We start from the raw sequence: 142,573 nt of genomic DNA, 5'->3' as shown, positions 1-142,573 counted from the left end.
AGAGACCTTCCCGACTTCTGTAAATCTACACTTCTCCTTCTTAGATCTTCACTGAGTTCCATGGACTTTCCCGTTGTTCTGAGTATTGGCCAATTCACTGAGTGCTGTCAAACAAATGCTTTTTATGCTGGCAAAGAGAAACTACCAGGTATTATCAATCATGATCATTAACCATAAGTTAATATGCTTTGGTCAGGTTAAAAGACATTGTAGAACCTTCAGAACAACTTTTAAAAAATATTTAAAGTGAGTTTTGACCCAATGTGGATCAGAGAAAATCCAAAATAAATAAAAACATGTGCATCCAGTTCTTGTTTTTTAAAGTTCAATTCAATTTTATTCATATAGCACCAAATCACAAGGTGCTTTATATAAACTGTAAGGCAACGACCCTACAATAATATGAATCATTAGAGAGGTATGCTGTACAATCATTCCACCCTGAACAAAAAAACAGTTCAGAGAAATCATTAAAAGCCCCAAAATATTACGACATTCATGCCTATGATGAGTGGATGTAAACTTCTGACCACAGATGTACATGGGGACAGGGTGACTTGGTGGGGGTTGTCCCAGTGCATGGTTTGGACTTCTGCACCTGCTGCATCTTAGGTATTAGTAACTAAAGGAAGTGGATAAAGCAATAATCAGTAGTGTGTATTGAATAGCTCAAGCACATTCTGAAGCACATTCAAAGATAGATAATTATTCAAAATTGTTATTTTTCCTTTTATGTTTTAGTTGAGTTTGCTAGAAATGCTCTGCCTGATCTTAAGTTCAGGTTTGACCGCATGGCTTTTTCTTTTTTTAACTCATTCTGTATTTTTACCATGACTTTCCCATTGCTTCTATACTTTTGTTTGGGACCCCTTGGAAACCCCCTGGGTGACTCCTATTGGTCACCTAGCCTCATCCTGGGACACCCCCTCCCCCCTCCGCGCACGCACACACACACACACACACACACACACATCAAAATATGTGCACTTTGTTTCTTCCCATCCTCATCGCGGCCATGTGCTTCCGGGGTGGCTCACCACAACATTTTAGCTGCCTCTTGCGTCTGTCATCACTTTTATCTCACTTCTCTTGGTGTGAAACTTTCTTCTTCTTCTTCTCTTTCCACCCCAAAAAATGTCTCGAAACTGTCAGCTACCCGCCACCCCAGATGCCATATTTAGGATACAAATGTGAAGAGATGACAGCGTTGTAAAATGGTGCCCGTGCTGAGATTATAATTAACATTTCCAACCTACATCACTCTCCCTCCCACTTCTCCTATGCTTTACCCCCCCCCCCCCCCCCCCTCCCTCCTATTCATTCACTCCTGTGTAATAAATGGGCAAAAATGCAAGAAGAAAGGAGAGAAGGGGAGAAGGAAAAGAAAAGGGAGATGGAGGAGGAGGAGGAGGAGAAGGAGGAGGAGAGAGTGTGTGAGAGAGAGGGAGAGAAGAGGGTGACCAAACGGAGGGAGGAGGGAGGGGGAAACGGCGTATGCTTGTATACAACCCTGATTTCCATTTTTTTCCCAACTCGTAATGTATTTAATTCAAGTGAAACGTAATCATGACGTGTCGTGTCATTAATCTCCTCGCCGCCTCTCCCGTAAGTACACTGAGTCTTTACTTTCAACATATATCCTATATCTTCATTTATCTTCTTACATTTTATCTATCACTATGTTTACATATATACACTTTTATGCGCGGTGGCATGAAACACCGGCGACGAAACATTTCCAAAATTGTTTAATTTAGTGCGACTGTTGTTGCCTTTTTTTTTCACGGGCAACACACGGGATAATGGCCAACATAGTTGTTGATGTATTTTATTTCACTCGGCTTTTTTTTTTTTTCTGGCAGCTTTGGCTGTGTATGTGTGCGCGCGTGCTTGCCTGTGAGTGATTGGCATGAAGCATGTATGTATGCATGCACGTATGTATGTATGCATGTAACCGCGCGCTCCGGGCCACTTTACGTGTGTGTCATGTATGTAAGCCGGTGTATGTGCGTGCGTGGCCGACAAGCATTAGCCTTCGGAGCTCCGCTTATAAGCCGTGACATGACAAAAAAAAAAAAAAAAGAAAGAAAGAAAGAAAAAGAAAAAAAGCGGAGAAATGCACTGCTTTCCCTCATAATTGAGGAAATACTCGGTGTAACAGTTAAACCAAGTCGACTCGAACAGTCAGCACGAAATTAAATACGACTTAAAAATGCTCGCAAGTGCACGAAAAGTCACTCAAAGGTGTATTTTTTAAAATCAACACAACTTCAGCCAAGTTGTTTTTGTAAGACAGCACTTATTTTATCCGCGCTAGCAGTTTTGTGATTTGGCAGCTCTTCTTTGACCTCTCCGAAAAAGAACGACGTCTGCTTTTTATTTATTTTATTCAATTAAAAAAAAAAAAGAATGTTTTCATTTTTCATTCTTTTTTCAAAATAGAAGAGGCAAGTTCTCGGTGCGTAACGGAGGATTTCGATAAGCCGCGGACATATTGTCCAAGCGTAAAAGTGGATTTTTGCATGTTAGCAAGTTGATTTACAAAGCGTAATTTGTAGGTAGATGCGATTAGCTTGACTAATTCTTTTGTTGGACACACATTAGGCATTGTGTGGTGCGTTGTTTCCGAGATAAGCACCGCCACTTTTCATGTGGGATACGCGCAAAAACGCACCGACAGACTCTTTAACGGTGCTTTATAAACGTTATACTTTTCGCCTCCTTTTACTACAGTGTTTACTACAACCCGTTTAGTTGTCCTAACGTTACCTCCGCGCTCAGAAAGTAGCATAGCAAGTGTGGCATACAACGCTGGGGCCGTGTGCGTGCGAAACGCGTTACCAAATTGTGTTCAGTAAAGATAAGTTACCGGTTTTCATCAAAAAATGTGCGGTTTTGGACATGATGTCGCTTTCTGGGGTGGGGGGGCTGATGTCGGTGGGAGATTGGCAGAGAGGGATTCAAGATGAAATCCATGATGGCACTTTTTTCCTCCCGTCCTCTCCCTGCTCGCTCACTCGTCTTTTCCCCTCCCTTAATCTTTTGTATAGAAAATTTAAGAACAAAATGGAGCAGGGGAGAGAGCGATAGATAGGCTGACATGACACACACACGCCACCCTCCGACTTCTCCAACTAGCCTGCATCCCCCTGTTTATGATTTTTAATCGCTTTTTTTTTTTTCTTCTTTTTGTATTTGGAAGCGGGATTGTGCGCGGACACCATCTGCGGGCAGGGTTAATCTCATTTTAGTGTGTGTGTGTGGGGTGTTTATTAGTGCATTGTTTGTTGATGGTTATTTATTTCATTAATGTGCCTCTAATTGAGATGGCCGCGAGAGAGAAGAGGGGGGAAAGCGCGTACTGAAAATGGTTGCACGTTATTGACGCACATCACAGGGGCGAGGAGGAAATTCCTCTTGAGATAAAGCGCAGACGTGTCATCTGGGTTGACCAAAGACACTCCCGTCGCCTTTTCTATATCCAATGGAATATGTTTAGGGATCCTGAAATGCCCTATTTTTCATATCTACCCAAAATGTCACACTCTTGAGAGCCTGTGCACAGTGGAAGTAGGTTGACATTACCCGCCTGTCCTAAAATCAGGGATGTTTTGGAGGGTCCTTAAACTGTTTGGCTTTTTTTTTTTTTTTTTTTTTTAAGATTTATGCATATTAATAATCTTCTTGAGGGGAAAAGAGAAAGAAAAGGTAACAAAATAAAGAGAGCTGATACAATTAGAAAAGAAACATTTTCTCTCCAAATCCGTGTTTCTCTTTGGATTATCACCTGCAAGAGCGACTTTTGGCAAAAAGGCGCCACTTTTCCTTATCCGGGCTTGATCAAAAACTAATGGCACTAACATTTTTGTTATTACTTTGTTGGAAATCCCCCCCTCCCGCCTCTCTACAGGTTGTTTGCCATTAGATATAAGGTGATGATTTCATGTTAAACCCTTGCAGATACTCATCAGCAGCCAGCTGTACTAATGAATATAAAACACTGGCCCAATGTTAAAAAGGCTCTAATGGTTTTGCTTCATTCAAACCTCTGTCTGCTTGTTGTGTTCAAGTAGTATCCACCTCCTCCTCCACCTCCTCTGCCACCCTCAATGCCGCCTACTTCCCATCTTTGTACATACTGTACTGTACTTGAAGGGGCACATCCACCCCATCCAGGTGGCTCTTGGGAAAGAGATTGTATGTGAGGGAGAATGAGAGAGAGGGAGAGAGAGTAAAAGGGAAAGAAGTGTAGCACCAATCAAGGCTTCTGATTGATATAATTGGGTCATTAGTGCGCTGCGGGAGAGGCACCTGCTTGCCCTCAGTTAGGGAGAATCTACTGCATTGTGACATTTTGAGACTGTTGAGAGTTCTGCAGGCTGCTCGGGATTAGAGTGTATTTAGAGCATTAGGGTCTTACTTAAATAGTCTGCCACTTTTGTCACTCACATTGAGTTTGGAAGACCAGTTTTTAAAATCAGCGTTTGCAGCAGAGGCAGACAGGTAGACGGTAAGGCCTGCTTAGCAAAGCAAGCCGAGCAGGTTGGAGCAGCAGCAGGGAGGCCCGCTCCTGAGATTTAAAACTGGAAAAAAAAAAAAAAAAAAAAAATCAAACAAAACCATTTGGTAAGCAAACCATTTTTGTAACTTTCCATAACTAGCACATCTCTGTGAATTGCAGCCAGGTGTGTGATGTTCTGAAAGCAAACCGTATTTGAATTTCTCCCTCAAGTTTGTTCTTAGTTACCATGCAACTAATTTTACCACACTTCTTTTGACCTACCAAGTGCAACACAACAGTTGCCTTCCAGGAAAAACTGTCTGAAAGTGTGAACTGTTCTTATTTCTGCATCATTCCTTTCACTGAGCTGACCTTTAGCCTTCAATATAGTCTCAAAACATTCTGTAGCATCAAGGCACTTTATATTGAAAGGTAAAGACCCTACAATAGACAGAGAACCCCAACAGTCCCCAATGACCAAGTACTTGCCAACAGCAGGGAACTCATAAGCAGCCATCATAAAAGTAGTTTTTTGAGTGCATCCTCACCTTTCAGCTCAAATCCCCTGAAAACAACAAAAAAAAAGTTACTTTCCAACCTATATGTACAGTCAGGGTGCCCTTGAGTGCAATTGGTTACTGTGAAATACACCAAGACGCATTGACGTCCTGACACTTTCCATTTCTGTGTGTCTTTATAGTATTTAGTGTAACTTAGTGTGTATCAAGCAAGATGTTACTAAGAAAGAGAACGCATACTCTGCAAATTTCCCCAGGGTGAAGAAAGAATCAAGCCATTACTATTATACAGTTACTATTTTTTCCCATAGTAAGGCTCTTCTAGGTGTCTGATATACAGTACATAAACTCCCCAGGGAGGTCACAGTGAACATCCCTGAGGGTTCCAAGTAGTGGGTGTGCTGCTTAAGGACACTAAAGATGGGAGAGGGGGGTGGGGGGGTGTCACTCATGGAAGAAAGGTTTTTGAACCTTTCCCAAAGAAAATGTTTGGATATCACTTTGAGAAGAGCCGCATGTTGAACGACAGTTTTCAGTGCAAGGAAGAGAAATCATCAGTCAGAAGTTTCACCTGTGGGATTCTCTCAACTCTTGTAACCGAGCCTCGGCGTGCACAGATAAGCCTTTTAGGAAGAACACATACAACCACACGCATGCTCCAACCAATTCTTCTTTTAAGGCTTCTGTGTTGTAATCCCAAGTCAGACGAGTCAGTCAGCACCCCCCCACTCATTGGTTTAGACACGCCACGGCCTGCTTGACTCGGAGCGAGGCTCTTGTGTTCTCTGCCTAGATGCTGTGATGTTTCCAGCGTTCAGATTTGCCCGCTCAGATCTGACACTGCGACGTTGCTTCCCAGTTCGGCGCTCCGCAACTGCGAATGAGTGTCTGCTTCTGCTCTCTCGCTGGAGGAGGAATTCATTCAGAAAGAGAAGAACCAGAAGCTTTAGAGGGGATGGTGCATTAGAGGAGGAGAAAACGGTGGTAAGGTTAGACAGGAAACACGATATGGGTAGCAGAAGTGGAACATAAAATCCATCACTGTGGCAGGAAATGCTGGCTCACTTTTTCACAAAATTTTTGCTTAGGTGGCCTAAACCAGACTTTGCACAGAGGGAGGATAGTCAAAGTTGTTATGTTTCCTTTTAACGCAACTTTTTTTTCTTCATCTCCCTGCTAAAATAGCTTTCTGAAAGGTCAGCGGCGTGTCAGATGCGAGCCATTTGATCGCCGTTTCACTTCCGTTCTCAGATCTAAATGATACACAAAAGGCAGCGTTTTTCCTATACGAGCAATCAGCAAGACCCATCTTTAACAGTTGGCGGTGGAGACGCTGTGGGAGACGTTCACCCTTATCACTGCTGGAGCTGAAGATGAGGGAAGAGCGAGAGTGCGAGCCGGGCGAAGTTGAAGTGAAGCAGGGGTTGGGGGGGGGGGGGGTTCAGGGAAAGGTGAAGTAAAGGAAATGAATACCGGCTGTGGGGAAGTTCGCCACGTGACCACGCGATAAAAACCACAGGGCCAAATTATACTGTACCGCACAGGGAGCGGGCTACCCTCACTTCCTCTCTCTCATCTTCTCTTTTGCACACACTTTTTTTCCTTGTGGTCAGTCTCTCATACACCCACTTATCCCCAAAGGATACCTCACCTCGCGCAGGCTTCATCACATGAGAGTACAGCATGGAGAAAGATGCACTTGTAGGGATTCGCAAAAATACACACACTCGCGCACACACTCCAAGCACAGTTTTTACTTTATGCCTTAAGGCCGTGCCTGAGACCTTGAAAATGTCTATTTTTAGGTACATGGAGGAGGACTTAATTTTCAAACAACACAAAAGTCCTTGTTGCTGTAGATCTTCGGTTCCCAAATCTGAGAGCGAGATCCCTGAGGGGTCACAAGAGGTCAAGAAGAACAGAATATATACTCAAATTTATCCTAAAACCTTTAAAATTGACCTCCACAGGCCAATAGGAAATGAATGAAGGGAACATTGCAACTCAGGCATAATTACACAAACTGTGACAAGGAATGCAAAGTGCTGTTTAGCTGCATCAGGACACAAATCAGTGACATACACAAACCCTCCTGATATACAGCCTACCATACATTTACACTACTTAATGTCAAGCTGTATAGCATTTCTATCCCCCTACACACACACACACACACTGTTATAAACACTAAGTGAAAGGTGTTCACACCCTGATATATATTTACAATTACAACATTATCTCCCTGGCATGTAAAAACCTGCCTCCACTATAAAACTCTGCCACTTTGGTGGATATTTACACAGTGACAACCCCCCCCCCCCCCCCCCCCCCCCCCCCCCCAAAAAAAAAAAAAAAAAAAACAGGTCTGAACATATTGTGCACCTTTTCCTTCAGCAGGTATTTATCAGGGATGTAATGTATGACTCTGCACCGTCTTTAAGCACGTCTTGTGATACATGTTGCAGAGTGGTTATCAGTGTTTAAACAGGGGAGTGTGGTATCAAAAAAAAAACACGGACCCTGATAATAATTCAATACCCACAAAGTTAAATTTCAATTGCTGTAATGTCAACATGCCTAGCATGACGACAGCATGCTTTAAAGCTGTCATCATCTTGGGAGTTACAGTGTTATTACACTTCTACTCATACACTGCAAATTTCAGGATCAGAGAAAAAAAAAAGGGAAAAAATCAGTGAAAGTGCAGGAAAATCCAGTTTTTATTGGAGGGAAAGGGAAATCCATTCTGTGCTGCATATCAGCAGTAAACTATAGCTCCAGGCTTGGGAAGTGGAACTAACGCTTATGTGCTGTAAACGTGGAGCCTTTTTGTAAAGGCCCGCAGATGGCGACTGCTCTGGCTGCAAAAGAAAGTCAGTTTGCACTGAACCACTTCATTTATGACCTCAGCGAACCCTTTCCTGATGAGTTTAGGGTCTCAGTGGCTCATTACGAATGATGATTTTGTGATGTTAATTTAGTAAATTATTACATTTAGACTCAAAAAGAGCAAAAAAAGCAGGGTGTGATTAAATATGTGACTAAATTGTGACTGTCAGCATATGGATCTACAGCGTCTTTTAGTTTCTCAGCGAGATTTCAACCTTGTCCTGTTTCAAAATGGCAACGGCAAAAATGCTAAACGCAAGGCTCCAAAATGGGACACGCAGACGAATGACGTCACAGTCCATCATTTAGATACAGCTTTTGTGTGCATCTGAGGTGAATCAGAAAGTCCTTTATGTAGTCTGTAGTGTGAATCTCCTATGTGGATCACATTACCTCATATTAAATATGCATTACCATGATGTACATTTAAAATCACATTACCCCTCCCCTTACAAACCCCCCCACACACACATAGATACATATCACTTTCTCATACACTACTCCCATCCTTGTACAGAGTACCTACACCAATCCATTTTATAGCTCGGTGTGCACACTGGGAATGGACTGCATTTGTTGATGATGTGAGAATGTCATCTTCAGTGCGCTTCTTAGTTAATTTACACCAAATTTTTATGTGTTTCTCCTCCACCTGATTCCAGCATCCACCCCCCCCCCCCCCCCCCCCCCCCCCCCCCGCCCAGCCCTCTTCCCATGTATCCTCTGCTGCACCTTATCTTCCTCTCTCAATCTATCCAAATTTTCTTTATTAGAATGACAGGGCCGGTGGTTGGCGACAGCCACCGTCACGGTGGAACAATGCATTGTGATGGTGATATTCATATGATAATGCCATCAGACTTAATACTGCTGCAGATACATTGAGATAGCCAGTCTCTCTCTCTCTTTTTTTTATTCCTTCGCCCTTTCTGCACCTCCTCTCCCTCTCTGTCTGTATGTATATTTCTGTGTTGACTTTCAAAATGGTTTTTAAATGTTGCTCTCTCTTCATGTTATGCCCCAGCCTGCCACTCCACTGCTCTGATTTCTCTGCTATTCTCTGTTCTAGCATGTCACTCGCTTTTTTCTTTTAGTTTTTTTTTTTTCTTTACTTTTACCCTCAGCGCCGTGTTGGCAATCATATTAAATCGTTTTCATTCACATGGCTTCTGAGACTGTTGTTTTTTTTTGTTTTTTTTTTAAATGCTGCCCAGTTTGTAACTGCACTGTATATTTGTCTGTGTATCCCTCTTTCTTTCTCTCTGTCTGCCTCCTTTCTCATTTTTTTGCTCTTCGCCATGTTGGCAGGGCCCAATCTACCAGCTGATATCAGCATTCCTTGGCACTCTGCCAACTGGCAACACTGCAGGAGAGAAAAAAAGAGAGAGAGAGAGAGGGGGAGAGAATGAAAGAAAATTAGTGAATAATAGACGGAGGGAGGGAGGGAGCGAGAGAATGAGAGGGGGATGGGAGAAGTATGAATCAGGGAGAGAAAGAAAGAGAGAAGGGAAAGGAATACGGGGAGAGAAAGAACAATAATGGTGGATTAAGAAAGGACTCTGTCTGTGTGTATATGTGTGTGTAAGAGTGTGTGTGTTTATGTGATTGATATGGTGTGATATCCCTGTGAGTCATAGCTGAGCTAAAATGTCAACTGGCTACATGAGAATCTCTTTGTCATCAAGGCTCAGTAACTCACACGCGCGGGCACGCACACACACACACACGCGCGCGCGCGCACACACACACACACACACACACACACATGAATCCATATAATCACATATGCGACCATACCGCCATGTGAACGAAATATGGGTGACACACCTGCGAGCACAGATGTTCCATTGTTTTGCCACAGTGATTTATGACCTTTTTGTGTTGTTGTGGCCGCCCGCGCCGCGTCTCAACTCCGCAAAAATGATGGACAAAAAACGGCCTATGTGCATAAATTCAGTGGAAGTGATGCAAACTGCTGTGCACTCAAAATATTTGGGCGTGTGAGCGTTCCCTGCCAAAATGCTTGTGTGTTCAATGCGCAGTATCACACTTCACATTTCAGCTGACTCTGTTATCTGGGGTGACAGTCGCAGTACAGTCGACACAACAGCAGCAGCAGAATAAGCTTACATATATAAATTACTTCAACAATTAAGCATGACTAAGCAGTGTATGGGTGAATGCCACCACACCCAAACAGCAGATTTATTGTTCTGGCTAGGTGCATGCACACCATATGTGAGTGTGTGGATGTTTGTGACTGTGTGTGTGTGTGTGTGTGTGTGTCTAGTCCTGATTTAGGCAAAAAAAAAAAAAAAAAAAACTGCTACTGTATGAGTGTACAGGAAGGGTGTGTGGGGAAGTCAAAACATTGCGCGCCCATCCTGTTTGGGACAGTCCGTGTCCTGTGGTGGTGCCCTTAACTCCTAAACACACATACACACATGCAGATACACATTAATGCTCATTCACACTTGAGCTAATCATCCCATATGTGCTAACAGTATGCCGGGGTGTATGGTGAACACATGCAGGAGGAAGAACAGGTGCACACCTGTTACGCATTCAGTGCGTACCACCTACGCAGGCCGAGGAGTAAATGAAGATCAAATATAGATTTCTGTGGTACTGAACATGCACATGCATTAAAATACTTTTTAAACAGTGTGTTATAATGAGCGTGCATTTGTTACTTTGCCATTAGCATTTAGGATGGAATACATTCAAAGGGTGCAAATTACTTTTAATCCTATTCAACAAATCTCTGCTACCTGCAGTTCATCGCTTAATATTTCAAAAGCATTACACTGATACTGTTATTCCTAATTTTTTAGTTAGATAATGCCTTAATGTGTTTTAAAAAAAAACTTCAAGTGCAGTTGTTTGATTTTTGATTGCAAATACTATTTTTGAGCTTTATGTGCTTGTTTTTGTCCCCAGACAATTACAGGAGGAGGCTGCCACAGAACTGTGTCCCCCCTCAGCAGACACACAAAAGAATGGCATAACATCACACACAATGCTGGTAATATTTTGCTCTTTTCATAAATGCACATGCATTAACACGTAAAGACTCATACCCTGGGATTTTGTGTAGCTACAAAAGATAATTATGCACAACATGCAAATTAACCTTTTCTTGAGGTTTTTAACTTTTAACTCCCTGTAAGTCGCCGGTCCCGCTCATTATTTGTCTCTCCTCTCTGTGTTTTGTCCTGATAGAGGATGGATTCTCCACCAGAGTTTGTGTTGTCTCTTTCTTGTGAGCAGAACCAGTCACCCCCAACACTGCCATCTCTGGACCACGCCCCCAGACCTCCTCTCCTCACACTCAGCTCTCTCTCCCTAATAGCCCTGTTGTCCTGCCAATTCACAGCCCCGAACCTTCCCCCCAGAGCCCGGACACTACGCCTTATTTCCCCCTCTCTCCATTCCCCCTCCACGAGGGTAGTAACAACAATCACCATGATGCTGATGAAGAAGATGACGAGGAAGGGCTGGATGGAGTTCCCCCGTCCCCAATGCCAGCAGTGGCTTTGTTTCCAGGAGGAGGGGGACAAGAAGCTGGATGCAGCCCTTGTTTGGACTCCTCTCCACCAGACACACCATCAGCACCATTACTTGGTTGCGGTGCCCTGGAGTTGGCCCTCTCTTCAGGACAGAGTGGAAACTGTAGTGATGAACTAGACCTCCAGCTGTTCCAGAAAGATACTGTTACCAGGGCCACACCTGGAGTTGGAGGGGCCTCTTCAGGGCCTGCACTCAGGTATCCCTGTCATGTATGTGGAAAGAGATTCAGATTCCAAAGTATTTTATCTCTTCATGCACGAGCTCACAGTCTGGACAGAGACAGACGAGCTTCAGCTCTATACAGGACCGGGCTCCCCTCAGCTCCCCTAAAGCAGCACCTCAAAATCCAGCAGAACCACAAAGACCTAATTCAGAATCACAGAAGTCACCCAAACCAGCGTTACTGCCAGGGACTCTCATCCAGCATCTCACAGAAGAGGATGAAGTCAATGGTGAGGTCAAAGGCCTCGATGATGGACTACAGACAGATCAGAACCCCAGCTTTTTACTGGATGACAGCACACCCTTGACCCCTCCACTGACAGAGGACCCTGTGTCCGTGACCTCTCCCTATTCTTCAGCCACCGGGGAGGGTGTATCTCTTTCCAACACGCCTACATTTCGGTGCCATGCCTGCAAAGGAAAATTCCGTACAGCTTCTGAGTTGGCACGGCATGTCCGCATTCTCCACAACCCATATAAATGCACTCTTTGTCCTTTCTCCGCCAGCCAAGAAGAAAGCCTGGCATCTCACTTACAGGAGTGCCACCCTTCCCCTGATGTACCTGCTCTTCCACCAGCCTTCAGTTCAAGGCCCATCATCGCAACCCCTGACACCCCAGTACCCACGCCGACCCATACCCCAGCCCCAATCCCAAGTAACCCTCAGCTGACATCAGTTGCTGCAGTGGGCGGGTCTTCCTCACTGCCAGCATTCCGCTGTGACACTTGTGGACAGCGATTTACGCAGTCTTGGTTCCTGAAGGGACACATGCGAAAGCACAAGGACTCCTTGGACCATAAGTGCCAGGTATGTGGCCGTGGCTTCAAGGAGCCTTGGTTCCTCAAAAACCACATGAAAGTTCATCTCAACAAGCTTGGCCTCAAGGCTGGGCTGGGAACCCCTGGGGGCGCTGAGCTGCAGTCTAAAAGCTCTCTCAACGCCCTCTACTCAAGTCTCCTCCTGACTCAGCGAGGAGGTGGTGGCAGGGGAGGACAAGGGAGATCAGACAGAGAAACTGGTGGAAGAATTGGGATGGGTTTGAGTAAGTCAGCCATCCTGGGCTATCTGGGTTTGCCCAGTGATGGCAGTGGGGCTAGCTGCATGGAGAGACTTCAAGCAGTTGCTCAAGTAGCAGAGATGGGAAATGGTGGTGGCAGTGGCACCCCAGGAGGAGCAGACTCAGGAAGAGGAGGGGGAACAACCAGAGCAGGGGTAACAGGGGAAACTACAGCAACAGTTTCAGAAGGAGGGGATCAGGCAACTTGGTGGCAGTTGGTGGCTCGCAGTCTGGCAGTAGCTCATCAACAAAGGCCTCATCAGCGAGGACAGCAACAAGGACAACGAGGTCCAGGACGGAGTTCAGTGATCACAGAGGCTGATCAAGTCAGAGCCTACCTTGGAGGCCTGGATCCGAGAGAAGAGACTGGAGGACCAGGAGGGCCGTGGGAATGCCCAGACTGTGGAAAGCTGTTCCGCAGTCTACAGCAGGTGGTAGTTCATGCTCGAGTTCACACACAGCGGCCCCAGAAAGGAGGTGGTAGCGAAGAGGAAGGCAGCAGTAGTCATAGAGGAGTGGGGCTGGGAAGAAGAGGGTAGTGGTGAAGGGAGACAAGAATCTCAGCTACACAGTGGTGGATCCCAACAAATGGAAGAACTGAGACAGGAATCAAAATTGATCAGCGGTGGATCACAACAAGTAGGAGCGGCTACAGGGTTTCACTCTGTCATCTCGAGCCTCAAAGGTATGACGAGGTTGTTTTTTTGTTGTTTTCTTTTGGGTTGTGCTTATTTGCTTGCATTTAATAGTGTTATTAACCAAATAATTTATTATTTGCAACATCTGCTTTTCTATTGTCTTTAGAACCTCAGACGGCGCCTTTCCTTAAAGCATTTTCCACTCTATTTTTTTTCCACTTGCAGGAGAAAATGGGCTGACAACAGTCTCCTCCATACCTTCAGTTCCCACCAGGGAGCGAGTGCGTGGTAGAGGGATAAAAGACTGCCCCTACTGTGGCAAAGCCTTTCGCTCTTCACATCATCTCAAAGTGCACCTCAGAGTTCACACAGGTGAGATACTGCTGTGAGTTTAACAAACCACATTTACTTTTTTAACATTTATAAATCCCTGGAAAGGTTGCATTTGAGCATGTTTGCTTTTGTAGAACTACCTTTTTTTTTTTTTTTTTTTTTCATACATTTACCCCAGAGGCCTGGCCAGCGCTAATCATAGCCCTGTACCGCAGGCTACTGAGCTGCTCCATCGGAGCAACTTGAGCTTAAGTGCCTGGCTTGAGCGTATATTAACAGGAGTTTCTGGGGAAAAAAAAAATCAAGCCACTCCAGGGATTAAAACAGGGGAATAGCTCATTTCTTTCACTGGCCTCTAACCTCACTCCCAGTAAATGCTACAAAAGAAAATCTTTTAATGTCTTGTCCACTAATTAAACAGCAGTCCTTATGTCTCTGCTTTGATTTGTATAACTCAAAGTTGTGCAAAATGAAAATTGTGTGGTTTTATGTTTTTTTAGAATCTATATTTATTTTATGTACACATTGTACACACAGATTTAATTAATATTAATTATATCAAGATACTAAATAATAAACAAATAGAATTAATGAAAAATTGCATAAGTCAATCAGTATTTTGCATTTAATCTTTCAGATTCTGATTCTCTGTGTTTGAAAAAAGAATCTATACGTATTTTCAAAATTGACCTTAAATACTGCAGAGAGAAAACAAATTGTAACAAATCCTGAGAGGACTTTAAGATAAAAAAGATGGGAAAAAAAATCTCAGTATTGGATTTCTAATAACAAACGAATGGGACTCTAATGAAAGTTGGGATCTCTTAACAGCACTCACTCATACTATTAATTAATATTCCATATTCATAAGACTTTATCAGCGTGGAGTCATTGTAACTTTTCATTATTTTGCCTTCAGGTGATATATTTGATCAAAATTAAAACCCATCACTCATTTTTGAGATGCCACCTATCACTACTAAGTGGAGAACTTCCCATAAAGACAGCGGCCAAAATGCACCCAGTGAAGTCCTTATAAGAGTTGCCGTCATCATTACTTATCTATAGCTGAAAAGGACTTATCTCAACGCTTTTATATTTTTCCCAATCATGCACAGCTCATTTTCTCATACACTTCTGCTTCTGTTCCATCAAGTGATTATCACATGGTCAGTAATTAAAGCAATTATGATAATGCTCTCTTCAGAATCTCTTTTCCCATCGAGAGTTTCATCGTGTCTTTGGCGTTTGTTTCACCAACAAAATTTAGTAGTTCCTGCATTTGCATGTGTGGCTGCACTCAGACCTGCCTTCCTCCTATGTGACCAGTCTTTTTGTCCCTTGTGAATAAGATAATTTACACTTTCCATATGTTTTACTTTTTCCTGATATTAATGTGCAACATCATCCCCTTTATCTTTCCCAGCTGTGTCATTTTAATGAGTAATGGAATACTGCCATCTCTCTTTAAAACATGTAACTGCATCTCTTACTCAACACTGCTCCAATGACCTTATACTCTGTGTGAGATTATGCATTTTGCCATTTTATAACGAATGCTATAGTGTTTCAGATTATTGAAAGTACTTTCTAACTTACTTGGACAGTGACTGCATTTTTCATTTTTGTATATGAAACCAATTAGACTCTAGAAACTTGGCCAACTCAGTGAACCTTAGGTCTGCAAATCACCTAGAGAGTGCCCATGAGGTAGTCCTCAGTAAACAGGAGTGAAGCCAAATAAATAATTTTTTACATGCAAATTTCATTTTGGCTGTAACAAAAAAAAGTAGCAACTATATATCGAAATGAATCAATGCAACCTCTTTTTTTTATGGGTAAAATGTGAAAAAAATGTCACAAGTATAGCTGAATCAAAACAAATATATAAAATCACGCGGAAGAGAAATTTTCCACAGGACTCTATGCAGTCCTGCCAAAGCACCCCATGATTCATTAGCTTGTAGAACCAAATTTAGCAGACTTAACTTGAACTAATCCTTTGTTGTATGATTTTATCAGTCTATACCATCATTGTGGGGAAATTTTGATCGCCACTTCTTTACAATGCTCCTTCAATTCTTTGAGGTTTTCAGGCATTCATTTATGCACAGATCTCTAAAGATCCTTCCACAGTGTTTCAGTCAGGTTGAGATCTGCGTGTTGACTGGGCCATTGCGACACTTTGATGCATTTCCATTTCAGCCATTCTGTTGTGCATTTGCTGCGGTGCTTGGGATCATCGTCGTGTTGCACGACCCAGTTTCAGACAAGCTTTAGCTGTCAGACAAATGTCTTCACATTTGACTCTAGAATAAGTATACACAGGGATTCAAGGTTGAATCAATGACTGCAAGGTGCCCGGATCCTGTGGCTGCAAAACAAGCCTGAATCACGACCTCTCTGAGATTCAGCTCTTGGTTTTTTGCATATTCTCTGAGCATTGCACGGCCTGACCTTGGCGTGAATTTGCTGGAATGTTCACTCCTGGGAAGACTTTGGCATTGTGTCAACACAGACCTGAATGTTCCAGACCAGAAAACTGTCAAATGTCTGCTTTTATAGAAGTGCTCACACTTAGCTCCTGGCTGCTACTTACTATTTTAATTCCTATGGAAGGACTGCATAGAGTCCTGTGAAAGCTTTCTTTTTCACATGACTTTGTATGTTTGCATAAGAAGCAACTGTTTTTCAGGGTCAAAGGTGACTGCTATCAGGTTACTGTTAAAAAATCTCAGCTGTGTTTGTTTTAATGTGTGAAATCAAAATGATGCATGCCATAAAGTAGCTTGTGGTGCATGATGTCATTAATACTTACACAAAGGTATTTTACTGCTTCTATTATAAAGATACTTTAAATCACCAGAAAAGTTTTTTTTTTCTTAACCTGTGAACATTGAATTTTGGAGCATTCATTCTGGAATATCTTGTGAGTGTGCTCTGTCACAGAAAACAGGAATTGCAGAGAAAGAGAGTTCTCCCCCATGTAGAAATTGTCCAGTAATAACTTATGGTAACTATCTATGATCAGCTAATCTGACTGTTTAAGATTCAGCTGGGGGTTTACCCTTTTAAGGTGGATTTTTATAGCTTTATCTTTTACTGTTCTGTCAGTTGGTGGATGATGCACTACATGTACAATCCAGTAAAATTCACAGTCTTTCATAATTGTATTTTCTCTAGGTGAGAGACCCTACAAATGCCCCCACTGTGACTATGCGGGTACTCAATCTGGCTCTCTGAAGTACCACCTCCAGCGGCACCACAGGGAGCAACGCAATGCCTTATCAGCTGCCTCAAATTCCTCCTCCTCTGGTCTCACCTCCACTATCAACAGTCTCACCTCTGGAACCTCTGGATTGGTCAAGCAGCGCCGATCTCAACTCAACCACGGCCCGGTCAACCGGGTTCCAACAGACACCTCCACCTCTCGACACAGCCAGCAGTCTTGGCTCCTGGGACTTCCAGACCAGCGGGAGCATCGAAAGGCCTTAGCAGCTCTAAGGGATGTCGACTTGGAGACCCAGTACAGGTACCTGTCTGGAGTAATGGGCGCACTTTATCAAGGTGGAATGGAAGGAGGCTGGATCAGGGAGTCTCCTCCACCAAAGGCGCCTAAAGTGTCACGGCGCAAGCCCCTTACTACAAGCCGAATGGTTCAGCCATCAAGTGACAAGGAAGTACCTGTGCCATCAACTCATGAGGGTGGGTTTGAGCCGCTGGATCTGTCCCGTCGCACTTCACCTGGTCTTGGAGGGATGGAGGATGATGTTGGTGTGAGTGTAAGAGAAGGGGGTGATGATGCTGCAGAGGATAGTTCAACAGGGGTCAAATTGAGCCAGTGTTTGTTTTGTCCTTTTCGAACATCGTCAGCAGAGCTGATGGCCATGCATCTCCAGGTCAACCACACCAGTAAGTCCAGGCGCAAAAGAAGCTCTTCAGTTATCTTGGATGATGATGGAACCTCAAAGGCCACAAAGCCAAGGATGGGTCACTCCAACCTCGACCCTCTGACAATATGGAGGCACTTAAGTGAGGGAGAGTCCCAAGCCCCCATGGGGGAATGGTCCTCAACTCAGGCCCAGACCCTTAATGGTCTCACTGAGCATACAGCAGAACATCTGGCCGATGCTTTTGAACACCCAAACTCCATGTCCTCAGTATCAACGAATGTAACAGATGGTCCAGCACTCAAGGGCAAAATTGATGGAGAGAAAGAAGACCAAGAAGAGGAATTTGAAGAGAATTTGGAGAACAGCAGTCTGGAGGATTCACAAGACCAGGATCTGAGGATGTCCCTCGCTCTTTCACCAGCCCTGAGCTCTAACCACGTGGCAGGGGAGGAGGAAGGAGTCTTAAGAGATTAAAATGTGTTGAATGACACCACTTAAATTGGAGTTTTGGGTTCAGTTTTTTTTCCAACAAATTTTGACACAGAATTGAAGAAAGGGCAGAAAGCATTGCAGAGAGAGAAGTTGTTTATGGTTAATGGAGTTTTGCCCAGTGATACCTTCATTTCTGGGCAGTCATGAGGAGTCTCGACAGAGAGGGAAACCACAACTGTGATGTTTCCTCTGTCATTATTTGTCTACTTGAGTTCAGACTTTGTGGTTCGCCACAAAATATGGTTAAAAATTCCTGTAAAAAGAGAGCATGGATGCATCTTTTCAGGATTTTGTAGGCCACGTTTTTCTATTTGTTTTTCAAACTTCACTGAAAGATGGGTGATTTTTACGATGATCTCCAATTTGATAATGGAAAGATCAAGATCCTGCATCATTCTAGAGTCATGCATTTATCCCACACTTATAATGGACTGTAAGTCCCAGACTACTACGCTGATCGTGCTGAAGCCAGCTGGGACTAGATGCTATCCTGACAGACCACTGAACAGCTTCAGGTTCCTCCTCAAACTACGACAAAAAGACATGGAGGAAACTTTAGTCTAGAAAAGTTTCAAGCTGCAAACCTCAGCTAAGCTATTCTTTATTAATTTAAGGCATGAGGCAACTGCTGCAGGCTGCGTGCGTTCCTTCAACTAGGTATCACTGCCTTGTTTGTCAGAAAAGTGTTTCTTGATAACTGTCCTAAAGAAAAACAGAAAGTTTGTAATATTTTTGTTTGTTTGTTTTCAGTTAGTGCCTGTTCATGTATGTTGTTGAGAGACTCTCTGGTATCCCTGCCCATCGAGGCTCTGATAGATCGTTCATTTTATCTGAATATACAGTTTAAAACAATTTAAGTACAATATATTTGTTAAAAGTGGTTCTAGGGTGTTGTGAATAGTTCAGTTGTAAAAGAAATGCTACATCATAGTGTAATGTCCTTGACACAGACTGTAGCTGTTTGTGACTCAGCTTGAAAAGAACAACAACAACAAAAAAAAGTATGTGATATAATGTGAGGAAAGGTCAAAAGCTGAGTGGTTAAAAAAGGCGGTCAGAGTTCAAAATTCAGTGTTTACAGTGGTAGCGGTTGTTGGTTGGGTTTTGCAAATGCACAGAGCAAGAGTCTGTGTGAGGGCTGAAGGGGCGACGCTTGAGCTCCTGAATACAATCAACTGACACATTGTTTTAAAGAGACTAAGACTGTGTCACAAAAAAAGGAAAATTTTAACTTTTTAACAAGGTAGAGAACGATGAAGAAAGCAGTCTAGCTGCCAGGCAGGACTAAATCTAAGAGACAAACTGTACTTTTGGGTTACGGTGTGTTTTAGATGAGTAGATTCCCTCTCTTCTTCTTTTTTTTTTTTTATAAGAAAAGACAATGGTAGGAGTAATTATTAAAACACTAACAAACGCATAGGCATCCCAGTAGAATATGTGTAGCTTTTGTAAAGATGAGAAAAAAAGCCGACTTTTGTTTATTTTCATTTCAAGATGCTTACAGAAAAAGGTTATCAATATAGGTGATACTGATTATAATGTTTGTGAGCTAAGACTAGTTGGAATGTCTATACAGAGCACTGTGCAAGTTTTTTGAGTTCCCAAAGTAGTTGTTTTCATTTTGACTTTATCAATAGACCAAACGTTTTTGTCAATGGCAGGTGTCACTTTTGGTTGTCATTTTTAAGTGTGTAAATGTGTGGTTTCAGTAGATTTACCCCATCGATTAACAAAATCAGTCAGTTAGGTTGTCATTGTATCAAATATCCAACCACTGAACTGGCAGTTAAATGAAAAAAAGAAGAAAAAAAAAAGAAACACGTTTTTTTGTGGGAAAAATCCAGTAAACATTTCCTTTTTCTAGTCTGAAGGTATATTTATGAATGTGAGGCATTAATATTCTCTTACACTGGTTAACAGCCTCTATTTATCTGCTAAGAGTCAAATTGATGGGGTAATTTATGATTGTGACCACGCTTTAATGTGCATTAATGTGTTTAAGTTCCCTGTTTAGAGCACCTTATGAGTTTTGTAGTGAAAGTCCCTTAGTGGTGTCTCCTTTAACAACTACTGTCAATGCCACCGTGCCTTCTGTTTCAAGCACTTCCTGGTATATTTTGTAAAACTCACCAAAAGCACTTAGCCTATATCTACACACTCTCTTTCCTCTTTCCTATTCCCGTCCAACACATCAGCCCATTCTCTTCATCTTCTTCTCCTGTGTTCACCTCCTGATCCCTCTCTCCCGGTGTTCTTTTTTTTTTTTTGCCAGTTTTTTCTCCTGCTTTTCAGGCCCATTGGGCCTTAAACAAGGTCACTAGGCCTTACATTCTAGCATGGCTAGACTCTTAATAGAATGGACTACCTACTCTTAGACAAGCAAAAATTGTTGTAGAAGTAGGGTTAGAGAACTTTTGGTCTTAATACTAACCCTTGGTAAACCAAAGCCCAAGTCTAAGATGAATTTATGTTGTATTTAATCTCATGAGGTGCCAAAACATGTCTGATGTGACACTAAAGCAAATACACTTGAGGAAACAAAATAATTCACCTGTGCCCCCCACCCCCACCGCCCCATCATGCTTGCTCTCCCTACATGTCCTGCTCTCATCTGTAAACCGTCTATCTCTAGCACCACTTGAAGGTGACGTGTACTATCTGGTATTGAGGCCTTTATTAGATTTTTATTTCAGTTTGTGTGGTGTTTGTTCAATGCCGTTGAGATGGAAAAATGCTCTTATAATGATAAGTATTATTGTTTTAGCATTATGGTTAAAAAAAAAAAAAATCAAGAGAAATGTGTTGTTGAATGTTGTACAGATAGCATTAGAGATGTTGTGTTTTTTTTAAGGAGAGCACAAACCTGAGCAATGGCCCCTCCAGCTCCTCCCGCTGGCAGATGGGAATAAAATGGCCTGCCAATCATCGTAAATGTCTAATGACAAAAAGTCCCTGAGCTGTGACATATTTTCAAAAGAAACAAAAGCAGCATTCTTCTTTGAAGATTTGAATGGAAAAAATGAAGCCATTATTTCCAAATTGGTCGCACAGGAAGAAAAATCCTTTTTGCACCTGAGCCAATCATTTTATTCTTTTGAAGGTGTAGTACAATAGGAGTTAGACAAACACAAGCATGGCTCTGACAGTGAGGCAAACCCAGAAAAACCAGGAAGAGCTTACCTGAAAACTGGTCAAATGCAGCTTTAAACATGGTTTTAGCAGTGGCTATTTTCTCCACACCTTCCTACCGTTTCACTGAGGTGTAGCGGTTTCTTGTGTGACGTCACACGCACCTTGCGTGAGAGTTTTCTGCCATATTGGACGTGATATAACCACCAGTCATGAGAGTAAAAACGTTTATTCCCAGATTGGTTGGTGGAGGTTGCTAGGTGAAATTGGTCGCAAAGAGGGTGAAGATCCTGTGGTTTCTTTGGTCACTAGAAAATTGTTGTAGTTACCTGTACTTTGCAAGGAAGTTGGAGAATTGTCTTGCTGAGTGGCAGAAAAGCTTGAAAAAGAGTTCAGCACAAAGCCAACACATTTCAAAGGATGCAGCTTTTGCTTTGAAAGCAAAAGGTCTCCTATTCTGTTTTGTGTTGCACTTTTCACAGTTTCACTGCCATTCGGAGAGTAGCTGGCAAGTGTGTGCCTACAAGGCAGCGTGTTTCACGCAAACAGTAGGCGACTGTAGCAGTCTTCTCGGAATAAAGGTTTTCACTAACTAGTCAGGGAATACAATCCCTAGTGAGTGGTGGTTGCCAGATATTTGCAGCCTGGTCTCTAGGCCTGTGTGACTGGGGCCTTTTTGACTTGACCCTATATTGTCACACATGCAAAATGGCCGAAAAGTTAAAGTCATGTTAGCAGTCATATTATTAGTGGTCAATGGTATATATATATATAATCTGCTCTAGAGATGTGCCTAGTTAGTGTAAGAAATACTACTGCTGTTCAGTAAAACCAGTTAGAATTGATGCGTATGATAATCTTCCTATGCTAAAGCCTGCATGTTGCACACCAGCAAAGTGGGAAGGTGGACAGATGACATGTTGTTTGGCAGTATTTTGATCTAGAAAATAAAAATATGGTTGTGTCTATCCTCTGTCATAATCACTATCAGAGCACTGCACAACCACATGTAGCACAGGCAAGGAAAGAAAGCTACTCATGCTAGTACTGTTAATGTTAGCTGCAGGTTATTTAGTCTAAATTTAAAAGTGTAGTTACTCAAATAGGAAACTACAAGCAGCCCTACATTGTTCCATAGATACTGACACATCAAAATAAATAAATAAAGATTATTTAGGCAAAAGGTGTGCACAGCTTCGCCTGTCTTAGCTGGCTTTTCTTTATCAACGGGGCTAAACTCAGAATACAAATGGGAAAGTATTTTATTGCATTTCCCCTTTTTTAGAGTAATTCCCAGTTAGAAATGCAGACAGAGTGAGCTCACAATTTTACAAACTATTCAAATGTTCCCAAGAAGATTGCTTGTGTTTGTCTGACTCTGAACTAAGTAAAAAAAAAAAAGAAGCTAAAAATTCTGCTAATTTTTGCACAATTTTCAATTTGATCCATTAATATTTACAAATTGATGTGAAACAGCACCTTATCCCCTCACTGTGAATCAAAATATTTCCCAGAAAGGATACATTTGTCACTCCAAAGGGTATTGTTCATTTATGTAATATGACAAATCTTTTGTGAGGTGAGGGGGACCATGCTGGGTTTGGGCTCTTGTGTAGTTGACTGCCATTGCAGTGAGGGAAAACTGACCTAACATAGTAGTGACTAATATAACTTTGTGGACAGGTAAAAAAAAAAAAAAAAAAAAAAAGTAAATAAATAAAAATAAAACACATTAGAAATAAATAAACACAAAACAAAGCCTGTCTCTTTTTTTTTAATGCCCATCCATTCAGGATGTAGTTGCTCTTTTAATTGTGAATTCTCTCCATGAGGTACCTTTATTTTGTATGTTTATCAGTTGTCTGTAAAACGTGTTTGTGATCAGAGGGTCTGAGCTGTGGGGATGCTGCAGTCCACTCCTTCAATCAGGTTGAAGGTTGAAACAGAGAAAACTTCAACTTGCTGCAAAGGGGTCCTTCTTGTGGCCATGAGCAGTATTGCAGGAATTTGGAAAAGGCTTCCCTCAATCTTGATATTTGTTTCTACTTTAAAATCATCAAAGAGATGATTTTAAATGTCATTTTAAAAAATGGAGTAACTACATGTAATATTAGAAATGCGTGTCCATTAATTATAATTGTATTAATGTTTTACAGCAGTGGTTGTAATGTTTTTTCGCCAAAGTGTATCTGTTTAAAACTGAGTAGTGGCGCAGGCTGTGACTGGGCCAAGCAAGATTGAGGCCCCGTTAAAATGCTCTCGTCGTTTTGCCTTTTTTCTATCTGAAAAGTAGCGCATTCACAGAAACGTTTCAGAAACGATGTCCAGGCCATGGTGGTGTGATAGGAGCATGTGAGTGCCCCCGTTTTCAAAAAGCAGCGTTTTCACTCTGTTCTCGTCTAAACGGGAGGCTGAAATGCATGAAAACTTAGCCATTTTCATTTGGAAACGGGGCCGTAATTTTCCTTACATTACTGCTCAAAAAAAAAAAAAAATTAAAGGAACACTTTAATCAGACTATAGCATCAAATCAGTTAAACCTCTGTGGTATTGATCTGTCAGTTAAGTTGCAGAGAGGGTTGTTAATCAGTTTCAGCTGCTTTGGTGTTAATGAAATTAACAACAGGTGCACTAGAGGGGCAACAATGAGACAACCCCCAAAACAGGAATAGGTTTACAGGTGGAGGCCACTGACATTTTTCCTCCTCATGTTTTCTGACTTTTTCTGTTTTACTAGTTTTGCATTTGGCTAGGGTCAGTGTCACTACTGGTAGCATGAGACGATACCTGGACTCTAAGAGGTTACACAGGCAGTCCAACTCCTCCAGGATGGCACATCAGTACGTGCCATTGCCAGAAGCTTAGCTGTCTCTCCCAGCACAGCCTCAAAAGCATGGAGGAGATTCCAGGAGATAGGCTGTTACTCTAGGAGAGCAGGACAGGCCTGTAGAAGGTCCTTAACCAATCAGCAGGACTGGTATTTGCTCCTTTGTGGAAGGAGGAACAGGATGAGCTACAAATTGACCCCCAGAAGGCCAGTGGTGCAACTGCCTCTGCCTGACGTCCTCTAGTGGGCCCTATGCTCACTGCTCAGCACCATTGAGCCTGATTGGCATTTGCTATAGAATACCAGAGCACACGTGAAAGAGCCTGAGGAAGCCATGGAGAACGTTATGCTGCCTGTAACATCATTCAGCATAATGGTGGGTCAGTGATGGTCCGGGTAGGTATATTCACAAGACCTCTACAGACTAGGCAAAGGCACCCTGACTGCCATTAGGTATCACTGTCAGATCCTACACTGGTGGAGTGGGTCCCTGGGCTCCTGGTGCACGACAATGCCGGCCTCATGTGATGATAGACAGACAGTTCCTTGGGAATGAAGAAATTGACACCACTGACTGACCGCCACGCTTGCCTGACCTACATCCAGTAGAACACATCTGACATTATGTTTCAGTCCATCCAACACTGCCATTTTTTCACTTTGATTTTCAGGGTGTTTTTGAATTCTGTAGGTTGATCATTTTCATTTCCATCAAATGATGTGACATCCTTTCATTCCTAACACATTACCCAGTCCATATCAGTATAGATATCCTGCATGAATTTTTTTTTTCCCATTGAGATAATAAGCTTTCAGATTGTTTCTTTAAATTTATTTATTTATACAGTATACTGTATATCTTTTCCAAACAGTTATCTCATAACCCCGTAAATGTATCATGGGACCCTGTGGGAGGTTCATATACTGTTCTACAGTACTAAAGAATCTGGAGACTGACTTAGAAGATTTGTATTTTAATTGTGAACTGTACAGCAACCAACTGCTGGTGTTTTTAAAAAAATATGCTGGCATGTCCTGCTGGCAAGTGAGAAATGGTGCAGTATATTCATAAAAGGACAGCAATGTAAAGTTATCTGAATATTCACAGATCAAGTATAACATTCTGAACACATTATCTCTTCATCATGGCACCTGATATATTAGGGAGCAACTGAACATTTTGTCCTCAAACTTGATGTGTTAGAAGCAGGAAGAACTGGGCAATTGTAAGGATTTAAATGAGTTTGAGAAGGGCCAAATTGTGATGCTATACGACTGGGTCAGAGCATCTCCAAAACTGCAGCTCTTGGGGGCATTCCCGATCTGCAGTGGTCATTATCTATCAAAAGTGGTCCAAGGAAGCACCATGGGTGGCCAAGGCTCACTGATGTATGTGAGGAGCGAAGGCTGGCCTGTGTGGTCCGATCCAACAGATGAGCTACTTTAGCTTAAATTGCCAAAAAGGTTAAGAGAGAAAGGTGTCAGAACACACAGTGCATCACAGTTTGTTGTGCATGGGGCTGCATCACTGCAGACCAGTCAGGGTGCCCGTGCTGACTCCTGTCAACCACCAAAAAAGCCAACAATGGGCACATGAGCATCAGAACTGGACCACGGAGCAATGGAAGAAGGTGGCCTGATCTGATAAATCACATTTTCTTTTACGTCACATGGATGTTCGGGTGTGTGCCACTTGTGGGGAACACCTGGCACCAGGATGCACTATTCTGGCAGAGACAGTGTGTCAATCCAATTGAGCATCTGTGGATGTGCTGGATGAACAAGTCCGATCCACGGAGGCCCCCAACTCACAACTTACAGGACTTCAAGGATCTATTGTTAACATCTTGGTGCAGATACCACAGCACACCTTCAGGGGTCTAGTGGAGTCCATGCCTCGATGGGTCAGGGCTGTTATGGCAGCAAAAGGGGGACCAACACAATATTAGGCAGGTGGTCACAATGCCATAATGTTATGCTTGATTGGTGTATAAGATCTGGATTTTGCAGCTATTTAAGCTTATTTAATCTGTATGGAAGCTTTATTTCTGCCACTGAAAGGAACATAGTTTGCAATCCATAAATGAACATTTTGAGTTATTATATCTCTCTTTTTTTTCTTTTTTTTTCAGGGGCAGAAACAAACTTCCTGTAGTGTTTTTAGCATTTTGGATAAATTGGCTTATGGAAATCTTTTCGCATCATGCATATTCTGTTTTAGAAACTTTTAAAAGATACACAAATTTAACAAAACCACTGGTGAGTACACAACATCTGGTCTGCAGTTATTTAATAGCCACTCGTGCTTGTGCTGTGTTTAACCATCATTGTATTTCAACCCTTAATCTAGGCTACTTTTTACATTTAAGACCTACTTACACACTTCTAAATGTTGCGTAGGTGACATGTGGCCCAAATGTCAAGGCACTCGTGGCATTTGGCCCAATAAAGGTTGACTTGTGACTGAGTTTACCAAGCTGGACTCACCGTGAGTCAGCTGTGTCAGTCAAAGACAAGTGTGGCCCACATTTGAACTGAAGATGTAGGTCATATCTGGTGCTGACATTTTCCTCCAGTATACAAGAGGATGTCGAAAAGACCACTGTAGCTATGTGGATGTCTGCGAGAACCCAATGATATCTAGTAGTATAATCCAAACTTGGAAACTTTTCTTTCTTTCTTTCTTTTTTAATAGCAGGCTTGAAATCCCCAGACCAGGTGCAGGTTGGGATCAAATGAAACACTGAATGACAACAGCACCATCAAGTGGAGACACTTGCAGCGTTGAGCAGCAGGAGGAAGGAAATCTGTTTTCTGTCCTCATATTTCCTCTTCCCTCATCCCTCACTGTAACATATATATATATATATATATATATATATATATATATATATATATATATATATATATATATATATATATATATATATATATATATATATATATATATACATATATATATATATATATATATATATATATATATATATATATATATATATATATATGTATATATATATATATATATATATATATATATATATATGATCGTAATCTGATATAATTACATCAAATAAGCTATAAACCACATACAATTTAAAGTTTAAGATTGTGTAAATAGAGGAAATTGCCCTAAACGTTTTCTTCAAACTAAAAATGTGGCTATAAAATGTTTAAAGCTTATAAATGTAGGAATATTCAATTAACAGTGCGTGGAAATCAGCTAGTTGGAATAACAGATTTTAATTTCTGCTTTGTCAAATGTGGTTTACATTGAAACTCTTAAAAGGAAATCACACAGTCATTCTGACTGGGATGAGGAAACTCGAATCCCTGAATTGTGGTGACGGGAAAAAAAAAGAGTTTAGAACAGGATACAGAATTCACATAAAAAAGTGTCGCTGCAGGATATTCGTGTGTTTAGAGGCTAAATGGGTTCGGATCTCATGGTACTTTCAAAAAAAAAGAAAGAAAAAAAGTCATAACTATAACACATCAATTACCACATTTATGTGAAAGGTCTCTCTAAATGCTCCAGGGTTATACTTCTTATTACCTACCTATTAGCCTACATCCCTGTACTAGGGCAATAGTCTGCTCCCTGGTGACTGGTTGAGACTGAGTGGGCGAGACGGAGAGAGAGAGAGAGAGAGAGAGAGAGAGAGAAAGAGAGAGAGAGAGAGAGAGAGAGAGAGAGAGAGAGAAAGAGAGAGAGAGAGAGAGAGAGAGAGAGAGAGAGAGAGAGCTCCTGTTGCCCATAAACCGCAGCGTTACTGGCACTAAAGCTTCCTTCCATCATCTGTACCGGAGAACGGAGCATCACTTCACTCGTCAGCCTTCCGCTTCACTCGGTCTCGGAGCACAGGCACCCCCCCACTGTTATATCTTTTGTTTTTATTTATTTATTTTTTTCACAGTCTGTGAAACACACACACTGCAGTACTCTCTTACGCTTTTGGCTTCGGTTCTGTCTGAAGGACTGAGCACGGAGAGAAGAAAAGACCGAAGTCCACTTCTTCTTCTGCAGAACTCCCTCCGCGAACCTCTCCAACATGAGTGAGGTGAGTGTATTACTACAACCACAAGGCGTGCCTTGTATTGGGACTAGATCAGTTAAAAAGAAAAGAAAAATTAAAAAAAAAAAAAAAAACAATTTGGTGCATGGGCTACAAGTGCAGTTCTTTGAGTTATTTATTTTGCGCGCTGCAGTCCGCGCTTCCTTCCCCTCGCTGAGCCGTAATTTTCTCTCCGCGTGTCTACATCTGCACCTGCGTTGAATTAACCGTGTTATCGTACTCCTGCGAGCACGCGCAGCCAAGATCCCCCTGGTGTTATTTTTCCTTTCCGCGCGCTCACCAATACCCCACGCCGCAAAAATCCCGCAACAGCAAGGTGCGGTTAAAAATCAGAACAAAATGTTTTAGCGCAGCGCTCTTCACTCCTGCTTGGCTTTGATCCCGAGACTGACAGAAGTGCTGCAATGAGAGCAGCAGCAGCAGCATCAGTGACACCAGCTCACATCGCCAGTGGGCACTATGGACATGATAATAGAGCATAAGGGTTTTCCCAAATCGGGATGGCGGGGCTTGTGGGGGTTTCATAACAGCCAAATGATGACATTTGAATTCCAGCATGTGAATGATTTGTCATTTAATTCTCTTGCATAAGAGAGTGAAAGCAACCACTTTGCAGAAGATTTTTTCTTAATGCTAGGGATTAGAGCTTTATTTCAGAAATTCATACAGTGCATAAAGTTACATATTTACTGCAGAACCACTCCGTGATTCATTCACAAACTTGCTGCATATGCACTGCCTTTGTCCTTGCATAATAAAGTAGTTTTTTATTATGGAATTGGGGGAATCCATGGAAGGATTAAAAGTATGGGCGCTTTTTGTTATGCATACCTATGCTGATGAGCTTACCAGTTTTATTGCTGAGATGCACCATTCTCCAGATGGTCTTTACAAGACAGCGTTCAGAACGGGTCCTACTTGCAGTTGTCTGTTGAAGCGTGCGTGCCAGTGCTTCATTATTTCTAGGATATAATCCTTAATCTTTAAGCTGCACGTTGACTTAGAAGTAGAAAAGAATGATGTATTACTCTTGCAGGGGCCTCTAACATTCACCCTCCTTAGACCCCATATTAATTACTTGTGAATAATCTCTCAGATATTCATCTGAGGTGGAGTCATTGTGACTTCCCCTTCCATAGGCAGTGGAATGGAAATGATAATCAGAAAGATTAACAGATAGCCATGTTACGTAACTTACTAACTTGTACAGTAGAATGTCATATAAGGAGGTGCTGAGATGGCTGCTGAATCGATCACTTCACACATAGATAAAAATAGCGTCCCTGTGGAGTGATTATTTCCTCTCTTCTGTCACGGAAGTGGAGCAGTGCTCCAGTGGGACTGCTCATTCTGTATGTGTAATGTATTTCACTCTTCAGCCCGGGGCAGATGGGATGTGTCACTGTCTTTTGATACGTAGCAGATGATGCCACTAGTGCACATGGAGGGATTTGAAATGTAAACACACGGTGATAGATAGAACATCTGCTGGTTACCTCTGCAAATCACTGCATTTCCGAAGCCTGTCTCCTGCATGTGTACAGAGCTGTGGGCTGAAGCTAGTGGCGCCATACAGACAAAAAAAAAACCCAAAACAAAACTAGAGGTTTGCATCTGTGAAGCCACTTAGACAAAAAAGTGCATTTCCTGATAGAAGTCTCTTTGCACAATTTCAAAAATTGTACAGACAATGCTTAAAAGGCCAGAACTGATATGAAGAGTCAAGGAAAATCTGGCTACCTGGTTTCCAAGGTGATCACCTTCAAACATGATCTAAATAAGATGAATAACACAGAAATTAAAAGCAAATAAAAAAACTGAAACATCCAACGTACAGATAAGAGCGTTATTGAAGATTTATAGAGTTGCATTAAAGCCATAGACTGTATATAAAAGATGGAAATAAAATATGGCCCTCGACATCACCCACTGAGTTCCCATTTTGAAGAGTTGAAATCATTGTTGAACCAGAAATGAATGTATTTGGATGAGAGGCTGGAATGCTAAGCTATCAGCTAATGCTAACTAGCTTGATTATCAAATTATAACAGACTCATATCCCTGCTAATTATGGCACATACTTTTGGAAAGGTCAGTTAGCACCAGCCCAAACAATGGTACTAATACCAAAAGATGGTGCTAATAGGTCCACAAGCCACATTATTTGTCACAAAAATCACTTAAAATACTCCAAAATACACCACATACACAGTCGAAGGGTCCAGTGATGGTAAAGTGTAAGTGCAGCGACAGCAACCAGAGACCACAGGAAGTGAATGACATTCAGCAACTCCGAGTAACTACAGTTGAAATAACCGCTGGCAACACGGGCAGGACCTGAGATAAACTTTTCACAACTAACAGGTGAGCAACTGAAGTGACTACCAGTGAGAGTGTAGGGTACTGCTGATTGACATATGACCTAATAGTAAATACACTGCAGTTACTCAGGCAACCAGAGACCAACCATCAGCTTCAATGAGCAAAGTGCTTCCAGTGTGGATGCTGCTTAAGGTGCTCATATTGGTTCTCTGCTGGCATCTGCTACCAGATGGAGGCAGTGTCCAAAGTAAGTGGTGCAATAAGTCTGTCGGCTACTCTTGCTTGTGCTGTTGTTGGCCAGTCAGCCAGTCGAGCCGCAGAGAAGAGCAAAGAGCTGAAGTGAAACTGAAGTGAAACAATGAAAAGCGTCCACTGCAGCCACTGTCTGTGCTGCTCATACTGTATTTTTAATCTCTGATGATTTTTCTGTGCTTCTTTCATTCCTGGTGAACTTCACAATGGGAGAAGCATGTCCTTTTCTTGTTCCGGTCCACTTGTAAACCAGTCAACATTCAACGTATGCACAGTCAAGCTACTCGCTGCAGGACTGCAGGGGAGCATGTTTGCATTGGTTGAAAACTCCTCTCCGCAGGCAAATGTCTATGCCAAAGGCCACAACCATGGTAGCATAAAAGAAGCATAAACGCTCTGGTTAGAACCTACCTATCACTAAGAGACCACGTACAGCTGAGACCTATGCAATCTCCTCCATATGTTGTCTATTCCCTTCAAGTTAAAACTGGCATTTCAACACTGTCCATTTCAGATCATCCATGTTGGCCTTTAATGTTACATTTCTCACACCATCTGGATGCAGCTGCCCAAAAAGGACTTACATAGTGTTATTTCTAACCAGCCTGTAATCTCTGGCGGCCAGCCTGCCGCTAACCCATTTGGACTGATACAAGTTGAACCCATGATCTCATGCATTAGGCTGCAGCCATGGTGCAGTCCCAGAGGATGAGGTGCTAAGTGGGGTGTAAAAAGCATTTCTGTCTCTTTTTTATTTCAGTTTTAAACCTCCTCTCTGACATTTGAGCATAAAAACACTGAGCTTGAAAAAAAAAAAAAAAGTGGCACACTCAAGATGTGATTAAGGCACACATGCGGTCCTGTGTAACACACATTTAATAACTGATTAACAGCCACAAGAACATCCCGCAATACATTATCTTAACATGTACTTCCTCTTATTTGAAATTAGCGATGATGAGAGTGTGTGTCATAGCTCGTAACTTTACAGTGAATTCAGCCTGTGTGTGAGCTACACACAGTCTCATTGAAGTAATGGTGATGAGCTATCGTAGTGCACCTTCCCACTGCTTTGACAAACTGTCTCCTCCAGCTGAAATCCTGTCACCCACTGCCTCATTTCCTCTTCTTTCTTTCTCTCTCTCTTTTTATGAGCTTCTATTCAACTCTACTCTCTCTTTACCCCCCCCCCCCCCCCCCCTTTTTTTTTTTTTAAAGGCTTCACTGTATTCTCCTTAGCAACAGAAACTGAGCAAGGACTCGGGCAGGGTATTAACACGTGCGTGCACACATTTGGGAGCCAACATCTGCACAGCAGGAGGAGCTGAAGAAGTCAAAAGGAGAAGCGGAGAGGGAGGAAACAGGGAGAGAAGGGACTTTTAATTTGTAGGAATATGAATGGAATATGCGGCGATTGAAACGAGTTTGGGGCTGTTACGCAATTCATGTTTGGCTCTGGTTCCACTTTTGACAGCTGTCTGCTGGATTTTCCTTTTATCCCTGCTCCCTCTCAAAAGCAGGTCGGCATTAGGAGGAAAAATAAGATTTTTTTTTTTAAATACTTTAAAAACAAGTCCCATAATCCAAAAGTGTTCAGTGGAGCCTGCAAGCATGCTTGCAAGAGAAAGGTATAGCTTTCTCATTATGCTGATAATTAACACTTGAGCACACAGCCAGCCCCCCCTTCCCCCGCTAAAAGCCACCCTCTTCCTAGCAAGCTGGCAGGGGATAATTATCAGGGTCTGATGTAGCTCCAAGGCCAATCTGAAGCTAGTCAAGTAAATCTGAGAAAGCGCCAATCTTTGTTTCTCTTTGTCAGTGTGTCTCTCTCCATCTGTCAGTCCCTTTTCCTCACTTTCACTGCCCCCCAACACACACACACACAACACACACGCACACGCATGCCCGCACACACCATCCTCCTTCCTGCCCCCCCCTTCCCCTCGACTCAGATTGTGCTGCATCTGGCATGTTTGGAAATCACTGGCTTTCCCCTACTCCTTCATGGAGGTATAATCCTTTTATTTCTGTCTATAAATACATTTCTGCTGAGCTTTTAGAGGCTTTCTGCTGCCTCCTTTTCCTTCCCCTCCTCTCTGACAGCAAGTGCAGCACTAAGCCCTATCAGTGTGTATGGCTTAAGAAATGTACTCTGTGTGTTTTTTTTCAAAGGAGAGACTGTTGAGAGTTGAGCAGAGACAAGCGCATGCTGAGAGGAGGGACCAGAAAGAGATGTGTCCTTCTATTAAAGGAAACCTAAAAATGTGCTGCCAGTCTCCGGGTTGTTGTACCCTTTTTTTTTTTGGCCATCTTTTTTTTTCTTCTTCTTCTTCTTCTTCTTCTTCTTCTTCTTCTTCTTCTTCTTCTTCTTCTTCTTCTTCTTCTTCTTCTTCTTCTTCTTCTTCTTTTTACCCAGTCATCTTTCTCCATGTCCCATGGGACTGAGGCTCTAATGATGAAGTGCAAATATACATGCTCAGTGGCAAATTACTTTGAACAGGAAGCCAAAAACATTTGTCATTTTCAGCCACACAGGTTTGTTTGAAGTATTATTTAAATATTTGTAGTTTGTACACAGTAAGACTGATAGTATGTCTGTCATGATATATATATATATATATATATATATATATATATATATATATATATATATATATATATATATATATATATATATATATATATATATATATATATATATAAGACTTGAGTGGCAGTGAAATGGAGGGCAGTCTTCAGTGATGTATCGCGGCCTCTCTTTGGGAATATAAACTGTCACCATCAGGGTGGCGGTACAGTGCAGAGTTACTGTGCCCAGAGAGCCTTGATAGCTTCCAGTGCCACCCATTTCGAGTGTCATCAGTCTCCTGACTGATATTCCACCTTATGGTGGAATAGAAGTAACAAGCCAGATTTTTCCAAATTAAATACAACAATAAACAATGAAAAAAACAATAAAACTCCACATATGGAGGCTGGAGGGGCGGAGAAAGCTTAACATAACAGATTCAAGTGTGACATGACTTTGATTGTTTGTGCACTGTTAGGTGTAGGTAAATCACATGTTACAATGCACTTCTTCAAATGTAGGGATGAACTGACTGGCCAGTTCCACTTTCTGATTCTTTTCTAAGTGTGACCTGCTGAAACTGACTGCTGTCTGCTCTGGTTTTCTTTGTAAGAACTATAACTGTCAGCATATGCAAGAAAAAAATCAGCTTATCTTCAATGCAAAACATTATTCTCTGTAAGTTACAGGATCTTCTCTCAGTGAAACAGCTAAAAATAAAGTGCTCTGATACTGAAAAGAAGTACAAATACAAACTGAAAATGAGCTGCTGCACACATCTTTACCTGTCATATTTTGCCTTACCAAACAGAAACAGGTGCAGCACATTTATATGACAAAACAAATGTCAGGTGCGTACATCATTTTCCAGTATGTTTACAATGCCACCACATAGCAGGACATCGACCATTTCCTCTTTTTCACTTGTCTCCATAATTTTCCTCTTAACAGCTCTGATCCATTGCTCATACCGAGGCTGCTGGATTGTGCCTGGCTCTGAATAGCTTTAGCTTTAGCTGCTTTGCCTTTGTTAGCTTCTTTGAATTGCCCATGTTCAGCTGAGTGAGGATGATTTAAATGTCTAATTAGGTTTGTTGCTACCAACATTTGTGTGGGGGTCTCCTTGTGGTTCACTTTGATGAGCTTTGTGTCTTCACTCACAGTGAGGAGATTCCATGCTAATGACATGTTAGCATGGGGCTGCTAATGACATGTTAGCATGTGGCTGTTACTAGTTGCCTGTGCCATTGTGTGCATGGTGCGCATGCATGAAACAGAGCAGCTCATAATCAGAGATAGGTGAGGCTAGGGTTAGGTACACTGAAACTCTGTTAAACAGGTGTTTGTCAGTTGGATTGGGCTGTAATTGCTGATTGTAGGTGATGTCCTGGAGCACGTAAATGTCCATCTGTAAAGGGCCATTATGCCTGCTGTTGTTGCCCTTGTTGACTTTTGGTGTGCTCCACCAAAAGTCATGTCACATCTGGTGGCACAGTTGCACTTTGGTGTTGTTTTGGTCAGTTGTGTTCCTCTCACTTTTTGCTTTTTTGTAACCTCGAGCAGGTGCCACAGCCGGGCTGAAGACACAAGCATGTGATTGTGTCAGTTTTTAACCGTCATTTTGGTGATAGAGCAGTGCAGAAACTCAGCTAATCTGAGATTATGTAGAGGGAGACGCTGCAACAACCTGAAAAAATGAGACTCTCTGGAGAAAACTTTAAAAACAATTATTCGCTTCCAGTTTCAATTTGTCATATATTGTTATATTGTCCAACAGTCCAATGTTATTGGTTGTTCTCTTGTTGCAGGTGCTCCACAGATCATCTCGATACCTTATGCAAGATTACTGAAGATATTTACTTTTATGTATTGACATCACAGCTTTAGATAATATTATTATTATTCAATATTTAATCTCATAAAAAAAATCTGTGTATCAGTAAAAAATACGTACCTTAATACTTCTTTAGAGCATGTTTTTCTCTGGTTCATTGTTGCCAGTTTTATACCTGTCCTCTCATACACCTATTATCCCCATCTACCTCCAGGAATCCCAACTATTTCTCTCACTCACCACACAGACCCCCACCCACTGACTTATATAAAGCCATTAACTGGCATTGTGCTATTTTTAGTGGGCAGGTACAGTGTGTTACAGCATGAGATTGTTATGACTCGAGAACAGAGGCTGAGTGTGGCTCAGCTGCAAAATTTAATGGATAGAGGATTGGGCTCCGGTTTTAAAAATAAAAGTGGTCAGAAAGTCAACAGAAACATGGGCGTGAATACATTTAAAGGCTTTATGCACCAAAGTCTAAAATACTCTTATTGTTTACTTTATATTACTATTCATTAGCTTGACAATGCTGTTTATGTTTGCTTGGATGCACAGTGCTGGCTTTGATGGTCAGATAGATTGTACATACATAGGCACATGCATTGCAGACGGGTTAAGCTCTTAAGCTTGATGTCTGTCTTTAAAGCCAAAAGCACATTTAATAACACACTACATGCATGATAAGAACATAATCTCATGAACCTTGTGAACCTTGCACCCATTATACCTCTGTCCTGTTTGTGAGCTCTTGTGAGCGTCAGAGTCAATCACAGCTCAGAGCTCAAAGCTCAGCTCCAAGTGTAGTTATATTAGGGCCTAAAGTTCATTAGAACCTACAGCCCATCAGAATCCATTCGGATCAGTAATTATAAGCTCTGAAAGCAGCAGTTTGAATAGGATGAAATCCTGGAAGCATCTGGGGATATGAGCAGCTAGGTCCACTTAATGTACAGTAAGAGCAGCTTTGAGCAGATGTTCAGCTCGTACAGTATCACACACTCAGCACCAACGCACATCTGGCCGCCTGGCCAAACACAGGCCGTTAGATGAGTGTCCTCAACGTAGAGATGGAGAGAGGAGGAGGAGTACACTGAGGGGGAACGCAGGGTAGAGGAGATGGAGACAACAAATGGGTGGGCGTAAAAACTGAAGGGTAGAGTGCAGAAGAGGAGAGAAGAGGAGATAAAAACAGAGAGGCGAGAGCATGAGTTCACCCAGGCTAAAGTAAGCATATGTGAGAACTATAAGGTAGATAAAAACAGCCCTCCAAATGGCATATGTTATGTAAGAGAAGAGGGGAAAAAAAAAAGAGGCAGGAAGATGAGAGATGGATAGTTGGACAAAGAAAACCCCACCTAAAGGGAGCTTCGCTTTTTTCTCAGCACAATTAAGAAATAAAAGTCACTAACAATGTCGCCTCCTACAGATGATGCATCCTCCCTCTGGACCAAGTGGTAATGAATCCAGTATTTTGACGCATAATTATTGCATCCCTCCAAAGCTAGTTACCACTTTTATGGCGCCCATTTGTCTTTTCAGCTAGTTTTCTGACAATGTTTTAATTTTATGATTATGTGGAGATAGAACTAATATATTCTCAAGCATGAGGCTGAACTACTTCATAATCTCTTTATTGTCCTGCTAGTGTTGCATTAGAGCAAGGTTGGAGTCTCTTGTTCATCGTGAAGGCATTGCTCCCAGGAATTGAAACCCTCACTACTGTCTGAAGAAATATTGGATCGTTTAATCAAATGGCTGTCTTGAGTAGACTTAAAGTCAAATCTGAATCTGATTTCTCTTCATTTTGTGCAAGATGATACTTCTGTGGAGTCCTATTGGCTGGAGCCATGTTTGTTTGCTGCATTCATCTTTTGGATTTATCGGATTAATCAACATTAGTTGGCTGTTAGTGAGCCTAGACTGGTAGCTGTGGTTCTTGGCAGAGTGCTAATGTCAAGCTCAACAATATACAGAGGTTTTAAGCAAAAGTGATGGTGATAGTGGTGAGGAGAAGACACAAATCTTGGACAAAGCTGCACAAAGTAACTGAAAGTGAGCCTGTATTAGGCTGAAGTCAAAAATTTCACCAGGATATACTGAGTCCAGAGGAAATGAAGAGCATAAGTCAAAGAATGGGCTAAGTAAGCAAAGGTGAGTCACAGGAACACAAAAGAAGTAGTACAACAGACAAGCTAGCAAACAGATGAGGGAAACACTGGACCATATATGTACCGAGCAGTAGTTAGGCGAACGGGCTGAGAGCAAAACATGGGAAAACCATCAGGGAGAAGCAAACAACCACAAAGGACAAAACAAGGCAGGAATTAAAACAAAGGTTAGATTTTATTTTGTGGAACTAGGCACAAAAGAAACCTAACTTTCAAAGTAACACACGAAATAACCAAAAGACACTAACACAAACATGAATACTAACACCTAAAATGCGCAATACAAGGAAACACAGCTGCCTAAATGCGAAAAGAAGACAGAGGGAAGCACAGAGAGAAAAACAAGCAAGACAGTTACTACAACTACTACTATAAATAGTAGACAATATGCAAACCAAAATACTGTAAATCACAAAATTAAAATTATCCCTAGAAACCAGTAAAACAGTCACGATAAATAGAAAAACAATGGAAGCATGAACCAAAACGCAGGCTCATGAGTGGAAAACCGAAATCAAAACCTCAAGAGTATCACTAGAAATCAACCTCACTATTAGAATAATAAATCAATCAAATGTGGAATCCAAAACTTCAGGCACTCAAATAATAAAACACAAACATGAGCCCAAACTCAAATAGATTCAAAGGGGCGATTCGCTCATCAGGCATGGCTTTGTTGCTGACGGTTGGTCACATGTGGAGATTTCAGGCTTTAGTTGCCTTGGTTACACTCTAATGTATTCACCACCCTGTCATATGTCAATCAGTGGTACCCTTCGCTCTCTATGGTAGTCGCTTCAATTGCTCTCCTCAGTGACATGAAAAGTACCCACTGTCACAAGTGGTTATTTCACTTGACTTTCTATGTTCTCTGGTTACCACGTCACTGTGAAGCGCTTCCTGTGTGGATGTTCATTATGAATTCTACAGATTTTAAATAGATTTGCAAATGCTGTTTACAATCCAAAAGATTAGAATTTAAGACCTAAGCTAATTTCAGCCATGGCTTGTAAAATCAGATGATAAGTACAATGTCAATAACCATGCAATATATCTATCCATTTCCTTAACCACTTATCCATTTCAGGGCAGTAGGGATGCTGGAACCTATCCCAGCTGTCATAGGGCACGAGGCAGGGTACACTCCAGCAGGTCACCAGCTTATCACAGAGCTAACACAGAGAGACCAGGGATGTGCACATTCACACCTGTGGACAATTTAGAATCACCAGTTAACCTAATAAGTATATCCTTGGACTGTGGGAGGAAGTACAACGTACACAGGCACAGGGAGAACATTTGGACTTCACGCAGAACGTTCCCAGTCACCCACCAGAAACCTTTTTGCCCTGAGGTGACAGTATTAACGAGTGCACCACACTGCTTATGTCAAATATTATGTGTGATATATAAGATGAGCGAGCAAACAAACAGTGGGAAAAGTTTTCCTGCGTATTTTGCAAAGTACTGTTAGAGGTTGTTGAAGTAGCTCCTGTTTTAGGCACTAAATTGTCATCAGAGGCATACATGCTACTCTTACTCTCAGACATGCTTGGGATTGTTTCATTGTTATATGGTAGGGAATGTAGACACACGGCATCACTATTTCATGAATATTGTGATATGACACTTTTTTTCACGTAAAAATTTATACTGATATTATCACAGGCGATACGATATGGCACAGACCTGCTGTGAATAGAGACTGTAATTTACAAAATGAATATTGTATTCAAAAAGACTTAAAGCTAATTCTTGAGACCATAATCTCAAGAGGAAAGTGTTTACTGAGGTCAGAGAGCAATGGAGCTGAGGGGTGTTTCCTATAAACTAGAACTGGATGTCTTTTTGTAACCACAGAAGTTGCCCCCTGATGGCCATTAGAAAGAACACAGGTTTAAGGACTCATATATATATATATATATATATATGGGATGGAACGTTCATGAAAAAACCTTTCCCGGTCGGTTCACTTGTCTCGGTTCGGGACGTGTGTGTTATTTGGTTCAGGTCATCCATAAAAAAGCTTTGCGCCAGTAATCCAAATAAAGGAGCAGAAGGGTAAAGTGTTGTTTTGGTCTGCTGTGTGAGACCATTTTGGATTTAGTGTTATTTATGATGATGGCAGTAAGAAAGTGGTGGATAAAACTGTGAAGGTGTGTAAGCATTGTGCAACAAGTGCTGCTTATGCTAGCAGCAGAAAGTCCATTATGTTCTTTTGATTGCGGTGTCACTTGACACTGCAATCAAAAGACACTCAGGTAGGAAAGAACAACTTCTGCTCCCTGCAACAGCCTCTTGGTGAAAACTCAGACAACATGCAACGTAATTTTACTGACATACTCAGGTATATCGAACCGAACCAAGAACCTTGACCACAAAACCATGATACAAACCGAACCTTGGATTTTGTGAACCGTTCCACCCCTAACACACACACACACACATAGTTGCCAAAACTTGAAATGAACATCCCTCTTACTGTACAAGCACATGCATATGGTTGTTTATATGGACTAAGTAAATCCTGACTTTACACATGAGTCTACTTCCTTCTACGAACACTTTGAAAGTTACACTGAAAGCTTATAGAATTCTTTTGTTCAGTGATGCCAAAAAACATGTTGTCTACCCAATCTATCAACACAAAATGAATCAAAACATTATTTGATAATAAATTCCTCAACATGCCACAAATTATTTGGCTCCAGCTTCTTGTTTATTTATTTATTTATTTATGTCTTCTATAAAAGGAAACAGAATTGCTTTGAAAGGACTGTTCATTGGCCAAATCATTGCTGACTTGGATATCTTGTCCTTTGTGAAACAAATGATTAATCAGCTAATTGGGTAAACACTCAAAAATAACTGTTAGATGAGGCCCCAAATCATATGTGCACACAGAGACAATTCATAAAGCCCCAAATCTCCCCACAAAGTAAACAATACTTGGAAAGAAGACGGGAACGGTGGGCTGGTTTTGATTATAATCATCTCTGACAATTGCAGGCAGCTCTCGAGGACCTTATATAAGTAATTTAATATTTATCATGTTTATTCCACGAAGACTAGTCTTTGAGAACAGGGGAGGGTATAAAAGGACCAGCTGGGAACGGATAAAGAAATGTGACAGGAATGTGAGGAAAACAGCTTGGAGAGGTGTATTCCCCAAAGGAAAACCTTGTCGTAAATGAAGTGCATCACACTGTGTGAGCAGAGGAAGAAATCCGGGAGAGGAGGGTGTGTGTGTGTGTGTGTGTTTCTCTTGCTTCTTCATATGTGTGTACAGTACGAGCTCGTGCATCCATCTGGACTGTTTAGGCTAGCCGAGTCTTTTCAGAATAGACGCTGTATGTTCCAATTGTTGTCATGGAGCCTGTGTGCGAGTTTTTTTCTAACCTCGCTCCTGCTACAGTGCACGTCGCTTTATCCCTCTCTTGCATCCTTCTCCTTCCATATGTGTCTTTCTATCTCTCTATAACCTTCAGTGGCTCCCTAGGGCAGCCTGTTAAATGCTGCAATCTGTCTCTGTCTTCCATCCTTACCCTGCCTCCCTCTTTTCCTTTCCTCTCTGTCTCTCAGGCTTTTCTCCGAGGCTCGGTGCTCATGAATCACAACACTAACTACTACATGTAAAAGAGGGAAATCCCTGACTAAAAGCAGGAAGTGGAGGGGGTGATAAGGACATCTCTCAAGGGGGTATTAAAGCCGGCGAGTCATTTGTGATTTAGAGAGAGTAGGAGACGAGGACAAGAGAAGAAGAAGAGTGGGATAAAGGGACGGGCAGATGACATGAGAATTACTATCTAAGGGTATCGAGGTTGGAAGGTTACTTTTAATTTGATTTCAGCTCATTCAGAAAGCTCATTTGTGACACCATTAGAAACAGAAGCATCTTGGTGTGGAGGAAAGTGCTGAAACAGAAGCTCAGAAAAAAAAAAAGCTTGCTCTGCTTCATATTAATTAACTTACTTTCTTATGGGATGTTGCTCTGCTCAGTAACACTAATCTGTTGTCACAGCGAAGCTTCACTGGAGCAAAAGGGGGTTAAGTGCCCCCTTCAAAACTAATGGAGAAAGTGCGAGGGGAAAGCGTTTCTCACAGGCCATTTTCAGCCAGGATTTCCCAGCAAGCCTTTGACACGCATTAACAACTTTCCCTAAAGATACCCTTTCTCCACCTTTCCCCCCTCACATTAACCACTAGAACCTCCCCAGACTGGTGGACAGACTTTCAGTGACATTCTTATTCAACACTTTTCAACTTTTATTTCCAATAAATGACGCTTGTTTGACTTCTTGTTAATGCAAATATCTAATCAGCCAATCACATGGAAATAGCTCAATGCATTTAGACACGTAGACGTGATCAAGACGACCTGTTGAAGTTCAAAATGAGCATCAGAATTTAAAAGAAAGGGGATTTAAGGAACTTTAAGTGGCATGGTTGAGTCAGACAGGCCATCTCTGGGGTTTACAGAGAATGGTCTGAAAAAGAGAAGATATCTCTGAAATGCCTTATTGATGCTAGAAGAACCAACTGACCATTGTTCAAACACCACAGCCTACCTGAATATTGTTGCTGACCATGACCATCCCTTTACAACCACAGTGTATCCATCTTGTGGTGGCTTCTCCCAGCAGGATAATGCCCAAGCTCAAATCATTTCAAAGAGGTTTCTTGAATATGACAATGAGTTCTCTGCGCTCAAATGGCCTCCAGAGTCACCAGATCTCAATCCAATAGAGCACCTTTGGGATGCCATGGAATGGGAGCTTCATGTGTAGCCGATAAATCTGTAGCAGCTGTGTGATGCTGTCATGTCTATATGGACCAAAATATCTGAGGAATGTTTTCAGCATCTTGTTGAATCTGTGCCACGATGAATTAAAGCAGTTCTGAAGGCAAAAGATGGTCTTACGTCAGTTCTAGCAATGCGTACCTAATTACGTGGCCGGTGAATGTACATTTCCTTGGGGTTCTGGGTGAAGCAAAAGTTGTCGTGTTCTAAGCTTTATTTTTGGTGGCCAAGAGGCCTCCAAGAAAAGGCCAAGTATTTGGCTCACAAGCCTTCATCATCCTTTTTTTTTCAGATTGTAGTGACTGATTTACATCATGGTCCTGAAAAGTAATTCCTAGATTCTTAAAGCCATGGAAGTTAATTTGCTTTATGGATCCTTTCATTGCTTACACTTTGAGACTACATGATGTTGAGTAGAAGCTGAGAATTTCTAACAAACCTTTGAAAAGAAAAGTGTATGGTAACGACTGCCGCGCAAAGAACAAAATACATGATTGCAACACACTATGGCTTCCTATAGGACAGTTTTTAGTTGACAAATATTTTTGTACTTTTTTTGATGTTTAAGCACTACTCAGTAATCTGGTACCAAGTCTAAAATGCTTGTGTCGGAGGCAGCTGGACCTCTTTTAGGTTCTTGACATTTCAGCACTGAAGATGAAACAGAACCTAAACCTTCAAGAAAGTCCTGCTGCCTTCAACTCAAGCACTTTAGATTACCCTGACCTGCATGACTGAGAACCTACTCACATGCAACTTGGTAACTACTTATCACATGAACTACTACTGTTAGTAATAAAATAAATGATTTGTTGTGCAAAGATGTTCTCTGTTACCAGCTAACAAGCTCTTAAAAGAAAACACCTTTAGGTCATCTCACAGTTACGATCTGTCAACTTGTGTCTTTATCTCTCAGTTTCTCAGCTTAAGTGTTACTCCAGGGTCTCCTCATTTAATTCTCTCTGTCTCTTACTTGAACTTCCTGTCTTCTTAATCTCTCTTTCACTCATGACTTCCTCTGTCCCATTTTGCTGCAGTGAGATGCCCTTTCCACCTTTCTTGTGAAAGAGAAAGATGGGGAATTTGAGGAGATCAAAATGAGATGATAAAAATGTATTCGGATTATCCTAACAGGTGTATCATGCTCTAACTCCGATCAGGATTTAAGCATTTGCATTTATTTTTGCTTTATTCAAACAGCTCGCCATAAGCTGCCAGGCATTCATAGAAACAAAAAAAAAGCCACAAAGTTCAAACATCCAGTGACCCTTTCTCCACACATTTATTCACACCCTTCCTTTCATTTATCACCTACATTTTCTCTTTATGTGTGCATCTTTAGTTTTTCCCCTCTGCATTTTCTCTCAGACCTTTGAGTTTTGGTTTTTTATAGTCATATTTTCAAGGCCAGATTCAGTCCTTGTCTCTCTCTCTCTCAGCTTATCAAACCCACCGTTAGGAAGGGATTCTTTCTGAGTAAAAAGCTTGTTTCAGTGCCGCCCTCACTGAATGCTGCTGCGCTTCTCACTGTGCTAATGCTGAGCGTACAGCCTTTCCCTCTCTCTGCAGTGTTTCACCCTCTTGCTGCAGCAGAAACACTCGCTTTATCTCTGCAGTCTCTCCTCATTTCACCTTTTTTATGTTTCTCCATCTCCTTTTTGTTTCACTGTCTTGTTTTTTCGTTCTGTTTCCACTTTTCTTCCTTGGGTTTTGTAGTTTATTGCTGATGTTTCACAACTATTGCAGCGATGCTATGCAGTGTAAAAAAAAAAGCTTTTTTTTCTTCTTTAAAATGAAGCTAAATGACTCAAATAAGACTGCTGTTTATGTATTTTATTGAAATTTAATGGGTGTATTTGTGGTTTTCATTGATGCCTCCAGTACCACCTAGCCTCTGATTGGCTAGTGTGCTCTGTCACTTGTGTTTTTCCCATACTCTTACTTGCCTTTAGACATTGGAAAGGCAGCAAAAAATACTCACTGTATATTGAAAAAAGCTACTTTACACTCACAGTCAGTATGTACTGGTAGCTGCTATGCCCTTTAGCATTCATTAATTGATGGTTAAAATATGAATCAATGAATAGAGATAAATAGTCTTTTATATACAGATCTTACTGAGAGGAATTTGTTTTATAACCTACAAAGACAATAATAAAGTTTGTTTCGATGGTTCATGATTACAAAGTAATGCAACAGCATTTTATTGCACTGCTTGTTCATGTTCAGTTGTCTCTATTTTGAAAATAAACTAATGGGCTGGTAAAATGGATTTTCCACTAACACTGAGCACTTTGTAGGCTACAAGTGTCATTCTTCTATTCGTGCACACACTGGTGCAGTGCTTTACCCTACACCTTTAAGTGCCTGTTACCTATCATGCACACACTCACACAGGGATAGATACAATGGGGGGTAATTTGATGTTCAGCATCTTGCCCATGCACACTCTGATGCACAGACTGGATTAGAGGGCAAACCGCTCTACCTCCTGAGCCATAGCCGCCCCCCGTGAACACTCAAGTCTGATGTCAGTAATTAGAAAGCTCAGTGGCTGCTAACTGACAGGAAGTACGGCAAAAGTAAGGGGTTACACACTTTAACTCTGGACAATTTTGAGCCAATCATGTTGTGTTATTTTCACCAGCAGTCCTTACTCACAAAAGGAAAAAGTCTGCTATAGATGTGCTTGCACTGGTGGAAATACTCAAATACGTGAATTTTATGGGCTATGCGCCTCAGCACTCAGTGACTCTGTAACTTTACACGGGCTTACTCTTTGTGGCTGAATTACTGTGGCTCCTAAATGCTTCCACTTCGCAATAATACCACTTAAAATTGATCATGGAATATCCAGGAGGGAAGAAATTTCACGGACTGAGTGTTAAATTGGAATTATTTTCTCCCTTGTTCCAAAAACCATGATAACATTGTCTGCATATTTTGTCTTGCGACTCAATTATCATAACTTTCAAAATACTGTCACAGTCACCTCTGCCTTTCATATCAATGAATCAGAGCAGAGCTACTAGTCACCGCCTTCTACGTGCAGTTTTTGCTGTGTGATTTGTAGTCTTTCCTGTGCTTGTTAGCTTCTTGGGGTGGCTGTGGCTCAGTTGGTAGAGTGGGTCACCTACTAGTCGGAAGGTTGGTGGCTCGATTCCCGGCTGCTCCGGGCTGCGTGCCATAGTATCCTTGGGCAAGATACCGAACCCCAAGTTGCTCTCTGACGCAAGCGTTGGAGTGTGAATGTTAGATAATAAGCACTTGGCTTAGTTACATATGGAAGTGCTTGTATGAATGGGTGAATGCAAACATGTTGTATAAGCGCTTTCGAGTGCTCAATTAGAGTAGAAAACCGCTATATAAGAACTAGTCCATTTACCATTCTTCAGCATGTTAAGGATGCACTACTACACTTGTAGCTGTATGCTGCCCCCTTCAGAATAATTGCCGCAATGGTACATATGTGTCCTACAGTATCAAAGAAAAACTACTCATATTTTGGTATTGAATGGTACTGTAAATATTAGTTCTGATGACACCCCTAGTTGCAATGGTGGCATCCTATTACAGTCGCATACTTGAGTTCAATGAGCGCTTTAGAAAGACCCATTTTTTCACAAATGCTTGTAAAGGCAGGCTGCATGGCTAAGTGCTTGATTATATATGCCTGTGGCAATGACTTTAAAAAAAATGGTCATGTTGGATTTTTGCTGCTGAAAGTGTTTCTTTGACTGAGACACACTCGAAGTACTCCATGGAGAACACTTCAGTTCTAACTGATAAAAACTGTTTCGATCTGGCAATGCATTAGTCACATGTGACTTGGATTTAATAGCTGTAATTTAATAATTGCTTACATTACCTGCTTGTTATTGGAGAAAGTAAGGCTGTTACAGTAAAGTAACCATGTATGTAATAAAGACATACTAAACAGCTTTTTCTGGGATTTTAGCTTTTACACCTTCAAACCGAGGAACCTTTGATATAAAAGCGATTATATTCTCGGACACGTTCACTCTTTATATGCATTTGTTTCCTCGCTCTGTAGCATCCCCGTCTCTACTGCTGCCTCCTTCCCTGTCATTTGAATTTCTTCCCTCCAATGCTTTGTCTCTCCTCCTTTGCCTTACCCTCTCTCTTCTTCTTTTTCCTCTCCTTGCCTCCTCTGTATCTCTCACCCTATTTCCTCTCTCTTGCCCAGACACCAGGCACATACTGTATACACTCGCAGTGTCTGAACATTTTGCACAGCTTTCTTCAGACTCTGGCTTTGACCCTGGCTTGGCTGTTGACGTCTTTTTACACGTCATGCTTACACACTGTATGAGCACAGAAGAACTCCCACACAAATCAACACACAGCGCATGCATGCACTCATGCGTGCTTGAAGACACTAGAAGAGACTGAGTTATTGGTGGGGCCGGAGTGACATGCCCCTCTTCACCAACTCATTCACGCTCTGCTGAAGAATGTGTTATGCACAGGCCATTTGTTACATGGATCATAAAGTGCAATAAGGACAGAGTTATGCAGGAATAGACACATACGCACTCAAACTCAGGCACAGACATGGACTTAATTTTTTGTTCTCTCTGTCAGATACAGCATTGCATAATCTCAAAATCTGGCTACCCCCCCTTTCTCTGGCCATGTCCTCCTCTCTCATTTCCCCTAACTTGCCATCTCCTGATGGCAAGTAAGCTTTGAGGACGCGATGAGAGAGACTGAAAAATGAGCGAGAAGCAATAAGGAAGCCCAAAAAGAGAAGCATGTTAGAACTATGGGAACTAATATTTTAACAAGGAAAAAGAGAGAAGAAAAAGTGTGACAGTTAAATAACTGGGGTCATTCCAGACTGCACTTCATAAGAAAAAAAAAAAAAAGAAGCATATAGCAAAGAAGCAAAAAATACCGAAATAGTGGAAACAAGAAGGAAGCGAGACAGAAGGCGGAAAAAACAAATTGGATTTTAGTGAGACTGGCTCAACAGAAAGAGATGCATCTGCCCCCGCCTTACGCTGCTTTTGCAAAGCGCCCAAACGAGGCAAATGTGTCGTGTGACAAGCTGTTGAAGAACCTCGCACATGCACGCGCTCATTCAGCTTCCTTTTTCTGCTGTCTCTGCACAGTGAATGTGTCATTTTGAAGTCTTCAGTCATTTGAAGAGCTCAGAGAAGAGTTCATGCCATCTCCGGGTTCTCATCTCAGTCTGCCAGAAATGGCTCCTGACGCTGCGTTATGGCAGAATATGTCGCACAACAGATTTTCTTTATATTTGAATAAAATAAGGACAAACCAACAATTCCTTTATCACTCAAAACAATTTCAATTGAACCTCAAATCACTTGCTTGCTTAGCCCATGGCTGAGTCTGTATTAGTGTAGTTTTACTGCGTTAAAGTAACTGTGCAGTGCATACAGTTATAGTATACGGTGCTTAAAATGTCACTTTTCCTCTACAGCTGGCATCCACCAACTCTGCTAACAGTGGTCAGACGACTGCAGCTGACAACAAAGGTATGTCTGAGTTATTTTTATCCACATGAAGAGATTCAACATCACTTTTAAAAAGAGTCTAAAACAGAAAGAAAAACACTTTGCGGCGGCTGGAAGGAAGAAACCCTCAACTCAGGCTCAGGGAGGGGCAGCCATCTGCTGCAACCAGTTGGGGTGTGAGGGGGAAGATGAGAGGAAAAAGAAACTAGAGAGATTAATAAATAAATAAAACAGAAACAAGCACAAACTACACCTTAAAGAAGAAGTTACTGACATGCAGCAGTGGCATATCAATAAGCAGCGGGAAGTGAAAAAAGAGGAGGCTAGAAATAGATGAGGACAAATTATTAACCCTCCTGTGAAGGTTTTTGTCAAAATTTCCCCAAGTGCTTTTTTACAGAGCAGGGGATTTTTCAGCATAGCATTTCTACACATACTAGTTTTCTTTAGGAAGCATAAATTATTTCTGTTTGCACATGATAACAGAATTATTTCAGAAAAAAATATTAAAAAATGACCGGGGTCAATGACAGCACCCTGAAAAACTGAGCTTTTCATTGCGCCATAGCACAAACCACTGCTGTGCAATGATCTGCTTTAATTTTGAAATGCTCAATGCTTGTAAAAGCTGAGAAGTGAGAAGTGTCATCAAGAAATTCAAAGAGAGCCACACAGTACAGAACAAGCCTGGCAGACGTAGGACGAGAACAGTTTTGAAGACTAGTAAGAGATGTGCCTAAAGACCCTAGAACAACTACCAAGACACAAGTGAATAACTTAACCAAGTCAGGAGTTATAGTCTCAAAGAAGGCAATCACTGGACTCCTGCACAGGAATGGACTGCAAGGTTGCAGACAAAGAAAAACTCCACTTCTGCAAAAGAGACGCCTTAAAGCCAGACTGAAGTATGCTCACGACAACCTGAAGAATGATTATGCATACTGGAAATGCATCCTTTGCTCAGATGGGATGAAACTAGAACTCTTTGACCACAGAGACATTGCTTATGTTTGGAGAAAGGAAGGAAAGGCGTACAACTCAAAGAACACCGTTCCCACCCGGTGGTGGGAGTATTATGCTGTGGGGATGCTCCAATGCATCTGGAACTGGGAATTTCATCAAGGTGGAAGGAACTGTGAAGAAAGAAGTATATGTGACCATTGTGAAAGAAAAACTCCTGCAAGAAAAACTGAGTCTGGGTCGTCACTTTGTCTTCCAACATGACAATGACCAACAACATACGTCACTCCTGGTGAAAAACTACCACCTGAAGACCAAATCCGATTGAAAACCTATGGCGTGACCTGAAGACCAAGATCCATTTCTGATGACCATCAAATCTGCAGGAGCTTGAGAGATTCACCAAAGAAGAATGGGCTGGGATTACTCAGAAAACTACAGCAAACGAGAGCAGATTGTAATCCAGCGAAAAGGATACACAACTGACAATTAGTGCGTGTGTGTGTGTGTGTGTGTGTGGGGGGGGGGGGGGGGGGGGGGGGGGGGTTAGGTCTGTGTGGCAAATGACAATACTGTAAACATTAAAACTAGGATGTTTAGAAAAGCTGTGTAAAAATGAATCGCTCTGTTTAACAGCGCTTGGGCAATACTTTTAAAAAATGAAATATCATAGGGTGCTATTCTTTCCTCATCTGTATCTTCCAGCAGCACTGACCTACAGTGCCATAACTAAGGAATGGTTCAGGAAAGCTTTAAGCCTGATCTTAAAGTAGAGATGGTGTTTGTCTCCTGAAACTAAACCCGGAGCCAAACACAGTGACTTCAGTTTCATACGCATCAGCAGATTTCGCTCTTCTCTCAGTAGAGGAACAGTGCTGACAGATTTGGCACCCTCTTAGAACTTACTGTAGCAGTTTTATTCATTAGATGGTTAATAGCTTTTTTCAGGCGAAGCTTTTTTAGAGAGAGGTTCTGACCGTCATTAGGCTCATTGAGCTCAGCACTGCCTGTTAAAATAAAAGAAAGCTTGTAAAACTGCACAGAGAGAAGTAAAGGAATCGTGTTTTTTTTGTTTGGTGGTTAATACGCCAATCTAACATTGCTGTCACCCTGGAATTATAAACATGTCAAGAAATCAGAAGCTTTATTAAATGTAGTGACAAAGTCACTAAGTGGCAATCTCTGTGACCATATCTCTTCTGTTTCTCGTTTATCCCTCTTTGTCCTTTGGTGTCCTGCTCTTCCTGTTTGATCTTCCATATTACAAAAATGTTAACAATCTGTTCTATGGAGGGATCAGACTGCAGATTTTCCATGAGCTAAGCAACCAGGGGCAAGGCAGCATTTTGGCAGGAATCAGCAGTGTGTTAACCAAGAGAAAAAGTTGGCTGCAGCTTAACTTTTGTGCAACGTTGCTCATCAATAACCAATTCCAGCCACTGAAAAATGAGCAATCTGTCAGTTTTTGCACCAAGAAAAACTGAGATCAGTCAATGGGCACTGATATAAATGCTTCTGTTCCCTCCATAAATCTCATAATCTGCTCTTTCCCCTGTATACTATGAAATATTTCATAATATCAAAGGGTAAAAAGGGTTTTGTATTATGTTTCTCTCTCACATTTTCCTCTTATTCTAATCTCTGTGTTTTCTCTCTTCTTGAATGTACTACATTTAATTTGCATAAGGGTTTTCCATTCTAGCCCCGAGGCAAGGTTCACCAGCTGTAATGACTGTGGTATCTTGCACCGTAACATACAGTATGGAGGGAATGTACAGATGATGTAGATGCCCCAAGGCTACTCATAGCACTCTGATTCATACTTATCAGACACACACAGAGGTGCAGCAGGAGAAGCTATAAGCTTATATAAAGTCAGACACTGTAATCACGCTGCGCAGTAGAGCCTAAACCCAGTTCATTTTTTTTCTTTTATTGTATCATTACATTTCTTTCCAGCTTTTCTGCACACAAAGAAGATGGCATGATACATATTTTTGATGAAATATTGGATGTGTTGTAACAGAGCTGCCTAAAGCCACAAAACAGCCCTGAGAGAAGCACAGATTTTACCTTGCAGAACAGGGTGATTGCTGTTCTGAAGCTGTGTGACTTTGGTGTATTAGCATGCATCGACAGTCCAAAGTCGCACAGTAGAACAACGTGACTGAAGCGAGTGGTGTTAAACCAGTGGGTGGCGTGCTTGCTGGGGTAAAATGACAGTTGTTGTCAGTGGAGTCTGGTGGCTTTGATGAGACCGAGTGAAAGCCTTCAGAGCCTCGTCAGAAAGGACTTTCTGACAGCAAGCGAACCAGCAGGAACACTTCAGACGTAGCCTACACTGCAGCTGTAGTTGGCTTATTTACATTAGCCAACCGTGTTGACAGCTTCAGTGTGAAGCACCATGGCTTCTGAAGAAACGAGCGGGTGGAGTTGTGGGCACATTTTAGGTTGAAGCCCAATTCCCATTGGCAAGATAGCAAGCGGGAAAGTTTATGAGTGGCTGGTAAAACTTCATATTTTCACAGCTTTTATGCTACAAGTCTGTTATTGTTTACCTACTATAAACAGTTTAACTGTAAGCTGCATTTAAAGTGCTTCTACCATGTAAGTTTCTATCAGACAGTCTTTCTCCGTGGCCATGTCCTACAAACAAGTTCCACATACCCCATACCTTTCCATTATCTGGCTTCACTTACCCCAACATAACAAGCAGGCTAAGCAATCACCAAACTGTGGTTATCATCTTGATAAGTTAATCCAGGGTTTATCAATCTAACTACCATCACATTCAAATGAGGGTTGGTGTTAGCGTGCACTTTGACTGCTTTGGCCAGTAAGACCAAAAGAGAGCTGCTGTAATAATAAGTTTAGCCCGTTTGAAGCCAAGAAGGAAAGCTGGCAAAAATCCTTTGTTTTGATTTAGCGCTATGTTAGAGCTGCGTTCCTACCCTCACCTATGGTCACCAGTTTGGGTAGTGACCAGAAGAACAAGATCGTGGACACAAGTGGCGGAAAAGAGCCTTCTCTGAAGAGAGGCTGGCCTCTCTTTGGCGATAGGGTGAAGAGCGAAGTCATTTGAGAGGGTTCAGTGTAGAGCTTCTCCACATTGAAAGAAGCCAGTTGAGGTGGTTCGGGCATTTGACTAGGATGCCTCCTTGGTGCCTCCTGGGTATGGGTTCTGGGCATGTCCTTCAGGGAGGAGGCCCTGGCTTAAACCAAGGACACACTGGAGAGATTATATTTCTCTGCTGGCCTGAGAAAGCCTCATTGTCCTCCCCAGATAAGCTGAAGGAGGGGGATGGGGAGAGGGCGGTCTGGGTTTCTTTGCTTTGACTGCTGCCCCGTGACCTGGCCCTGGATAAGTGGAAGACAATGGATGGATGGAAATGCAAAGTTTTCATGATGCTTGAAAATCCTAAATACTTGCTCATGTTATTTGTCAAGCGATTAATTTCAGGGTGGAATTTCCAGCATTTGTTGACTGCAAGAGGATTTTTCCTCCTAGGACTAACAACCGTTTATTGTCACTGAAAACCAAGGAGTCCTGTAGCTCTGGAAACATGAGAACTGCTTAGTCTCAGAGTGTACCAATCAGTCTCTGACAACAAAGTCATTTAATAGTTGACTGGACATGTCGTACAGTATGGTCTTTTTAAATGGGGAATGAGCTGTTCCTTGTGACAGAAAAATAAGAGTCACATCTTTGGTTTCACATCATGTTCGTAGGCTTTTAAAAAACACAGTATTTTAAGAGATTTTCTACTCCATTTTGCTTATCTGCTGGATGTGCTGTTTGTTCATCCACTCACTGCAGATTAGGCCAACATTTAGTGCAGTTTATAGAACACATTTTCAGGCTTTGATGTCAGCTTTCTCCTCTGTGATGGAAGGTTTTGGAGCACTGTGAAATAATAGGCACTTTACTTGTGGGTCTTAGTCTGAAGTCACATCCTGAATCTCCTATGAAACCTTTAATTTTTCCACTTCCTGTTCAGTCAATGCTTGGTCAAGAAAATACTCATTATAAACAGGTAGTTCCTGACCAGGCTTGCTGCTTACTAACTCCTGCCTTCTGACTTCTAACCCTCTCCAGAGAAGGCATCCGCAGTGAAGCCTCAGGAGCAGGAGGAGGAAATCGACATTGACCTGGAGGCACCGGAGACGGAGAAGGCAGCGCTTGCTATCCAGAACCAGTTCAGGCGCTTCCAGAAGAAAAAGAAGTAAAGAGTGACTGACTGATTATAGCAGGAGAAAAGAAGGAAAAAACAAACAAACAAAAAAAAACCTTTCCACAGAAATACAAAATTACAGTAAATGATTGAGATTGGTTTGGGGGGGTTGGGGGGTTGGGGAGCAGGGATTGAAATCATACAGGATTTATCGTCATATTATGCAAAGTGTCTTTTTGCATGACATATTGGCTGACAATGAGAGGGGAAAGAAAGGGGAGGACAAAAAATAGGGGGAAGATTTGGAATTTATAATCTAGCATGTCGAAATACTGTAACCTCCTGTCACCACATTAACCTTTGCAGAGGTCCCTACATGCCACCTGTTTGTCCCTCAGTGCTCCCAGACATACAAACCCCGAGCCCTTTAACCTACCCATCCTGCAGCCCAGCACACAAACAGGCAAACTGACTGCTGACTGACAGAATAAGCACACATCCTTCAACACTGATGAAACAGGAATGCACAAACACAAGGGAAGCACACTCTCTAGTTTCCAGGCTCTTTTCTTTCCGCCTCTTTTGCCGTGACCAGGCTTTTATCCCTTTTGCCGCGTCTCTCTCAACAAGGATGAAAATAACACCGAGTAACTGTCTCAGGTGTAAAATCACCTCTGGATCACCTCTTGTGTACCCCAGATATTGAATAGCAGGTCTGATCTTAAAGGTGACTGAGGTGGTGGGTCCTGGAAACAGGCCACTAACTTGCACAGTCGGTGGCAGTCTGCTGCAGGCGAGATCAATATGTGATGGAGAGCTGGCACACCGCTTGATAATATGAGTCAGTAATACCTCTCACACGCATGCGGCTAATGAGTGACATTCATGATCATGAAGCATTTAGTTGTCTACAATTTCAGCTTTTGACAGTCTCTAAGTGAAATATGACGCAGTTAAATGTCACTGAGCACTGCACCACTGGTGGAAATGATTTCAAATATTCATACATGCTCATTAAAAGAAGAATTTCCCCTGTAATTTCCCCATTGTGGGACTAATAAAGGTATTCGTATTCGTAAATCATCTTGCGTTAAATTACGTCTGTGGCTAGCATGTCACAATTATTCCCTTTTTTATTGAGTCTAAGGACAAGAAGCAAAGGTAAGACAAGCAAATTATCACTGTTTTCATTTGGTCTAAGGTGATACTTTGTCTCACATTTTAGTTTTAAGATTTTGTTTTCTGTATTAGCTCAATCTTGTGAGTCTAGCTAGCTCACTATAAACACAATGGTTTAAAATTCTTAGAATTATTAACATTTTTTTTTTTTTTTTTTAACAAAGCAACATTAGTGTCGGATAGAGTTCGGCAGATATGAAACTTCTCATTTTCTCCAGGTAAGGCTCAATTCTGGTGGGTAAAATAAATCTAAAATGTCATTACTGAACACCACACTTGTATGCTAGCTTTTTAATACTAGTAAACGCCATCCACCGAGGAAGAATAGATGCAGTTTAAAGCTCCGGAAAAGCTGTAATAAAAAAAAAAAGCCCACTAAATCAAAAATATACTAGAAATTGTTATTGTTGTCACCACCACAGATTTAATATCTTCAAACAGCCAAGAATATTCTGAACGGCAGCAGGTCAGAAAGCAGGTCTCGTGTCACTTGAACAGAAAGACGTTCGCTCATCTATACATCAGGCGTCACGTTGCTGTCACATTTACATCATTTAAGGAGTCTGTCTGTGCCCGAGAGCTTTCAACCATGCTTAGTGTTGGGTTACTCAGTGTCCCTTAGTAACCTAAACCCTTGCATCCTTAAATAAACTCTTGATAATGATTCAGAGCAGATGCCAGCCATGAACCTGAGCCCTCTCACCTTTAGATCAGACACACTGCTGGGCAGAGATGGAAAAAAAAGATACCAAACAAAGAGAGGGAAAACAACACACTTACGGTTCAACTAAAACCCGCAGCAGTTGTTTATGTAAGCACACTGTACGAATGAATAATTCCTTCAGTATAATAGATGTACAGTCTGTGATGTGACACACATTTATATATATATATATATATATATATATATATATATATATATATATATAGTGGGATAATGCACACACACTCTCCTCATTCATCTAAGTACCCTTACGTTTCCTCTTCAATGTATGTAGCACACTGAACTGCTTCTAAAAAGCCAGACTTTCTCTCCATTGCTATAATAATAATCTCCACTAATTACTAGAATTATTATTGGAATGTAACCTCTTTTCTATTTCGAGCACACGCAGCAGTGCAACTGGCACAAGCTGCTGTGCGTTCACTCTTCTCTGTCACGGCCTCACCGTCCCTCCCCCACCCCCCGCCAACGGCGTAAAGGAAATGTGTTGATGTCATCACCTGAGTTTGATATCAAACCCTCTTTTCTCCCCTAACTGGATTTGACACGGTTTTCAAATAATTACCTGACATACATGTAGTAATACGGATTTAGGTGGATTTGATTTGGCAGGCGTGCTGAATAGACACATCAAGTATCAACATTGCTTTCACATAATACTGTTCTTTTAAATCTGTTTGGGCATATCCAGTGTTAATGCATTTGTGCTCCACCTGATAGGATTACTGAGTTAAAAATACAGCGCAGCCAAGCTTAGTGGACAGCGCTGAGATTCAGCCTTCTTTATGTGTACCTGTGAGATATTATCCAGCTGTAGGACAGAGTTTTAGTGGCAGATGTTTGTCTGGAAACGCTGGTGTACACTATATCCTGATGTTTCTCTGAGTGCTCTTAAGGCCCTGAAAATAAACTTTCTGGGTGATCTTGTTACCATGAGTGATGGCTTTATACATTATGGTTATTTTCAGGCAAATTGTGAATAGTTGTGGAGGGAAAATATAAATTTTGGAAGATTATTAAATGCCCACTATGATCTGCTTGGGTCATTTAATCGATGGAGGCAACCGAAGGAAGTTGTTTGTTTGATAGTTTTGCATACTTAACACAGCTGTCCTTGGAAAATTTTTAATCTGTCTTATGGGAAGGAGAAACTACAGTAAACCATCCACCTAATTAGACACCTCTGGATATCTGCCCCTAACAGCTGGAATCCAGTTACACAAGCATATTTCCACAACTTACCATGAACCCCTGAAGTTCTGCTCTTTTTCTTTTGCATGTCTCCATGTAAAAGCAAAGTTGAAGCATTCAGTGCCAGCTGCCCTCAAATGGCCTCGATAAGCTTGTCCTCTACTTCTGACTGTTGGCAGCATCAGGAATTCTCTCCAGATGAAATGTAAAGTGAGGATCCCCCAATGTACGGGAGACTCCCAGTTGATGGCTTGAAGCTTATTGTTGCCAAAGCTGAAACATGTGTGAACACCAATTCACAATTTGCAACTCCTAGTGCAAATTCACATTCTTTGTACGTAACTGCATGAAGCTCATACCACGTCTATGATTAGTGGAGTTTAAATATGATCCATATTCATTCAATATACATAATGTTAAGACATATTTAGCTTTTACTCATTATCAGTCCGTATAGTCACTTATACAGAAACCTAAAATAAGACCAAGTCAAAATGACCTTGTGATGCATGTTTATGTATACGTATAAAAATAGAAAGGTAAGCTTTTGAATTGTCGCTGTAGGAGCTGTTCAGGGGTCAGATGTAACTGAAAACAGAGTCTCGGTCTGAAGGCTCTAAATAGCTATCTGTCAGGAACTAAAGGACCTTAATGTTGCTTGGCAACAGACACAACTCAAGAAACTAAGACCGAGCCGGTCGCATGAAATGTGACTTGAGACGAGCCCTGTGGTTTCGAGGCTGTGAGACAGAGGCGACACGAGACCCAAAGGTTGCAGGTTTGATCCTCACAGGAGTGAACGGTCCGCGGCCGTGCGTCTTTGGGCCTCGAGCAAGATCTGTCCTTTACGTGCAGTAGGTCAAATCCCTCCACTCTAAATGTAAAAGTTTCAAGGGGAGAAAAAAAAAAGAGTTTGATACAAATTCAGCTTAACAGGTAAAGGTGATAAAGCCATCAAAGTTGTAGTTTTCTGTGATCAGTCATGAGTTTGCATGTCAGATCTTAAATACAGTTTCATTCTATTTATGACTTTTTTTTCCTACAATCAGGCAGGGATATCACTTTTTTTTTTCCCTTTGCAATATCACAAACGCCAGTACCTTTACTAATCCAATAACCTGCTCTTTATTAAACTATTTTTAAACTGTTATTAAGCCATTTGTGTGGCTGCACTTGCTTAATACAGTTATCACATGACTGATGCTGCTATGTTGACTTTTAGCGCGTTGTTCAAAGTGTGGCTACATGCATCAGCAAGATGCTTCAGGTCAGATTTGTCACTCATATCAAATCTTATAGTTTTTCTCTGTGACCCAAACCAGTGTTTGGGCTAGATATTTATCTCCTCCGTGCACACACAACATATGTAAAGACACAGTTTTTTTTTTCTGTCTTTTTTTATTTATCTCTTCGTCACTGCCGTGTTTTTCGCTTTGCTTTGTTAGCCTGACCTCGTTTCACTTTCCCCCGAAGGCATCCGAATGCGGGGCTCGGCGAGCACAGCTTGCTCGCTATGAATGAGGGAAGATGTGTGGAATAAAAAGCTTGTCTCACTGTGGTGATCGTGAATGGAGCAAAGCTGCGTGTAGTTTGGCTTAAGTGAAGTCCCCACATTCTCCTTAAAAATCCTTTTTTTTTTTTTTTTTTAAACGTCACGGCAGACAAGAGCTTGGCAAACAACAAACCAAGGCTTTTGTAAATATCATTCGCACCACATCGTCTGCAGTGTGTCCCTAAATCCATGCTTGCTAACTCAATATTCTTCTCTGCTTGCGTATGTTTATCTACATCCACTTCTTATGCTTGACAAGACTATAGTCTACTGAATAGAGAGAAGTAATCGGTGCAGATATTTGGGCTCAGCTTTGCAGCCTAGAAACAACATCAAAGCCATACTTTCAAGATCAAAAACACATATTTAGATGATCTCTTTGTGTATTTCCCTTCTTTGTGTTATCTGTAGTTGCATAAAGCAGCCGTAAAGGTACCCAAAAGCTTAATATATCTCTACATGCTACAAAAAAGCATGCTTCAAACAGGCAGTTTGTCCCCAATTATGAAGAAAACACGAGAAGTAGGTTTTAAGTTTGTCTTTCAGATGATTGTACACTCACGTGGCACTGAGGCTTTGGCTCACCCTTCACAGCGTGGCCAATCAGTGACCACTGTCCTTTCAGGGAGGCATCTGCCAATCAGGAAGCTCTACAGGGCCCCATTCCACAATTCATTAATATTCTTAATGCATCTTTACTTCTTCTACCATGATGATTGATGCTTTATTTATTGAATTATGTTTCTATAACTTATGTGGTTACCTATGTTGTTGTGAACTTCTCCACCTTGTTTTGTTGTGTTTCTTATGTCGAGGCATGTGAAATCCATATTTGTATGTTGTAGACTATAAACTCTCTCTCTCGTATTTTGCCACTGCGATCTAAGATGTGCTGTTGGACTTTCAGAAGTGTTAGATGAGGTGAGAATGCACATGAACACTCCCTGTATTGTGTTTTCTGCACTAAATAAAATTTGCTGCATACTGCTTACAACTCTAACAACTGTGTATCTGTTGTCTTTCTTTTTTTTAACTGTCAAATGTCAAAGGTACCCAGCAAACATGGCTTTGTGATAAGACTGTTTCCAGTATTTTGATGGTGTGTTGTGGGTTAAAGGTTTCACCATGACCAAGACTCGGGATTAAGTTGAACACAGCAGACAAGACAACTGAATTCAGGGTGCGTGCAAAGGCACGCAGTTCTCTATTACAGAAACAAACAGGTTATGGCCATTACAATAGTACTACAGTATTTCACTGTAAAGCCTCTCTGCCCAGCATCATACACTTTTACTGCAAGATTACAGCAGGGAAACCGTAATGTTGGCAAATCTGTCTAGCAGTACTTTATTGTAATTTAACAGTGTTTCTATTGCTGTATCATTAGCAGAAGCTGCTACAAAGAAAAAAAATAATCTGCATGTAGAGCTCCAAAAGTAACGTCAGTTGCTTAAAGGAGATCTTTCTGACCCGGATTCTTCAGGGGATGCTAGTATTGCCATGGGTCTCCCTGGAAGCTAGTTTCAATCCAGTCCCCCTTTGGGTGCTGTTCCAGTTCAAACAGGCTCCTGGATGACACGATGGAGAATGTGTTGCTCATTACTGAACTGGAATTTAGGAATTGGGAGCACTCAATTATACACAGGATAAATAGGACTCTACGTCTTTGCGTATCCCCTTGACACATTTTATTTTATTAAACATCAAGAAAAACATGGGGCAAAAATCTATCTATCTATCTATCTATCTGTCTATCTGTCTGTCTGTCTGTCTGTCTGTCTTGTCTGTCTGTCTGTCTGTCTGTCTGTCTGTCTATCTATGCTAATAAATACATAAATAACAGTAACTACAGTGCTTAATGAATTTATTCGGCCAGCTGTCATTAAAAAAAGCAAGATTCACATATTTTGGAAATCTGTCAGAAACTTATTTAAAGCAAAATAAATAAATAAATAAAAAATTACATTATTATTTATTATACAAATAACGGCAACTGAACTGAATTCATATTTTTGTGCCCAAATTTGAGCCTCCACAGTTAGAAGTCAAACATAACATTCAGCCACTGAAGCTATTTTTTTTCTGTTCAGGAAAGTTAATAACTGTAATTTGGTATCCTAATCAAAAAATAATCCATCCATCCATCCATCCATTCTCTTCCGCTTATCCGGGGCCGGGTCGCGGGGGGCAGGAGCCTAAGCAGAGAAGCCCAGGTTTCCCTCTCCCCAGCCACCTCCTCCAGCTCATCCGGAGGGACCCCAAGGCGTTTCCAGCCCAGCCGAGAAATATAATCTCCCCAGCGTGTCCTGGGTCTACCACGGGGCCTCCTCCTGTGGTAGACCCAGGACATGTTAATTCCACATGAGAGGTTTATACAATCATAGACATACTTTACATAGACAAAAGTACTGGGCCGCACCCCTTAATCCTGATTTCAGGTGTTTTCAGTCCCATTGCTACAGGTGCTTAAAATCAAGCACCTACAGTAGCCACGCAGTCTGCTTTTTCAAACATTTGTGAAATAAAGGGTCATTTTAATGAGCTCACTGAATTCAAGCATCTGAGCCGCAAGCCAGTTTGTGTAATTTCTTGTAGATATTCCACCATCAGCTGTAAGTGGTATTGTTGCAAATCAGAACCATTTAGGAACCACAGCAGCTCAGCCATAAAGTGTCCAACCATGTAAAGTGACAGAGTGGGGTCACCGAGTGCTGAGGCGCACAGTGCATGAAAGTCTCCAGCACTCTGCTGACTCAATAACGGCAGAGCTCCAAACCAAACATCTGCATAAAAACTGTGTTCCAGGAGTTTCAGGGCATGGGTTGGCATGGATGAGCAGCTCCTGTAGGTGTAATGTGTAAGTGGCCCACTACTTCTGTCCATACAGTGTATATAAGAGAGCAAAGTTGATGCACACAAAATGTACTTCACATGTTCCATGTTTTAGTGAACTGAGGACAAGAGCTGGAAAAAAAAAACAAAACAACAAAAATATCTAATTAGTAAAAGATTCCCCTTCTGCAAATCACCACTGTAGTGGGGTTTGTGTGTCCCAGTGATTCCAGGGACTATGTTGTCAGGGGGCTTTTGCCCCCTGGTAGGGTCCCCCAAGGCAAATTGGTCATGAGTGAGGGGCCTGAGGAAAAGCAATTCAGACGACCCTTACGGAAAAAAAAGATTGAGAGAACAGTTTAGCCTTCCTGGGATGGGGTTACCGGGGCCTCGCTTGGTGACTGGGGCTTAGCCTGTGGGGCCAGGAGGGCAGCCCAAAGAGGAAACATGGGCCTGCGTGGAGAGGGGATCAGGAGATTGACATACAGATTGTGGCTGCAGCTGTAGTGACGTGGATACTGCACTGGTCCATCGTGGTGAAGAGGGATCTGAGCATAAAAGCCAACCTGTCAATTTACGGGTTAATCTATGTCTTTACCCTCACCCACAGTCACGAGCTTTGGGTAGTGACTGAAAGAATGAGCTTCCTCTGAAGGGTGACTGACCTCTCCCTTAGAGACTGGGTGAAGAGTGCAGTCGTTTGAGAGGGTCTCAGAGTAGAGTCGCTGCTCCTCCACATCGAAAGGAGCCAGTTGAAGTGGTTCAGGCATCTGACTAGGATGCATTCTGAAGAAAATGGATGGATGGATGGATGGATGGATACAGGCCTGGCTCCAGGATGGGGCCACAGAAACCCTATCCTGGGCAGGATAAACACTTCCCTTTGATGTGGCTTCCATATGGGTTGTTGGAATCAATTTGCCAACTAAAATGAAAGAAATCCAATGCATCTTTGTGTCTGCTAATACTTTTATACTCATTTCTTTCAAGCACAGTGTTATTTCTATACACAAAATATTTTTAGTAAGTGAACAGAATTGGTGACTTTAACTTAACCTACATGTTAACAAGTGCTGATAAACTCAGCACTGAATCCCATCTGTTGCTGTGGTGTTTGTTCCCATCAATTCTTTCCTGAGTCATATCAGCGTCCCCGTTTTTCTTCTCTTTTTTTTTTTTTGTTTTTTTGTTTTGTTTTTTTCTAATTTATTTATCCTTTTACATTTCTTTCCCCGTTTAACGTGTGAAGTATTATCTTTAGCTTATATATCATTGTGTGCCTTAAATATGTAAAACCTGATGTGTTTATTGTGTATACATGCCACATGATTCTGTAATTAATTTCGATTAATTAATTACAAAGCTTGTAATTAATTCGATTAATTTTTTTAATCGAGTCCCACCCCTAATATATATATATATATATATATATATATATATATATATATATATATATATATATATATATATATATATATATATACAGTATATGGGATGGAACGTTCATGAAAAAAACCTTTCCCGGTCGGTTCACTTGTCTTGGATTTAGTGTTATTTATGATGATGGCAGTAAGAAAGTGGTGGATAAAACTGTGAAGGTTTTATATATATATATATATATATATATATATATATATATATATATATTAGGGGTGGGACTCGATTAAAAAAATTAATCGAATTAATTACAAGCTTTGTAATTAATTAATCGAAATTAATTACAGAATCATGTGGCATGTATACACAATAAACACATCAGGTTTTACATGTTTAAGGCACACAATGATATATAAGCTAAAGATAATACTTCACACGTTAAACGGGGAAAGAAATGTAAAAGGATAAATAAATTAGAAAAAAACAAAACAAAAAAACAAAAAAAAAAAAGAGAAGAAAAACGGCGACGCTGATATGAAGGCTAGCCGCTCACTTCCGGCCTTTTGTGGGCTGCGAAAGACGTGGGCCGGGTCCTTCGCAGGATGCAGCCCCTAATTTGGACATTGTGCGTCGATATAATCTGTATGCCTGGAACTCGTGCACTGAGAAACGTTCCACGGTGCAAAGTGCGATTAAAATGCGTTAAAAATTTTAACGCGTTAATTTCCCTGTAATTAATTAATCGAAATTAACGCGTTTTATATATATATATATATATATATATATATGTGTGTGTGTGTGTGTGTGTGTGTGTGTGTGTGTGTGTGTGTGCGTGCGTGTGTGTGTGTGTGTATGAAGGTTAGGTTCACCTTAGCCTTAAAGCAGAGATTATACTGCCTGCAGTGTTTCATCTATTCACATGCAAAGTGCAATTAGTTGCTTCTTTTTCACGGACCATGGGTTTAAAAGCAAGAGGCTTCTGACAAAGGACATAAGAGAAGCTACTCTGGAGCTTTTTATGGTCAATGCATACACTGTAATGTAAAAAAAGAAAAAACCAGTAGTATGGGAGGCCAGAGGTCATCTTCTTTATATATGTAAAAAGCAGGAAAAAACATGAGTAAACTGTGCTCTTGGCAGCAGGCCAACAAAGTGATGCTTCACACACACTGACTTACTCAGATAAGGAATAATGAAAAGAAAACATTTTTATTTCTCAGTGTCTGGACTTCCTTGTGTTTCTGGTTGCCTACAATCTGAGATGGTGTTTGATCTTGTATTTCTCCACTCAGCTTAAAAAGAAAATCCTGCAGCTGAAAAGCATCATCGCTAAATAGTCCTATTTTTGGACTTCATCATTTAAGCCTTGGATTTTATTGAGCCCTGTGTTGTTGGCCTCAAAATGCCTTGCGCAATCATAAGATATGCTGCATGGCTTTCAGTGTCTTTACGAAGACATATGGGTAGAATATGCCGAATTGCGTGAGAGGAGATGCGCGATCAGATCAGATGGCATCAGATGAGATCAGATCACATTTGAGGGGGAGAGGAGATAATGCAGCTATCAACTACAGCACGGTGTTTGGCAGTTCAAGCAGAATATGGTTTTAAGAAAATCCTTCATTGACCTGTATATGCATGTCTCAATTACACTGACAAACAGATTAAGTCATCAAAGGGACAAAAGCCATATGATGCATGAAAAGGTATTACCTGATACGGGTGTGATACACATATTAGAGTGAAAGAGCTCACCCCCTCTCTGTCCAGGGACTGCACACACACACACACACACACACACACACACACACACACACACACACACACACACACAAGGAGTGAGAGACAGAGAGAGCAAACATGCAGCAGGCAGGATCTGAAGGAGCAGCTCACAGACTGAGTGCTGCATGTGAATGAAGCACTGCAGTGTTGTAGCTTTGCATCAGCTGCATGCATCTGGCTGGCAGAGCTACAGGATTCAAAGCACATAGAGTGGAACAGAAATGCTTTAAAAAAAATCGGTGTGGATGCTATATTTTTATTATCCACTGAGCTGAAGTTATATGGTGTGAAAACAGCAGATGGAATTTCTAGCTGTAAAAGAAAAGAAAGAAAAGTCACATATGCTACTTTAGGAGCTGCAAACAACACGACAACCCTTTGCATATTCTCTATTGCATTGGCACCAACCTATGTGAATCTAAATTATGCTCTTCGGCTGCAGTGAATGGGCTTCCAAATACATTCACATATTTGTGTCAATTATGAAAAAAATGCACATCTATAAATAAGTACATGAATAAAATGAGTGACAAACCTTTTTTCTTTTTTTTTGGACAGCTTCCTAGTACAAACACAAGGTAATAACTCCAACTGTTGATCCTACTGTTCAGGCACTTTTTGCTTTTCTCGTTCACAAATGATAAATTCTGTGCTCGCTCATTTTTTCACACCGTGTCTCCATGAAAGTGGATTTGATCACCATCACGCAGTTTGTACGGTGCGCAACATCGAACTTGTGTAGGAACCGACACAAGCAGGTGCCTCACAGATGATTTAATGCTGCTGCTGCCTTATGGTTGGATTAATCTCGCTTACATTCTCTGGACTTGGACTTTAGACAATGGACCTACTACACTCGCGCTCGCAGCTCTGTGAGGCTGTATTTACGCAAAGAGGTGCTTTGAGCAAAATGTCAACAGCATGCCAACATGCTCATTAACAGACACTCTGGTAGCACTAACATGTTTAACAGATACAGTGTCGTGCAAAAGTCTTGAGCCGCCCCTCATAACTTTCTAAAAAACTGGGAAATAGGCGCATTGATTTACTGAAAGAGATGCAAGCATGAGTGGAAATATAGAATATAAGGCAAAAACGGAGTGAGTTGAGCAATTCTAACAAGCTTGAAAGTCAATATTTGATATAACCACCTTTATTTTTCAACACAATCTGAACTCTCTTAAGCAAGCTTTCTTGTACAGTAATTTCTGTAAGCAGTCTTCAGGCATCTTGAAGCACATTCAAAGCTCTTCTTTGGATGTTGGCTGCTTTTTGTGCTGTTCTCTGTCAAGATGGTCCCGCACTGCTTCAATTGTGTTGAGGTCTTGGCTCCGAGGAGGCCGATCCATGACTGTTGGTGTTGCACTGTGTGTTTTTCTCGCTGTACTTTTCGAACTTCATAATTCCAATTTTGACAAGATATCCAACACCACTGGCTGAAATGCAGCCCCAAACCACGACAGAGCCTCCACCGTTTTACAGATGGCTGCAGACTCTCACTGTTGTGCCTCTCTCCCGACCTTCTCCATACACACTGATGATGATTTGAACCAAAAATGTCAAATTGGGATTTTTCACTCCATGAGAACCTGTTGCCACTGATTTTCAGTCCAGTTCTTGTGTAATGTGACATACCTCAGCCTTTTTTCCCTATTTCACTTCCATAAGAATGGCTTCTCAACAGCCACCCTTGCACTGAGACCATTTCTGATCAGGCTTCAGCGAGCAGTAGGCCAGATGCGTCTCTCAGTGTCAGGTCTTTGCTGGATTTTTTTTTCCTATTTCTAAAGGACATGATTTTCAGATACTGTTCCTCTTCTGTATATAGTTTTTTTTTAAAGCCTGCCACTTCTTCTTTTGTCCTCCATTGTCCAGTTTTCTTATTTTATTTAAGGACACAATGCACATCATACAGAAATAAGTTTTCAGCTAATAGCTCTTTGGGAATCAGCTTGTTGGTGCAAAAATACTATTTTATGCCTGTCAAACTGTGTAATCTTTGGCATTTTTTTTTTTTTTGTAGATTCCACTAAAGAAATGGGGAGAAGTTGTGTGATTTTGTGAAACAAATAGCTGTGATTAGTTTATCCAAATCTTGAGAAGAACCCAGAAGAGGACACAAGTCCATCTAACTCTCCTGGGTGCTTTAAATATGTTGAAGGCTGATAATGGATTATTCATCTAAAGAGGGCCTATGACATCAAGTCGTGGAAGCTTTATGATTTCTGTTTTTAGTCTGAGTACCACTGAGCAATAAACATGTGGAAAGAAAAGAGGGATGCATTGATAATGGCAGTGATTTGGCATTGCTAAATCAGTCAGACTGTAACAGGAACAGTAAGTCCTGGCCCCAATATCAGTTATTCATTATTTGGACATCAGTTGCTTTCAACATCGGCTGTCAAAAAGTGTCAAACAATAATGACTCCTCCCAGTGTTTACAGTTGATTTGCTAGGCTAAACTAACCAGCTGTTGTGCCCACCTTGCAATGAGTAATTCCTTTTATTAAGCAAGTGAATGTCTCAGGGTGCTGGATACATATAACACATGCAAATTTCATGATAGACTCTCAGCATGAGCGCGTAACTTTAGACATCAGATTTGCACTCAGCATGAGGTGATCCACATAATGAAGCAATCGGTGTTGAAGCTGCTAATGGTATTGGTACTAATCTAACATGTTATGTCACTAATTAACAAATCACTGGTTCCACAACACTTGGAGCAATCAATCTGCACCTGTTACATAACCATTCAACAGCAGGGTTAGGTAATTACTCAGAAGGAAAAAAAAACAACCTTCAAGGCAGTTTGCTGTGCTTTATTGCCCTTATGCAAGACACTTTATGAGCTCTTGATTTTGCTTCCTCTAAAAAGTCCAAGGAGACTATCCCAGCAACAACAATAACTGTGTGTTTAAGCCATTGAGAGATGCCACATGATCAGATCCAGGAGGCATCAGTTCACTGAGGGCACAGTGAGGTTATCAGTAGCACAGAGAGTGTGACACTATCCGCACTGACTATCAATAATGCTCGCCGGCGCTACCGTATCCCTTGAAGGTGGTGAGAGCACTGATACCACCTCTAAGAAACCAGAGAGCAATGAGAAGGAGGAGAAGGAGGAGAAGGAGGGCGGAATCAAGACGACACAGCCCGAGGAGGGAGGACGCAGGGGAAGCAGCAACATGCTGAGAAAACTATATGGAAAATGAGCTCTGTGTGTGTGTGTGTGTGTGTGTGTACGTGTGTGTGCGCGTGCGTGCGTGTGTGCGTGCGTGTACATGTGCGTGTGTGTGTGTGTGTGTGTGTGTGTGCGTGTGTGTGCGCGTGCGTGCATGTACATGTGCGTGTGTGTGTGTGTGTGTGTGTGTGTGTGTGTGTGTGTGTGTGTGTGTGTGTATGAGAGGCAAGGGGAAAATGGAGAAGAGGGGGGGGAAAGCGAGATGAGCGGGTTACCTAAAGCTCTATTGTCTCGAGCACTGTCTGTTTGCAAGCAGGCTACTTTTTCAGAGTTCTTCAAATTAAAACATGAAAGAGGGAAATGGAGGTGCAACACAAGGGAGTTTAGAGTGAGAGGTGTGGAGAGAAGGCGGGGTGGGGGTTTTGGGGGGGGGGGGCAGCGCAGTGTGCTTCAAGCAGAGACTCGACTAAGTACCGGATTGCAGGGAAGGAGAGAAAACAGGAAGCAATGGAAAGAATAAGAGAGGGAGAGACAGGCAAAGAGAAGGGTATAGCTTCTATTTATAAACCTGAAAAGAATTACTCGGATAGAGTAATGGAAAATAAAACAATGCGAGAAAGAACAAAGAGGGTGAATAAAAGAAGAGACAGACAGGTGGGTGAAAGATGAAAAGATGGATAGATACAAAGGAGAGCGGGAGAGAGAGAGAGAGAGAGAGAGAGAGAGAGAGAAAGGGGGGAGGAAAGGAGGGGAGGAGGAATACATTTACCTTGACTGACACTGCGACAGAGAGAGAAAGCAGAATCCCCCCCACTCCAAGAAATTCTAGCTCCATAACATCATGCGACATAATCTCTGTAGTGGGTTTGCTGTAGGGCCACACTGAATATTATAACATGCACAGATGCATGCCCTCATTTACAAACACACACACAGCAATAATCACATGTTTGCAAGTGTGCATACAAGGCATCTGTTTAGAAATCAGCGCAGATCATATGGGACATTTCAAAGCACACGTGGAAGCAGATTTGCTGCAATCGCTCAAATAAAATGAGACGACTCCTCTCCACCCAAATTTTAAGCTAAAAGATGTGAGTGGTGCAGCAAAAGCAAGACGAGCAGAGACAGATTCCCTAGTGGAAATGGTCAAATCAAGACACGAGATGTTCAATAATATGTGATGAATGGAGACATGGCGACATTTGCTGGAAGGGATACGGATCAATATCATCTCAGGGACCTGGGCAGGTGGTCATTTTTGGAGCAGAACCCCCCCCCCCTCTTTAGAGTGTTATTGACCTTGATTCTGTCAATATGCTGCAGTGTAAAGTAGAAATCAATCTTTTTTGGGAGACCTTGCTGGTGGTGGATTTGAGGTCAGAACTGAAAAAGCAGAGTGAAAGTGTACAAACTGCATTATGACTTCAGCCACGCTCCCTGGATGCTCTGTTTGACCACATGAGACATTTTCGGGCTGCGCTGTACTCCAATGTTGCTATGGGTGACAGCATATATGGTAAAACTGCATGATGAATGTGAAGTGTCTGTTGGAGGGGTGGGTGGTGGTGGGGGGTGTTGATGGTGTTCCCCAGCACAAGATCGCCCACTAGTGGATACAATAAAACATGACAGTTTCTAATGCATTTAAGGCTGTCATATTCATCTGCATTGGATCACATGCAAAACAGTGTTTAAAGGGGAATCAAGATGCAGGTTTATTAAAAATTAAAAGCACATTTTTAATGTTGTATTTAATGCCCTAAAAATAAGTCACAAAAATTTTCTGTGAGGCTTTGCTGTCATTGCTGCACACATGTGTGCAGCAATGACAAGTAACAGACACAGGTCATCTTAATCAAGATGCCTTACTTTAGGTCAAAGAGCAGTGAAGCAGCAGCACGATGCACATCAGATGGTGACGGTGGAGTTTTGCTAGTTGCTGCTGTTCACGCCCCACCTTTCATGGCCCTGCACCCTACCAGTGGGGCACGTCCCACAGTTTGAGAAACACTGACTTAATGTATGCATAATATATGTTGGTAGTTAATATATGCAAACTTTATTAGATAAAACTTTATTAGATATTTCTGTAAATTCTATAAGGTGGGAGCACTTGAAGCCATTCTGAACTTTTCACCTTGGTCCATCGTCAGGTTCAGTTTTTCATTTCTGGATCATTTTGGATTATTCACAGAAACTTTCTTTAAGGTAGTCTGACCGGCAGTGTCCGCACGGAAGATGTTACTTCCCACAGAAGTCCTGAGGAAAAGATTGGTTACATAATCATTCCAGAAAACAGAACATACCCTATCATACCTGAGCGAACATTTGAGAGACCCACAGGTAAGTTATGCCTTTATAACTTTTAGCCTCTGCAGTGGGAAAAAAAACAGGGATTTCACATTTCTGTTCTTTCGAGTGGCTTATTATACTTTGATAGATATGAGGATTGGATTTAATTTATCAAACACTTATTTGGTTTCCATTTATATAAGGTTATATGTATAGCACAATACGCACACTACTGTAGGTTTCTGTTAAAAAGAATAATGTACTGTGAATTTAGACGCCTCAAAACAGACAATTTCAAGTTGAAATTTTTGATTTTAGGCAGATAACATGGAACACAGGTAAGTTTTTTTTTTTCTGCTATCAGCCTTTATGCTTCTCCTTGCTGCTTGCCTTTGCTCACAGTTGTATGTGAAAGACAAATGACTTTGAGGAAGATCGTTGTCTTTCACCTACCAGTCAACCTGCCCGATGAAGGAAGCACAATTTTTTACTCAAAACTCAAAAACGTTTAGATTGGAAAATAGTCACAGGATACCAGCAGAAGTCTGAAGAGAGCTTTTGTGCAGTATCTGATATTCATTGTGACAACATTTCTGCACACAGTAAATTATTTTGATTATTTGCACTCAGTTTCAGTTTCACTGGATGAGCATCCGCTTCTTTGCTTTGTCTGTCTGGATCTCTTTACTGAGCCCATCTCGACTCTGTGCAGACACAGCTTTTGCAAGCTCTGCATCTGTGTAATGAGGTATTTTACAAGAGGCCTGAGCTTCAGATCAACATTGCCTTCCAACAGGTTGTCAGTCACGTCAATAACACAACTGCAGGCCCAGTGATAAGCGGGAAAGAAGGTGAGGCTAAAGCAGGTGAAGTGACGTGATATCGCCGCAGAGTCCTGTCTGGTGTGTATGCTGTCTTACTGTGAGACTCACCTGGAGCCTCATAAGACAGCAGCAGCCATGAGCAAGCATGAGCTCAGTGAACCAGTCAGGGACCTGGAGGAGAGCGTAAGAAGCATGACAAAATGCTGGAGCTGAGGAAAGTTGTCAGACACTGTGCAGAGACTGATGACAGCTGGCACCTTGTTGTGACGGCAGAGGTTGCAGAGGGTGAACCCTAACCCCAATAAAGTGGTAACTTTGATTTTTATTTACATTTAAAAGATGCAGCAACATTTTTCAAAATGATGGCTTGTCAGAAAAGTTCAAAGATTCTTGAACGTGTTATAATAATAATCTCATGAGAGAAAGGTAACACTGAAGACCACAGCAAGAAAGACTTTAAACCTCTAAACTTAATTTTCATTTTGATAAAGTTACCTAGAAAATCAGCTGTTTTGAGATCTTTTGCAATGAAAGATAGCAAAGAAAGTCTAGCTGAACTGTTTCCATTCTCTGAAATTTGTCTTAAGCTGGCATTAAAGATAACTAACACCTGGTCACATAAGCAAACTTATGCAGGAAAATCATTTTCCTTTTTAATCACAGTTTGAATGTTTCCTTTTTCAGCAAAACTCCTCAAATTTGTATCATGCCAAGAACAAAAGGAGGGATCAAACTACACCACAGAGAGGAAATAAAAAGATGATGAGTGAGGCCCTGTGACTGACAGCAGCAGTAGCATGCCGTCACTGACTAGATTTTAGAGGTTAGCTCACCATCTGCTCACTCAGTGGCCATCCGAGCAGTCGATACATCACCAGGCTTATTTTTGCTGTGCTGCCTTCTGGTGTGACCAGATTTTCATTCATCGGTGTCTTTATGAAAAAAAATGACATAAATCCATTAAATTTATATATGTAAATTTCTTTTCAACAGTGAAGATCAAGTAAATATACAAGATTTTTGTAGTAAAAACCCAAATTACGTCTGATATAATCAAAAATGTAGAATGACGTTAGTAGTTCTGTAGCAGTAGTTCGTTTTTTTTTTCCATTTTTAAGCATTAAATATGGTTTAAATGTATAAGATTTTTAATATAAAACCTAATAACAGTACTTTTCTGTAACTTTAAGCCTATGCTATGTCACAGCAGTATTTAACCATATTATTAGGTCATTTGTTTTTATAAATTCCTTAACAAATTAAGTAATACTGTAAAATTTTAAGCACAGAAACTTTATATTTTTAGAACATGGTAAATTTCTGTTATGTTTTTTCCTATTTTTTTCTTCTTATTCTGACAGTGTAGTCAACATGATTGAGGGTTCACATGAGTTCATATGAGTATCCTTCCACATTCAGTTTAAAAGGAGGGGTAGGGAGGTGAAGCCGATGATCCAGGATTGACAAATGAAGAAATCATCCACACGAGCAACCAAACCAGCATCATGTTAAACTCACTGCATGGGCACATGAATGATTTTTTAAAAAGAAAAGCTGTCCTCGTTTATCAGTACTGCCAGAAAACCTGAAATAAACACAAAGTGTTGCAGACAGCATGTACACACCTGCTTTAGCTCAAGCACACCTGTAGGCAACGTGATTAATCTCCTGGTCTGAAAACCAGACTGTAACATTTGCAAATTATCTAAAGTGGCACATAAAAGAAAAAAAAAGTGCTTTTACTTGACACTGGATATGATGTTTTTCATAAATCATTCAAGGGTAAGGGACCATTTATTGCATATTTATATTCTACAGTCTTACTGGCAGACTTTCTTCAGAAAATATGAGTTTTTATAATGCATGTTATTGTTTTTCATTGTTTTGTGATGTCTTTTTGTAAGCTGCATTCCCTTTATCAAAAACAGTACATTTTCAGTTGTCCTTTTCACCACAGTGTACACAATTAGAGTCGTCCTCAAGGCTAGACATGTTGCCAAGTATAAATCAATTGCCTCTGTAATTTATCAGTGGCTTATTCAATGCTGATTGGGTCTACATGGACTCTGTGTTAACTATGCAGTCTTTTTATGCTTGAAAATTCACAGAAATAAATGGAGTAAAGTTTTTAGGGGTTCAAGTCTGCGATGAAGTCAATGGGAAGGACCCACAAAGAGCTGATGGAGGAGACGGAGGTGAGGCGTGCTGCTGAACAGGAGAGGTTTGAATAGCTTATCAAAGAGCTGAAAAAAGAGACTGAAGAACTGGAGAAGAAAAGCAATGAGCTGCAGCAGCCGTCACAAACTGAAGACCACATCTCCGTCCTGCAGCTCAGTGCACCAGTGACAGAGTCTGGCCTTTAATATCTGACTTTATGCATAGCCTGTATTGCTGAAGTAGAAACATCAGCTAAGATGGAAAGTCTATTTTCATCCAAGCAGCCACGCAAGGTTATAAAGCTCATTACACATCAGAAAATATGACAGGTCAGTTTTAAATTTTAATCATTTTTCTTCGATGCTTGCTATGAATAATGGAAAGGAAAAAAATGTTTTAACCTTACTCTGCAGTTCATCATCATCTTTGAGGTTGCAGGCATCTCTCAGTGGAACTTTAATGGTTTAAGAGCCAAAACTTTTATCTGTGCTTCTCTGGTTCAGTGCCACTGATTTCAGTAGTGTTGTTTTCAAATGCAGCGGGCATGCCGTGGTCCTGGCAGATCTGGGTCTGTTTTCCTTCCTCTCAGGTAGGACAGTGGGCTGGCCTTCTCGGTTCCACACAGGCTTTCACACGTCTTTCTCATTAACTCATTAAACATGTGGTACTGTAGATTGCTCTGGTCACTAGCAGATTGATGCAGTTGCCCATAGTTGTTGCCAACTGCTAATGGTAGTGAAACACTACAGGTCAGGTGAGTGCAATGCAAAAGGGAAACAGAAACCGTTCACCTTCAAAATGAAAGCTGCACCTTTTGAAATGTGGTTATAGATCGCTGACTTCCATGCAAACTATGGGAGACTGCAGCAACCTGCTAGTGACCAAAACGATCACATGGAGATTTTGGTGCAGCACCATCTTTGTGACCATTAACCCAGCGACTACTTGCCAACTGACTGGGGAACACACATATTTCTCTATCAGCCAGAGGTTGATGAGTGTTGCTGACAGCTTTAATAAAGCCACTGTGTGCTAGATGGTCCCCATCACACCACTAATCTGAATGAAGTGAAGACAGAGGTTTTCCAAAAAAGTTGGTGGAAGCCAAAACACATAAAAGAAGAGGGAATAACAGATTTCTGATTATTGTGTCAGGGCTGTAACAACAACCTGTTTTTGCTAACCCTAGTTTTCTGAGAAAATTACATCAATTTTATAAAACCACCCAATATGCAAACTGGATGAAGCATAACTTCTGGAGTGAAAACAGAGAAGCTGTGAAATGCCATTTCAAAACAATTCACACAAACTCAGATAGATACCGGACAAAAGTGGATTAAAAAAAACCTTCTCTCTAATGTGGGAAGTTTGTCCTGAGAGTTTATCATTTCTCTCTTCTTTTTTTTCCCCTCTCTTCTCTCTCTTCACCTCCAACTGGTTGGGGCAGATGGCCACCCTGCCGGAGCCTTGTTCTATTGAGGTTTCTTTCTCTTAAAAGTGACTGAATTTGTTGGATTGTTGGTGTTTCTGTCTATGGCTCTGTAGGGTCTTCAGCTCACAACAGGTAAAACAAGTTGGTGTTATATACAGGGGTTGGACAATGAAACTGAAACACCTGTCATTTTAGTGTGGGAGGTTTCATGGCTAAATTGGACCAGCCTGGTGGCCAATCTTCATTAATTGCACGTTGCACCAGTAAGAGCAGAGTGTGAAGGTTCAATTAGCAGGGTAAGAGCACAGTTTTGCTCAAAATATTGCAATGCACACAACATTATGGGTGACACACCAGAGTTCAAAAGAGGACAAATTGTTGGTGCACGTCTTGCTGGCGCATCTGTGACCAAGACAGCAAGTCTTTGTGATGTATCAAGAGCCACGGTATCCAGGGTAATGTCAGCATACCACCAAGAAGGACGAACCACATCCAACAGGATTAACTGTGGACGCGAGAGGAAGCTGTCTGAAAGGGATGTTCGGGTGCTAACCCGGATTGTATCCAAAAAACATAAAACCACGGCTGCCCAAATCACAGCAGAATTAAATGTGCACCTCAACTCTCCTGTTTCCACCAAAACTGTCCGTCGGGAGCTCCACAGGGTCAATATACATGGCCGGGCTGCTATAGCCAAACCTTTGGTCACTCGTGCCAATGCCAAACGTCGGTTTCAATGGTGCAAGGAGCGCAAATCTTGGGCTGTGGACAATGTGAAACATGTATTGTTCTCTGATGAGTCCACCTTTACTGTTTTCCCCACATCCGGGAGAGTTACGGTGTGGAGAAGCCCCAAAGAAGCGTACCACCCAGACTGTTGCATGCCCAGAGTGAAGCATGGGGGTGGATCAGTGACGGTTTGGGCTGCCATATCATGGCATTCCCTTGGCCCAATACTTGTGCTAGATGGGCTCGTCACTGCCAAGGACTACCGAACCATGCTGGAGGACCATGTGCATCCAGTGGTTCAAACATTGTATCCTGAAGGCGATGCAGTGTATCAGGATGACAATGCACCAATACACACAGTAAGACTGGTGAAAGATTGGGTTGATGAACATGAAAGTGAAGTTGAACATCTCCCATGGCCTGCACAGTCACCAGATCTAAATATTATTGAGCCACTTTGGGGTGTTTTGGAGGAGCGAGTCAGGAAACGTTTTCCTCCACCAGCATCACGTCGTGACCTGGCCACTATCCTGCAAGAAGAATGGCTTAAAATCCTTCTGACCACTGTGCAGGACTTGTATATGTCATTCCCAAGACGAATTGATGCTGTATTGGCCACAAAAGGAGGCCCTACACCATACTAATAAATTATTGTGGTCTAAAACCAGGTGTTTCAGTTTCATTGTCCAACCCCTGTAAATGCTTATATCAACATAAGATGTATGTCTCACATAACGACAAATAACATGTACTGTAAACATACTTTGTGCATTAATTTTAACTTATTTGCTGCTGACAGCATCAACCGCATGCTTGCTTCTCATTGGCCAAGCATCCCTGTTAATGAAACTGATTTTTCTTAGGTCAGTGCAAGAGAGTTTATCACCTTGGAAGTTAGAGAGCAGACAGCTGCAGGTAGGTTTGAAATAAAGTCACATTAGCAGCAGCTGTGATACAAAATTTGTTCCTTCTATTCAGTCATTACAACAAATGGAAACACACACAAGTTAGATGAACTAAAGATCCAAAGCTGGCTATGTGAAGTAAGTCTGCCAGCAGCATGGTCTTCTCCCTGACTTCCTCAGTGAGTGCATGCTGATTTTCCTCAAGGGGGGTTTAAAAAAATGACAGAAGGAATTAAAGACTGGATGAAAAAATGTTGGCTGTACCCTATTTTTGACCCCACGTCTTTGTCAGTCTAATGGGTGGAAGGGGATTTGATGGAAATGCACATGGAAGGAACTGATAAACTATGTTGTCACGAAAGGTGGTTTGAACACAGGAGGTGATTTGATAAATAGAGCTATTTTTGTCCATTTAATCTCTGTCATGTATCGCTGAACACATCAACAGCATAATTTATCACCTTAGTTATTATCTCCTGTCTTCACCTGCAGACTTCAACGCAGTGCAGAAATTTGCACGTTTGTCACCTTTTTGCTGAGGCCTGCTAGCATGTGTTTCCATTCAAATGAAATTCAGAATGCAGCCTGTGATTTAGAAAAATGCTAGATCCTTAAATTCTGTCTGTTAACAGACGACATAAACATCGATGCTGATCAGGTTCCTGGCTTGCCGTCTCTAAAGTCGGGGAAAGAAATTATGCAGTCTTCAAAGAAGTTCCAACTAGCCTCGCAAGGTTCACAGAAAACACTTTTGCTGGAGCAACTCCAGGCATAACCGTGGGCAGGTACTACTGGGAGGTGGAGGAATCCAACTGGATGCTGGAAGTGGCTTGTGGCTCTTTGATGAGAAGATAACAGATGACTCATAGCCAAGAAAACGGCTTGTGGACGTTAGTCACAGGGAAGGAGAGCGGTACTTTGCATTAATGCAAAAGGCTTTCCTCTACTGTTGCCACCTCCTCCCCACAGGGTGGATGTAGTTTTGGATTAAAAGGTGGGTGTCATACTTCTTTACAGGAAAGGTTCAACCCAAATTTGATCCATGTTTGGCCGTAGAAAAGAAGAAGGTGGCTCCTCTGGGAATTATGAAAAAATGATCAAGGTTAAATGACATAAGCAATGGATTTTAGTAATCTATAATATTTATCCATCATTAATTCCATTACACATTCCTGCTAATGTCTTTTGCATATATTGTGCATTATGTTTCAGCGGGGGCGCATAATGCACTACAGACATTACTCATATGCACTAAAGACATTACTCATATGCCAACAATATAAAAGGCAAACACCCTGTGAAGCTGCTACCAGCAGCAATAAGACTAGAAAGAGCCAGAATCTAGCTAACATCTTTATTTATGAATTTTTTTAAGTATGAAATTAATGAGTAAGCCAACAGTCTACTGTAGCATGTAGCCTAAAATGATGAATTATTGTTAAGGGTGTCTGTGTTTACAGACGGGTTATAGATAGAAAGCCCTGAACTCTAAACTCCTACAGTGATCCAATTTGGTGGCTTTGCTGTGTTGTTGAGGGCTTTTTGCTCATGTAATCTGAGCCCCTTAGGACCTCACAGCAAATTAATATCAAGTTGTTCTGAGTTGTGAGCTTCAATCTGTGATGAAACATTGCAATCTTCATGGGAGCGGTCTCCAAGCCACCATGGCAATTTACCCCAGTAAGTAGTGAACTGCCTTTGTTTAGAGAAAACCCTGGTTTAACCCTGAACTTACCCGGATGAGATGAAATCCTGATTCGTACTGCAGGCCTCTGGACATGCTGCGTGGCTCCCCCCACTCTTCCCACATCCCACTGACAAGAAAATAAATCTTGATAATAATAAGTACTACTTTTCTCTAACAGTAAAGAAAAAGGCAAACAAGGAACAATTCTCTAACCCCCCCCCCCCCCAAAAAAAAAAGAAAAAAAGAAAAACAGAAGAAAAAAATGCATATTCTCAAGCAAAGTGCTCCTAATACGTATTGCTGAAAATTTATATTTCATTTCCAACAGTCTATTTACAAGTATAAGCTCGCAGCTAATACTAACTCTCAATTCCAAACTTCCACAGTTACTGCACTGAACACAAATCTCTTAAGAAAATATCCACATCTAAATATGAGAACTCTGCTGTAAGAAAAAGCGGCAATAAGAGGGAACTAGTGGGTGTCAGTTATCCAGAGAAGTTTGAAAGTCTGCTCTCATCCAGTGATCCAATCCAGAGACAGCAAACCCATTTAAATAGCCAATCACGTGACTCCAACAGTGTCTACATCATACAAATACATCCAGAGCATAGGTTGAAAGGAGGAGAGAGGGAGACCTAAAAACAGTAGTGGTGTGTGACACTGCAAATTTTGGTATCAATCCGATACCAAGTAAATACAAGGCCAGTATCGCCGATACGAATACCGATACTTGATCCTGATGCTATACAGACAGCTTATACAGAGGAGAGCAGTGTGTCAGGATTTATGGTTTTTTGGAGACCTGTAGTGTAAATGTGCCTGTCTTTAAAGCACTTTGGGTCAGTTTCTTTTGTTTAAATGTGTTTTAGTTTCATTGAGAAGAGCCCTCAGATACCACGTTGCTATACTCCATCATAATTTACTAGAAATTCACTTTATTGGCTTTTAAAAAACTGTAAAATATGATTTTACATTTGTATTTAAAAAATGAGGTCTACATGAACAGATAATGGCACATCGTCACCCTCCTATAATAATGGCCTAACATTTATTTAACAAAAATTTTATTTTTGCCTAAATCATCATATTTTTAATATTTGGTTCAGTTTTTTTTGTGTGTTTTCTGAAAAACATGAAAAGAATGACTTAGGCCATTATTTTAGGCGGGGGTGACAATATACAGTCAGTCTATGTACCTTGACAGCATCCTCTAAAAAGAAACTAAATGAAAAAAGAAAAACATCTGCTGAGATATGAATGAGTGTGTGATTTGTGTGTAGGGTTTGTAGTTTATTTTGCATTATTGGGAGTATTTTAATTTAAAATAGAAAAAGACAATGAATTATCAACATCAAATTTCATTGCAAAAGATGAAAAAGTCACTGATAAAGTTATAAAATTTTGCCAATGATGAGAGAGGTTTTTTTTTTTTAATTTTAGAAGATTTTTGTTGACCTTGACCTTTGACCTTGTAAATGAACTTGTATGTACTTGGGCTTCTAAGGAATATTTCCACAAAATTTCACAAAGTTTGACTTGAAACTTTTGAGTTATAATGCTAACAGACAAAGAAATGAGTGACATCATACCCTCCTGCCACATATCAGTGGGCGAGGTAATAAAATAATTGAGCACAATTCAACAAACTCCTTGAAGGAGTCAAAGCTCAAATCCAGCTGCATCCTGATGTTCTCACCACCTGATGCTGCTTCTGTTTTGGAGCTAGCTTGGTTACCGTATTTTTCGGACTATACGTCGCTCTGGAGTATAGGTCGCACCAGCCAAAAAATGCATAATAAAGAAGAAAAAAACATATATAGGTCGCACTGGACTATAAGTCGCACTTTTTGGGGGGGGGGTTGATAGAATCCGAGACCCAGACCAGAAATTCCATCTTGAACGGCAATTTAAAATAATAATGGATTAAAGAACAGGACGAACACAGTTACGCCTACGTTATGCTAACGTAGCACATTCAGCTACATGACGCACAACGAACACGTGTTCAGTATGTTAACGTAACATTAAGTTATTCAGATAACCATAGCATAAAGAACATACTAACAAGTTAACCAAACCATCAATCCATTGAATTCTTCATCCTCGGTGTCACTTCTAAACAATTCCGTACACTCCGTAGACCAGAGGTCCCCAACCCCCGGGCCGTGGCCCGGTACCGGTCCGTGAGTCATTTTGTACCGGGCCGCACTGAAAGAATAAGTAATTTCCATTATTTCCGTTTTAGTTATTATCTGAGTCAAAATAAAATCTTTTATTTTGAAAAATGGCCGGATTCTCTCCTGACGCATGTCAAGACGCTTGTCTCGGTCACGTGATGTTACCACTAAAATTAAACCCGACGACAAAAATGAGTAAAAAACAAACGTCCCTTGAAAGTTTCTTTGGGAAGGAGAAAAGGCCCAGCGAGGAACCAGAAGAAGAGCCTACGACTTCCAAGAAAAAGAAAGCTGCATTTAACAGACAGTACCAGGAGTCCTATTTAAAATATGGATTTATCGCTTCAGGTGATTACCACGCACCAAGCCCACTCTGCCTTATATGCGGTGACCGGCTTTCTAATGAGGCAATGAAGCCATCAAAACTGCTTCGCCACTTGGAGGCTAAGCATTCTGGATTAAAAGACAAGCCTCTGGAGTATTTTGAAAGAAAAAAGCGTGAATAAGAAGGACAGAAACAGTTACTGAGGGCCACCACATCAACAAATGTGAGTGCACTGAGAGCGTCATACTTGGTGGCTAACCGTATTGCTAAGGCTAAGAAACCATTTACTATCGGTGAAGAATTGATCCTTCCCGCCACTAAAGACATATGTCGTGAACTTCTAGGAGAGGCTGCGGTTAACAAGATAGCACAGGTGCCTCTTTCAGCTAGCACCGTCACTCGGCGCATTGAAGAAATGGCAGAAGACATTGAGACACAATTGTTGGAGAGGATTAATACATCACCGTGGTACGCACTCCAGGTTGATGAGTCTACAGACATTGACAACAAGGCAATACTACTTGTTTATGTGCGATATCTTTATCAGGAAGATGTGCATGAGGATATGTTATGCGCACTATCGTTACCAACCAGAACCACAGCTGCAGAACTATTCAAGTCACTGGATGATTATATATCAGAAAAAATGAAATGGGCCTTTTGTGATGGCATATGTACAGACGGAGCTGCTGCCATGACCGGACGGCTGTCTGGTTTAACTACTCGGATTTTGGAGGTTGCCCCTGAATGTGAGTCTACGCATTGTATCATTCACAGGGAAATGCTGGCTAGCCGAAGAATGCCACCTGAACTTGAAAGCTTTTTGAATGATGTTGTTAAAGTTATCAACTACATCAAAGCACACGCTCTTAACTCGCGCCTGTTCGAACAGCTTTGTGACGAGATGGACACGGAGCACAGACACCTCCTCTTGTACACAGAAATAAGATGGTTATCCCGAGGGAGATCACTGGCCAGAGTGTTTGAATTACGAGAACCGCTGCAGAGATTTCTCTCAGAAAAAAAGACAGCGCTTGCTGCAAATTTCAGTGACAAGGAATGGGTTGCAAAACTTGCTTACTTGTGCGACGTATTCAACCTGCTCAATGAACTCAATCTGTCACTTCAGGGGAAAATGACAACAGTCTTCAAGCTGGCAGATAAAGTAGCAGCGTTTAAAGCCAAACTGGATTTGTGGGGACGGCGTGTGAACAGAGGTATATTTGACATGTTTCAGACGTTAGCAGGGATTTTGGAAGAGACTGAGCCCGAGCCGTCATTCTCCCAGCTGGTGCACGATCACCTGTCTTTGCTGTCAAAAGAGTTTGAGCGCTACTTCCCAACCGCTAAAGACCCACGAACTGACAAGGAATGGATCCGCGAGCCATTCGACAACAAACCGAGTGAATCCAGCATGTCTTTACAAGAAGAGGATCAATTACTGGAGATCACAAATGACGGCGACCTTAAAAGGATGTTCCAGACGGAAAGTCTGCCAGTGTTCTGGATAAAAGTCATGGCTGAATACCCAGAGATCGCCACAACAGCCCTAAAAACCCTGCTGCCATTTCCAACATCATATTTATGTGAAACAGGATTTTCTGCAGTGACAGCGACGAAAACCAAATTGCGGAGTAGACTGGACATCAGCAACACACTTCGGGTGTCATTGTCTCCCATTCTCCCCAGATGGGATCGTCTTATTGCAAAGAAACAAGCTCAGGGCTCACACTGAGACAGGACTATGGTGAGTTGCATTTTTCATGCACTTTATATTTGTTTTTGCAGTGTATCTTATTTTGAAGGCGTGTTTAAACCTTACCATGGTGACCAAAGAGCATTAGGGCAGAGAGGCTGTTACTTGTGTTGTTGACGCAATGTTGTAGGACTCGGCTAATAAAGTTACATACGAGTACACAAAGGATTCATGTATATTATTATATTTGGAAAATGGCCCAGTTTTTAATGCCAGTAGTATAATTTTTTGCTTTTTGTTGTATTTATCTGCCACATCTTAAAGGCCGGTCCGTGGAAATATTTTCTAACACTAAACCGGTCCGTGGCTCAAAAAAGGTTGGGGACCACTGCCGTAGACGAAGCGCCGCTTCCTCTTCTGTGTCGCGTTAGTCAGACTCGTCGTCAGCTGCAGTTCCAATTATTCCAGCCTTTCTGAATCCCAACAGGATGGTTTGTCACTGAAGCCCATGTTTTCTTGATCCATCCAATGACTTCCAGGAAAGTTGGGTGGCGCATTCTCCCAGTTGCCGTTAAGCTGTGCTCTCCATCCATCATCCACTGCGCCCACAGGTTACGCAAGACTGCCTTAAAGCTGCAGTTCACGGAGATGTCAAGTGGCTGGAGTATTTTGGTTCATGTGTTGTAAATGTCACATATACGTCGCTCCGGAGTATAGGTCGCACCCCCAGCCAAACTATGAAAAAAAGTGCGACTTATACTCCGGAAAATACGGTAGATGCTCGCGGATTAGACTTGCAGGGTCTTTGCGGCCTATGTAGCCTACGGAAGTGTCCGACCTCATGTCCGCATTTATGCATGTATAGCTGGATTGCGTGTGTTAATTACCTTGTGGTTGTGTGCTGGGGGTTTTTTGGTCCTTGCTCTTTGTGCTCAGTTTTTAGGGTGCAAACATATTTGTCCCTGTTTTTTCACTTTCTTCATTTCTTCACGTCCATTCCCATAGTTTCAGCAGCTCCCTCCAGGAATTTGCTGACATTTGTGAGTCCTTATATTGATGCTTTGATTATTAGTCCTGATTGTTATTATCTGACTGATAAAGTAGCCGGAAACGCACAAGGACTAAACACAACGTTGTGGCTGCGTTGACCCGACGAGTAGTCACGTTTCTCTGGAGGTGCAGGCCGGGGTGCCTTGTAGGATGAGAGCGGTTTCCGTAGCTGCCTTGTGTGCGCTTCTCAGGTTTGATGTTGGTGTTTTTTTTCCTGACTAAGAAGTGTTCCGTACATCATCCACAACATCATCCACAACAAGACACTCGCTGCTATCTGTGCTATCATAGTAAAAAAAAAAAAAAAAACACCACATGGGACTCTCTGAGGAGCAGCGCGGTGTGCGCACGCACGCACATGCGCACCCATTTGCCCGACGGCGTTCCGAGCTTAAACTCAGAGAGAGAAAAAAATGATTTCATATCAATCCACAAGACTTTTGAAAAAATAACAATATCTATAATTTCAGTTAGTTTTAGTTAGTTTTGTAAACTCACAATTCAGTTTTAGTTAGTTATCGTTTCTTCCTTTTAATTTTAGTTTTTATTTATTTCAGTTAACGACAATGTTTTTTCAATTTCAGTTTTCGTTATTTCGTTCGTTTTCGTTAACTATAATAACCCTGGTGCCTAGACCTTGGTTCATGCACAAATGGCAAATAAAAAACCTTGAATCCTTGAATGAGCTACCTGGATATTCTTGGCCTCTCTGAAGGGACTGTGTATCTGTGCTGAGGGTCCGGGTCTGTCTGTGCGGTTTCCTTCCTCCTCTTCTTCTTTTCTCTTTTTTTTTTTTTGGTGATATTTCATGTCTTTATAAAAGTTGGTGTTGCCACATGCATCACTGTTTGCCATGTTTTCGTTTACAGGTGTAAAGTACCTCTACAAGTCGCTCCGCTTTCTCACTTACTATTTATTATTTTCGGCTGCGACAAAATTTCACTGTATTGTGCAATGGCAATAATCTCACTGCAGCCTGCACAGGTCTGCTCAGCACCTGCAGCATGACTGCAGGTGCTGAGCAGGGGGGCGGAGAAAAGTGTGCCTGCGTAAGGAGAGGTGTTTGTACGTGTCTCCTTTCTGGTGAACGGGAGCAACGTGTTGAACTTACGGGAGACAAACAAACTGAAACGTTGATCCTGTCACCGATATACTGTAGCACGCACACAGAAATGTGAGGAACCGTATCCGCTATAAAATATGACCAGATGGTATGTATATGTTGCAGGATAATGGGGATAAAGCTGCAAACTTTAAAAGCTTTAAGCTTCTTTAACACATTTGACCCTGATATCAGTGACACTCATCAGAGTAATGATCCCCAGCTCCTGTCTAAGACTTTCACTTTTATCTTGTGCTACCATTGATCAGGATGAACCTTCCCACGAAGCTAGTTAGCAACTCGTTAAGGTAACCAATGAAAGGGGCGTTTCGCGGGTCATATGACTTTTCTTGAACGCTCAGAAAATCATTATTGTGGTGATTAAGCGCACATTAATTTTATTGCTGGGTGCGCTCTCGGTGCTGCCACGAAACTTCAAACTGGATCCATTTAAACATTTAAGGTGACTGCCCCACAGCCTGATAAAGGAGGCGTGGGAAATGAATGTGACTAATTGAACAGGTGTGTTTGGTGTGTGTTCTGTATCTCATCAGCAGATAAGATTCAAGTACAACACTGTATACATTTCCTAAATCAACAAAATTATTACACTACAATGCCACGACTTTACACCCTCCTACTCTTCCGTGGTCCGTGGGCTCTATTAGATTAGATTAAACTTCATTAATCCGTTTAGGACGATTCCGTCTGGGAAATTAAAGAACGATCCTGCAAATTCAAAAATCCGGGAACGGTGACGCTATTGGTCAGTGGGCAGTGATTTCGTACCTGTTGGTCTCTAATCTAATCAGCATAAGTTACCATAGCGATTTAGCCCGGTAAAAAGTGAGCCACCTTCCCTTCGTAGTACTCAAAATCCTGCTCCGTAGTACAGCGGGGGACCCAGAGCAGTAGCAACAAGTGGGTGATAACAAAGGGAGGGCTTGTGTGAGAGTTTGGGTGTGTCCCACTGAGAGTGGGAGGTCCACTGCAAGTTTCAGGAAGAGCGCAACACCTGAGCTGTGCAATTCACAGCAAAGTGTCCGAAGTAAAGGACTACACTGTTCGAGGTCAAAGGAAAACATGAGTAAGTCGTGCCTGTTTTAACGTGTTCTATTATTAGTAGTTTCTTCTTTCGTAATATGTTGTGTTTAGTGTACATTATGTTCAGTTGTTCAGCTTGTTCTATAGTTACAGCAGACGAGGCACACAAAGACAAATTTGATGATAAAACTGAGTAATACCTCTGAGTGTATGTATTTTCATACCTAAAAAGTATCCGTGGGTTAATATTATTTAGCTGACTTTGGTGTCTGGACTGGACGGTGCCTGCCTTCTTTATTGTTTAGTTTAACTCTGAGTATCTAACAAACTATTTAGATTTGGGTTAAACAGCAAAGCTGTTGATGTGGAGATTTAAAATAAAATGCCAGCAGCAGAGGTTGTTTGTTGTAGCAGGTGTGGCGTAATTTCCCCCTTTTGGCTGAGTTTAAAACTTGATGCGGCTGCTGTGAGGCAGAAAGTCCAGAATATCTGCATTCCTTTCTTGGCCACCGCGGGACACAGTGACACTGTTAGACACTTCCTTACTTAGTGGGAATGCTTTCTAACTGAATGTCACATAACTGCTATGAGGGGGATTTTTCCTTGTCTTATATAAATTGTTATGAAGTTGTTTTTTTGGGGGTTTTTTTTTTTGAAGACAAATTGTGGAACAGTTTCCACCGTCCTACATTCACAGGGCAACTTATTTGTGTTTGTTGCTGCCACTGTTGCTCGCTCATCACCTGTAGTAGATTTGAAGTGATGCTCAGAGTCTCTTTGAAGAGCCGGAAACAGTCAGAAAATTGAGTTTCATTCTTGTTTTGACCGCTCACAGTTTAGATGTGAGATTGCGACAGCAAAAATGAGGAGGTGTGTTGTAGCAGTTAGACACAGGCTTAACAGAGGTGCAGTGACCTGTAGTGCTAGGGTGCGGCTTCAATTCACGGCCTCCCCATCCACATGTCAGAGCGAGGCGATAAACTGCATTTGCTCCAGATGTTAGATCAGAACCTTGCTTTACTGCCATTTGTTTGTGAGTTTGTGTTTTATGGGTGAACATGATGCAATTTGTTGTCCATTTTACAAAATCAACAACGACAAAAAAAAGTGCAGCTGCATTTGAAGTCACCCTTAGTTTTCCAACATTTCAGAACAGAAATTTACTACATTAAATCTTCTGATGTAAGACTCAAACGTATTTACAGTGCTTAATGAATTTATTAGACCAACATCACAGCTGCCCTAAACTAACCAAATTACCCAAATCATCACAATGGTTCATTCACCACATGCCAAATGATTCCTGAACAGAAAAACTTTGTTTTAGTGGTTGAACATTACGCTTGATCATTTTCTCAGAGGAGTCCAGCGTGCCGGCTCAAATTTGGATATAAAAAGGTGAATTCAGTTTGTTCTCTGCCTCATAAATAACAACATCATTTTTAGAAGTTTTTGACAGATTTCCTTTTTTATGACAGGTGGTCTTATAAATGTGTTCAGCAGTGTGGATACATCTGAAATCATTTTACTAGTCGTCATGTAGGATTTTTTTCAGGTCACGATACAAAACGACCTCATTACACACATATAATTTTGTCTTGTCTCCTCTGTGGCTCTCCGTGACCTAATTCAAGGGCTCCAAGTGCACTTTAATCCAGTAAGAACACATACAGCCAGATATGAAGTCAACAAAACCAACTTAAACCTAACCAAGCCGTTTTCAGGATTTAAAATGATGTAATATGTCAAATCTCCGGAGGAAAAACTGTCACTTGTAAGAAGATTAAACCGCTGTCCTGAAGTCCCTTCCTAGTCAGTTTCACAGCTGTTTCTGTGCCCGTCTCTGTCTTGACGCCACATGACTCAAGTGAGTCATGCATGGCATGTGAAAAATAAAGGCCAAATGTGGAGATGAGCTTTATGTGCTGACCTTTCTAATCATGTTAGAAGATGGGCAAATGCCCATTGAAAAATATCTGAATATGATAAACACATAGAGTATTTTGTCTAGCTACAAAATCCCTGTCTCTTTCTCACTCTTCCCTCTACCTTCCAGGTATCAGTACTCTCTCTGAGGACCAGTTCACTTGCTCCATCTGTCTGGAGATATTTGTGGAGCCCGTCTCCACACCATGTGGCCACAGCTTTTGCAAGGCCTGTCTACAGGGCTACTGGAACCACAGCAAGAAGTTCCTGTGCCCCATGTGCAAGAAGAGCTACTCTAAAAAGCCTGAGATGAGCGTCAACCGGGTCCTGGCTGAAATATCCTCCCAGTTCCAGGGGCTCACAGTGGCTAGTGGCGCCAGCTCACATGTATCCAGACTGAATTCGAGCTCAGATACAGGCCAGAGAAGCTCGCCAGTGAAGGATACTGGAGAGTTTGCCCAGCCCGGGGATGTTGCCTGTGATGCTTGTATTGGAAGGAAATTAAAGGCACTGAAATCTTGCGTGAACTGCCCTGGGTCTTTCTGTGAGTCTCACCTCAGGCATCATAAGAAGGTGAGATTGTTTCTGAGCTTTTTATTTTTGACTGATTTAAACCAAAATGTTAATGATTAATTAAATTACCTTTTCCTTAAAATTGGATTGGCAGACCGGGGTGGTGGTCCCCATCTTTAAGAAGGGAGACCGGAGGGTGTGCTCCAACTTTCGGGGGATCACACTCCTCAGCCTCCCCGGTAAGGTCTATGCCAGGGTGCTGGAAAGGAGGGTGCGTCCGTTAGTCGAACCTCGGATTCAGGAGGAACAATGCGGTTTTCGTCCTGGTCGTGGAACGCTGGACCAGCTCTTTATCCTCTCAAGGATATTCGAGTGTGCGTGGGAGTTTGCCCAACCAGTCTACATGTGCTTTGTGGACTTGGAGAAGGCATTCGACCGTGTTCCTCGGGGTGTTCTTTGGGAAGTTCTGCGGGAGTATGGGGTGTCTGGCCCATTGTTGCGGGCCATTCAGTCCTTGTACAACCACAGTGAGAGCTTGGTCCGTATAGCCGGTAATAAGTCGGATTTGTTTCCTGTGGGTGTTGGACTCCGTCAGGGCTGCCCTTTGTCACCGATTCTGTTCATAATTTTTATGGACAGAATTTCTAGGCGTAGCCAGGTGGCGGAAGGCTTCTTCCTTGGTGGCCTCAGAGTCTCATCTCTGCTTTTTGCAGATGATGCGGTTCTGTTGGCTTCATCAGGGGGGGGCCTCCAGCTCGCAGTGGAACGGTTCGCAGCCGAGTGTGAAGCGGCTGGCATGAGAATCAGCACCTCTAAGTCTGAGGCCATGGTCCTCAGCCGGAAAAGGGTGGAGTGCCATCTCCGGCTCAGGAACGAGTTCTTGCCTCAAGTGGAGGAGTTTAAGTATCTTGGGGTCTTGTTCACGAGTGATGGGCGAAGGGAACGGGAGATCGACAGGCGGATCGGGGCTGCTTCTGCAGTGATGCGGACGCTGCACCGGTCCGTCGTGGTGAAGAGGGAGCTTAGCGTAAAAGCGGAGCTCTCGATTTACCGATCGATCTACGTTCCTACCCTCACCTATGGTCACGAGCTTTGGGTAGTGACCGAAAGAATAAGATCGCGAATACAAGCGGCAGAAATGAGTTTCCTTCGAAGGGTGGCTGGCCTCTCCCTTAGAGATAAGGTGAGGAGTGCGGCCATCCGGGAGTGGCTCAGAGTAGAGCCGCTGCTCCTCCACATCGAAAGGAGCCAGTTGAGGTGGCTCGGGCATCTGATTAGGATGCCTCCTGGCCGCCTCCTGGGTGAGGTGTTCCGGGCATGTCCCACCGGGAAGAGGCCCCGTGGTAGACCCAGGACACGCTGGAGAGATTATGTATCTCGGCTGGCCTGGGAACGCCTTGGGGTCCCTCCGGATGAGCTGGAGGAGGTGGCTGGGGAGAGGGAAGCTTGGGCTTCTCTGCTTAGGCTTCTGCCCCCGCGACCCGGCCCCGGATAAGCGGAAGAAAATGGATGGATGGATGGATGGATGGATGGATGGATGGATGGATGGGATGGATTTTCCTTAAAAGAAAGGGATAGTTCATGTGCTTTTTATTTCCCTTAAAGTTTAAAGGAAACAATGTTTTTAGACCGCTTACATTCATGCTTGTCTTCCTCCTCGCGCTGTCCTCCAGGTCAAGACTCTCACGTCTCATCGTCTCATTGAGCCCACTTTCCACCTGGAAGACAAGATCTGTAAGAAACACGAGCGCCTGCTGGATGCCTACTGCCGGACCGACCACGTATGCATCTGCTCTGCCTGCGCCGATGCCACACACAGATCCCATGAGATCGTCTCCATTGACCATGAATTTAAGAAGAAGATGGTCAGTATTGCTCTATGACAATAAGGAGATGTGCATCTGTTGCTCCTAAGTTATAGATATGAATGTAAATGTAGTGATCTCTGCAAAGACTTCAGGGAATTTTTACAATATAAAAACCAGAAAAATTGGTTTCAGTAAGACACAACTCTGACTTCTCGACTCACAGAGTAACCTGGGAAAGAAGAGATCAGAGCTGAAGCATCTGATCAAGGAGAGAGCCAAGAAACTGGATGAGATCAAACAGTCCATCAAGGTCATCAAGGTAAGTCCAATGAGAAGTCAATGGCTCGTAGGTGACTAACGTATTTCAGCCCTTCATCTCACTTTTGTTGAACATTCAGAGATCACAGAAACCACGGGATGCAACATAAACGTTGGGCACCGATATCAGTAAACTTCATCTCAGTCGCCAGTGTGCCGGTATCAGTCAACACCGCCGATATCAGTCAATATCAACGTTTGGGTCAGTTATCAGCGCATCCCTGCTAAGAACTGTTTTTGTGTCATTTGTTATCAACATTTGTCTATTTGATAAAGTCTGAAGCTTTTAGTTCAAATTTTAAAAAAATGAATCCTTCTTATTTTTTCCTCATTTAAGTTATTGTGGAACAGTTGGGTCCCTTATGATGATACACACTATTTAAAAAAAAAAAAAAGGAAATGAAAGGAAAAATCCATAAAATTACCAGTACAGTTTCTGTTTTTTTAAGAGTTTTTTTTTTTTTAAACAGAATATTTTTATAATGTACAATCTGTCAATTAAAATCATGGCTAGTTACAATGTGCTTAAGAAATGAAACATGCTAAGTTTTGATCATTTCATTACATTTGCAAACCTGATATACAAACATTTACCTAATCGGGCCTCTCAGGTGCTCAGTGACCTCATGGTTCCTTTTAAAGTTTTGGGTTCTGCAACACATTCGGCATCTATTGGAAACTTCCATTATGAAAATCTTAATTCTGGTATTTTCTGTTTGGGGAATTAACATGTGAAATTCTTTACCTTCAAAACCTCAGCTGGACTCTGATTGGTTTAAAATTCAATTGAGTCACCATATACTTATCCGCACGATAAACTATTTACTTTTCTCCAGCTAAAAGTCTGATCGCATTTTGTTATCTCAGAAAGAAAGCCGGCTCACTGGTAGGCTACCAGTGCGCCATTTCCAAATGCATCTTATCAGAAGTGGCTGTGCAGAGAGACCAGAGACCTTGGTCTCTTGTGCTGTATTTGACAACCATTCTAACCGCTGCTGCTGTAAATACTTTTAAAGTGCATTTTAAATATTTGCCCAGTCTACCCTCATTTAGCGCTTTTCATGAGCTGAAGTTCAAAAGCTTTATTTGCATTTTAAGCAGCTTTATGATCCAGAACAAGTTGTTGCTCAAGGGGATTCTGAGAAGACCAGCAGCTGTTTATCGAAAACCATTCAACCTGAACTTAGGTTTCACTCCTAATATTATAGGCTCACTTTGCTTTGCTAATAAGGCAAGGTGAGCCTATCCTCCAGTTCAGGTAGAACATATCTGAGGCAGGATGTTTCCCACATCTATCTCATACCTCTTGTTCTCTATGGTCGAAGGTGGAGTACCAGTGCTATTTGTTTTTGTCTTGCGTGCACACACTCAGATCTACATCAGAGTCTGTCCAACCAGTGAGACCAGTGTAAACATTTACTTTTAGTTCCTCTCACACCCTGCTATTAGCTCCAGCCTCCATATGTAGGTAAAAGGCCACTTTGGAATAAGAAATGAAAGGAAACATATTCCATAACAATTCTGTTAACGGTGCTGTGAGTGTAACAAATCTTATCAGACTGAGAGTAAGTACATCTGTTGACCTATGTTTACGTTCTCAGATCTTACGCTGGGAAGTTTTGATTTTATTCATGCAAAAAAGAGTGATAAGCAGAATTTCCTGGGTTCAGTGCTACTCTTGGTTTCTTATTTCAGGATATACATATATATATTTTGAGCACAGTTATCAGTGTGTTTACTGTACAAACATGAGTACATGTGTCCAACTGTGTGCTGCTGATAGACTTCTGAGATAAAACGCATACCAAACAACATTTAAGACATTTATTGGTTACGTTTTCCATTGAAGTACAAACCCTGCCTGCTGAAACCTACTCAGCAATAAGTTGGTAGTTTGTGCTACCAGTGACCTGGTGGAAGACGTAACCTGTTAGTCCTGTTGCATAGGTGGCAGACAGACACTTGGTGAGTCACTCAGGAGATAACTGACTAAACATCTGTGATTGTTTTTTTTTTTTGTTTGTTTTGTTTTAAAATCTGGCTGGTTTGGTTGGTTTTATTTGAGGCCTCTAACTCTGTCAATCATTAAGTGAGAGAGACGGAGACTTGTGGAAAAAAAGAGATACAGCATTAGATACTTTAGACCAAAGATGAGACAAGTGCAGCATTGAAAGGGATTACAATAAGAAACAAAAGGCACCATTTGGCTTAACATGGCACGCTATCAGGACTGTAAATTTAAGTATAAATAAATAGGAGGCAAATTCATGCTAGCGTTAAATGAAGAAGACAACAAGAATATTAATAATAAAGATAGTGATTTGAGAGGGCAGGAGGCACCAAAGAACAAGTCCAGTCAAAGTCTTTAAAAAACAATGGCAGAAAACTTAAAGCCTCCCAAGTTTTCCAGAGGTTTGCTCCGGTTATGTGGAAAACTGTATTCAGTGAAGATGTTTATGTAACACTTCTCTCTTATCACTCTAACTGATAAAGTAAGGTGCAATTTAGTTATGTCAAACCCTGAACTTTGTGAAGGGACCAACAAATAAAGATGTTCAAAATAAAATCTAAATCACAAAATCGAGTAACAGCTTTTCTTGTGTCCGTATATGTCGGTGCATTGTTTAGCATGAGAGATTTGTGAGATTGGAATGACAGGAGAATCCGTGCTGTGAGGCTGCACTTGTGCTGGAACAGCTTGGATGACCCCAGAACCTACTTTTACTGTTCCACAATTTGTCTTGGTTTGGTTGACTTCATATCTGGCCGTCTTTAGCTGGCAGTAAAGAGATTCCAGGTGGACCTTTTTACCTTAAATGAAAAGTAAAAATACAAAGAAATACTTCATCGTAAGTAGTTTGGGGATTATTTCAGGAGGATTAGGTTGGGATACTGTCCAAAGATTCCTATAGAACACAACAACAGGTAGTCCACTTCAAATGCAGCCTCGGTACTGAAAATGGATGTTGGTGCCTACTGTAGGTAGAGCATGCAGGAGACAACATGTACAGTATGATGCACACTCACAGCGTTTGTCTGTAGGTTCTCAGTCTTAAGAGCTTGAAAAGAGCGACTCTTAAGACAAACAGCGGCAAATGCACTGGACTATTCACACACACATCTGCTCACCAGTATAACTGGGACTCTGTACTAGAGAGCTGGCAGGTTAACGGCTGTGTAATATCTGATCTGGCTGCATTAAACATTTGCATTCTCACGTGCACTTCTGTTGGTTGATGTTTAGACAAGCTCTAAACAGTTTTGTGTGGTTCAAAGTTTTGTGTGGTTCAAAGGTCGGATGGGCCACAGAAGATTTTTAGATTTCATTTTTTTTCCCCCCATTCCAGTCTTCACTATAGGTCAAGCTCCCAGATCCTGCATTCCCACAATGCAGGTTGTATATATTTGTTATAGGATGGTCTCTACCTCATATCCCAACCTGCCCTCCAAGTTCTCCTTTAAAAAGACTCATGTTACTCAGTAACTTGTAGACTCGAGGTAATCTGGAAGAACTATTTTGCTAAGAAAATATGGTCATTTCTTTAAAAACTTGGTTTATGGTCTTGAAGGGGACTCTGAGCTCGTCTCATGTTTGCACTGGTAATTCTGGGTGTGCAGTGTTCGCATTCACTTCTACCTCTTGTGCCTTCCTTTGCAGGCCAGTGCTCAGAAGGAGCTGGAGGAAAGCTGGCAGGTGTACGCAGAACTGCAGCGTCTGGTGGAGCAGAGTCAGGCAGAGCTGGTTGACCTGATAGCCACGAGGCAACGTGAGGCGGAACGTCACGCCCAGGAAATAGCCAGGGGTTTGGAGAATGAACTCAGCCAACTGAGGAGGAGGAGCAATGAGTTGGAAGCCCATGCACAGACTCAGGACAAAGTGCTTTTCCTTCAGGTAGAGAGAGCTCCGTGTGGTTCACTCTGTGACATGCAGAAAGGTCTGGCTCTCGAGAAACTTGGTTCAAGTTTTGAGGGGAAAAAAATATTTTTATGTCCTAAATATAACTGGCCTTTTAAATTCATTAGTTGCTCATCCAGCTTGGCCTACATACTGAAAACACAATTAGCGTGCATTTGGGGCACAGCGCTTAGACTTAGGAGAGGAGGCTGCTGTGCCACTCGCGACAGTGGAAATCTCACAAACATCTGCTGCACCTAAACAGACTTTCTACAATTATTAATGATTTCAGCAGTCAAGTCCGAACAATATATGTCTTTTGAAATATGCATCTCGGTTTTCCTGTTGTGGAAAACTATGCACACTCTTTACTTTTAATTGCAAAGCCAATTATCTACCTCTGCGGCCGCAGCAGCTGCGTTTGCTCCGAGATTTTGAGACACAACATCAAAAGCCTCCACAAACAGAGGCAGCCTGTTATGGCCGCTCCCTCTTGTGAATGGAGATACGGCTTTGAAGTTGCTACTTCAGAAGTTTTCTACATAGCATGAATAGAAGTGAAAGCATGAAGCCTGAAATACCCAAACACATCAAAGCTGAGGGGATGCAGACCAATGTGTATCTTTTTTTTTTTTTTTTTCATTTTTGGCCACAGCGGCTTTTTGTGACAGTGGAGAGAGACAGGAAATGGGGGAAAGATACAGGGGAAGACACGCGGGCAAATCGGTGCCAGGCTGGGACGCGAACCCGCGTGTCTATGTGGACGCCGGCTTCACCACTAAGCCACCCAGGCGCCCGATGTGTATCTTTTGATGGACGGGAAATTTACTTACCACATCTGGAAAATGCCATCTACTGAGCACTCTTTTATTTTCCTTTCAGAGTGCTAATGTGTCTCTGTTGTTTGTTCCCTATTATCTAGATTAAATAGGACAGCACTGAACATACTGTTGACATCATGTGTACTGTATTTGGTTCATTGTGAACTCTGATGGACCATTCATCTCCCCTCCCATAACCTCGTTATTTCATGTAGAATCTGATGTCGCTGTCACCCTCACCCGAGCCCACTGATTGGTCAGCGGTCAGCATCAATACTGACCTTTATCTGGGAACCATCCGCTCTTCGGTCAGCAGCCTCATAGACAAGTTCCAGGATGAGCTTAAAAGACTGTACGGAAAAGGTACGGGCAGCTAGCCAAACCTATTACATTATTATTTTTAAGTGCTTCATCATGTCCATAAATAGAGTGAGTATATTATAGCTATTATATTTGTGAAAGTGTACAGGTTTTCAAGACGCACTTACTTACAGCACTGTAATACATACTGTGTAATATGCACTCACCAGCCACTTTTAGGTACACTCATTCAAATATTCATTAATGCAAATATTAAATCAACCAATCATGTCAGCAACTCACTGCTGTGGTTCAAACCGTGCATCAGAATGGGGAAGTGACCTTGACCACAGTGTGCCCATCTTCTGATGGCTCCTTCCAGCAGGCTAACACACCATGTCACAGAGCTCAAACCATCTCAAACTGCTTTCTTGATCTGTGAAAATGAGTTCACTGCACTCATCGGCCTCGCCGGTCACCAGATCTCAATCCAACAGAGCACCTTTGGGATGCGGTGGAACGGGAGATTCACATCACGGATGTGCAGCTGACAAATCTGCAGCGTGATGCTATCATGTCAATGCGGACCAAAATCTCTGAGCAATGTTTCCAGCATCTTGTTGAATCTGTGCTACGATGATTTAAAGCTGTTCCGAAGGCAAAAGGCAACTCAGTATTAGCAAGGTGTACCAAATAAAGTTCACTGCGTATTAGTGCATCTTACAGGGCTAGACAAATTAAAATAAATACCTTTTTTTTTTTTTAAATGTTGCCACATTGAACAAACCCTTTTTTTTTTTTTTTATAGAACTCCTTCCATGATTTATTTGAAATGAGTAAATTAATACTGATCATGTTTTATGCATTAAATGCGAAGTAGAGCGTGTGCAGTCATTTGGAAAAGAGCGTTTTGAAAAATGTTAGTAGTTACCAACATAAATTTCCATTTCTACATGCGCTGCATACAGTTCAGTATCTGTAAGAGCCCCTTTAAACTGAAAATCAAACTCACAGCAGGCTTTGCTGGGATCCCTGTGTGGATAATGAATGCAGAGTTATCGTGCAGTCCATCCTCCCTTGTCTAATACAAACCACACATCCTGTGCAAAATCCAAATCTGCGATATGTAGGTCACTGTACGAGCACTTTGGAATAGAACAGTGAGTCATCGTTGCACCACACTCACACGGTCACACATGCAAGATGGTTGGACAGATGGAGATAGTGTTGATGCCGCAGATCATCCACTTGGGATCACTGGAGAGGCAGCTGACTGACAGCAGCACATGTATCAAGCATTTAGAGCTCTGCTTCAGATCTGTGTGTTTACCACCCACATGTGCCATCTGCTGTGACTTTGACTCCCTCTCTCTGTCTGTGTTTCCTCCTCTCTCTCTTTCTCAGAGCTCCGCAAGGTGCAGAACTACTCAAGTGAGTAACACCTCTCCTCTGTTAGCTGGGTGACATCCATGTTATGTAATTATAATTTTTCTAGGAAACACACTCACACCAGTTGTAACTAACGTGTTAAAGGAAAGCAGGAGGGCTCTTTTTAGGAGTCCTGCATGACAGTCATTTCTTCTAAATGTCCACAAGATGGAACTACTTCTTCACAGCAGGGAGGGGGGGGTTGCTCCAGTGGCAGGCAGCAAGTTTACAGACAGTTTTTATGACATGTTCAGGAATAGGGAGCCCATTATTTTTTCTTTAAATAGCACAAACTGCAATAAATAATGAGGTAAATAATTTTCCCCATCTCATACTCTGTGCTTTCTTGTCCAGCTGAGGTGATTTTGGACCCTGCCACAGCCCAGAAGAACCTGACCGTGTCCGATGACGGTCAGCAGGTGAGGTTTGAAGAGCGCAAATCCACCCACTCTGACGGTCCAAAGCGCTTCAGCCCAGCCCTCTTTGTCTTGGGCCGGGAGGGGATCAGCTCTGGGCGACACTACTGGGAGGTGGATGTGTCACGCAAGGCGGCCTGGACGCTCGGTGTGGCCAGCACTTCGGCTCGACGCAAGGGTGAGATCAAGCTGAGTCCCGACGGTGGATTCTGGTGCCTGTGGCTGAAGAACGGGGAGATAAAAGCTCTGGCGTCACCCCGCCTGACTCTAACACTGCCTTCCCAACCCAGTAAAGTTGGAATCTTCCTGGATTATGAAGGAGGCCTGATTTCCTTCTATGATGTGAAGGGTTGTGTGCATCTCTACAGTTTTACTGATAGCTTCAGTGAGAACCTCTACCCGATCTTCAGCCCTTGCCTCCCCCAGGAGGGGAAAAATAATGCCCCTCTCGTCATAACCCCTGTTAAACACAGCTGAAGCAGTCAGTCAGCATTAGGCTATATATATATATATATATATATATATATATATATATATATATATATATATATATATATATATATATATATATATATATATATATATATATATATATATTAAAAAGATCTTTTTGAGCACTTTCTCAACATAAAACCAGCTATTTTCTGAAGTGAATCCTTTGACTGACTGACTGACTACATGTATTATATTCAGATATTTGCAATGTGTTTACTCAGATGTGTGTTATTTCCTTTGGGCTGTTATCTGTCAAATCAAACTGTAATTACAATAAACAAGAACTATATTATGGTGTGAAAACATGTGAAGGACAAGAAATCATTCCTCCTCTGGTTCTTACTTTTTCATGTCAGGTGATAGATGAGTTGAGTAAAGCTGGCATGTTCATTTCTGGAGATTTTGCCTGGGGAACTAAATCAAAGTTTCTTGTACCTTTTACCTGTGCATTGTGTTTATGGGTATTACTGTAAAAACAAATATAGATGTGGTTGTTTTAAGGGGCCAGGGGCATGTCTCAAGGCATGGCATGGGGTGGCCAGTGCAATAATTTTACACCTTTAATTAATTTGACTAATCTAAAACACAAATGTCTGCATTTTTCAACAGAACATGCTTTAATACTGTATGAATTATATCCTGGAATCACCTGTGTAAGGGTCATGGAATTATGTTTTCTATTTCTATATGGATCGTATACTTTTGTAACTTCTACCCCAACTTGTTCAATAAAGCCAATTATACACAAAATGTATCGCTTCTTGTTAAAGAATGTCTTCCCATCCATATAACTTACACTCCCAGGCAGATTCTGAGGAAGGCTTCTGGAGCTAGGACGTATTTATTGTTGCTAATGTGACTCAGTTCTAACAAGAAACAAGAAACCTGGATGTTAATAATCACATTAAACCCCAGTTAATGTTATTGGTGTGTGCCTAAATTTGGCTGCACTGAAAAAGGTCAGCTCTATCCAGCTCTCCTCTGCCCTGAAGAGTCCAGGAAGTTTAATGGAATTTATCAAGTTGTGACATTTCATGCCTTTAATAATGCGAAAGCACAGCTGATATAAATTATATCTTAGTGTCTCAGTCATATTAAGTATCTCATAAACCATGACAGTAAACAAGCATACACAAAAAAAAAAAGCTCTCCTAATGGAGTCCAACCAACATTAAAACACCTGCACTTTTCACTGCTAGGCTGTGACAAGCCACATTGTTTACTGCATCCAGGTGTGAATCCAGGTGTGCTACAGTGCCAATCAAACGTTCATGAGTGTGCCCAAACTTTTGACTGGTACTGTACCTGTCTGTCAGCAACTGGCAGGTGGGCACAGCGGTGCTGGAGACAATGACACACATTTTTTTTTAAGAGTTTATGTAGACAATAAACACAACCTTGAAAGGTGTTTAACATTTTGCAAAACTTTAATATAAGCTGTATATTTACAGGATATGTATTGGTGAACTTTAGCAATGCTAGCAAACAGAGAATAAGCTGTTTTTAGTCACAGACCGTATAAAACATGGATGGAGCTGCCATGAAGTCGTCCACTGGTTTCTTGAGTTTAGCGTTTTTACCGGTGCCATGGGGGGACACATGAGGGACAACCTGACTGTGAAACTATTTGACTTATCAATCACAAGTTAATCCTTTATTTTGAAATACTGTGACCAAAATTTACAAATAGACTCTTTAACAAATCTTTATTCATCCATCCATTCGCTTCCACTCATCCTGTTCAGGGTCGCTGGAGCCTATCCCAGCTGTCATAGGGTGCACCCTGAACAGGTCGCCTGTCGCAGGGCTAACACAGAGACAAACAACCTTTCACACTCTCATTCACACCTATGGGCAATTTAGAGTAGCCAATTAACCTAACCCCAGTAAGTGCACGTCTTTGGACTGTGGGAGGAAACCCACGCAAGCACGGGGAGAACATGCAAACACTAGAATCGAACCCAGGCCTCCCAGATGTTATTCTAACTGTGAGGCAGCAGTGCTAACAACTGCACCACCATGCTGCCCTATCTTTATTCAATAAGATCCAAAATGAGTGATGGAGCCCATGAACTGTGTTACAGAAATCATAGCCTTCTATAGGAAACCAGGAAGTCTTTTTTGCAACCACAGCGATCTCCTCTGGTGGCTTTTTTTCAACCCTGAAGCTGCGTCCATGTTTTTATATTGTCTGTGCTTCTTATCATTATGCTAAGCTAACTGCAGCTCAATACCTCAATACTCCATAATGTACTTTTTTCTTACCCTTTTAGCTTGAGACACTAATGATTATATTATACATACATACATATATATATATACATATATATACATACATACATACATATATATATATATATATATATATATATATATAAATATATATATATATATATATATATATATATATATATATATATATATATATATATATATATATATTATTATCATAAAAAATGGAAACCCTCAACATGTAAGTACTGTTTAAGTACTACACAAGTACCATGTTCTCTGAAGGGTTAAAGCTATTCCTCCTGGAGCTTTGAGGGCCACGGCCAGGCCAGGGAGTATTTGTAGCTAGGTTAAATGGAGAGTGAGAGAGCGGGGTATATTTTGGGTCTGAGTTGAGTGTGTGTTTGTGTGTGTGGGGGGGGGGACTGGAAGGGGCAGCGGTTACAGCCTGTCTCATGTGTCAGTGGACTGTGGAGTCTCCAGGCAGCTGCTCTCTGGTGAGTTTCCCAGATATCTGCTTTTTGTCTCTCCCTTCACCTCTTTGCTGTGTTTTCATTTCCACAGGGTATCATCTGCTTCTGTGTGCACAGACATATCTCTTTGGGGAGTATTGTTGGATGTTTTTTTCTTAAATAGCATTTGGATTCAAAAGAGCTCTGACCTGTGATAAGGACTTTTCTTTCTGTTGCAGGCAGTTAATTATAGATTCAAACACAGTTCAAGAAAAGACTTCAATTGTAGTTATAAGTTTGTATATTTTTAGGCATTAGGTGTTCACTTGTCAAAATAAGAAAGATTAAGCACGTCAGCGCCGCAGGTCATGCGGTGCGCCAGTATTTTTGGAAAAATCTTAAACTGGTCTGTCACGAACACCTACAGTAGGCCTGAAGCTGCTTGTCTTATAGGTCAAACTTGTTTACTTGCAGCTTCACAGACACACTTACAGTGCACCAGTATACATGCATGCATAATCATTCACTTTAAATTCAAGTATTTTGCAATTTACTTTGTAAAGAAAAGATCAGGAGTTAAAGATTCAGCTTCATGTGATATTTCTAGTAACTATTATCTTCTCATATACAGTAAGCTTATTGTAGTTATCCTGATGTTTATGTATACATTTCTAGGCTCAAAATATTGCAGTATAGAAATGCAGTGTCACTGTTACAACATTTGTCCACAAGAGGGCAAAAAAGATGTTTGAATATTTTATAATATATAAAGAATGATGAACGATTGAACGAAAGACTGTCTATGCTTTATATTTGTATATTAATTTATGAACGTACGCGCTCAAAACTTGTATTGGTCCAGTTCTAGAAAGTAAAACAAACAATCAACTAAAAACAGTTAAAAAGATCTAACGACATTTCCCCAAGTTTAAGAGGGACTCATTTATGCAAAAGTATTTACCTGATAATTCATAACGCCTAATTTTGAAAATGAGTCCCATCTTGCTTTGCTTGGTAGATCTGCATGTACATGACCCCAGTAAAATCATGCCATCTAATCCCAGCGACCTCAATATCACAGCAGGTTTGATGCCCCATTCAAAGGCTGGTTGCTTGCACTGAAAATGACCCTGCCTCTCCGCCGTGCAGGAATGGCCACCACTGGGAACCTTTCTGAAGAGCAGGTGCACTGCTCCATCTGTCTGGACGTCTTCACCAACCCTGTGTCCATCCCCTGTGGACACAACTTCTGCCAGAGCTGCATCCTGGGATACTGGAAAAGCAGTCCGCTGTATCAGTGTCCCATGTGCAAGAAGTCCTTCTACAAAAGGCCCGACATTAGCGTCAACACCGTCTTGAGGGAAATCGCAGAGCAGTTCAAGGAGATTAGGATTAAAAGCATGGAAGGGAAGGGAAGCGGGGAAGAGGGAGAAGGGAAAGAAAGGAAGTGGACAATAGAAAGGAAGAAAAAGGAGGATGAGGAGAGGCTTTTGGAGAAAGATCAGAAGGAGCAGCTTCTAGAGGAGCTGAAGATGAAGCAAGAGGAGGAGAGGAGAAAGAAAGAGGGGCTGAAGGAGAAACAAGGAGAGAAGAGGCCACAAGAAGACTTACCACCTTTAATCCCTCCAGTGTCACCACCTAAAACCTCTCCTCCACTGACAGTCCAAGCCACAGCACAAGGTCCACCACCTCCCCTGCCCCAAACATCGCCCCCACCCTCACCTCAAATCTCTGCTTCTTCACTTCCTCAAACCTTACCATCCCCTCCTTTCTCTTCACTCCCATCTACACCTTGGGAGGAAGTCCAGTGCGACGTTTGCCTTGGGGAAGGTAGGCCGAAGGCGGTCAAATCCTGCCTCGTGTGTCTGACTTCCTACTGTGAGGAACATCTGAAATCGCACTCAGCCAGGTTCACTAAGCACAAGCTGATGGAGCCTGTCGCCAACATGGAGGACAGGATGTGTCCAAAACACGAGAGGCTCCTGGAGCTGTTCTGTAAGAAGGACAAAGTGTGCGTGTGCGTCCTCTGCACTGAGACGGACCACAGGGCGCACTACACTGTCCCTGTGGAGAGAGAATGGACAGAGAAAAAGGTGAGACAGATGCGCTGCCATCCAAATGTGGGACAGGGAGCAAATCTTTATCTGTGCTAGAAAAGATTTCAAGATATTTACGAGTCACTCCAGGTCAGTTCATCAACTGCCTCCCACCGGTTCCTAAAAAAATAAAGTGGAAAGATAGTAAGGGATGACAGTAGGGCTGTTTTTTTGCATCATTTTTTGAAGGGATATTTAAAAATTTGACCTAGGTCAAAATATTTAGGCTAAATACCTGGTTCTGTGACTCTTTAAATATGGACTCTCAGGAGTGTAGCTCAATGTTGAAGCACATAGATGCTTCAAGTACCGACAGCAGATTTGGAGGCCTGTAGAAATCACAGTTTTGGAGATGGGAAACTGATATGTTGTTTACACCTTTTTGTATACAGCGCACACAGTATTATTTAGGACAGTCCAAATCAGGTGAATTATGTCACAGATAAAATCTCATACTTACATACAGAACACTAAATGGTCTATTCAGACTCTTTATGCAGATAAATAGTCTGAATAAATAGCTCCAAACTATTTATCTCAACTTCTTGTTAAGCGCACTGCGGCTTGCAGGCTCCAAATGAATTAGCTGTTCCTCGTACAAGATTTAAGACAGAACATTTCAGTCTGTAGCCCCAAGACTACGTTCCTTTATTATTGTTTAATTATGAGGCTTTTTAAAATCCTGTTTATAACATGGTTTTGCATTGCTATTAAGTGTATTTTTATTTACAATTATTGTGATTATTCCTAGTTTTTACTTATTTTGTTGTACGTTTTTTTTACTTAATGTCCGTGAAAAGCACTTTATAAATAAAGTTGACTTACTAACGTCACTGTGATTCCACAGGTTTGACATCATATATCACACCAACCTTCTGAGAAAGAGGAAGTTTATATTAAAACTCAGATATGCGATTGTGTTCTCTCTCATTCTCCCAATATGAAATTTGAAATATTTATGCATGTGTTGGGAGCAGAGCAAAATGTTTTCATTGATTTTAAGCATCCTCGTGACACAGCAGGAAGAGGGGTTTTTTTTTTTTCTTGCCAAGAAGAGAGGATCAGTTCAGATGGCACTCAGACCTCAGCTAACTGTTTGTTAGCATTTATATATCGTAAGTTTGAGAATATGTGAACAAAATGGTCAAAAGATGTTTATAAAGATTGAATTGAAACCTTTCAGGACTTTAAGAAATGTTAACATCGAGATCATTTTCTAGTGCAACACATCGGCCACTGCGCCTACAGCGAGCTGCTCCACAGTGTATCTGTGATGTTACCTTCTCTACCTGTTTCTAATGAAAAAATGATTACAGCTAAGAATCAGAAATCCTTTCACATCATCGCGTGTATTCCTGTCATGTTTCATGCCTGTGTGAAACGATATTGTGCAGGCGCAGCTGAAGAGGACAGGAATAGACGTCCAGCAGATGATCCAGGACAGAGTGAAAAAGGTGGAGGAAATCAAACACTCTGTGGAGCTCAATAAAGTGAGTCCAGATGGAACCAGATCACAGTAGCAGGCCCACATCACAGTTTACACTCACGTGGTTATTCAGTATAGATTTGTTTGCTTTGTACTTTCAGGCCAGCGCTCAAAGAGAGGTCGAGGAAAGCATGCAGGTCTTCTCGGAGCTGGTGCGCTCCATCCAGAAAACTCAGGCCGAGCTGGTTTTGGTCATCGAGGAGAAGCAGAGGCAGACGGAGAGGTGGGCTCAAGGCCTCATTGCTGAACTGGAACAGGAAATCGCTGAACTAAAAAGGAGGAACGCCGACTTGGAATACGTTGCTCGAACTGACCACATTCACTTCTTAAAGGTGAAAGAGGTTTTGTTTCAGTGCTTGGTGTCAGGGATGAGGGAAAAGTTTGAGATTTTTACTGTGTGAGGTGTTTAAGGCCATGGATGTGTTTCAGATTTATCTACATTGTTTAATTTCAAAGGATCATTATGGTAAAATAATTCCAGCATTTTGTCCACCATCTGTTTAGGCAGAATAATCAGGCAGCTTTTACAGTATACTCTCTAATAGTTCAATTATGTGACAACAGCGCCCTCTTCTTGCTCTGCACTGTAGTGCAATCCAAACATATTGGAATTGCACTGCAGACTGAAGTCAAAAAAAAAAAAACCCAAAACAAACAAACAAAAACTTTCAGTTACTGGTTTGTCACAAGGGGACGATACATTTGTGCTGCATGTTTCATTTGGCATAGATTGATGCCAGATGCCCTTCCTGATGCAACCACAAAGAGGATTTGTGTCTCCAGTCTCTTAATCATTTTGGAAACAATCCTACAGCCATTTTATTTGCTTCTCAGTTATGTAGAAACTTTAAAATCTATGTGATGGTTTAGCCTGTTTGAAGAAGAAACGTCACTATGATTATGGTGATCTTATTTTAGTGATTATTTTCTTGTGCTCTGTCTGTCTGCAGAGTTTCCCAGCCCTTAGCACTCCCCCATCTGTAAAAGACTGGTCTGAGACCAGTGTTCCCACTGACACGTGTGTGGGCATGATCAGGAGATCAGTGTCCAAACTGGAAGCGACGCTGACTGAAATGATTGACAAACTGTCTGACAGTGGTAGGAGTTCATTCTAAAACTATCTTTTGTTACTATTCTTTTTTTTTTTAAGATCATCTTTAGGAGGAAGCTCTTAAGACAATGTTGTCTTATGTTTTTACAGAGATCAAAAAAATACTGAAATATACAGGTAAAGCTTTTACTTATTTTTGTTTTCTTTGTTTTTCATCATTAAACTCTCCAACAAAGTAAATCCTCTGTTATGTCTCGTGCCCCTGCAGTGGATGTCACTCTTGACCCTGACACAGCCAACCCGTGGCTACAGCTCTCTCAGGACAGACATCAGGTGAGACACCTGGGGGCCTGGCAGGACCTCCCAGATCACCCCGATCGCTTTGACACAGTGGTCATAGTACTAGGCCGGGAGGGCTTCACTTCTGGCAGACACTACTGGGAAGTCCAGGTGGGGGAAAAGGATGACTGGTACTTAGGTGTGGCCAGGTCTTCTGTCAACAGAAAGGGCAGGATCTCCGTAAGCATGACCCAAGGCTACTGGGCTCTGGCCATGAAGAAAGGCCAGGGGTACCGAGTGTCAACATCCCCACCGTTACTACTGTCCCTTGACCCTAAACCCAAGAGAGTGGGTGTGTATGTGGACTACGAAGAGGGCCAAGTGTCATTTTACGATGTGAGAGCACGGACACACATTTACACCTTCGAAGATACCTTCAATGAGAAAATTCTTCCATTTTTCTACTTGTACTGCTGCGACAAAGCCTCTGACACCATCGTCATCTGTCCTGTGAATGAGAAACATCTGATCAAGCAAAGCTAAGGACATAAAAACTACAGCTATACCTGCTTTAATTACATGTATAGTGTAGCTAAATATGTTAAATGTAGATCATGTGAACTTATTGCCAACAGCCTTGTGAAACTGAAACCTCAAAGTGTTTGCATTATTGCAGAAGGTCAGGTAAGAGGATTACTATTTCTAGCTTCTTTGTCCATTAAATGTGTGTTCATGTTAGCTTAGCATTAAAAAAAAATGGGTGTAAGGGAAGATAAAATCATAATAATAGAGTAATTATATTTTGGAGGTAAGTACATTTACTTTCTTGCTGAAAGTTTAATAGGACACTAGATAGCACTTTAATGTGAGTGTGCTAAAGGAGCTAGGTAGTTGAGTTAGCTGGTACTGTAAAGATGGTGACACATGGTCAAAAGTCACAAAATCTACTTAACTGCAGGTCTTTAGCTCAGTAATATGGTAACACAGGAACGTGTCTTCAAAAGTATTTACCTGCATGAGTTAAACAAACTGTGTATAACATGTGTCTTGGTGAACTTTAGGAGGACTGGAAGATTAGCATTGTTTAATAAAGGCTAGCAGTTTCTACCTGTTCCCAGGCCTTTTGCTAAACTAAGCTAACAAACTGTTGGATTTAACTTTAAATTTATTGTAATGTCTTCTCGACCTTACAGTCACAAGCACTGGTGGCCTGCCCGCAGGACCCACCGGGAAATTTTCCGGTGGCATGAAGGCCATTTTAGCTTGCGCTCAGTAGACAGCTTGACCAGAGCTAACACAGCACATAGAAAACAAACCTCACACACAGGAGCATGCATACAGAATGAGATGGATAATCATTTATAAAATTAAGCAAATCTTGTGTATTTCCTCATATTGATGTATTCCAAGAGAGTCTTTGCTGAGGCACTGATAAAGAATAAAAGACCTTATAAAAATTAAGTATTTAAATTATTTGGTGGGTTCATATGCAGACTGGCTTACTTTCCTCTAAGGTGAACATAAGGTGGAAAAATAAGTAGCAGGGCTGTATTTATACACTGAAAATGCACCATTTAATCATCATCACCATATGATAATTAATTGTGTAATTGCTCTTGGTCATACACTCCCTCCACATCTGTATATTTGATATTAAGTATGATTCAATAGCCAAAAAAGAGACTTAACATAAAACAAAGTTTATATTTTTACAGTGTTTTAAAGAAAAACAGAAACTGCCCAAAACAACAATTAGATTATACTTATAAAGACAGCAGTCTTGGTTTGTGTGAACTGGACAGTCCTGATGGATTCAAGTATTGTTTCAGTCTGCCACTGGTCACAAGAGTGTGTGTGTGTGTGTGTGTGTGTGTGTGTGTGTGTGTGTGTGTGTGTGTGTGTGTGTGTGTATCTTTTCATACAACTTTTGGTAAAAAGTGTGTTTCACAAATCCCCCCCCCCCCCCCCCCCCCCCCCCCCAAAAAAAAATTGGATTTTCATTATCTAAATTCATAATTGCATAATTAAACAGTAAATATGCCCATATGATGCTATTTTCCTGATGCATTTTTAAGTTTCATTTCAGCAAAATGATGTAGCATGACCACGCCCACTGTAGTAACTGGAGCTTTCCTAGCTCCTGAAGGTTCACATATATTAATTCTCATGTGAGAGTCGAGTACTGAATTGTTTGCAGCACCTTGCCTATCTGCATGCAATCTGCAGCTCAGTCCTCGAGTTTACAGAAGAACTACTGAACTACTAAGAGTCAGGTGAGGCAATTTGAAATAAAGTTTTGCTGTTTATCTTTTGTTTCTGCTTCTAAAGGCATAACTGTAAGTATGTGATCCAGAATTAAAACAAGCAAAGTGATTCATGTGATTATGACTCACTGGGTGTGTCAGGACTCTCATTGTAAACAGCCAAAAAAATAAGCTTGGTTCCAAATGCCTATCTAACAGCATATGACATAAAAAGCCTGAAAGAACAGAAATGTAAATGATATTTTTGTCCACAGAGATCATGTCAGCTTTGAGTTTCCTTGCTTCATTGCCAGAGGATCATTTCCTCTGTTCGATCTGTCTGAACGTCTTCAGCGACCCGGTCACCACACCTTGTGGTCATAACTTCTGCAGGACGTGCCTCAGTCAGCACTGGGACAACAGTGAGTTATGCCACTGTCCAACATGCAATAAAAGATTCTACGTAAAGCCCGAATTCTCCACAAACACTGTCATCGCAGAGATTTCAGTCCAAATCAAGAAGAGGAAGGTGGAGACGCTTGAAAACACCGGTGCGCCGGGACAAGTGAAGTGTGACGTGTGCACGGATATAAAGTTCAAGGCCCTGAAGTCTTGCCTGGTGTGTCTGACATCGTACTGCGAAGCCCATCTGGAGCCACACCAGAGAGTTCCCTCTCTGATGAGACACAAGCTGATCGAGCCGGTGGAGAATCTGGAGGAGAGGATGTGTGTGAAACATGAGAGGATAATGGAGGTTTTCTGCAGAGATGATCAGCTGTGCATCTGTCAACTGTGCAGTGAGACAGACCACAAAGACCACGAGACAGTTCCTGTTGAAGAGGAGGCGGATCAGCAGAGAGTAAGGCAGTACTGAATTTTACTTTGTTACTTTAAAATTATGTTTTAAATTAATCTCCTACGAGAATGCTGCACCATAAATGAAGAAACGACTGCTTAATCCCATTTTATGTTTTTAAATGATATATTTTAGGAAAATATTGACTCCCAAAGGGCAAATATCAAACTGATGATTGAGGAGAGAACAGAAAAGATAAAGGAATTTACTGAGTCCTCCAAATTATGCACTGTGAGTATTAAGGCAAGTTTTCCACATGCAAAGTTTGTCACTTTAATGTTAACCAATGATGTGGTTTTCTTTATACTGTAGGTAAAAACAGACCAAGTGATCACAGACAGCAATACGCTATTCAATAATCTAATAACTCAAGTACAAGAGATGCAGGCCAAACTGAAATCAAACATTCAAACCAAACTCAGAAAGTCACAAGACAAAGACAAAGCCATAATTCAAGAGCTGCACGAGGAAATCACAGAACTGCAGAGGAAACACTCAGAGCTGGAGGAGCTCTCACAAAATGAGGACCACCTCTGGCTTCTACAGGTAAGCAGCACAGGCCATGAACTGCAAACATCTCATAGTGTTATACATTTACATTATGTAAAAAGCCAAATGGGTGCAACAAATTTATGGTATTTGCACATCTTTTTTCCATCCCTTTGCATCTTCTCCTCACTCACCCCTGCCCCGTCTCCAAAAAAGGGCCAACCAAAAATAGCCGCTACTCACCATCATGTCCTTATGAATCATTTCAGACTCTGAAGGCTCTGAGCAATATTAAAACCTCCAAGGATTGGTCCAACGTCAAGGTTTACTCAGACTTGTGTGTGCAGACGGTGAGGAGAGCCATGGCTCATCTTGTGCACACTTTCAAAGTAGAACTGAAAAGTGCCACAAACACGGGTAAATATCAGCAGCATTTGTCTTGCTTGTGAAGATGTTTCTATCATTTTGTACATTTTCTCAGTTTGCATGCTTCTGTTTGTAACTTAGTATAGTAAATTTTTTTTTTTTTCACTCTGATTGTTGTACTGGCTGCTGTGCACAAATAAAATTCAATTCTTCTGCAGTGAAGCCAACAATTCAGCATGTGCAAACACCAAACAACGCAGAAGCACATTTAACATCACTGCCATAAAAAAATGTGCTGCTCTTTGACATCTGCTCTGAAAATATAGCCTCCTCCAGTTGGATGAAAACTCTTCATAAGACATATAACTAATTTCAGGGTCTTCAAATCCACTGGCCAGTAGGGGTCTTTCTCTGTGGTCTTTCTCATGTTTTCACCAGGCCTGTACGGATGCACCCTGGGTACTCTGGCTTCCGCCTGCAGTCCAAAGTCAAGCACGTTAGGTTAATTGGTGATTTCTAAATTGGCCATTGTGAATGAATGGTGTCTAGTGACCTGTCTAGGGTGTACCCCACCTCTAGCCCCATGACAGCTGGGATAGGCTCCAGCCCAACTGTGACCCTAGATGGATGTAGCCTTCAGGTCTGAAACTCAACACAGTCAATGCAGAAGTTCCTTAAACCTTTCATTCTTTCTAATGACCAGCAGGGGGCAGCTGCCTCCAGCTGCAAAAAGAAGTTCAGTTGAAGTCCATGGGAAAATGACCTCTCACCCAATGTATGACCTTTGTAAACTGTTTCCTGAAGAGTTTGTAATCTCAGTCTCTACATTCGCATTTTATTGAATACATTCATTTTCAGTTCCCATAATAGAATCATAAAGCAGGGAGTGCTTTGTGGCAGGTGACCTTGTGATTGAGGTTGCTACCCTTTGAGCTTGCAGTGTCCCTTGATTTCTCAGTCAGATGCAACCTTCAGTTATAACATCCAGTTTCAAAACACGGCGATGATGGTCAAAATGCTCAGCTTAGGGCTTCACAATGGGACTTCACTGACAAATGTAGTGACATCGCAGCAGCTATGTCCATGTTTTACATACAGTCCATGGTTATGATTACACCATAATCATATTTTCACATTTGGGCAGAGGTAACACAGCTATTTCACAATTTTTGGGGATAAATAAATTAGAGCTTATCTAATTTTATCCTGGCACTGCATGTTGTTGTTCTGGTGTATCCACACTAGCATATTATTGATTTATGCTATGTCAGACAAAAAAAAAATGAGGCCAGCTCAAGTTCAATCCCAGCTATGCAGCTGTTTGTGCATTAATACTCATAACCTGCTGCTCTTTCAGCTGTTTTGTTAATGCAAGCGTAATAATGAAAGTTTGCAATTTGAGACACCATGTTTTTATAAGCTTTACCTTACTGTGATGTTGTCTCCTTTTAGAATTGACCACAATGAGACAATATAAAGGTGAGATCATAGATTTTATAGATGTATGTTTGCTTCTCAAAATTAATTACAAGGGATGACAGCTCCAGCTGAACACATTTCTTTGTATCGTCTTTTTAGAATCAGTCACCTTTGACCCGCTCACTGCCGGCGAGGGCCTTATGGTGACTGAATTTGGGAAACGTCTGAAATACTCCAGCATGGCAGCTAGCCCCTCTTCATCTGACGACTTTTGGAGGTTTGACTGTCCCATGGTTTTGGGGATGAAGGGCTTCACCTCTGGCCGCCACTACTGGGAAGTCCAAGTGGGCCTGAGAAACAACTGGGATGTGGGTGTTGCCACGGAAAGTGTAAACAGAATAGGGAGGGTTGTTCTGAAAAAAGAAAATGGATTTTTTGCCATAGGGAAAAGGGGGTTTGATTATCATGTTCATTGCACAGCCTACACAGTTCTCCACCTTTGCCCTAGGCCGAGGATTATAGGAGTTTACCTGGACTATGCGGAAGGCAGGGTCTCGTTTTATGATGTGAATGAGAAGTTGCATATTTACTCTTTCACAGGGGAGTTTTACATAGAGAAACTCTTCCCATACTTTTATCTGCACAGTAAGGCAAAGAAATCTGAGCCTTTGATTATCAAGGATTCCCTTTATTTCTAATTCACTTCCTCTGACAGTCAAAATGTGAACTTTAATGATAGTAACAGGTGTAAAGTCAAAACTTAGGGCTTTTCTAAGATAATAAAAACAACCTTTCACCCCACTGCACTTAAGCAGATGAATTGCTCCAGAATCTGACCATCAATAAAGGTATTCGGAAATGATCAATTTAAAGTTAATAATTACCTGCAGATTGTAGTTCCTTTTGCCTGTTTGGCACATTGCAACTAGGGATGGCACGATACCACTTTTTTATGTCCGATACCGATGTTTTACATTTGGATATCGGCCGATACCGATATAAATCTGATATTTAAAATTGATCCAGGCATTTAAAAACATTAAAAAAAAATTTTTAAAAAAAAAGAAGTCAACAGTCTCTCACACAACAAAATCAAAGTCTTTTAGTTGTCCCACATACAAGACTAAGGACCAGGGCGGACAGAGCTTTTTTAGGCAGTGGCACCAAAGCTCTGGAACTGTTTACCACTCCAGCTCCATTTAGCTGACTCTGTGGCATCATTTAAAAAATTGTTGAAAACTTTTCTGTTTAACCAGGCTTTCTGGTTTCTGACTTTATTTTTATTCTTTTTCTTTTAATATGGTAATGTTATTATGTTTTTAACATAGTGTTTTCTGGGGGTGGGGGGGGGTGATATTGTGTTTTAATTATTGTACAGCGCTTTTCTGTCTGTGAAAAATGCTATATAAATAAACTTTACTTACTTACAACAATAACTATCACCTGAATCCTGTTGCTTATGTGTGAGAAGGTGATGCTTATGGCATGTTGCAAATTTCATTAGGGCTGCAACTATCGATTATTTTTTATTATTTGTGTATTCTATTTATATTGATTACCCAAGTAACTGGATAAGAAATACTTTTTTCATATTAACAGTTCATCTGGATATTTTAACTTCTGTACTGCAGTTTTTCCCTGTGTGAAACAAACAGGGTGGATGGAGCAGCTACAGTTCTCTTTTCTTCACTTACTGATCAGGTGGTTGATAAGAGGATCTCCAGCTGTTTCCCAGTAAAGGTTTAATGGAGGTTACAGGGACGAAAAGGCTTCTTTTGGACACTAGAAAAACATTTCCTTCTGCTCCATCTGAGCGTGCCGGCTCCGCCTCTTTCCGCTTGTGCAGACAGACTGCACGTAAATCAGCTGACTGCTGCTGTTGCGTCATCAGTGTTCACGTGAAAAACTAGGGGCTGTGTGAGCGCAATCTTGTAATGCTTTATATTTACAAGCATTCTCCTAAATACGTTTCTACTGCAGGTCTATATTTAGTCACAAATCAGGGATTAAAGTATCAAAAATATTTTGATGGGGAAGGGGTCCTTCCGGTACCTGACGGTCACCAGTGCTAATAGCTGCGCTCGCTAGCAGTATGTCCGGGAGCTGAAGTAGAAAAAAAAAAAATAACAGCTGATTCTCAGCACAGCGAGCACAACACACAAACAAGGCAGAGAGCGGTGGAGGCGGAAAAACATGTCAGCCATGATCGCTCAGTGTCAAAGGGAATCCGTCGCAGCGACGGAGGATCTGAGGGGGTTGTTTTCTAACTCCTGATCCCCCACTCCATTCCAGTAGGTGGTGGTAATGCAGCTCTAAGCTGGTTTGGTCAATCGCAAACCCACAAGAAGAAGAAGAAGACGACCGACCCCTGTAATGCAGCTAATGTGAGCGAAACGTTATTTAATGTATCGGATTACATTTTTTTTTATTTCTTTCCGATATCCGATCCAGTAATTTAGGCCAGTATCGGACCGATACCGATACTGAATATCGGATCGGCGCATCCCTAATTGCAACAGATACTGACATAAATCAAATTACCCATTATGATTTGCACCCACCAAAAATTTAGTTTATACCAGTTTTAAAACAGACTGGATTGATGATACTGGATTGTAGCTGGGTCAGGCAGCACGGTGGTGCAGTGGTTAGCACTGATGCCTCACAGCTAGAATGATATCTAGAAGGCCTGGGTTCGATTCCACCTTTGCCTAGACCTCTTCCTGTGTGGAGTTTGAATGTTCTCTGTGTGGGTTTCCTCCCACAGTCTGAAGACATGCAGTCACTGGGGTTAGCTGGGAAAAGAGTGACAACAAAGTAATTTAGGCATTAATTAGTATTAGTTCTATTTCCGGTCTGTTTCTTTCAGGGCTCGGCATACATTTGCTTTCACTTTGCATCCAGCTGAAAATAAACTTGAAATGCTTAAATAAATTTTTGGTTATTACACATCCTGTTTATTCAGGGGCACCGATATCACGTCACAGTATTTACACTCGAGTGTGCCTGATTCCGCTATCTTCACTTGAAAACTTCCACATGAGTTCTACTGTGTACAGCACCTTGTATGGTAGTGACCACAGCCTCTTTCATCTATAAAACAGAGGAACTTTATGGTGCCTTCATGTGCACCTTGTAAACTTTGGAAGTCTTCAAAATGCCAGCCAACACCAGCAGAATCTTGTCCAAGTCAGGCGTGAACATTGATAAAGGGCCAGAATTTACTTAAAATAAAGGCAAACAACTTACAATGTAAATGTGTTATCCACTGCACGTCACAAATGGTTTAGTGATGCTTATGGCACACACAATATGATACATTATGATATACATTATGATACTTATGGTAAACACATTTATTTACGCGTGATATATTTCATCATTATTGGCTTTTCTCACTAGGGTATGGGGCTGGACAGAGTGTGCAAAAATCCAGGAGGGCCAGCCCCTTTTCCAACAATAGGTGTGTCTGCATCTGCTTCAAAGCGAAACCAAGTGAGCAGAGTATAGCTCAGTGTTGTTAGAGCCTCAGGACAGACAAGCTGGCAGTTACAAGAGAATTGTAAGTATGTTTTATGTTTTTTTTCCCTTTTCTTTTTTTTTATTTAAAAGTAAGGTTTTAACGGTTACATTAGAGTGTTGTAGAGGAGAAGCACACAGCTGTGTGCTGACATTTTGACAAACTTGTTTACATAGTTGATAGGTCACGTAAGCTATGAATGAGTCATTTTCATTTTATGTACTGTTGCTCTCAGGAACAGGAGCAGAAATCCACAATCCAAAATATATATATATTTTACTTTGAGTACTGTATGTCTTTGTGACAAGTGTAGCCATTCATTTTTTTGTTAGGATCATAGAGAATGGTGATTGGTGGGAGGAAGCGATTTCCATATGGCTCTGATTTACATTCAGAATTCTTTCACTCTTGAATAAGCAGGAATTTTTTCCCCCTCCGTGTATGTGCAGTAATGGCCCATACTTGTCCATCCAGTATTGCGTGCATTTTTGAACAAACTGTTACAGTTGCATGTCAGTGCATGCCTATGTGGTGCTGCCCATAAGAAGATATGAGATCAGCCACCTGATGGAGTCAGCAGTTTGACTGACAGGACACACCTTTACTCTTCACCCTGTAAACTCATTCATTACCACAGCAAATCGTTTTTTTTTTTGACATTTCAGTCGAGTCCTTGTACCTGACCATTTTCAGAGCACTGATTTTTGTTTGTTAAGCCACTCAACGCTGACTTATGAATCTTTCGAGCATAAACAGACAGCTTAGCAAAGAACCAGTTTTATTTAGTATCTTCGGGCACTTTGTTACTAGCAGCCTGTCACAAAAAATCTATGAAAAATACCAAATACAGCACAGTTTGACAGGCATAAAGTAGTATTTTTGTACCAACAATGCGATCACCAAACAGGTATAAGTCAGTGTGTCCTTAAAAAAATCTGAGTTAACCAAAGTTCTGTACAGGCTATACAAAATATACACTATACATAACAGTCACTAAATCAACAATAAATATACACTAAAAATAATCAAATAAAAGTAAAAAAGACTGTGTTTGTATAATAAAAATCAGGGTACCTGCTTAACTAGACCTGAAAGCGAGTGAGAATGAGTAGGTTTTTAACACTATTTTAAAATGAAACTGAAAGACTTGGTGGCTCCTCGATGAAAAGGTAGGTTCTTCAAAATATATGAGCCTCCACTGAAAAGGCTTTATCAGCGCTGCTTTAAACCCTGGATCTAGGAATATTCAAGAGCAGTTGGTTCATAAATCTCAGTGCTTTGGTAGGCGTGTACAGATCTAAAAACTATCTACTGAAGCCTCATCAGAAATGGTCTCAGTGGAAGGGCGGCTGTCACGAAGGCATTCTGAAATAATGGAAACAGTGAGAAAAGGCTGAGGTATGGCAAACTGCGCAACAACAGGACTGAAAATGTGTGGCAACCGGTCTGATGGAGTAATGAATCAAAATTTGACATTTTTGCTTTAAACCAATTTGTACAGAGAGGAGAGAGGTACAACAACGAGTGTCTACAGCAATCTGTAAAATAATGGTGGCGGCTCTGTCATGGTGTGGGGCTGCATTCCAGCCAGTGGTGTTGGGTGTCTTGTGAAAACTGAAAATTACCCTCAGATTTTGATACACCAGGCAATACCATCTAGGAAAGTATCTGATTGGCAACAGCTTAATTTTTCAGCATTAAAATAATCCCAATGCAGTAAAAGCATACCTGTATAGAAAAACACATAGTGGAACACTATCAATCATGGGCTGGCCTCATCATTGAATAGAAGCAGTGTGGGATCATCTTGACAGAGAACAGAACAAAAGGCAGCCAACATCCAAAGCAGCACTTTAGTTAGAACAAACTGTGTTCTTGCCTTATATTCTGCATTTCCACGTATATTTCCACGTGTCATTAAATCGGTGCACCTAAAGAAACAAGGGGTGGCTTACAACTTCTGCAAAGTATTATATGTATCAAATTTTATTGATATAGTAACTAAAGGTGCCAGTTTTATGTATTGCACCAGAGTGGCGCACAAAGTTAGAGCCTGTAAAAACACTATTCATGTGATGTTTATAGTAATACTCCCAATAAGGCAACATGAAAACAATTTATACAAAGTAATCACAGACAGGTGTCATTGAAATTATGCAAGTGGCTAGCACACAGTGTTTAACAGCACCGACTAATGTTTGATCCTGCCAAGTGATACAAAAGATAAGGGGGAAAAGCCTCTTTTGTTTAGCTTGGGATCTCTTTGCAAATTTATCTGTTTAACTAAATTAATTGTAATGAATAAGTACAGCAATAAACATGGACAATTGCAAAAGCAGTGCTTGATGAACTGTGCATGTGCACAGAGCCAAAACTCATTTACAAACACCAGCCCTGACAATATAAAGCACCTTGAGGCAACTGTTTCTTCATTTAGCGAATATACTATAAATAAAACTGAATTGAATTAAATGCACAAAAAGTGGATCGCTGTTGTTGTTATGACTGCAATTCTGGACAGATTGTAACCAGGAACTGATTTATAAAACTGCAAAATTATGGTGTTTCTTTATGATACAGTATGTTTACTGTCTATCTGTGCTAATAAAACCTTCCTTTTCTCAATAGATATACTGTTTTAAATACACCTGTCATCATCACCTGTGTTAAAAGCACACTAAAACAGGCCGCAGGTTTTTGCACAGACACATAAAGACCTGATGTCAGACCCTCCTGAGTGCTGCATCTGTTTGGATGAGCTCACGAGGCCTGTGTCCCTCCCCTGCGCACACGTCTTCTGCTTGGGATGCATTGGAGAATACTGGAAAATCAGCGAGGCCTGCCAGTGTCCCCTTTGCAAGGCTTTCTTTCCCACCAGGCCACCGCTCAAAACAGACCAGACACTACAGACTGTGGAAGCAGCTGTGCCTTTAAAAGCTGGAGAGGTTCCCTGTGACTCCTGCCCAACAAAATGCCCCGCAGTCAAATCCTGCCTTGTGTGCATGGCTTCATACTGTGCCACACATCTGGAAGCACATTACCAGAGTGAAGAGCTTGGACGCCATCTACTGGTCAGTGTGGTGAAGAACCTGGAGGACTCTGTGTGTAAACTGCATGGGAAGAAGTTGGAGAGATTCTGCAGGAGTGACCGGGCATTGATTTGTGCCATGTGTGCGCAGACGGAGCACAGGAGCCACCACATAATTCCTATCAGCCTGGAAGCCTCAAAAACCAAGGTAAGTGAATTCTACTGCAGTGTAGTTAATGTCAACATTAGAATGATTTTCTTTGCAATTATTTTGCACTCCTTTTGTAACTTTTTAAAGTTGCAAGGTGCTTAAAGGTGACTATGGAATTTGCCAATCTCAAAAGTTGAATTCACAAGCTGAAGATATCCCATAATAACCTCAGGCGTTTGCTATGAATGTTGTTTAACAAAATTGTATCGTGTGGCTTCCTAAAAGAAATCAAACCAGCATATACAAGTAATCAACATAGCCGTCAAAATGCTTTTCACAAAGGAAATCTGCAGAGTTTGCAGCCACTTCATGTGCTGTCATTTTATTCATTCATTTATATTTAGCTCTGATCATATGAAACAAGAGCAAAAGCCACTGATATGACATAGTTTAGAAAAGATGTTCACATTTCATCACAGGCGATGATGCTCGCTGCTGGACTACTTTCTAATTTGCTCATTTTCATCCAAGTGGATTGAAGCTCTCAAGATCTCAAAGAAGATCGAGGCTTGTTTTGCATCAGATGGCAAAGTGGCAGAAACTAACATCAGTGATTAGGGAGTGGACGGGACTGCAACATCTGACAACCTTATGTGCACTTGATTTAAAATAGCCCAACAAAAGTGCGTCTGCTTTTTGTGAGCACAGCTGTGCTAACGCAGTGTCGTTCCACAGGTTCGTCTAAAACGGAGGGGAACAAAACTTCAGCAACGGATTCAAGAGAGACTGAGTAAAACTGAGAAAATCAAGCTCACTGCAGACCTCAGTGGAGAAAGTCCAAAAGTGTCAAGGCAAAGAAATAAGGAGCTCAAACAGCTGGAAGAAGAAATTGCTGAGCTCCGGAGCAGAAACGCTGAGCTTGAACAGCTCTTGGAGATAGAAGACAGCCTCCATTTCTTACAGGTTTGCTTCCTGGTAAACACTTTTTGCAGCATTAAACATTAAACAACAATCACTGATTTCAGTTTCGTCTCTCTTGTCCCTGCAGAGATCTGTACAGGCAGCTTTATGACTGGAGGAGCATGCAGATCATCATTCAACAGTTTTCTCTTGTTCATGGAAATCAGAAGATCACTATCATGCCTACATTTTGTTTTTTAAATTTAATATAAGGACACAGCCAATAGACTTTCTCTCAGTCTGAAACATAAAATCAATCTAATTACACCTCAGGCTAGATAGTTCCCAGGATTTCCAGTCATTGTGCCAATATAAGCTAAGCTAAGCTTAGCTGCTGCTTACATCTGACATTTAATAAAAAGGTATGAATGTGGTTTTGATGTATTACTCTGCCAGAAACACAACAAATGCATTTTAGAAAAGCGTGTTCCCAGTTCTACTTTAACTGCTTGTGATAATGTGAATTTTAACCATCCACAGGTTTACAGAAACTGTGAGCTTCAAAAACAGGAAACCTCAGGAATGCTGGACTTGGTTGTATGATTGTAACTTATGACTGGGTGGATGATATAATGAATAAAATGTAAAATAAAAATTATGCTTAGCGGTAGATGGGCTTGTTAATGTAAAACCTCAATTTCTGTGCAATAAATGTCCTTGTTGTGCAAGGGCGTAGGAATGAGTTTACTATTGGGGGGACACATACCGGAAACCTGACAGATCTGCAAAATCTGAGCAAAGCATAAAAAAATGCTATTTGATCTTTTACTTTCTTCTTTTTCAAATGTTTCTTGGAAAAATAGTGTCGTGTACACATATATAATTGCATGTATAATTTACACATGTATATGTTTTATAATGATAAGATGCGGGCAAACCACCAAACTAAATGGCTTGAGTCTTTTATCAAGCATAATGACCATGTCATTCCAGGGCTGTATGCTTACTTTATCAGGTGGCCACACTGATACTAGCAAGCTAAATATTTCAATAGCACAAAAATAATTTAGTAGCACACACAAGTGCACACAAGTTTGATATGTTTTATTGGTTGAAAACATTTAATACTGGTCAAAAATGCATTTATGTACTGTAGGTTGACTGTAGGTTAATTAAACAACTTTCTGACATGAAAGAACCCTCACCAATAATGTAATGAACAAATTATTCACTTTTTAATATCAACCTTAAGTAAAAAACAGATATTAAAATATGCCTATTCAGTTTGAAACTCTGTTTGTTTGGCCGGAAAGAAAAAAAAAATCTAATAAATAAAAATAAATATCAATAAAAATAATAACCAACAGATATAAATAAAAGTGATACCTCTCACATTTAATCAACAAGCTGTGTGCCTCACTGACAACAAAGTGTGCTGTTGCACTTTACAGCCCTGCATTTAATAACTGGCCAAACAGGTGCCGGAGCACACGAAGGGTTAAAACCATTGGCCTAGGCAAAAGAGCCAAAATATTTGTTCCGCATCTCATTTGCAGCCACAAACTGCTCGCAAATTGACTTCTTGTGCAGTAAGTGAAGTTTATCCTATATATTAAAGTAAACTGACAACAAGACGTTATAAAGAAGTCATATTCTTACATCCCAGACAGACCGTTCCGTTTTACCGCATTCAAAAGAGTTTCTGACTCCTGCCGATGTCTCCGCCTCCCAAACACTCCGTTCAGAGGGGTGCGGGGGAGCGCAGTGACATGACGCTATGTTGCGCCTTCAAATTAAAAGCGCTCCATTTCAAAATCAAGTATTTTTCTCCTCCGCCGGTGTACTTTTGGGGTGGGGCAAATGCGCCTGTCTCCAATATTGGGAGGGACACGTCCCCCCGTCCCCCCCAGGTTCCTACGCCTATGTTGTTATGTGATACGTGGGAACCTGCTCAGCACACAACACGCCCTGCCCTAACCACACAGGTGATTTGTTTGCTCGTTTGCATGCCTACTTGTCCCTGGAGTGAAGGATGTGAATGGCTGGGTTTATGAAGAGAAATGAAACTTAAGCACTGGGAGGAAGTCCAAGAGGAAGGGCACGTACACACTGGGAGTAAAGAGAAAAGGAGGTAGCCGCCCGTCAGATAGAGATCATCTCAGTAGCTGAAAGGTAATACTACGGTATACATATAATTTTTACATGAGCTTCATATAAAAAGACTGGTGTTAAATGACAGATATAGCATGTTTTATGGGTCTGTCTGTGTGTTATTTACTGGGTGTGCCGCTATTATTACTTTACAGCTCAGTTGTGATGGCAATGTACAGTGCATGTTGGTATTCAGCTGTTCTTTGTGTCTGACTGTAAGAGGAAAGGAATTGCCAGTAAAAAGCTTCAGTGTATAAGTAATTATCGTAGCCTCCATATTGCCAGTGTGTTATGTGTAACTGCTGACTGTCACTTATAAAGTGAGAAGTTACATATGCACATAAATATTAGTAAGATGATCACATGGTGGCTGTCTTCCTGTTTTATTTTGGTGACTCTTCGTCTCTGCATCTTGTGTCTAGTTTACTTCCTTCCTGGTTATTATATTAATGATGCCCAGCTGTATTCCCACCTGTTTCCCATCCTTTTGTTATCCTGTGTTTCATTTATCAGTCTCCTTCTCCCTTTGTGCTTCGTCCTCATGGTTGTGTGTTTCCTTGTTCCTGTAATAATTTGTTCCTATTCAGTCACTCTGTAATTTTGCCTCAATTCATTTCACTCAATTCATTTTACTCACACTACATTATATAAAAGGTACAAGTGGCCGCTGTGGTTTGTCAGCTGTGACGTCAAAGCTTCGATTTTAGCTGTCATCCTTTTTTGTAGTTGTAAGTGACCATATTGTTTTAAAGCTTTTTTTTTTTTTTTTTTTTTTTAAATCAGGTAAAATGTTTGACAACCAGAAAACTGGGGAAAATGCTAAATCATCAGCTGATGCTGCCATGTTTCATCAGCCAGGTAAAAAAATAAGAATTTCAAAGTAACATTCTTTAAAATGCCAAAAATACTTCAGTGATTACCTTATGGTTTTCTCTAGAACCAGACGTGGCCTCTGCTTCTGCACCACCCAGTGAGCTCTGCTCGCTGCAGAATCATCTCCGCTGCTCCATCTGCATGGACGAATTCACAGATCCTGTCACTACATTTTGTGGCCACTCCTTCTGCAAGCGGTGTTTGGAGCAGAGTTGTGATTACAATGACAGCACGTGCCCACTATGCAAGAAATATATAGTCAGGGTTCCTGATGTGAATATAGTCCTGAGAGACATTATCCAACAACAGAAAAACACACGTGAAGACATATACACTGGAGCTCCCGGGGACGTGGCCTGTGATATTTGCACGGAGAAAAAGCTGAAGGCTAAGAAGTCCTGCCTTGTGTGTCTTGCATCATATTGTTCAAATCACCTGGACAATCATTATTCAACAAAAAGGTTGAGGGGCCACAAGTTGGTGGAACCTGTTGAGAATCTGGATGCAAGAGCCTGCTTAAAGCATGGACGGCCCCTGGAGCTGTACAGCAGGAAGCAGCAGGCATGTATCTGCGTTCGCTGCATTGAAGAAGGTCAGGACGAGGTTGTCTCTACTGAAGATGAGTGTGACAAGAAAAAGGTGAATTAATATACAGACGGCCCCTGAATATTTGATTTGAGTCTTGACACTACAGTTTTTACTTTCATCCACTGTAACATGCTGAACAATTTGTAAATACACTTAAAAAGAGCACAGATTTCATGATGTCATATCACAGAATGTGAAAAGAAAATGTATCATTTTTGTCTCCTACAGACAGAACTTAAAAACACAAAGTCAGAGTTAACGCAGGACATCAACAAGAGGAAAACAAAGATCAATGAGATTGAGGAGGCTCTAAAGAGCTGCAAGGTAAGAAAAACATAAATGAACCTGGAGTGAAAAGCCGATCAGATCAGTCAGCCAAATCAAAACCTGCAAAGCGGGTTTTTTAAACGCAATGGTCATTCAGTGCTGCAGTTTAAATGAAAGATTACTGCAAAAATGATGACGATGATTTTAGTTTTGGCTTCAAAATATTACCCTGTCCTCAAAGGTCTCCCAAAAATCCAGTGGAATAATTGACACTTACTGAACAATAAAACTTTCTCAGCATTAACAGCCTTTATTAAACCAACAGCCAGTGCTGTTCTCAGGCCAAGTCCCTTCAGCTTTGTAGAAGCTAAATTTTCCTCATTACAGTTTTTCAATTCACAGCATTATATACTGTAACATATGTACCACATCTCCAAGTGCAGTATGTAAAACAGGGGGAAAGAAAATGAGGTAAAATGTCAAATACACGATGCAGTTTCATTCTAATTTTTAGGACCAGCTGGATAATGAGTGGTGGGATATTGAAGCTGTGTTCAGCGCTGTGATTGCCATTGTGGAAGTAGCCCAGAAGACAGTCCTTAAGCCACTAGAAGACAGGAGGCAGGTTTTGGACAAAGAAGCAAAAGGCCTCAAAGAAGAGTTGGAAGCAGAGATCAACAAAATCGAAAATACCATCTCTGAACTGGATGACATTTCTGTGCTCGAGGACCACATCCTGTTCCTGCAGGTAGAGCAAAATTTGTGTCATTAATATATAATTATTTAGCTGCTAATTATACGTATATCTGGGTGTTTTTTTTAATGGATTAACTGCTGAAGTTTTGTGTAGCACTCCTGTCAGTCTGTTGAGTTCTCTCTCTGTTATTTTCTTTTTATTCCACAGATGTATCCATCTCTTAAAGACATGGGAGACATCAAAGACTGGGAAGAGGTAAAGCTGGATACATCACTGTCCTTTGGCACCATGAGAAAAACCACAAGAAAAATGTTGGAAAAAATTGAGCAAGAAATGGAAAAACTAACTTCAATTGGTAAGAGCAGCTAGCTAAGTGGCAGTCAATGCTAAAAGTTAAAAAATTAAATCAATGTAAAACTCTTCTTCACTTCACAGAACTGAAGAGAATCCCAAAGTTTACAGGTAAGTGTATAACACTTCCTCCCTCTCAAAAACTAGACTTTTCTGTTTAGATCATGGAACTTTTTCAATGTTTTATTTCACAGTGGATGTAAAGCTGGATCCAGATTCTGCACACAGACGCCTCGTTCTTTCTGACGATGGGAAGGAAGTGACAGATGGAGGAGAAACCCGGGAAGTACCTGACACTCCTGAAAGATTTGATCTTTTTGGCAGTGTTGTGGGACTCAACAGCTTAACCTCTGGGAAGTCTTACTGGGAGGTGGAGGTCGGCAAGAAGACTGGGTGGGATATAGGCGTAGCAAAAGGTGATGCAAACCGCAAGGGGAAGCTCACAGTCAACCCTGATAATGGGTACTGGGTTGCTGTGCATTATGAAGGAGAAAAGTATGCAGCCCTTACAGCACCACCGCTCCGTCTTCACCTGAACGAGAAACCTGAGAGGGTGGGAGTGTTTGTGGACTATGAGGAAGGTCTCGTCTCTTTCTACGACGTGACGGCTGAATCTCACATCTACTCGTTCACTGAGTGTTCATTCAAAGCTGAGCTTTACCCATACTTCAGCCCACATGTGAAACAAGCAGAGAAAAACTCTGAGCCTTTGATTATTTGTGGCAGGAAAAATTGTGAAGAGGATGCAATGGAAATGAGAGATGTGTGAAATGAGAGATGAGTTTTCAGTCCACTGTTCTGAATTTTGTTGGTCATTGACTCTTTTTTTTGTTTTTTGTTTTTTCTTTTTTAGAGGATGAATGGGGATTTCCATTTTCAGGTGGTAGATGGAAGATTTATTAATAACTTTATTAACACTCCAGCAGGAGTATTTAAGGCTGTATAGGAAGGCTTGGACCACTAATAGAGATGCACAGCCATGTTTTTGGCTGTCTAAAGACTGTCTAATACCCAAAAAGATGTTATCAATCCAGGTTTTATGAGATGTTTTATGAGGAATGTAGATTTAGGTCCTTTTAGCCCTTATTAACTATTATTATTAACACTACATGAAAATGAACACATAGTTTAACACCTGATTGGTCTAGTGTTGTTAAAGCTTCACTTTTTCATGAATACCTTTTGGTTTTACCAGCTAGTAATAAAACAGTTTGTCCATTATGTGCCTTAATGCTCAAATACCCTTTAAAGCAGCACTAAAGAGAAGCAGTTTGTCTAAACTCTGGTCTGGGCCAACAGCACAAACCAAAACTGCTGCGTCGTTACTTATTATTTAACATGGGAGCCAGTTTAGACTTAGAGTGTAGGTTACACAGCAGAACACAAACTCTTGATCTGACGCTGTAATTTTGACACAGCGAGGTTAAAATACAGTCGTTAGTCAGAGTTGTGTATTTTACACTATGTTGTGTTGCCAAATGGCTCCTTAGAACGTTGTGAAGTCATCAGACAAAAGTACAAATTGCAGATACTGTGTTGTGATGTTTTGATTTCACTTTGTACTTCTACTCAACAAATATTGTGTATTTTTAGTTCAGCTCTTTGCTTAATAGCTACCTTGCCATTTTCTCAACAAAAGGTATTAAAATAAGATTTTAATTGTAGTTTCAACTTTTGAAAAGTAAGTTAATACATCCAAAAAAGAAGAAGAAATGAATAAATGATAGTGTACATAGTTTTTTTAACAGGTTATTTTATTATATCCAATTTAACTTTGTATAATATTTTTGAAAGGTTTGAATGCTGGTTGGACAATCTCGTGATGGTGTCGGCCTGCAATCTGTATTTCTTAGATCATTCGGAAATGATGTCGGCAGATTCGTTCTTAAAGATCATTTGTTGTAGTTCTGAACACAAACTACCTCCATCTTGACGAGCTGCAGCAACAACAACTTGCTTTCATGAGGGTAATAACAATCAGCAATGCAATATTGTGTTTTAAGGGGCTTTATATTCCCATTCTTTTCAGTTGTGTAGTTATAAGTTCAATGCATTTACTTTGGATTGAAGTATTTTTGAAGGATGGCACAGACTTTTGGTACAGGCTAGTGTTTAACTTGCACACGACATCTGTAGCATCTGTACAACAATCTCAAATTTTAGAATATTTTCATTTTTGTGTATTTTAAGTTGCTTTAATAAAAGTCATCAAAGGTACTATTGTACTGCTGTCCAATGAACAAACACTATATAAGAGGGAATGAATAAAATTTATGTTTGAAAACATGACTGACTTTCCTTCTTTACCCACAGCTTTGACCGTGTTTATGTTTCATAATAAGTGGTTGAATCATGTCTGGGCAAATCAATCATAGAGCGGTTGGCGGGTTTTTCCTTCCTTTTTTTCATTTTTCCGGAAACGAAACTAAAAGCACAAAACAAGCCCAACTAAACATCACAGCAGCAGAGAGGTAACGGAAGACAAAAGGAGCCTGCAAGAGAGGCGCTGCATTCATCCATCGCTTTGTTTTTACTGTAAGTAACAATTTAGTGAACTCAGATTTTTGCCAGCACAAAGAAACTTAGTTTAAATAGTGTTTGCGAAGGTAAAAACAGTTACAGTGGGGTAAATCTGACGACCAGATATAGAAGCCTATGGAGGGACTGCTATGTGTCACGATAATAATAATTATTGTTGTTGCTGTTTTTAGTTATTAATGTATTGATTGATTTATTTAAACTATGATGAAAGTAGCCTGGGTCTGTTGGAGAAGATACAGAGATACAGCTGTGGTCACTTCAAATTTGAAAAAGAGGCTTTGAAAAGAGAAGTGAGGAAATTCATTTTTGAATATGCAGTATTTTTCTGTCATATACTGTATCACCAGACAACTAACCAGAAGGTAAATATACCGGTACTGGCTGGCTATTGGTGCAGTAGGTCTGCAATCAAAGCCAGAGAATTTGACTAAATGATAATAAAAATAATAATAATAATAATAGAAAAAAGGGAAGTGATGCTTTACAGTAGGTGTAAAAGGTGCCGCCGCAGCAGTGAATAAAAGGAAGCTGGTCACTTTCACTACCCGAGTCACTGCAGCTGTTCTAGCTTGACTTTTGTAGCATTTTTCTTAAAACGCTCAGTGTGCAGTTATTTCGAGCACACCTGCAAGCAGACGCTAGCAAAAAGGAAGTTGTCCAGCATCCTGTGTGTCTTTTTTTTTGTTGTTGTTGTTGTATGTTTATTGCAGACACACAGCAAAAATGGACCTCCAGATTTGCCACTGCTGCGGATGGTCCAAAGTGACAACTTACCAGGGCCTGAGAATTCACCAGGGGAGGATGGGATGCACCCCGAAGGGCGTGAGGGTTGCAGAGCCTCAACAGAAATACTCGTGGGGATATGTGGGACATGCAAACACTCAAATAGACCTCAAGCTAGATGTCCACACCTCTTACAAGATTAGTAGGTTTATCAAACATATTTTATGTTGTGTTAGTTGAAGATCCTTTTCTCTTTCAAAACAATAAGACACCCACACAAAGCAAGGCCTGATCAGTGGACTAGGACAAACAAAAGAAGAATTAGTTAAAGAAATTCCTTTGCATTGCTATTTCTTTTTTAACTTAACCCCTTAACTGGCAGCAAATAAAATCACCTGAAACAACTACATAACACCCTCTGGTTATTATTGGCTCTGAACAACCCATTTCATAGCCTATTAATCGGCTGCGTCTGGTCCGCGGGCCGAATGAAGTGCATTTATATGGCAGGCTAGACCCGCCCATTTTGACTGACACCTCATTCGGCCAATAATGTTAAGAAATGGGTTTCCCAGAGCCAATAATACTCAGAGGGCGTCACGTAGCTTTGTCAGGTGATTTGGTGCAGCCAGTTACATGATTGGCCGAATGACGTGTCAATAAAAATGGGAGGGTCTAGCCTGCCATATAAAAGGGACTACAAACAGCCCGTCACCGGGCCCTTGCCAGTTAAGGGGCTACAACTAATTACAATCTTCTAACATTTGATTCTTGAATTATGTCTCAAGAAGAAACAACAGAATATTCAGACCTGAGCCTCCAGGTTTGTCACTGCGGATGGAGCAAACGTACGACTTACCAGGGCTTAAGAATTCACCAGGGGAGGATGGGATGCACACCAAAGGGAGCGGGGATCCCCAAAAAAGAGCAGTATGACTGGAAAAATCAGAGGGAAGAGATGGATCACTGGAAACATTTGTCAGCTAAGAAAGAAACTGTGAAGAAGCAGGTAAAAGTTTGTTTCTTAGGGCACGTAAATGGGATTCATGAAGCATTTTTAACTTTCAACTTTTTCTCAACATTACTTCATCTTACAGAATTTTCCAGAGTCACCAAGCATGTACAGTTGTGCCAACGCTGGAGCAACAGCCATATTCAAAGAAGAATACAAACTAAGTATGAACAAGAATTCAGTACAATAAAGATATAACAAAATGCATATAACAAAATGAAAAAAACTAAAGCTGAAAATGTATTCGTCTGTACAGCAGCCTCTGTACATGCACAACGGTCCTCCCTGCAGGAGCTGCCCACCCTTCCACAGGTAGAACACATTCAGTTATAATTATCTAACTTTAAAGGGAGTAAACATGTAGAATAAATCAGTATTTTCAGGTGAGCAGAACCACCAGGGAGCCTTCAGCACCACCATATCCAGGAAATGTGGTCAGGCCCAAGAAGAAAAAAATAAAGCAGCAAACACTCTCACAGGTACTTCATTGGTTTGCAAGTGGAGATCAGAGTTAATATTTTAAACTTTACAGTAAGTGACTTTTTGTCTCCCTTAGATGGAGGAGAGCAGTGCAGTGGCAGAATACTGGAGTGTTGACTGCTATACTGACTATGCAACACCAGCAGTCAAAATCAAGGAGGAGCCAAAATCACGTATGTACAAAAAACAATTAAAAACAAGATTTTTTTTTTTCCAAATCTGTCAGAAAAATCAAGAAACTGTGCCAAAAATGTCTCCTTTTAGTTATAGCACTTGCAGCTCCACGATCATCTTTCCAAAGAACCAGCAGCCGCCAGCTACAGGAATTCTCCACTGCTGTGCCAGTACGATACCATCCTTTATTTATATAGAACAATGTTCCAGCATGTGACATAAACCACCAAAGTTTGTTGTTGTGTTGACGCTTTATTTATTTGTTGAAAGAATACAATATCACAGGAATGAAAGTGTTACAGTCTTCTGGATTTCAGGCACAACAATCTGTTAGAGCACCTCCAACTGCTCCACCTCTGGAAGCAGCAGTGCTGCCTATGAAGAAAGATCGGAGGGAGCAAACACAGGTACCAAACAGACTGAAGAACACCTTTTGTTTAAGTGTTTTAGTTATCTGTGACTTTTTCTGCAACCACATATCCAGCACCAGTAATCCCAACTAATTTTATTTTATTTTGGTGAGACTCAGGATGGAAATGTCTGCTCAACTAACTTTGAAGTGAGTAAACGGTAACGTGTAAATATAATTTATATTTTTCAGGCGACTGGACCTGCCAGGAAGCCTTCAGCACCACCATACCCAGGAAACATACACACACAAAAGGAGAAGAAAATAAAGCAGCCAGCATCACAGGTACTTAATTATTTTAGATTTTAAGTTTTAAATGATGTTTTTCCACTTTAAGCATCTGTTTGTCTCCCTTAGATGGAGGAGAGCAGTGCAGTGGCAGAATACTGGAGTGCTGACTTCTATACTGACTATGCAACACCAGCAGTCAAAATCAAGGAGGAGCCAAAATCACGTATGTACAAAAAAACAATTAAAAACAAGTTTTGTTTTTTTTCAAATCTGTCAGAAAAATCAAGAAACTGTGCCAAAAATGTCTCCTTTTAATTATAGCACTTGCAGCTCCACGATCATCTTTCCAAAGAACCAGCAGCTGCCAGCCACAGGAATTCCCCACTGCTGTGACGGTACGATACCACGCTTATTTTATATGGAAAAATGTTCCAGCATGTGACATAAACCACCAAAGTTTGTTGTTGTGTTGATGCTTTATTTATTTGTTGAATATCACAGGAATGAAAGTGTTACAGTCTTCTGTATTTCAGGTACAACAATCTGTTGGAGCTCCTCCAACTGCTCCACCTCTGGAAGCAGCAGTGCTGCCTATGAAGAAAAATAGGAGCGAGCAAACACAGGTACCAAACAGACTGAAGAACACCTTTTGTTTAAGTGTTTTAGTTATCTGTCACTTTTTCTGCAACCACATATCCAGCACCAGTAATCCCAACTAAAACACACAGTGTGCACTGATTTATTTTATTTTGAGACTCAGCATGGAACTGTCTGCTCAACTAACTTTAACACTAGACCTCCCATAGGTGGTCATTCTGACCACCATACATTATTTGCTTAAATTTATAATAAATCAATATCATATATATAAATATGATTCAGAATCAGAATCATTTTATCGTCACCACATGCCAGGAATATGCCACATGTAAGGAAAAGCAGTTCCAGAACAGCCATCCAAGAGGACAGACAAATCAAAACAAACAGGGGAGATAAGTGTCTGCGGCCGCAGCCATCAAAGGCGCCGCCGTTTTAGATAAGAGGGAAACAAAGGAAAACAATAGGATAGGTGAGAAGAAAAAACATCTCATATTTTGCCCCATAATTGGGGGGGGGGGCACAGTATGAGGTTAAAAAACCTCTGCATAGTAGCGTAGAAGCACATAAACAGCATGGGGAGCACTAGGGTGGGGAGGGGAGGGGCTGTGCCAGCGGAGACGAGTGAGCCAGGATACTGTGGAGGCAAGCCAGCTTCCTCAGCTAGCAGTTCATGATAATGTTCATGTTAAGATGGTATAGTCAGCCTTGGTCGCCAGGATACCAGTTCACACAACACGGGGCGGGGGCAAAGAGCATTTGTTTACATAACAGCTCCAGGAGATGATTTAGATAAACAGCCATCCATCCAAGGCCGTCTGGGAGCCAGATTCCAAATGCTATAATTGTTTTGGTTCAGGCTGTCATAACTAATTGCTGACAGACCTTACAGTTTTTCTGGTTTCCTCTCAGTGGCAAAAAGTCCAATCATCCGAATTTTTTGGTTCTACTCCGCCGTGCAGAAACAGACACTCAAACACTCCTCCAGATCTAATCCATTTTTATTCAGCTCTGCTGAGTCTCTACTGAGTCTGATTGAGTTCATGCAGCTTCTGCATCCCTCACAGGCAGCCTTACTAAAGCCCGAATGGCTGCCCGGGATAAACCAGGTATCCCCAAGTCCAATCAGGAGAAATCCTGGTATCAATATACGCCACGTCCACAATTGACAGTACAGCCAGGCACGTTATCTTCCTTCCTCCAGGGAAATCCATAACGTAGGAAGTCGGGTGTGTCAGTTGGACCAGAGGAGAGAGGGGTCTCCTTCTCCCAATCTCCTCGTGATGAGAATTTGATCATCAACAGTGTTGAGAGACCAGCTGACCAGATCCATAATTTTATTCCAGTTCAGGGATGTGTGAAGAGACACTCTAAGCAGCAAAAAGCAACAGCAGGGTAGATAACAAGAGGGAGGCAGAGAGAGAGAGAAAAAGAAAGCGTCCATCTCCACCGAGGGCAGGAAGAAAAGAGCAGTCTTTCAGTCGTCTTTCCAAAGAACCAGCAGCCGCCAGCCACAGGAATTCTCCACTGCTGTGGCAGTAGGATACCACCGTTTTTTTAGATAGAAAAATGTTCCAGCATGTGACATAAACCACCAAAGTTTGTTGTTGTGTTGACGCTTTATTTATTTGTTGAAAGAATACAATATCACAGGAATGAAAGTGTTACAGTCTTCTGGATTTCAGGTACAACAATCTGTTAGAGCACCTCCAACTGCTCCACCTCTGGAAGCAGCAGTGCTGCCTATGAAGAAAGATCGGAGGGAGCAAACACAGGTACCAAACAGACTGAAGAACACCTTTTGTTTAAGTGTTTTAGTTATCTGTGACATTTTCAGCAACCATATGTCCAGTACCAGTAATCCCAACTAAAACACACAGTGCGCACTGATTTATTTTATTTTGTTGAGACTCAGGATGGAAATGTCTGATCAACTCACTTTAAAGCGAGTAAACAGTCCCGTGTAAATATAATTTATATTTTTTTAGGCGACTGGACCTGCCAGGAAGACTTCAGCACCACCATACCCAGGAAACATACACACACAAAAGGAGAAGAAAATAAAGCAGCCAGCATCACAGGTACTTAATTATTTTAGATTTTAAGCCTTAAATGATGTTTTTCCACTTTAAGTGACTGTTTGTCTCTCTTAGACAGAAGACAGCAGTGCAGTGGCAGGATATCTGAGAGGTGACCGCTCTGCAGACTGTGCAACAACAGCAACCAAAATAAACAAGAAGCCAAAATCATGTATGTACAAAGAATTAAAGTTTATTCAAGACAAGATTTTTTTTTTTTAATTTTTCTGAACCAAAAATGTCTCCTTTTAATTATAGCACTTGCAACTCCACAACCATCTTTCCAAAGAGCCACCAGCAGCCAGCAGCAGGAGCTCTCCTCTGGTGTGCAGGTGGGTTACTTCTCTGAAAATGTTCCAGCATGTGTCATAAACTATAGTCTGTTGTCATGCAGCTCTGTGTTTTGGAAAAATAAGAAGGTGTGTTTCTGTTCTAGGTGAAAGGATCTGTGAGAGAAGCTTCAAGTACTCTCCAACTGGAAGCTGCAGTGACGCCTAAAGAGACAAACAGGGAGCATAAAACACAGGTACCAAACTGACTGTTGAAGCAGACCCTTTGTTTAAGTGCTCCGTCATGTTTTGTCATTAGCAGTGGCAGGTACAGTGTACACCCCTCACATTTCTGCAGATATTTAAGTATATCTTTTTATGGGACAACACTGACAAAATTACACTTTGACACAATGAAAAGTAGTCTGTGTGCAGCTTATATAAAAGTGTAAATTTATTCTTCCCTCAAATAACTCAATATACAGCCATTAATGTCTAAACCAGCAGCAACAAAAGTGAGTACACCCCTAAGAGACTGCACACGTAAATGTCCAAATTGAGAACTGCTTGTCATTTCCCCTCCAAAATGTCATGTGACTCGTTAGTGTTACTAGGTCTCAGGTGTGCACAGGGAGCAGGTGTGTTCAGTTTTGTAGTACAGCTCTCACACTCTCTCATACTGGTCACTGAAAGTTCCAACATGGCAAAGAACTCTGAGGATCCTAAAAGACGAATTGTTGCTCTACATGAAGACTGTTATATAAGCTGCACACAGACTACTTTTCCTTGTGTAACAGTGTCATTACTGTATGTCAGTGTTGTCCCATGAAAAGATCTACTTAAATATATGCAGACATGCGAGGGGTGTACTCACTTTTGTGATACACTGTAGCTGCTATTATCAGGCTGCATAACATCCACTCTAATTTAAAACAAGAGTCTTAAAAATGAGGCAGCCAAGGCTGAGACTGACTGTGTCCTTTCCCTACATCTTTCACAACATTGCACAGCCCTTTAAAATAATAATAATAATAATAATAATGATGCGAATACAAATGCATGCCATCAGAATCCACAGGCCAGCAGGTCAAGCACGAATCCAAACCAGTACAGTCCTTTTCTCTTGTGACATATATTAGAAATATAGTTTTATTCATTCGGTTCATTTCTGCTTCTTTTGAAAATTCCTGTGAATTTAATCAGTCTTATTGATTAATCATTCAGGGGACCAAATCATCCCGGTATCATCCACCATCTCCACCTCCAGTCCCGCCTAAGAAGAACTCGGCTTTATTCAAGGAAATGTTGGAGAGCTTTAAAACAGAATTACAGCCAAAAATTCAGATGATGGAAGGGAAAAGTTGTGAAATCAGACCAGCAGAGACAGCCTGCAGACCAGAGGTAAACAGCTACACATGCTCTTCTTTTGGATGTCACTTCCATTCATTCATTGAAGAAAGCTGCAGCATGTTTTTATCTCTGGTAACTAAACAAAGTTATTTGTGCTGTTTTACTTTTGCTAACCTGGAATTTTGAAGCAGAGACGTGTAAACATGTAAAAAAAAGTCACTGTTAGATTCTCTGAAATGTCTCAAATATTAACAGCAGTCCTCTCATTTTTTGACAGAGCGTCCCAGATTTAACAAACACAAACAGCCAAACAGGTTCTGCAGCAGCAGACGTGTCACCAAAGGAGAATCCAACACTGTGTATGTAACTGTGTGATTCACTCAATCAAATTCATGCTGAACGATTCAGAAAATCAAGCTGTTTGTGTTTGCAGTGAATGAAGCTGCAGAGGCTGAAGGCTCCACTGGCATGAAGGTACAGAGTCTTAAATATCTTTCACCAAACCATGAAATCCTTCTGTCTTGCTCGCAGTTCTGACACATGGAGAGTTTACTGATGTTAGTGTTTGAGTCTGGCTTTCACTGTGTGCGTGTTTCAGGTGAAGGAACTAGCCCGCAGGTTTTCAGCTACTACAGCCAGTGAGACAGTGATCCCACCAAAGGAGAAACATGGAGCACACCAGAAACTGTCTCAGGTAGCAGATCTTTGTAAACACGTGTTATGCCCCCGGCCTAAGGGTACAAGGAACTCTCCACTCCTCCCATTCCAAGTTTATTTCATTCATATTGGAGGCCCGCAATGCCAAAACAAGAAACTAAAGTTTTTAGAGGTCCCTGCTCTTCCCTGACAGAAAATAAAAAGCAAACCAATCACAATTCATCACACATTTAGCTCAGCTTTTAACTGTCTTCTTTGTCCAAACTTCAATTATTCTTTCATTCATTTTACAGTAAAAAGCCTTAAATAATTAATGTTAACTAGAGTTCAACTTTTCCCTTTAAACTGACAGAATTCAGCAGAACCTACAAAGATAAGCAGCTGTGCCGACTCCACAGCAACACCCATAATCAGGGAAGAATACAAACCATGTATGTGGAAGGCCGTGATTTATTCAGAATTTGATTTTGAATAGAAATATAAGAAGTTAAAGCTGGAACTGTCATATTCTTTACAGCCACTTCTGCATTTGCACAGCGCCCCTCCCAAAGGGCCAATAACTCAAAGTCAGACCATCAGCTGCAGACGTTCTGCACCCTTCCACAGGTACAACAGATTTCTTAATAGTTATCTAACTTTAAAGCGAGTAAACAGTCGCGTGTAAATATAATTTATATTTTTCAGGTGACTGGACCTGCCAGGAAGCCTTCAGCACCACCATACCCAGGAAACATACACACACAAAAGGAGAAAACAATGAAGCAGCCAACATTATCACAGGTACTTCATTATTTTAGATTTTAAGCCTTAAATGATGTTTTTCCACTTTAAGTGACTGTTTGTCTCTCTTAGATGGAAGACAGCAGTGCAGTGGCAGGATATTGGAGTGTTGACATCTATACTGACGATGCAACACCAGCAGTCAAAGTCAAGGAGAAGCCAAAATCACGTATGTACAAAAAGCAATTAAAGACGAGAATTTTTTTTTTTTTCAAATCAGGCAGAAAAATCAAGAAACTGTGCCAAAAATGTCTCCTTTTAATTATAGCACTTGCAACTCCACAACCATCTTTCCAAAGAGCCACCAGCAGCCAGCAGCAGGAGCTCTCCTCTGGTGTGCAGGTGGGTTACTTCTCTGAAAATGTTCCAGCATGTGTCATAAACTATAGTCTGTTGTCATGCAGCTCTGTGTTTTGGAAAAACAAGAAGAAGGTGTGTTTCTGTTCTAGGTGAAAGGATCTGTGAGAGAAGTTCCAAGTACTCTCCAACTGGAAGCTGCAGTGACGCCTAAAGAGACAAACAGGGAGCATCAAACACAGGTACCAAACTGACTGTTGAAGCAGACCCTTTGTTTAAGTGCTCCGTCATGTTTTGTCATTAGCAGTCATATTTATGGTCCAGTTACTGAGTGATTAACATCTTTCAGATGATGAGTTTGGCCAGTGACCATCCAACAACCACACACCCAGAAGCAGCAGAAGAAGCTGAGGAAAAGCACAGAGAGAATCCAACATTTCCACAGGTTCTGCAATTTAAGACATTAGACTGACAACAGCACGGCACACTCACTGCTGCCAATAGGTAGCTGCTACTATAAGGCTGCGTAACAACCACTCTAATATAAAACAAAAGTCTTAAAGATGAGGCAGCCAAGGCTGAGACTGACTGCGTCCTTTCCCTATATCTTCCAATCCAATCCAAATTTATTTATAAAGTACATTTAAAATAACAGTGTTAACCAAAGTGCTGTACATAGGGAAAATAAAATAAATAAATACACCAAACACACACACACACACACACATCTAAAATATAAAAAACTATACAACAGCTCAGAGAGATAGCTCTCACTCCGATTTAAAGGCCAAGGAATAAAAATAAGTTTTAAGACGCGCTTTAAAAACATGCACAGTAGAAGCTGACCTACTGTAACATAAAGGGGCAACTCGTTCCATAGTTTAGGGGCTTTGGCTGAGAAAGCTCTGTCCCCCCCTGTTCTTAAGCCTAGTTTTAGGAACACTGAGAAGTAGCTGGTCTGCAGATCTCAGTGACCTAGAAGGAATGTAAGGGGTTAGGAGTTTGTGAGGTATGATGGGGCCAGCCCATTTAGAGATTTAAAAACAAACAATAAGATCTTAAAATCAGTCCTAAAACATACAGGAAGCCAGTGAAGGGAGGCCAGCACAGGGGAGATGTGCTCAGTTCTAGTAAGAAGGCGAGCGGCTGCATTCTGGACCAACTGAAGGTGTGAAAGAGAGGACTGGTTTATACCAACGTACAGAGCATTACAGTAGTCATGTCTAGTAGAAATAAAAGCATGTATAACTCTTTCAAAATTACTAAAAGAAGGGCTTGACCTTTGAAACTGAGCCTCAGTTGGTAAAAGCCTGATCTCACCACAGAGTTTATCTGTTTCTCCAGCTTTAGATCACAGTCTATTTTCACACCAAGGTTATTTACTACGGGCCTCACATAAGGATCAAGTGGGTCCAGGTCCAATTTTTCAGTACTGCTCGAACTACTGGGTCTAAGGATCATGACCTCAGTCTTGCTTTCGTTAAAAATGTAAAAAGTTTAAAGCCATCCAGCCTTTAAAGTCATTAAGACAATCAATTAATATTTTCAGAGAGCTGCCATTGTTTCCTCTCAAGGGCAGATAAATTTGGGAATCGTCAGCGTAAAAGTGGAAGGAGATACCATATTTTTTCAAAATTGATCCTAGGGGAAATAGATATAAAGAAAAAAGGATCGGCCCTAAAACAGGACCCTGTGGAACTCCACATAAAAGCGGGGCAGATGAAGCCTCCAAAACGGACTCTAAAACTTCTGTCTGACAGGTATGACTTAGACCACTTCAAAGCTATGCCTCTTACCCCCACACAGTGCTCAAGGCGAGGAATGAGAATACTGTGGTCAACAGTGTCAAAGGCAGCTGTGAGATCTAAAAGAATTAAAATACCAGAATCCCCAGAGTCTGTAGCCAATGAATATCATTAAAAACTCTTAAAAGAGCTGATTCTGTGCTTTGAAATGCCTTAAAACCAGACTGAAACACCTCAAGGATTTTATTAATATCTAAAAAAGGTTGGAACTGCAGAAGAACCACTACACTTTCACAACATTGCATGGCTCTTTAAAAATATAATATTAATGCTGTAAATACAAATGCATGCCATCAGCATCCACAGGCCAGCAGGTCAAGCACGAATTCAAACCAGTACAGTCCTTTTCTCTTGTGACATATATTAGAAATATAGTTTTATTCATTCAGTTCATTTCTGCTTCTTTTGAAAATCCCTGTGAATTTCATCAATCTTAATCCGTCAGGGGACCAAATCATCCCGGTATCATCCACCATCTCCACCTCCAGTCCCGCCTAAGAAGAACTCGGCTTTATTCAAGGAAATGTTGGAGAGCTTTAAGACAGAATTACAGCCAAAAATTCAGATGATGGAAGGGAAAAGTTGTGAAATCAGACCAGCAGAGACAGCCTGCAGACCAGAGGTAAACAGCTACACATGCTCTTCTTTTGGATGTCACTTCCATTCATTCACTGAAGAAAGCTGCAGCATGTTTTTATCTCTGGTAACTAAACAAAGTTATTTGTGCTGTTTTACTTTTGCTAACCTGGAATTTTTTAGCAGAGATGTGTAAACATGTAAAAAAAAGTCACTGTTAGATTCTCTGAAATGTCTCAAATATTAACAGCAGTCCTCTCATTTTTTGACAGAGCGTCCCAGATTTAACAAACACAAACAGCCAAACAGGTTCTGCAGCAGCAGACGTGTCACCAAAGGAGAATCCAACACTGTGTATGTAACTGTGTGATTCACTCAATCAAATTCATGCTGAACGATTCAGAAAATCAAGCTGTTTGTGTTTGCAGTGAATGAAGCTGCAGAGGCTGAAGGCTCCACTGGCATGAAGGTACAGAGTCTTAAATATCTTTCACCAAACCATGAAATCCTTCTGTCTTGCTCGCAGTTCTGACACATGGAGAGTTTACTGATGTTAGTGTTTGAGTCTGGCTTTCACTGTGTGCGTGTTTCAGGTGAAGGAACTAGCCCGCAGGTTTTCAGCTACTACAGCCAGTGAGACAGTGATCCCACCAAAGGAGAAACATGGAGCACCCCAGAAACTGTCTCAGGTAGCAGATCTTTGTAAACACGTGTTATGCTCCCGGCCTAAGGGTAACCCAGACGTAATGCAGGGCACAACTCTCCACGCCTTCCATTCCAAGTTTAGTTTATTCATGTTGGAGGCCAGCAATGCCAAAATAACAAACTAAGGTTTTTAGGGGTCCCTGCTCTTCCCTGACAGAAAATAAAAGCCAAACCAATCACAATTCATCTCTAACCAACAAAAGAAGAGAAAAAGAAAGTTTGCAGAGTTTGCAGCTCAGCTCCACCAATCAATTCCTCTCTCTTTTGTGTTTCATACAAACACTCACAGCTGGCTCTTTCTTGGGGTGGGGGGGATATCCAACATGCATCCAGCCAATCATCACACGCATACACACCCACATGCACACTAATCGGAGGAGCCAATATGGGACATGATCATACATCATAACACCTGTTTTTCACCTTACCGTGGTGTGGCCAGATGGGAAATTCTTGCTAGAATACAGAAAATATTGAATCTTGAATCAGTTTGATAATATATCCCCCACCCCCACCCCACCCCCCCGAGTGGCTGTGTGAATCATTTGTTTTTGTGTAATGCTTGAAATCTTTCAGGTGAAGCTACTGACTCAAAGGTTTTCAGCCATTTCTGCCCAGGAAACAGCAGGCGGAGCAAAGGAGAAACAAAGAGAGGAACAAAAACGCTCACAGGTGCAGTGCAAGTGCTTCTTATGTCCATCAGTGGAAATAACACGTGGCTCTACAGCACTTTGGTCCAGTCAGAAAAAAACTAAATAATTCATGAGTGGATCCATTTTTGGTTTCCAACTGCTGCTTGAGCAAAATATAACATTTGAATATTTTATGTTGTTTTTTCCTCTAATGCAGGACTCCGTGTCGATGCAGCTTTGTCAGGCACACACTCTTTATTTGCAGCACACACATGTTAGTAACTGGCAACAGTTGCCACGTTTGCTGTGCCCAGCTACAGGATGCTCTCTCTCTCTCTCTCTCTCTGTCTGTCTGTCTGTCTGTCTCTCTCTCTCTCTCTCTCTCATGCTCTTCTGTCTGTCTGTCTGTCTCGGTTGTTGTTGTGTCTATATCTTGCTCTTGTTTATCTCTCTCTATATCTCTCTATTCTCTATTCTGTCTGTGTCTGTTGTCTGTCTCTTATCTCTCTTCTCCTCCTCCTATCTCTCGACTCCCCTTTCTATCTCTCCTGTCTGTATGCTCATGCTCTGTCTCTCTCTATCTATCTACTCTCCCTTCCTCTCTCTCTCTCTCTCTATCTATCGGCTGCTCTATCTCTCTCTATCTCCTCTCGCTCTCTCTCTCTCTCTCTCTCTCTCTCTCTCTCTCCTCTCTCTCTCTCTCTCTCTCTCTCTCTCTCTCTCTCTCTCTCTCTCTCTCTCTCCCTCTCTCTCTCTCTCTGTCTGTCTGTCTGTCTCTCTCTCTCTCTCTCTCTCTCTCACAGCAACAACTCTGGTTTTTTGCTGACAAGTATGCAGCTCACGCTGCAGCTCCTCTGTGTGGATTTGGATCTTTCTCCAGGTCTGGGCTCACTGCCTAATAAGGACAGTTTGATTAGGACACACACAGCCAGTGTGCCAATTACTCCACCTACTCTCTGCACTGCACTGCACCATTCCTCCTCCTGCAGCTGAGCCAGAACTGTGCCCCTACACAAGTTTGCTAGTAAATATAGAACAAATTGACCAGATTAATGATCATGAAGCCAACAAGGGTTAAATATATCTCATGAGACACAAACAGGAATCAGTTAATTGTTTTGTGCGTTGTAAAATATTTTTCACATTTTCTGACAGATGTTGACAGATTCAACACGTGATGCCACCAAAGTCAATTCTGCAGCAACAAAAGCAACACTGGAGAAGGGTCCCGAATTATGTATGTCAAAATATGATAAAATTGCTATGTAGTCTGAAAAAAAATCAATAAAAACTGTGCCTGACAGTGACTATTATCTTCTTCTACAGCATGTGAAAATGCACAGTTCTCCTCTGGTTTGAAGGTAGGACTTCCTGTGCATCAAAACATTCAGCCAGACTTTACAGTTTGCTTTATTGTAACCAGTGCCCTTGAACGTTTATTTACTTCGGGAGAGGTTTCATATGTGTTATATATTTATTTCTTTGGGGCCCAGTTTTTGTTTAGTGCTTCATGTGTTTTAGGTGAAGGATCTGGCCCGGATGTTTTCAGCAAGCGCGACACAGGAAAAAGCAATCGGACCAAAAGAGAAACAAAGAGAAGAACAGAAACCTGCACAGCGGGTAAACCACAGTAAATCTAATTTAGAAAATAGAAAGCGCAATGTGCCATGTAGTGGTGTGAGGTTAGAAAGTCTGCTAAATCTGGAAGTGTTTGTTTTTCTTCTGGGGATATTCTAACCAAACATATTAATTTTTTGGTTAATGCAACCACCCCTGCCGGGCTATGCTTGGGTTTTAAGAACTTCCTGTTTTGTCCATCGTTTTTGAACTGAGGTCAGAAAGCCAGTCAATAAGGAAGGACAGTCAAAACACTTCACTATTAAAGTTGCAGACAAAATGCTGGGACTCAGTTGCTGACTTCACCAAAAACTGAGTGAGAAATTTAAAGGGATGGCGCAGTGGTGCAGAGGTTAGCAGAAGGCTTCCAGGTCTAACCTTCTCCTCCACTGGGGGCTTTCTGTGTGGGGCTTACATGTCTCCTTTCTCCTGACAATCTGATGTTGGATAAGCAGCAAAGGGGGTGGATGGATGGATGGATGGATGGATGTCTACAGACTACTTGCATCTTTGAATTTATCAAACTGAAGGTTTCTTAAGCGGCTCTTAGAACATGAATTAGACTTTTATTGGATCTCTTCCAACTTCCTGTTTCCTTAGACCACAACATGTTTGGTCACAACAAGTTTGTAATTGACCACAAAGTCGGTGTTTGCTTGGTAATTCTGTGAATACCATCTTTCAGGTGAAGCTACTTGTCTGGAAGCTTTCAGCCAGGGAAGGCAAAGATCATCATACAGAGAAAGATGAGGAGGATCAAAAACCCTCAAAGGTGCAGCAACAATTGATTTTTTCAATCTGTGTTTTAAAGTTTTCCTCAAACTGTGGTTTAGAGCTGCAGCCAACACTCACTGAGCAACTGTTTAGTTAGAAACATGGAAACTGAAGTCTCAAAAACCAGTTATTGCTTCATAATAAAAGCCTTTGACTCTTTTGCCTGATGGATGCTTTTAATGTGAAGGAGTAGGCACAGGATGTTCAGTTTGTATTTGCAGGTAGTTAACTTTTTATTTTGGTTCTGATGGAAATGTAGGAGCGCAAGCCACTAACAATGAAGGCTAACATGTAGGTAACTGAAGGCCATAAACTGTAACACTACCCTGCCTCTCGCCCTATCCCTGAACAGGATGGATGAATGGATGGATGAATGGACGGATGGATGGATGGAGGAAACATTGCACCAGTGCTGCCACTCTGTGTGCCTGCAACTGCACACATTCTTCTCTCCTGGCATGATTATATGTATATACATATGTGTTGTTTTTGTTAACTGTAGCAGATATAATGTAAGACTGGATCCGGCCACTGCACGCAGATGCTTCATATCTGCTGATGGGAAGCAAGTAAGAGCCAGAGAAGAGAAGCAGAAAGCTCCAGAGGCTGAGGCGTCATTCAGCAGCGTCATGGGGCTCATCAGCTTGATGCCTGTGAAATCTCACTGGGAGGTGGAAGTTAACAGCCAGAGCTAATGCCATGTGGGTATAATGAGAGCACAAGGAGAACCTCTCATTAAACCAAGAAAACAGGATGACTGGACATAATGGAGACATAACGGAGTCTCCAGTCTCTACAGTACTTCTTTCTGTGTGAAACAGACCCCACCGGAGGTCTGTGACAGAGACAAAGAGTACACAGCCCTCACAGAACCACCTGCTCCCTTCACCCCTAAGGAAAAATTCCAAAATGTTGGAGATTTTGTCGATTGCAAGGAAGGTTTTGTGCTGTTCTACTATGTCACAGCTCAGACTCACCTCTACTCTTTTACAGAGTGTTTACTGAGGAACTCTCCCCCTATTTTAGTGTTTGTCTTAAAGACTATGGTGTAAATACTGATCTCAGCTGTTAAGAATCAATAGCTAAACATACTAGCCAGCCTGTGGCATTCATTTTACACTGGTTTGTGCACATATGCAGCTATTATTGTTTTTTTGTTTTTTTTGTCTGTTTGTTTTTTTTGGAAGAAGAAGAATAAAACTCCAAACTCATGTTTGGTAACATATGCAGGAGTTCTGTCTGTGTATCACAAAGCCTGCTTTTTTGCCCAGCAGGGGGAGTGTTTTAAAACAAAACCTCCAATCATTACGTTTGATAATGCAGATAATTAGTTTATGTTCACTGAGAATTTTCACACACTGCTTTGAAAAATCCTTGAAAAAAAAACATAAAGAAGAAGAATTCAAGTGGTTATGACTGGTGCTGTACTGACTGGTACAAAGTTTTTTTTTACCAGTTACCATCTGGTACTAATTACGTTAACGTAACAACACAGCTGTAACACAGTCACAAGCTGTCACAAGCCGATTCCAAAAAATGAGTATTTCGAGGAAATGTGTTGCAACTCTTCCTCGAGGCATTTAAAGGCCAAGTTTCAGGATTGATTTCGCCTAAATGAAACTGAAAGAAGCAGCAGAGAGCAGCAGAGTCGGGAAAGGCATCAGATCACGTGGAGCACGCAGGTAGGCTGCTGGGCAGGTGAGTTTGTTCTTACGTTTAATTTTACGCTTTGTTGAAATTTGATGAAGCGAACATGACTCACGACGGGCTTACGGAGTAACTCTCGTAGCTGCATAAATGAAAGAATTGTCCGCTGAAAAATCAAATATATCTAAAACATTGTGCCTTTGACTTTTCTGTGTGTTTACATCATTAAGTCATTTTGTTTGCTTATGATGTGTGTTTTCAAAGTTGATAGTTTCTAGAGTGTAGCACATATAATTTAATACAGAATTATGCAACACAGCTCCAGTTAATTACGCCTTCGTGTTTGACGGTAAGGAAGCAGGCAGGGTGGTAAAACATAAGCAGCAGGTTGAAGGGTGTGTACACAACTACACACGAAACACTTTCCCCCGCAGTTCTGTTTATTTCTCTCTTTTCATGTTGTTATGAATAAATAAATCCAACAGGAAATGCAAATACAAATGAACTCTTTGAGAATTATTTTAACTCCTTTTATTCAAAAGTCCATTTCATAGTGTGTGTGCTGTGCAGATGTAGTCTATGATAATACGTGGAGTCAACTTTGAAATTTAGATGAGATTTAAAAGATTATAAAACTATACATTTTATTTTTATTCTTATTGATTTCAAAAAATATATACTAATTGCACATTTATGTATAAGATCTATCTATTTTCCCCACATTGTTATGCTTGTTCAGTATTATGTATTACTATACACACAAATCTAATTATGTTGATTTCAAATAGGCTATACCTTTCTGCTACACAGAGACAATCAGGATGATTATTTAACTACATGTTATCGTTACACACTCAGTGCTGTTGCCTCACAACAAGAACCTCCTTGGCTCGAATCCAGGCTGAGGACTTTCTGTGTGGACTTTGCATGTTCTCCCTGTTCCTCCGTGGGTTTTCTCCGGGTACTCCGGCTTCCTCCCACAGTCCATGGTGACTCTGAATCGTTGTCACTGTTAAACTGGTGACTTGTCCAGGCTGTGCCCTGCCATTCGCCCTGAATGGCTGGGATTGCTGTATGCATTAACCTTTTTATTTTAATTTTTTTCTTTGACAGTAAAGTTGCATTTTATTTAATCTTAAGCCGCTTCACTGAGATGCTGACTCTTTTCAAACTATGACCTCACTGACACTAAGCTCAGCACGGACACTTTTTAACTTTCTTGTTTCGTCTGGCTGGGGCGCCTAATCACTGTCCATTCAAATTCATATCCTGGTTGACGTCAAGTTACTTTGAGATTCAAATCTTCACATATTTTACAGTAGCTTGAATAACTAATTAAATAACGAAATAAATAATCTTGAATTCATCTCATATGCTCCTTCTGACATAATTATTAACATTGTTGTCCTTATGACAGCGATGCACTGAAAAAGCTTTTACCTGCAAAAACCTACTGTGTGACAAGATTCACCTCCTCTGTGTGTCACATCAAATAATTAGGATCAACACTTTTCTGAGCGTTTTACACAGTGCCAGTGTGGAGTATGTACCGTGGCTACTATGGTCATGAATTAAATAAAAATCATAATAATTATTATTTTAGAAAGCTCTTGATTTAGCTTTTATGGATCACCTTGCTCTTAAAAAGGAAATCAGCACTAACTAGAAAAAGGCATTTCCTATAGAAAATGCACTGTGAATGCTTGCTGCTGAATGATTGGAGCTGAAATGCCAGGAAATGCTTCAAAGAGCTTAATTCTGATTGGCTGAAAGAGTTAAAGCAGCTGAAAAATGCTGAAAGTGAATTTGAAATACAAAACAGCTGAAAT

General features: G+C 41.3%; 6 protein-coding genes across 15 annotated transcripts; all 6 read left to right on the top strand.

The window, feature by feature from the left end:
• Nucleotides 1–1,483: 1,483 nt before the first annotated feature.
• znf219 (zinc finger protein 219) lies at nucleotides 1,484–22,951 on the top strand. The gene is given in 8 exon segments (XM_030754035.1): nucleotides 1,484–1,605; nucleotides 10,849–10,933; nucleotides 11,131–11,212; nucleotides 11,215–11,877; nucleotides 11,880–13,288; nucleotides 13,290–13,443; nucleotides 13,622–13,768; nucleotides 16,913–22,951. Coding segments are annotated over 7 exon segments (3,645 nt in total). The 5' UTR covers nucleotides 1,484–1,605; nucleotides 10,849–10,927; the 3' UTR covers nucleotides 18,097–22,951.
• A 60,834-nt stretch (nucleotides 22,952–83,785) lies between these two features.
• LOC115797030 (uncharacterized) lies at nucleotides 83,786–104,904 on the top strand. Its single transcript, XM_030753512.1, has 15 exons — nucleotides 83,786–84,018; nucleotides 86,032–86,474; nucleotides 88,088–88,279; nucleotides 88,446–88,541; nucleotides 92,199–92,432; nucleotides 93,472–93,619; nucleotides 94,961–94,987; nucleotides 95,339–95,874; nucleotides 98,560–98,624; nucleotides 99,661–100,672; nucleotides 102,070–102,165; nucleotides 102,263–102,493; nucleotides 103,112–103,259; nucleotides 103,363–103,389; nucleotides 103,481–104,904. Exons 1-15 carry the CDS (start codon nucleotides 84,015–84,017, stop codon nucleotides 104,032–104,034), a joined length of 3,813 nt encoding a protein of 1,270 aa, XP_030609372.1. The 5' UTR covers nucleotides 83,786–84,014; the 3' UTR covers nucleotides 104,035–104,904.
• Nucleotides 104,905–105,625: 721 nt separating this feature from the next.
• On the top strand, nucleotides 105,626–109,827 carry LOC115797486 (E3 ubiquitin-protein ligase TRIM39-like). Its single transcript, XM_030754067.1, has 7 exons — nucleotides 105,626–105,764; nucleotides 106,010–106,593; nucleotides 106,726–106,821; nucleotides 106,903–107,136; nucleotides 107,349–107,496; nucleotides 108,898–108,924; nucleotides 109,024–109,827. The coding sequence occupies exons 2-7, from the start codon at nucleotides 106,015–106,017 to the stop codon at nucleotides 109,560–109,562; spliced, it is 1,623 nt and encodes a 540-aa protein (XP_030609927.1). The 5' UTR covers nucleotides 105,626–105,764; nucleotides 106,010–106,014; the 3' UTR covers nucleotides 109,563–109,827.
• Nucleotides 109,828–112,357: 2,530 nt separating this feature from the next.
• On the top strand, nucleotides 112,358–117,383 carry LOC115797409 (E3 ubiquitin-protein ligase TRIM47-like). 2 transcript variants are annotated; one of them, XR_004021410.1, is made up of 5 exons: nucleotides 112,358–112,426; nucleotides 115,013–115,620; nucleotides 116,299–116,526; nucleotides 116,612–116,885; nucleotides 117,004–117,383. XR_004021410.1 is itself a non-coding variant. In XM_030753987.1 (4 exons), exons 2-4 carry the CDS (start codon nucleotides 115,105–115,107, stop codon nucleotides 116,633–116,635), a joined length of 768 nt encoding a protein of 255 aa, XP_030609847.1. In that variant the 5' UTR covers nucleotides 112,358–112,426; nucleotides 115,013–115,104; the 3' UTR covers nucleotides 116,636–117,381. The 2 variants fall into 2 exon arrangements, 1 of the variants encoding a protein (XP_030609847.1); XM_030753987.1 differs by having other exon boundaries at nucleotides 116,612–117,381.
• A 1,179-nt stretch (nucleotides 117,384–118,562) lies between these two features.
• On the top strand, nucleotides 118,563–123,614 carry LOC115797410 (E3 ubiquitin-protein ligase TRIM39-like). Its single transcript, XM_030753988.1, has 8 exons — nucleotides 118,563–118,635; nucleotides 119,398–119,472; nucleotides 119,552–120,126; nucleotides 120,304–120,399; nucleotides 120,857–121,090; nucleotides 121,247–121,394; nucleotides 121,475–121,501; nucleotides 121,585–123,614. The coding sequence occupies exons 2-8, from the start codon at nucleotides 119,403–119,405 to the stop codon at nucleotides 122,157–122,159; spliced, it is 1,725 nt and encodes a 574-aa protein (XP_030609848.1). The 5' UTR covers nucleotides 118,563–118,635; nucleotides 119,398–119,402; the 3' UTR covers nucleotides 122,160–123,614.
• Nucleotides 123,615–123,835: 221 nt separating this feature from the next.
• Nucleotides 123,836–140,295, top strand: LOC115797408 (nascent polypeptide-associated complex subunit alpha, muscle-specific form-like). Of its 9 annotated transcripts, none has more exons than XM_030753982.1 (39): nucleotides 123,851–123,925; nucleotides 124,642–124,856; nucleotides 125,443–125,663; nucleotides 125,752–125,830; nucleotides 125,923–125,978; nucleotides 126,050–126,145; nucleotides 126,223–126,319; nucleotides 126,411–126,490; nucleotides 126,638–126,727; nucleotides 126,922–127,014; nucleotides 127,087–127,183; nucleotides 127,282–127,355; nucleotides 127,494–127,583; nucleotides 129,228–129,332; nucleotides 129,546–129,638; nucleotides 129,711–129,807; nucleotides 129,894–129,967; nucleotides 130,072–130,161; nucleotides 131,129–131,305; nucleotides 131,532–131,613; nucleotides 131,688–131,728; nucleotides 131,853–131,948; nucleotides 132,264–132,342; nucleotides 132,429–132,517; nucleotides 132,596–132,691; nucleotides 132,764–132,860; nucleotides 132,960–133,033; nucleotides 133,141–133,230; nucleotides 133,338–133,433; nucleotides 135,239–135,415; nucleotides 135,642–135,723; nucleotides 135,798–135,838; nucleotides 135,963–136,058; nucleotides 136,651–136,746; nucleotides 137,862–137,943; nucleotides 138,033–138,067; nucleotides 138,228–138,326; nucleotides 139,009–139,095; nucleotides 139,600–140,295. In XM_030753982.1, exons 2-39 carry the CDS (start codon nucleotides 124,655–124,657, stop codon nucleotides 139,606–139,608), a joined length of 3,555 nt encoding a protein of 1,184 aa, XP_030609842.1. In that variant the 5' UTR covers nucleotides 123,851–123,925; nucleotides 124,642–124,654; the 3' UTR covers nucleotides 139,609–140,295. The 9 variants fall into 9 exon arrangements, with proteins under 9 accessions (XP_030609844.1, XP_030609842.1, XP_030609841.1 ...); XM_030753981.1 differs by having other exon boundaries at nucleotides 126,623–126,727; nucleotides 129,243–129,332; XM_030753979.1 differs by having other exon boundaries at nucleotides 126,623–126,727; nucleotides 139,603–140,295.
• The last annotated feature ends 2,278 nt before the right edge of the window (nucleotides 140,296–142,573 follow it).

This window comes from Archocentrus centrarchus, chromosome 18 (assembly GCF_007364275.1).
Source record: "Archocentrus centrarchus isolate MPI-CPG fArcCen1 chromosome 18, fArcCen1, whole genome shotgun sequence".
Lineage (NCBI taxonomy): Eukaryota > Metazoa > Chordata > Actinopteri > Cichliformes > Cichlidae > Archocentrus > Archocentrus centrarchus.
Note: the sequence above shows the minus strand (reverse complement) of the source record. Positions and strands in the feature narration are given on the sequence as shown.

Bases quoted from the DNA above. Each gene is read 5' to 3' on its own strand.
- LOC115797409 (XM_030753987.1), top strand. From the start codon at position 115,105: ATGTCAGACCCTCCTGAGTGCTGCATCTGTTTGGATGAGCTCACGAGG. The intron at 115,621-116,298 runs GTAAGTGAATTC...GTCGTTCCACAG, and splicing joins TGGAAGCCTCAAAAACCAAG to GTTCGTCTAAAACGGAGGGG. The intron at 116,527-116,611 runs GTTTGCTTCCTG...TTGTCCCTGCAG, and splicing joins ACAGCCTCCATTTCTTACAG to AGATCTGTACAGGCAGCTTT.
- LOC115797408 (XM_030753977.1), top strand. From the start codon at position 124,655: ATGGACCTCCAGATTTGCCACTGCTGCGGATGGTCCAAAGTGACAACT. The intron at 136,059-136,650 runs GTAGCAGATCTT...GAAATCTTTCAG, and splicing joins CACCCCAGAAACTGTCTCAG to GTGAAGCTACTGACTCAAAG. The intron at 138,068-138,227 runs GTAGGACTTCCT...CATGTGTTTTAG, and splicing joins AGTTCTCCTCTGGTTTGAAG to GTGAAGGATCTGGCCCGGAT.
- LOC115797030 (XM_030753512.1), top strand. The intron at 98,625-99,660 runs GTGAGTTTCCCA...TCAATATCACAG, and splicing joins CTCCAGGCAGCTGCTCTCTG to CAGGTTTGATGCCCCATTCA. The intron at 100,673-102,069 runs GTGAGACAGATG...GATATTGTGCAG, and splicing joins GAGAATGGACAGAGAAAAAG to GCGCAGCTGAAGAGGACAGG.
- LOC115797410 (XM_030753988.1), top strand. From the start codon at position 119,403: ATGTTTGACAACCAGAAAACTGGGGAAAATGCTAAATCATCAGCTGAT. The intron at 120,127-120,303 runs GTGAATTAATAT...TGTCTCCTACAG, and splicing joins ATGAGTGTGACAAGAAAAAG to ACAGAACTTAAAAACACAAA. The intron at 120,400-120,856 runs GTAAGAAAAACA...TCTAATTTTTAG, and splicing joins AGGCTCTAAAGAGCTGCAAG to GACCAGCTGGATAATGAGTG.
- LOC115797486 (XM_030754067.1), top strand. From the start codon at position 106,015: ATGTCAGCTTTGAGTTTCCTTGCTTCATTGCCAGAGGATCATTTCCTC. The intron at 107,137-107,348 runs GTAAGCAGCACA...GAATCATTTCAG, and splicing joins ACCACCTCTGGCTTCTACAG to ACTCTGAAGGCTCTGAGCAA. The intron at 107,497-108,897 runs GTAAATATCAGC...GTCTCCTTTTAG, and splicing joins GAAAAGTGCCACAAACACGG to AATTGACCACAATGAGACAA.